Source organism: Homalodisca vitripennis, chromosome 1 (genome assembly GCF_021130785.1).
Source record: "Homalodisca vitripennis isolate AUS2020 chromosome 1, UT_GWSS_2.1, whole genome shotgun sequence".
Lineage (NCBI taxonomy): Eukaryota > Metazoa > Arthropoda > Insecta > Hemiptera > Cicadellidae > Homalodisca > Homalodisca vitripennis.
In genome coordinates this window covers 21356346-21464204 of record NC_060207.1, presented here as the reverse complement: position 1 = coordinate 21464204, position 107859 = coordinate 21356346, and the positions used below count along the sequence as shown (strand labels likewise).

Below are 107859 nucleotides of genomic sequence, written 5' to 3'. Positions count from 1 at the left end.
GTTTACATAGTGACTAGTGAGTTAACAGATCTGATGTCTCAATATATATCTGACACTTCGATGTTTTTGGCTTACAACACCGATATTTTTATAGTCAATACAAAATTTGCATGCTTAATATGCTTTTAATAATTCATATACATACTCAGTTACCTATATAGAACCTTGGATGAATATATACTGGACCATACATATATATATATATCCAAGGTTCTGTATAGGTAACTGTACGATAAAAAAGTTTTGTTTTGGGGGGGGGGGGTGGGGGGGGGGGGGGGTGGGGGGGGGGGGGGGTGGGGGGGGGGGGGGGTGGGGGGGGGGGGGGGTGGGGGGGGGGGGGGGTGGGGGGGTTAGTGATTGTAATTGCTACTGGACATCTATAGGCTTGCCCCAGATTTTAAGTGACCACATTTGGGTTTCCCTGTACTCCGTACAGGTTCTACTGACAACGGCAATGAACCAACCAGAAGTTAAATCCTCCTGAGGCTCAATAAGATACTACATATTAACCAACGATATGTCTAGGGGTGCCTTATACCAAATAGCAAAATTTATATTCCTAAAACAAAACTATCAGTATAGCAAAATACTTACTGAACATTTTTTGTCTCATAAAGATGTCTGTTCTGAAGAGGTGGCAAAGGTGCAATCCAAGTGTACTTACACTGCATTCCCATCGGTTTGTTATACAAATCTTCGACTCGTCACACATTGGGGAATTTCATTAAAGAGAACTAAATCCACTCTTGCAAACCAACACGTGTTGTTGCCTGTCCCCCCAAAACTTTATACCGTTGTTCACATCCCTCTTGTTTGATTGTGTCCTTTAAGTCCTTCAATGCAATATGATTCATTGATCAGCTTAAACCCTTTTCTGCACTCACAAGAATATCCCTCCTTTCAGTGTTCTTACAAAATTTGATTGCAGTCAGACATATTCAGGAAAACATTCATCAATATCTTCACAAAGATTTCATGTCAGAAGATAGACTGAATCCTTGCTTGCATCCACACTTGATAGTCTTCCTTCTGTATTCATGCAAAGTTGGCTGCACTTAGACTCTTCCAAACAATCATTGACATCTGAAGCAGCTAATTTTAATCATCGGCCCACCAACATAACCTTATAAAAACACACTCCACAACTAAAAGAACCTTCTGAATTTACACACATTTGATCACAAACTGAGGTATTTTTTGTGCATTTCATTTATATCATTGCAATTTCTGAGATACAATGTCCATTTTCATATCCAGGATCACAGACACAATGATAGGAACCTTCAGTTATTCAACACATTGTTGGGAACAATGGCCATTATCGTACAAACATTCATTGTGAATCGATACATTGTTTTGAATTTGACTCCAAATGTAAATCCCCTGTGAACAAGAACAAAGACCAGTGGTTTGATTACAGACCTGTTGAACAACCGCCATTGTTCTCTGAACAGTGAAATGCCAAACACGTTACATTATCACTGGATAGAGTAAAATGCTCTGGACATTCACAAAAGGAATATCCACCATCTTGAATACAAATATGAGAACATCCCTCCATTATTAAGGTCACACATTTGAACTTCAAAGCATAAATGATTGTCCTCCTTCAAGATATGGCCTGGGGGGCATCCACAGTGATAACTCCCAATATCATTAATGCAATCATGGGGAGCATCTTGAATTGATCTCATTGTTTTCCAGGCATTCATCAATATCTTCACAAGTTCTTGAATCTCCCCCAAGTACAAATCCTATTGGACATTCACAGTGAAAAAACTACCCAATGAATTAACACAAGAGTGAGAACAAATAGTTGACTCCTCATCAACAGTAAAGCTGCATTCATCGATATCTTCACATTTTCCGGTAACGTTATTTGTATTATATCCTGGGGAACACTTACATGAGTAGCTTCCTTCATTGTTGATACATAGGCCAACAGCGCAGTCATTTTCTTGGTCACATTCATCAATATCTACACATGTTGTCTGATCTTCACTAATATAAAATCCTGTATTACAGTGACATTCATAACTACCAATATTAATTTTCACATATTTGAGAGCAAGGATTCTTTGTACACTCATTTACATCTTCACAGTTGGAATCTATCATCTCATAACCTTTTGGGCAAGCGTGCTTATTTTTTTCAACACATGTTTTTCTGTCAGACAGTAAAGATAATCCTGAAGGACAAAGACATATGTATGAATCCCTCTTCAATTTATGCAATTGTGAAGAGCATCCTGAAATCCCTTGTTCACATTCATCAATGTCCACACATGTTGTTCCATTTTCCAAGACGTATCCTTCATCACAAGTACAAATGGCTTCTCCGTTTTCAAATATGCAATCTTGAGAGCAACTCTTTTTTTTGGCACTCATCCTCTTTAGGATGGCATGTCCTGTGATCATTGGAGAGTTTCATGATCTCCTGGCAGACACATTTGTAACTGCCGATTGTGTTTTTCGCAAACATGGGAACACAAGTAACTGTCCGCATATTCCAAGCACTCATCTATGTCTATGCATGTTCCTGTCATCACTGTCCAGCATGAAACCTGGTAGACAGGAGCATGTGTAGGGACCCTAGTGTATTTGTACATCCATGGGAGCATTGAGTCGCGTTAGTAGCACATTCATCAACATCTAGAAAAAAGACAAAATATGTTACTCTCAAATTTGCACAAAACTGAATAAAACAATTTAGTTTTAGCAACTTTTTGCTTACAAATATAACAATATTTTTATTGCTGTATTTTATATACACAGAATAAACCTCATCATACTTCCGAGAAATGTAGAAATAAATAAAAAACAAAAATGAATGTGCCTAGCTTATACAATACATGCATTGACTTCAAAATTGTCCAATTCTAATTATTTTTTTTTAGAATTTTAATAGATTTTATATAAAAATCTTTTAAATAATCAAACATATAACATAAATAAAAGCATTTTATAGAAAGAAAATTATTAGCTAAAAAATAACAAATTAAAAAAAATGAGTTCTTATTCAAGGAAAGTCTGTTTCTAAACTTTAGAACAAAAACAGTACAACAGCTGGCTCTAGTTAATCGTCCTTGGGTTTTAAATTATAAGAAGAATATCCAATCTTAAGATTGGGACATTTCCTTCATTATCCTCTTGTTTTAAAATTTAGAACAAAAATAATTCAAGAGCTGGCTATATATAATCCTTCTTGGGTTTTACTGTATAAGAACAATGTCCAATCTTATAAGATACAATATACACTTATTGTATGTGATAATTGAAATCATTTTGTATACATACAAATCCAAATGCCATTGAAGTTTTTTTTTTTTAATTTGAATAGTTTTTTCATGATTGAGTTTTATAATTGTTTTAAAGTTAAGGCATTTAAAAATAATCAGCACAAAACTTGCATGAAACCAAAGACTGAATGCCTGTAAAGTCAATAAGGGAGCAAAATAACCAAGGCTGAAGATTTATAATTGTTCAACCAATCAACAATTTTTTAGACTGTGTCTGGGAAAGAACAAATCGTTGAGGCATGATAGTGTTCATTTCTTTGCTTTTCCTTAAGCCATAGTGAAAAATGCCATATCTCCCCACCTAAAATACCAAAAAGCCCACAAGTTTTAAAGTAAAATATGTAAAAACATTCATAGCTTTGCTCATTAAGGCTGGGCAATAACAGTGTTTAAATAACATTTACAATACATTAGATGTTTTTAATTCGTCACTGGTGCAATCTGGAGTGAAAGTTAGATATAACTTTAAGATTTGCTATCTGCATTATACTACCAATCAAGCACAGTTCTAAAATTAAAAACAAATGTTTCTTTAAATTTGTCAAGCTTCAACTGAAAGGAGTCAACAACTGTTTAATTTCAGTTAAATTTGGATTGTTTAGTTAAATTTGTCCAAATAATTGTTCTTGATTTCTGTAACAAATTATTAATTTGCTTCTCATATCTAAAACATGAACGGATTAATTGGTTTTAAATTATAATACCTCAACTACTCTTTATTCTTCTGTAAACAGTTTTATCATTTTATTTAACTATTTAAAACAGTTTAGACAAATAGAGGCCACAAATTCAGAATTTGTTCCCATTGCCTTTTGGGGAAAATCACCCTTAATGGCCCTTCTTTATTTAATGTTTGTTATTGACAATAATTGGTTTGAAAGGATAGTAGGATTTTCTGACATCCAGTAGGACGTATACTAGCAAAATCATCAATCGTCCTTTTTATTTTGTACAGAAAAACAATGTGATCCAAACTTACCCTCACATGTTCCTTGTACACTATGGTACCCATCACCACAGCCTTGTCCACAATGAAAAGATCCTGGAGTATTGATGCAATTTGTTTCACAACAGATGATTTTGTTCCTCACATTCGTTTATGTCTGTTCAACCAACAAATTAATTAACATTGCTGCAACACGCCATAGTATTTAAGAAAATTCAAACTGTATATAATAACTCTCCTTTTGACTAGGAAAGTTTTCACACCTGCCGAAACTGTTGAATGTTCTAGCAAGAATCAACTGATCTTGTCATATTTTCTTGTGATTAAAAGGAAAGAAATAAAATAATTTAAAGTTTTGTTAAGTAATATAAAGCAGTAAATACTCACTCAGAAAAATATATTTTGGGTTTCAAATGAATTCCACTAGAAATAGCAAAAAATTTCCATTTTCCACAACCTTGAGAATCTTTATTTCTTCAAATAAGAGCTGAATGTGCTGAAGTCATATTGATTTTAACCTCTTAGGAACAATGATAAAATTAACAATATTTTTTTTTGCATGGAACTAATGGTGGTGCATTTATTTTAAAAATATCATTCATTCAAATCTAAGCAATTTTTTAGTTTTGAATATCATGATTGATTTCTATAACTTTGTCTATTACTTAAATATCATATTTTATCATAATAAATATTTATGATATCTATAAATTGAGTAATCACCCATAAACTTCTTCAACCAAAAATAAGATGTTAAATTATTCTTACAGGATAAAATTTTTAGATCGTTTCACTATAGCCGGCTATTACAAAAGGCTATTGCAATTCCATCCTGTGTAAAACCTTCCTTACGTCAATGAAGAAGCTAGAAAAATTTACCTTTACAAGTCTTCCAGTCAGAGTCCAGCTGGCTTATCCCGTCGGACAGAGACAGAAGGCAGAGCCAAGCGTGTTTGATGCATGAATGTGAGCAGCCTAGGAGGTGGGCCTTGATCACTGCACTCATCTATGTCCTCACAGCTGGTGTTGTCCTCAGCTAGCCGAGTGCCAGGTACACCCTCACAGGAGCATTGGTAGCCACCCTCCACATTGTCACACTGTCCCTGGCACGGTCCATGTCCGTTCCGTAACAAGCACTCATTTATATCTGTACACAAAGAGATCCTGTAGATCCTTCAAAACTGAGCAAAAAATAAAATGCTATTGAAGACAGTGAAGTATAAATTTAGAAAAAATAATAAATTTCATTATGCTATAGGACATTTTTACTTCGTAAGAGGTTGTTATGGAAGTTGCTGTGAAGTAATTGTCATGACATACAAATAATGTGGAAAATAAATTTTAATTTTTGTTTTTAAGAATAAAAAACATGCATGATGAAAACCACCAAACTACATTAAGTAATACATTGGAGATTTTCATCTTTCTTTTTTATTTTATTTACAATACATATTTTATAATTCTGCATGTTGGGAAGAATGCCCCTTTTTATATCTTAAAAGACTTATTTTACTGTTAAAATTAACTGACCTATTGATTTTTTCTGTAACAACATCTCTCAGTCTTTTCTCATTAAATACATCTTCTAGTAAAACTCCCTTCATATACTATTGTCTAGATAAAAATTATTCCGTACTTTTTATGCAGACCAGTTCTGACTTAATACTTTGTTAGAAGTTATCAATTGTAAAATGTAACCTTACACCTTACTACCAAATAGGAATTAAAATTAAAAAATAATTCCAACTCAAATTTTTGAGTTGCTTAGTACTATTTGATATTTGATATACAGTGTTTAAAATGATTTTAAGCTTATAACAATATTTACTGCAGCGTAATTATAAAGATAAAATATCTGGGGTAAACAATAAAAGTGCCAATATACAGTAAGTTACTTATATGAAACATTAGACCCTGTGTGTATGAAAATACTCTTATAAACTTCTTATTTACAGTGAATAAAAAAATGCCTGACTAATGATACACAGTTCAATGGTTTGGAATAAGGTGTGAAAAATGTATTATTAATCGACTGCTTGTCCTTAGATATTACTTGTTTTTTTTGTGAATTTGCTCATGTCATTGTCACTGTGTGTGTACGCTTTAAGAGTTTTTCAGGAAAAAGATAACTATATCTGTACAATAGTTTTTTCTTCCAAAATATTCATCAACTGACCTAAAAAATTCAATTCACTTAAAATCTGAAAAATAACAGATAGATTTAAATGTGACTCCAGACTTACTTATTTTTTTACTGAGTGATTGCTCAAAATGTAAAGCAACAGCATTATTTACTTCATTTTATAAGCAGTTTCTTCAGTATTGGAAATCTTGAGCAAAGAAATTGTCCGCTGTCTTATTCATTTGAAAGCAATAGAAATAATAAATACCCAAATAGGAGACTACTTTGTTTTATTCACACCACCCCAAACAGCGTTAGCAGTAAAACAGAATTAACAAAGGTTCCATAAAGCAAAAGATAATTTTTTTAAATCTCAAATGAGCTATTAAGATGTTTTAAGTACATGACAGCAACAGTAAAGTTGTACAAAGAAAATTAATGAGAAATCTGTTTGTTGATATAAAACGTCAAGATAAAATACAAATAGGCTAAAATATTTACCTACACATGTGGTGCGATCATCTGCCAGTCTGTACCCTGTCTCACAACTGCAGTAGAATGAGCCAGGGGTATTGTGACATGTATTTTGACATCCTCCGTTGTTCTTACTGCATTCATTTTTGTCTACAAATATTGAAATACGTTTTAGTTACAAAGGTACACATAGTAGTTATGACATTGATTATTTATGTCAAATGTATATTGAATACATTTCTTCATGGAGTTTATGACATAACAGTGGAACTATGAGAATTCAAAGGTTGCAGAAACAATTTTTGAAGGTACCCAGGAGTTATATTTTTCAGAGTTGTCAAAACCTCATAATATTTTTACTCAGAAACAAATCCTGAATATTGTTCTTCCTGAGAAGCAAAGCTGAAATTGTCAACAAAGTGTAAAATAGCTATTAGTAAACTTATAGTAACTGAAGAAAGAAAGATAATTAAAATTATTATTCTTAAAAGTTTTTTATTATTCTGTGCCCATGGATAATTCCTGGTACATTGACTTTGTGCAATTTGTGTCATTTTTTGACAGAATTTCAACGTTTTCCACTTCCAGTGGCATGCGCTCTAATTCTACTTTAGTACCATAAATGGGATCACAGACTGAAATGTAGTGTGGGAATGAGAATGTGAACAAGTTGAAGAGCGGTTGCATCTACATAACAAGCATGAGGACCTGCAAAAGATTAGGTGTCTGACACTCTTTGTGAACATGAGAATGACTTGAAAGCAAAAAGCATACCTGGTAAAAAGGACCAGACAGACGCTGGAATCTCCTAACTGATACACTTGTGAATTATTGGCCTCTATTTTTTTTTTATTATTGATACAAACAAATGCATAAAAATTATCAACCATAGCAATGGAAATATTCTGCATGGAAATAGTCCAATTGTGGCTGGTTAAATTAAATATTTCATTGCTTGAGATGAAACTAGGATCTCACAGCCCTTTCTTACATTTCATCTCATATAGAGACTAAAACAAAACATTCTTATTTTAAAATAATAATAAAACTATAAATATTTTACTGTAGACATTTAAAAAAAATATTAACAACTAAAAGTACTAAAAATATAACTTTACTGGAGAATATAAGCTAAAAATCTTATAATGATAAAAAGGTATAAAGGACTTTCTAAAAAGTCTGTTACTGCATCAGTCTAGCTGAGAAAACAGTATATTGTCCTGTCCGAAGATTTTAACTTTATTATATTATGGTAGCACAGTTCCACGTACAGTAAACCTTACATATAGATGTAAAATCGATCAAAGATAGAGAGTGGTAATGAGATATCACAATCGGTTTAGCTTTTTTTTTCGTTGAATTAGTTTAAGTCCATGGTTACTTTTGTCTAGTCCAGCACACTGTTAATGACAGTGCTGATCATGGTAATGCCATCATCGATCAGGTGTATTAACGTGGATATATATCTGGAAATCATCAACATAAATGTGGGACTTGCAGTGTACAAGTATTGTGCTTGTCATTAACGTATAACATAAAGAACAGAGGACTAAATATAGAAACCCTGAGAAACACCACACTCAACCATTTGGATGTTATGCCACCTACCCGCACACACTGCCAGACAGATAAGACCTCAGCCATTGCAGGATATTTTCTGAAAAACCAATGTTTTCCCCAATTTTTTCCAATAATAATCTGTAGTTTACACAGTGAAAAGCCTTTGAAAAATCAAAAATTTTCAGTATTGTGCTTAGTTTTTGGTCCATTGCGAATTGTATATTGTCAGTGACTCAGTAAAGCAGTTTCAGTCCCTGTTTCAAATTCCTGCTTTTTAATTATTTAGAACATTATTGCGAGTTAAATAATCAGTAACAATTCTTAGACAGAGCACACAGAATACTAACTAATTGGTCTGAAGTCTTGGCAAGATGTTGGAAATGAGGTGGACTTTAGCATACTTCCAAAGTGAAAATAAAATACTTTGTCTCAGTTGCATGTTGAAAATATATGTGATAGTTGGGAGAGTTTAAAAAAGAATGTTTTTTATTAATCAAATTTTTATGCTATCAGACCCTTGAGCATTACTGTCAATATGGTAAATGGCTTTCAACACATCTGATTGTATTACAGGTTTGAAAGTACTTTTTTCATATTCGTGCTGATTTGCTGGTGCATCTGAATCTTCTCCCCTCTACACCCGTGCCCAACACTGTTGCCAGTTTTACGTGTATGAAAAATTACTGACCCATGTTTTGCAGACAACTTAATCCAGCAGTCACTATATGGCTATAATAGCCATGTCACAGTGGAATCAGCTGGTGTTAATGATATGGCAACTCCGTCTCAAATGTCAACTGACTGTTTTGGTGTGGGGTTTGCTCTAGCAATTGTATCAATAAAGACTTGCTTTCTTCATACAACAAAATAATTATAAATAAGTCATAATAAAGTCATTAATTTTTTTAATTTAATAAGAAAAAGTGGATATTAGTAATATAATCCAACTTTCCAGTTTGTTTTTCTTTTGATTTTCATATTCAAATAAATGTAAAATGTAATGAACACCTAATTATTATAATTAAAAAAATTGAGACAGTTAAAATTAACATGAATATAACATCTAGCAGACTTTCTGATAAGTAAAACTTTTAAATACATTACCTATACATGATTTTCCATTCTGATTGAATCCTTTGAAGCAAAAACATTGAGGTTTACCATTCACTTCTCTGCAGTCATGTTTCACACCCAGCATTAATGCAACCATATTTTTCTAAAAATAAAAATAGGAATATTAGTAAGTTATGGTCTTTTTTATTATGATAGAATCAAAAACGCACACCGTAAGGGAAAGACTAAAACTAAAAAAGATAAATGTTAGTTGATGACAGTCTACTTAAAATCAATTCTTTTCAAAAGCTGCACTGACAGTCATGCAGAACTGAAATGCACTCAATAGAAATTAATACCAATTTGGAATGTAATTACTTACTTTTTCTGGGTAAGCAGATGGGTAGCCTACCTACCCATTTTTCATTCTGGCACCCCCAATATTCGACTACGAGGACTATGCAACTTGTACCCAGGTATGCAACGGTAAATTGCTATAAGATACTTCTGCTTTTTCTGTTTTTCTCCTAAAAAGGATAATTTTTAATAACATGCAAATGTACTTAATACAAATATTTAATAGTCTATAGTTTACTTTATATAAAAAAGGCCATAACCTTTTATTTAAATTCATATACAAAAAAAATTTTGTGAAATTATGTGTTAGATTATACTTTATAATAAAATAATAATACTATTATTATTTTATTCTTGGCTGCTTTTCTACTGAATGAGCCATATAATAGTAATATACTGTATATTTCTAGAAATTTTAATTGTTTTAGTTGTATTTGACAACTACAACAAAAGAAACACATAAGAAAAAATATCATTTTTGGTGAGGGTGTGATTGATTCCCCACTCAATTCTAAAATATTCCAGGAAAAACGTTTCCAATCACCCTCTTCTTAAAACCTTCCTCGGATTTCAATAAATATTTTACAAAATTAGTTATACAAGTTTATTAGGAATTTTTTGGATTAAAATTATATGAACCTTATCACAGGTTAATCATAACATAACACAGTACTTAGAAACGCTACTTAGAGTTATGACAATGTTGGTGACATTTACAGTATTGCGTTTAAAGAAATGCATTTTTATATTTGATGAAGTATTGCTGAAATTATACTACTTAAAGCAACATTTACAAAGGTATTTTAAGTATAACACCTTATTGTATCAATAATTATTTACATAATTTAACTGTATATAAATTTTACTTACTTATCAGTAAAAACAATCTTCATTTTCATCCAACTTACTCAGATAGTTATATTTTATAAGTATAAAAAGTTGTAATTTCAATAAATACACACCTTTCTTACCTGTAAAATAGAACATATTCGTTATAAAATATTAATAGACAGTATGAACAAGTTCTACAACAATTCACCATAATTAGGTTGCAGTATAATTAGATAAATGAAACACTCCACTTCATACGAAGTACTAGGTATAAAAATTGGTAAAGTTCTAAGTCGATTTAAAACTAAGTTTTGTTATGATCAATGTTTTCACAATGCATTAGTTTTTTGTCATTAAAATGCTATCTACTATTATCTCTTATGTACATTTTCAGAATTTTTCAGTCTAACGCCTACTGGTTATAACATAGCTATTGTAGAAAAGTGTTATTAGCTCCAGTTCACATTCTTCTTTGTGCAGCTTCCAGAATCTGACGCTATTACAGACGTAACTCCTAGAATCTGGAGTTTTGTTTGTCTGAAAAATATCAAAAATATGTTGATGATGAAGAAGCTCAAAATAAACACTTTACATCATTTAGACATCAGAGACACAAAGACTACAAAGTCTAGGTAAAAAGTATATTCCCATTGTCTCACCAGGTGGATAATTCAGTGCACTAAGATGTTTTAGTCTGAGAGTCCCTAATGTCAAAACAATTTAAAAAAAGTTATTTTGAGCGTTATGTTACTGACTTTTTTTATCTCTTCAGATGAACATTCCAGAAGTCAAGTCTGGGGCAACGTCAGACTCCAGAAGCTAGAAAGGTGAACTGGTGCTAACTCAACATTCACATCTACTAGCTATAGCTCTTCTGTAAACCTGTAGCAAAATTCAATTTATAAGTTTCTCATTTGTTCCCATCATGTAAACATTGATGAACGTTTATTAGCAGATTCTTGTTCTACAAAAATTCAAGTAAGGCAAAGTACAGCATAGTGGACGTGAACTTCAACAGCCTAGATCTATCATCCGTCATCAATTTTCCAGTAAATAACAAATTCTTGATAAAACTATCTCTGTTTTTTCTGCTACATTATTGTTGAAAAGTGTTTTTGCAGTTATGAGTATAATACAATATCAATCTCTACAATATTATTATAGTTTATACCTTTGGTTATACAATCATTTGCATTTAGTGCTTATATCATTTTTCACTCAGTGTTATTGTTTGAATAACATTCCAACTCCAAATTCCAACCTATTACAACATTAAAAACCTCGTTATATAGTTTAGCATGTGAAGGTTGCTGATTTTAAAATTAATTTAAAATAATAAAAAAATAATTAATTGAAATTAAAATCTTCTAGGACTTATTGATGAGGCTGCAATATTTACTTAACAATATAAACATGAATAGGTTTTTGTGCACCTTAAATGTTAAAATACTTCTCTTGTGAGTATAAAGTCTAAAATGAATTTTTGTGGAAATAATCTATTATTTTAAAGGTTTAACAAATTTTATTTATGTATACTGTGATTTTTAACTTGCAGGAATCTTTAATGTTGCTACAATTTACATCTTAGCTCCTCTGTTGCAGGTTTTTCAGATGAATGTATAGAATATTTCAAAATTAAATTTATTGAAGCTCCCCCCCCCCTTTTAACCCTTTTAAAAAATTTTTTTAATATGTAAAGAGTTTTCGAGGTCAAAAGGGTTTATATATATATATATATATATATATATATATATATATATATATATATATATATATATATATATATATATAAATCCTTACACCCCCTCTTTGGGGAGGCAACCTCTCTTTTATAATTATTTTTCTAAAGCATGTGTTTCAATGTCTACTTTCTAGAAAACTCACCAAAACTTTTTCTGACCCTCCTGAAGTTAAATTGGGTGTGGTTTGATTTTTGGAGGCCAGGAGATAAAGTGGAATTTTATATTTACTATTAGATATAGCAAAATTTTAAAAATTGGATCATGGCAAACGAGTTAACCCTTGGAGCCTAGGGGTTATTTACTCTTCAAAACTATTACATCAAGGAAGTTTTTATATCCCTCTCTCCCAAAACCAAGCTCCAAAGTTTCTTGAGACCACATTCAAATTATAGTACTTATAATACAAAAAAACTTGAAACTTCGTGTAGAGTCTCACCTTACAAACTTTGGTCCCATAGAGTTTGGAACTTGAGGAGGTCTAACATACTTCGGATCCTCTGTAGAGGAGTTGAGTAAACAGGACATATCCCAATTTTTGCTGACTGTTGCAACACTTCCTGTTGACAGAAGACCAAATATTTGTTGACATTGGAGGTTTAATTTTTGGGCATAAATATCTACCAAAATATCCTACCATAAAATTTCTCGTTTTGAAGTTTTATTTGCATATAAGATTAATATTTCGTAATAATTATTGTTCTATTCTGTGGAATGCAGATGTTACGTTAAAATTATAGATTATAATACAAGGTAGGAGTAAGCTCCGCCAAGCAGGCTGAGGTTTTCACTGAGACCGCTAGCAAAATGTCTTATCTATAGAGCTCATTTCATTTTTGAGATGACCTGCTGACAGACAGACAATCATAATTAAATGACATTTAGGAAAATTGTGTCAAGTCTACTGGATGAGAAGGCTTCTCTGACGCTCAGTCAAATTCAGTCATAGTTAGACATACATCAATGTAGGACTCAATCTTGAAATCTTATGAAATGAAATTTCATACCAAATTTCAATTCAAGAGAGGAAGTATTCTCGCGATATTTTTTCTAAATTAATTCACATTTTCGTTCATTAAGTTACTTTTTATAGCAGTGTTCAAATACTCGAAGTTCCGGTGAGCAAGGGAGTGTACTACAACGCAAGAGTGGACTAATTTAAATACACCGACTTTTAATGTTTACTTTCCACTCTGCAATTGTTTGCCTTTTACTCTATGGATAAACATGTCATATGCTAAAATATCATATGATTGTACTCAATATGTTTACAAATTTATTCTTTTCTTATTTTCTGGTTCCTATCATGGCTATCTATAAAACCAATTTAAAAAATATTCGATAACGCTTAGTTATAATTTCATGGAGTGACGATCGTCGAACTCAATGTTGCCAATGTAGAAAATGAAGCTTCTTGTAAACTTTCAAATCTATAGGTCAGTTCGGCGGTCTCACCGCCTTCAACAATCAAAAAGATCTCTAAAAAAAGACTGAGCACATGAACAAAATGTTATGCTCTTCAATTTTTTTATAATAAATAATAACATTATTGGAGCAAAAGAAACCAAGATAATCGCGAAAAAACTGTTTTTTTTTTTACCTTTGACCTTGAATAACTTAAGACGCAGACATGAGATGAGGACTCTTGAGACAATTTTTAGAATGCAAAAATGAAAGTATATATATACACATTCAGCTTACTATCTCTCATTCTGAGGTTGACCCCTTTTTTATCTTAGAATGACTGAAATATGCAAAGCGAGTATAGTCCTGGACTGAGCGCCATGGCAATTAAATATCGAAGGTAAAAAAAAGAAAAACCTCAGAAGTTAAGGATTTTCCAATCTGTATTTAAATAAAACTCCGGAATCAGCAAGAATGTTATTTATAATTTGGAAAAGTTTGGAAGAAACTGATACATGGATTTTAGTACACAAATTGATAGAAAACTTCAGCTATTGCCCTATTTATAGTATCCTTTATTACGTTATAGTTTACGACGTTTACGTTATTACGACATGAAAATGAATCAAGATAAAACGAATTAACCGTATTACTTTGTTCCTCATATGATCTGTTGGGCTAGAGCCATTATGCATTGAACATGTATTCAACCTGGTCTCTCTTAAAATCGATAGAAGAAATATTCCCAAGAAAGAAATTGATTGCCAGACACGCTAATTTTGATGGAGGTCAAAATAGGAGGTATACCTGTACAGGGTGTTCAGTAAAAGTGTTCTAATACTTTGGGATTTAGTTGTACACATAAATATGAGCAAAAAGTTCATATGAAAGTGTGTCCTAAAACTTTTAGTTTTCCGTCTATCGGTCTGTATAGGTTTTTCATTAAAAAAAATTTTTTTTAAGTACCTAGTTAAATTAAAGTTATGAACTTGAGAATTGGTAGTTATGAACTAACCTTTGGTAGACCTTTTTTAAAATAAAATATTAATAAAATCCTTTTTACCCGTTTCAAAATGGCGGACGTTAGTAGGAGTTATTTTGATGGAATAATTTAAGTGTCCGCTATATTAAAACAGGTGAAAGGGTTTTGAAAATATTGTATTTTTAAAAAGGTATACTAAAGGTTAATACAATTCTTAAGTTTCATAACTTTATATTAACTGGTTCAAAAGATACAATTTTTTATAAAAAACACACACAGTTAGACGGAAAAACTAAAGGTTTTAGAACATACCTTCATATGAACTTTTTGCTAATTTTTATGTGTAGAACAAAATCCTAAAGTATTGGAACACTTTTACTGAACACCCTGTATAAGTATGACACGATAATTTGTTTTTCGGATTGTATTTTTCGGATGTATACATGAGAGTTATGAAACCGTCAGACAACTACATAATGAGTATCAAAAGCACAACTACAACTTTAAGGATCTGTATATAGTTAGCTTAGGCTGACATCACATTTATGTAGGCCTACGTGTTTGACGGTTTACTTTTAAGTGTGTAAAGCTCAAACAATATAAAAAAAATATAACCTGAGAAAAATTATCTTTTCATATTTTTTTAACCTTTCTGATAACCTACCATTTAATATCGATAAGGGAAATTTCTCTGGTGATTCCTAGAAAAATTAGGTTGTGTGTTTATACATCGTAAACTGACTCTCCGGTACTGCACAATATTACACGTATTATACTAGACAAGATAGGAATAATTCCGAATTTGTTCGAGCTGCAGGCCTGTAAATTTCGTAACCTTAACGTGTGTACAGATTAGGAAAGCAAGTAAATAATGCCAATGTTGATTTTATTCATACGATATTCGTGACAGCGGATACCCTAAAGACCTTTAACTCTAATTAGGCTATACTTATTTAAGGTGCCCCTCCCCATCCCCCATAATACCACGTATCTAAACCAATCGGAATTTAGTTTCCGATTTCAAGGCTGTGTACATTGTACCTATTGCAAATTCATCACTCATAGATAAATATTAGTTTAATTTTAGTTCTTAAAGCTAGAAAAAATATTAAATGCGCCAATTTGTTTAATGCTAAAGCTATTAGTAAAAGCACATCAGTGTTTGAGATCTTTTTTATTTTTTTCGTGAGGTTTTTTGGTGTGGGATCTCCCACCTATACGCCACTGAAAGTATAGGTACATCATGCTGATAAGTATCAGATAACCATAATCTTAAGACGACTTTTCATTATACTGATTGTTATGTGATGTTTATATCATAAATGCATATCTCAAATGTGATTATTTTCGTTACATATAATTTGTTATTCGTTTACATTTACCTATTACTTTATTAGGTCTACAATTAAGAGCAGTACAATTTATTTAAAGTTATTACTAAAAATATAAACCAACTTCTTATATATTTGAATTTTTCATAAATACATTCCACTAATTCAAATAAGACTGTTGAAATGCATCACGAATATGTTAAAAAACAAGATCGTTATTCCGAAAAAAAATCGTTCAAGAAGAGAAGACATTTTTAAAGCACAGTAGTAATGCTTTATTTGCCTGCTTGCAGGGGATTTGAATAAAAAAAATAATCATGCAACTTACTTGCACCAGTTAATGAGTTCTTCCTCTTTTTATTTCCTTTTCCTCTTTCGCTTTTTCTTCTTTCTCACTTGCTTGTTTTTAATAGTCCTTTCAACTATTTCACTTCGTTGTGTTGAGGGTAATTCTTCAAGACTAAATGACAAGAATCATAAAGTTTCGTGATTAGTAATGCATGAACATAATTTCATGTTGTTGTTCATAAAGATATTTTATAAACTACCTACAAGCGAACTATCGTATAACATTTTTTTTTATTTGTTACGAATATTACTGTAGGCGAGTCCCGAGACGATCCACGGTCTCTGCATACCGGAAAATTCAAAGCGCTAATTACCTCTCTTGAGATTCTAACCATAATCGTGTGCACTAATGTTGCAGGCGTAATTACTGACTTAAGTGCCTGCAAAATAAGGTGATACCACCACAATGCACAGCTGAACCGTGCACTATGCCAGGCGTCATCTCGTGACTCGCCTACAGAATTGTCAATTCCAACCCATAGTAAATAATTTCCATAGTATTAGTGTGTATTTCTATGGGTTTATAAGTAATAAAAAATAATCTAGTAAAATTTACGACTGTAAGGAATTGATTACATAAAATGAGCCACAGCTGTTGTGATAACGAACTTACCTGACCAGCACGCCTGGGTTCTGATCTGCCTCATCATTTACCTCTCGTGCACCGGCACCTGTCCCAAAACGTGCCAAACGTTTTAAATCCTTATCTGCATTAATATATAACAAGCAATTAATTCTACTAAACCCTTCAGATTGACAAGAGCCTAATACTAGACAATTTGAGGTTCTTGATCTTAAGAGTTAAAATGTTATATTTTTGAACAATAAGGTACGTATTGTATAGGATTAAACTTTTATGGAAATTCAGCCTTCACATTACGTAGAGCCCAGTGAGAAAGGGTTGGTTCAATTAATGTTAAGTTCAGCTCCAGTTCACCTTTCCACTTGGTGCAGCGACTGAAGTCTAACGCTGTGACAGATTTGACTCCTGGATTCGGAAATTAACATCCATCTGAAGAAAACCAATACAGTCGGCGACGGAGAAGCTCGAAAGGAACTGTAGAAGATTCGGTTGTTCCACCGTGTTTTTGGATTGTCTCAGTCAACATCATAGTGCGCTCAATTGTGTATCTGATGAGACAACGAGAACACCACTTCATCTTGATTGCATTTGTTTGTAGTCCAGGTGTTGCTGATGTCGAAACGATGTAGAGAGTTCGTTTTGAGCTTCTTCGTCGCCAACTGTATTGGATCTCTTCAGATGGATGTTGATTCCAGGTTTCAGGAGTCAAATCTGTCACAGCGTTAGACTTCAGACGCAGCACCAAGTTGAAGGTGAACTTACGAGTAACATTCTAATCCAGCCTGTTTTCCATGATACTTTAAATAATAGTGTTACAGCGTTTCTACCCTTACTTGAGGGTCTCCTGACGCACTTGGGCAGAGGGGTTGTCCAGGTGCCTTGTATACAGAAGCTGTAAACACTCCCCACACGGAGGTAGTCTGGCTCGCAGCTGTACCCCGCCATGATGCCGGCAGGTCGCTGCAGAATCACCCTCATCCTTCCGTGTTTAGGACTACCCCGCTCCCCACACTTGCCATAGTCTGAAATAGTCCAGTGAGCTGATTGACAGGGACCATGAGAAAGCACACTACAGTATTTGTAGTCATTAGTAATCACAAAAACCATACGTGTAAGAATATATAACGATTCAAATATTTAAAATGTATCCAACAAAGTGAGCTCAGGAATATTTACCATTCGCACCTTAGCAAAATCATCTAACTCTGATGTTCTTCTTCCTGCATATTACGAACTCATTTACCCGCATATCATCTATGCTCTGCCCTTAAGGTGGTGTGAGAACAAAGAGACACTGTTTCTGTTCCGACTACAAAAAAGAGCAATCAGAGTAATTTTTTCAATTAACAGGCGTCAATCTTGAAAACTGATTTTTAAGACTTCCAATACTTTTACTTTTCCATGTACAAAAACGATATGTACGAAAACTTCATCTTTTCTAACTCAATACATTGAACATTTCAAAATTCCTCGTAACCAACAGTATAATTTAAGAATTTCTAACAACCTTCAAGTCCCTGCACATCACACAGCTTTCTTCCATAAAAAATCTCCGTTACAATGCAATCAGTATTTAATAAGTTTTTAACAAACTCCCTATGCACCTCAAAACAGAGTCAAACCACGTAAAATTTAGAAAAAAAGGCTTAAGTTATTTTTCCTTGAAAAAAATAATTTTACAGCGTCCGTAAATTCCTGACTGGTGGCTAATTGGACAACCTGGTAGTTTTTTAATATCTTAAGAGTTCAAGTTGTTTTAGTTATTTTATTGAAAATTGTAATCTGTTGTAAGTAGTTATCTGACATGACCAATGCATGTAATTGTGTTACTTTGGTTGAATAAACGAGTTATTAAGTTATTGAATGCAGGACAAATAAACATCAAATGGGTTCTTCTTTTTAGGCAGATGTACACAAAATCAGCCTATTACAATATTATTCTTATGATAGCACTTCCCGAAAATGTCTGCGTAACTTTACCGAGCATGATCCCCGTAGTCCAAAACCACCCCATCGTACAAAAGTTTATGTACATAGTAATCACTGTTTGTATTAGAAGAATAATAAATGTTTCACTTTCTATATTTCGGGGGATTTAAGAACCCCGTCATAGGGAGTTAAAAAATAAATTAACACGTTAGAACAAAATAATAAAAAGTAAACAAGAATCAAGAAAACACAAACGTAAACACAGTGCATAACATTTGATAAAGCCCGGCTAATGTTATTTTGTTTGTTTCTAATAAATCTTGGTGGAATAGATTTTTGTAAAGGATGGAATGATAATAGTAATTTTTGAAAAATTTTTGGATCTATAAAAACTATTTACAATATTATCTTAAATTTAGTTCAACAGGATTTTTTGTCTTCAACATAATTTGATGGGCTTGCTCCAAGTGCTTTATTTTAATATGTTGTATTTTTATCAGGTCAAGGTGGTATTTTGTTAATACAATTTATATATATAGAAAGTTTTATATATAATCGATGACTGTCCCTAAAAAAGGCTCAAACTTTTCACAAAAATTGATCTTATAATTAAATATTATAAGATCAATCAGTTCTCAACAATTAAATATTCGTTGGTCAGCTTGGTACGTAATTTCGTTTCAATTTGGCGGCCGTTTTTTAAAACTCATCAAAATTCACAAGTCCGTTATTTATAAACAGAGAAAAAACAAAAACTGTTTTGGAATGATAACATTTCCTAAACTTAAAAAAAAACTTTTATTGTATATCTAACGGTTTTGAGATATTAATTACATGTAAAATCCCATGGGAATAAATGTATAATATTTAAGTTGTCACAAAATCTCCCTACTTCTTCTGACTGAGTCTCAAAGGCTATTCAAAGGTTATTGTATAGTGACAATGGGGACAACATAGAACTTTGTGAACTTTTTGCCATTTTATGTACAGTACATCAATAACAAAGTGGACAAACACTTGAGACCTACAAACTGATCTTTTTCTCAGGTTGGCCATGGTATGTGCAGACTTCTAGTGTTGTCTTTTGAAGACTTTGCATGTAACTTACATTACTTATCATAGCGTAAACAAAACAATAGACAAGTAGGAAAGTACACGTTAAATGTCAATGCAAAGACCACGAACTCTAAGGCTGGTAGTATTTAACCAAAGTCAAACGAAAATGGAGTGACGACTTAAAAGTTCAGATGCTCATAAAGAAAAAAATATGCAACAGAAACAGTAGTTGTGGATGTGGAGTAACCGAACTAGCCCCTCTAAAACCGCAAGAAGGAAAATCCTTTGACACGGTCTCTGTACGTGAGTTAACCGATCATGTACCTTGCAAGTTTCTTGTTATCTACACAAGCTATGGTGGGAATGTTGATTCTATGAGAATATTGAGTTTAGCTCCAGCTCACCTTCTTCTTAGTGTAGCATCTGGAATCTGACGCTGTCACAGACGACTCCTGGAATCTAGAGATCTGAAGAGATCCAAAAAAATGTCTACGACGAAGATAAAATAAACTATTTACATTGTTTCGACGTCAGTTGCACCTAAATTAGAAAAATATAATGTAATCTAGGTGAAGAGGTATTCTCATTTCCTCAATTGTGCACATGATACATTCAAATTGTTTGTTGTGTTCTTGAACCGGGACTGACCCACGAATTGAACAGGGGTGTCCTCCAGTTATTAATGATACGAGTACGAACCACCCATCTTGGCATTCCACTGTGGTAAACTGATGCTCAAGTCTACGACGAGCTGCCAGTTTAAGACATTTGAAATAGCAAGCACTTAACTCGCCATAGACATTCATGTGAACACCCAATGACCTACAGCATTCCGATCCGAGTTTTTGGCCGAAATACCAGAGGCAGTGACAGTATCCAAGGCGATATCTGATCTACACAGCACAGCACAGTAATCATGCATGCAGCCCAACAGTGCACCGCACCGCGCATAACATTACCGGGTCCAGGGCAAGTCTCGGCGTGTCTCATGCATTGTAAATGGATTCTGTGCGTGACGTACTCCCGCAGTGGGTGTGCCAGATGTGGGTGAGGTCATAGGTCACCTGGTTTTTCACATGAGGTATCTCAAATTGATTGTGGGCACGATACGAGTAGTTTGAGGGGGAAACGATTTTATACATTTAGCCTATAGTTTCCCCAATCATGCGTAAACATAGGAGTATGCAGGGGGTGCTTCGGGGTTGTATTTTTATTAATGGAGGGGGGCCATTGATTAAAATATTCGAGGTTCATTTTAACTTGTGTTAATCTGAAAGTATACTCGTAGTCGAACCATGCTAATAGTTCAGTTTCGTTTTTGTCTGTTTTGTTGTTTTATCTATAACAACTGACAGGTAGTGCAACACAAAACTTGCACCTAGGATTTTTTCGGAATAATCAGTCCATTTGCAGGTAGTAGGAGTTGAGAAATACAATAGAAGAGCCCCATTCGCACACTTCACGCGCTTTGAGCGGGGAAGAAACGGCGAGTAATGGTAATGAACGCCGACGATCTTCGCTTTGAGCGGCTAATTTGAAATAAGGGGACCCGGAAAACCCAAAAAAATGATTTTTTTTTTTCAATTGTTATTTTATATTTTTTTTATTAAAAAATATGGCTCATTCTGAGTTCATTGATATATAATACTTCTAATTATAATAACATATTTACCTCACAATAGTTAGTTAAAATATGTTTGCACAAGACGTTTTGCTCAAATATAAGGGTGCGCTTCAAATTATTGCCTGTGTACACTATTAATAATGCTTAATAATAAACATTAATGGCATACTGCTATACCAGAGGCTACAATGGCTGCAATAAAGCTAACCTTCAGGGCACTCGTAGACCAAAACCTACTAAAAAAATGTTTACATGGTAAGACGCAAAATGTCAACGAGAGTGTCAATAGTGTCATATGGGCTAGGATTCAAAAAAATAATGTTTTTACTCTAAAAACTCTTGAATTTGGAGTGTATGAAGCAGTTTCCAGTTACAATGATGGACCATTACAAAATGCAGAGTCCTACATGAAATGGGTCTTCAACCAGGTATTCGCACAATAACCGCGTTGAAATTATTGGACTCTGAACGTATCCGAAGTGCTGAAAAAGCAGTGTCAGACTTTGTTAGGCAAGCTAGAAGGAAGAACAAGCTAAATAAAAGAAAACTTGGACAAGATGAAGAAGAAACACCAGCTTATATGACTGGAATGTATTAAGGTAATGAATAAAATACGTATTTTCAGTTTATTGCCGTTTTCCGAAAATTTAATTTTTTTACATAAAAGGAACATTATCTCATAAACTATTGCAGATATTAATTTAAAATTTTTACACAATGTGTAGGTTGCTATGATACATATACTGAGTTTTTTTCACTGGATATAGTTAATATTTGTGTATTTCAAAAAATATAATACAAAAAAAGTAATTTTCAAAAGCGATATTATGAAATAATTTTTTCTCAGTTATGCTAGCACATACACACCTACAAAAAACTCAACATATGTATCAAGAGTTACTTAATCAGTGATAAAAAATTCAAGTCTGTACTACATACAGTTTTTGAGAAAATGTTCCTTATATTAACATTACGAAGATAGGCGTTCCGGGTCCCTAACATCATGCTTATTTCTGTTGTTGTTGTTGACGGTAGTAGTGCATTAGTGACTTTTGTTAATAACTAGTGCCGAAAATGTTGGTAGTAACGGGAAAATAAAAGTACTCCTCTAGTTTTGGGATTGTATTATTTAAAAATCGTATTTCATTCGCTGTTACTGTCACACTTCTCGATATATTTCTACCAAAATGATCTAACTGTGATTCGGAGTATTAATACACTATCTGGCCGAAAACAATCCTCTACAACTCTTTCGTTGTCCAAGAACCCAAACTCTCCGAAAGACCATGGACAACAAACGTTCTTTTGAAATTCCGAGGAAAACAAATACCATATCTCAGTCTTCACTCAAATATGATGTGCCATCTTAATAAATCCTGTAAGGCCGTGGTTGGTCCAACAACATTAAAAAGCTTTATTTCCTTAAAAAAAGAAACTCAAATTTTGCTCATTTAAACTTTTTTGACTCATTTGACGGATGCCACAGCTTTTCGATAAATAAAGAAACATCGTAAGTTGTGGGGAGATGATGAAAACCAAATTGAGATGGGCTTGTTATATGATCGGGTACGAGAAAAAAGTGTAGTTCAATAATGAAACTAAAATAGAATACTGTAACGTAATAATGCACATTATATTATACGTTATGCAAGAATATGCCAGTTTATGAAATCTTTTAAAAAAGTTTAAGTACTCGATATTATACTGAAGCTATCAGGATTAAAATGTATATGTTTTTAGAATGGGGATAGCTTCAATAATCTTAAACTCTGTTGTGAAAACATTCTTGAGTTATAGAGGAGTTAAACAAGAAAGTCAAATCATATTCTTCGACGAGTAAAGAAGACAAGTAAAGAATTAGTCGTAATACTATGTTTTAGAGAAATGAATCCACATTTACAGATTGTGTATGATATCCCATTGGTTCAATTCATGTTTAGATGACAAAGATGGTAATTTTTAACTTTTGATAATTTTCTAGGTTATCCTCAAAGTTTTTGTGATTGGCAACAATCGAATCTGTGGCATGTTCGGATTTTATTCTGGCAACAAGTTTTTATGTTCAAACTTCTTTAATTTATGATTATTCTTCAATTATCGTGGGCGATTTGTCTGTAAAATATTTAAATTTTTGTCTATTATTTGAAATTGTATAATTTAACAAATTTTTCTTGTTATAAACTAATATGTTTTTGTAAATTAAAGGGAATAGGCCCTACTCTGTTGAAATGTTTTTCAACGCCTCTTTTATTGAAAACACTTTTCCAGTATTCTTGTTCCAATATTTTCCGAAATCTTTATTTGGTTTTCTTAATAAAAACAATTTAGGTTCAGCATACTTGCTACTCAGAAACCGCTATATAAAAAGGATTCATGGTCCGACATGTGAGATTGGAGAGTTAAAAAATTTATTATATGAAAGATGTTTTCAAAAATTATATCAATAACGTGCCTCCCCTGCCAGATCTCAGTTTGATGCCTGTAATAGTTGGTCTAATATGGTATTAGATTCTTTGTTGTGAGAAGTAATAAAACATGAAAATCTCCAAACAAAATAGATTGATTTTTGTACATTTATATTTGTGTACCCTGAATTCGTTCATTGTAACAAAATTTATTTTCCGATCACTGGCATGTGTTTGTGCCGTATTTTGTGTATGAAAGTCCTGAAATTAAATAACCAAAGTAAAAAATATCGTGCTTTGTAAATATTTAAATAGAAGTTTGTATATTTCATGCCTATGTTCGATCATCACCGCCCGCGTTGCGGGTTTGACGCGTCTTTACTTGGACGTCAACCGCTCGGTTATTAAAAAAAAACACGATTACCTATTTTATGTGTTATAAAATATATCTATCAATCAATAAGTTATTTATCTTTTATTGCTGTTGACATGTTACATTACGACAAAGGTCCAATTACAATAATATACCTTATATACAATAAATTTACTGTAATGGTCAAAAACGCTAAAATTAAATATTAATTTTAAATATATAATATATATATATATATATGTATATATAGTAATTATAATAATATAAATATAAATTAAATATTAATATTAATTTTTTTAAACCAGATAACAAGATAAGATATCAATATAAAACACGTATTACACCTAACAAAAAATAACATTAAATGGTAAATCAGGCTATTTATATTGGCTTAAATGCCAATCCTTTTTTATCATGGATGGCATGGTTTGAAATTGTAATACATTGTAGTACAGTACATATTATTTAAATAGTAAAAATACAACCCCATTCTCATGTAAATTACATATATTCAGGAAGTCCAATATAGTCTATAAACACATGGTTAAAAAGAGGATGTGACTTGTAGTTCTTTAGGATACAGCAACTTTCAAGATCCTCTGTAAATCCCCTTAAACTAACTTCCTTTTTTATTTTTTATATCTTATCTATGTCTATTTTCAACTATTTTTACTTAAGTTATAACCATTATGTGGGACACAAAATAATAGTAATATGCTCTTTGAAAACTGGTGAAGTTGCAATTTTGAATATTATAGCACTTAAAACATATTCCAGAGGAGTACCCTGGGGCCACAGCTTAACTGGGAGGTAGCTGACTTCCAAGATTTCCCAGTATTGGTAACCTCCTCTCCCCCATTAGGTCATCCTAGATACGCCTATGTGCATAAATGCAGTAAAAATATCTGCAATACCGGATTCACCATAAATTTATAAAACTTCAAATGTAAACATAGCAATATTCTACTTCACCCTTATAAAGCTTGTTACGTTACATAGCCTATTGGCAAAGATAAAAGTATACATTAAATGTAATTTTTCAGATATGTGATTTAAAGGTTAAAGCTAAAAAATACTCTTTCTTTTTTCACAAAGAGTAAAAAAAACCAATGGACATTAATAATTTAGAGTGAAATAAAATGTTCCAACAAAATGTCTAACATATACCTATTTAAACTGTTTGAAAAATTCGTATTTTTGTGCAAATAATGTTATAAAATAGCTATGGTATGTTGCACATAATTTTAAAGCTTTAAGAAAATAATTTTTAGATTCAAACGTAGTTTTGTTTTTATTCATTTTCAAACCATAAATAATAAACCGTGGTTCAGCTTATTTTCCCTATGTATTTGCTAAATGTCTTTTGTAAGACTAATAATGGATCAAATGGATCAGTAATGGATATAAGTAAACAAAATCTGTAAAAACAGTACAAATATGTTTTCACATGAAGAAAATGGGCTGAGCAACGGTGTATTTATAAAACTGTTTTTGGAAGTAAAAGAGACAACTTGCATCTAAAAACATTAGTTTTTAATTACCTCCAAATAGATTTATGTATAATTTTTGGAATGTGTTTACCTATACATTATCTGTGGAAATTGGTGTTGGCCATTGAAATAAATAAATACAATATTGTCGGTTATGCATTTTGGGTAACCTAGATCTCACAAAAAAGGCTTAAATATAATTACCATTTGATTAGGTATCAAACATTTTCTTCTTTATAGACTGGAAATAGTGATGAAACATTTTATAACAATATAAGGGCACACGCAATTGAGTTGGTGCTGCTGTTGACCGCAAGTGAACCAGAATGCCCACGGCTGGGGTGTTGCGTGTTACCCTCAACACTAGGTGAATCCAGTATAATAGCATTCATATGAATAAACAATAGCCAAACCATCGTATTGTAACTCTGTTTTTTTTTCGGGTTGGACTACTCATATCACTTTCTTTTAATCAAACCAATAAATGTCTGAACTATTTATTCTATTTGGATTTGTGTACGATAATTTCATTGTCCATTCAATAAAGTCCTAAAAAGTCTCTCTGATATGACTAACTGGAAATTCGTTACCCACACAGGAAGTCCCTTGTAGATGGCAATCAATCAATACATGGAATGTCAATCCAGAAAACAAAACTGCAAAATGTGTACTACATTGGTGTTTTTGCTTACCACAACATAGTTTAACCGTAAAAGCCGAAATGTTCGTTCAACCGAACGTTTTACTAAAAATAACCTCAATCATCCTATTAGAAGACCCTTTCTAGAATAGCTGGCCTGTGTATAACCTGGGTTGCTGCTGTGGGAGGGCTAGACAGACAAGCCCCAAGAGCTAATAGAATGGTGTAGAACTAAACCAGTACTCATTAAAATGTATAAGTATAATTTACTAGAACAAGAGAGACATGTGCTTGGTCGTTGTAGCTGGTAACGATTAGGCGCACTGTGGTTTGTGAGTGGGCCTGGTCAGCTGCGAGCAATACGATACGCGATACCGATCAGCTGGCCTATTAACGGAACAAACGGACAATTACCAGTGCGAGCGGCACGGGAACGGAGGAACTGGACCGGTCGACCCGGGGCCCTGCTACAGATGGATTTATATGACCGCGAAACGCATTACACTCGGGACGGAATAACAAGTTTGCCGCCAACTATGACGCCGTTGTGCAGTACTCGGGTCAGCCTCGGCCTGTTGGTCGTTAGTCTTCTCCAAAAGATTGCTACAGGCGGGACCATAACCTGTCTCTGACTTTTTAATTGGTTAGCAATTAATTATGTGCAGGTGTACGCTAAAGCACAAACTGATAAAAAATTATAGATTAACAGCGAAAACCGGTACTGCAAGATACCAAACATAATTCAACAAAATGTAATGACATTTTGGGCCAACAAACCTGGTATAGTAATAAATAAGAATTAGATGACTCGTTCCATAAATTCCTCACACTACACTTGTTTGTAAATTACTAATGTAAATTTGAAGCTATTTAATTGTTTCACTTAGGTGTTTTGGAATGATCATAACCACAAACCGAACGAAATCTTTGATCAGGCCCAATCAAAATCGGGCACGTTTTAACGAAACCGGTTAAAATCTCACTAAACTGAACGCCGACCGCGTCAATTTTGTTCACATTTGTCGAAAAACTAAAAGTAGATCATGTTATTAAATAATTTATTGATTTTGACTTGGAACGTAATACAGTTCCACCAAAATCGTATCTAATTTACACATTTTTTATATAAAAATTGGGTAAAATTAATATTTGTAAGGATGTTGTAATAATCAAGAAACGTTAAAAAAGTTAATTTGGATAAACCGCCAGCAAAGAGTAGCTAGAGATTACATACATTCGAGATCGCAAAATCTATATTGTTGTTAATAATTTAGTCTTGTACAGTCTATAACGCAGAAGAAATCGAGAACAAGTGGGTTATTTTAGGTAGAAGCTCCGTCTTCGTACACAATCTAAAATATTATTTCACTTCATTACTTAGCCTTTCAGACGGAGGCTGAACAAAAGTTAAAAAAAAAGTATGAGGGAAAAACAAGTACTTCAATTTCTTTTTTAAATACACCCGTAATCATGTAAATCGGAAATGTATGTTACTGAGGGCCTAGTCCATACAAAGTCTACTACGTCCCAGTTAACAACTAGTAAATACCAAACCATACATAAAAAATTCTCCTCTTAGTATTTCTTTATGAATGACCGAACGCAGTTGCAAAAATTCTGAACAAAATTTGATTTCAAATTTATAAATCGAAACATCGTGCCTGTCCTTGATTTGCAATAGTAATAAGTGGGGTTATTAGAAAACCTCACAATTTAGTGTTTTCAGCTTCTCCGCTGTAACTGGAAAGCGTACACTCTGCAATGGAAGGCGGTTTTGAAGATCAGACAATCCATTAGGACACATGGGGTCGAATAATCTTTTAGCAATATTCGCTGTTTAAATACTCGTTCTATATGGAAAACACGGATGCTTTGCAATGTGGCCACCCCTCGCCTCCCTCGACCTTAGGTTATCTAGGGGCCTCCCGTAGAACACAGGGCCGTAGCCAGCATTTTCAAAGAGGCGTGTTATCAGGAGTTCATTCACAAGCACAAATAGTAATAACATCAAATGTGTTTTTCACCATGGTTGTACATAATGAGTAGATGGGCACATGCATTTTAGCCTACCCAGCACAACCTAACCTAAGTTCGTGGGCTGAACGAAATTTTCATGCATATGCTGTAGTATACATAAAATCATACATGCACGATACAAATAGGGTACTAGAACTTTTTCAATATTTATGAAAAGATGCAACGTATAATACCTGAAAAAAGATAATATTAATAAGCAGAATTACAATAAAATCAATAAAACGACAGTTTCAGATTGTGTGACAATTGTGGAGTAATTAGATAAAAAATAGTCCTACGCGTATGCAGATTAAGTACAATACGACAATGTATAATAAGTTACACATTAATGACCAGAACTACATTAGTCTATAAATATCATAACATAGTAAGATATATATGTTAACAGAATAATAATAACATTGAAATAACAACAGGAGTATCACAGAGAATCGCACGATTATGAATCGTGCCAAGTACAAATCAGCTGATTGGCCACTGTTTAGGTTAGGTTATGTTTGATTGCTAAACCTTTGGTTAATTTGTTTATCCGCAGACAGTACCTCAGCAGGAGGGGATGGTTCGTGGTCTTTGGTTACGTTACTAGTACGGCTGAGTATTAATTTGTAAAGACGTAATGTTATCATCCATTACGTGTACCTACAAAATCACGTGCCAAGTAGTGTTGAAATCACTAACACTCATATACTCTACGTGAGTGGAGTAATTTGATTATAACACTTGCGGCTTTTGTAACCAACGCCGAACTAGAAACAAATCCAGCCAATCTGGAAGATATCAATCTTATACAACTAACTGACGATGACAGACAATCAGCTGGAGTGTCACATACTTCACCGCCACTTCAGGCCGTGACTCACTCACTTGAATCGGAGCACCTTGACTCTCGCATTACATATGCAAAACTGTCTTACAAGTGAGTCAGAGCTGACGCTAAATAATTAAGGGTCATAACTTTTATGGTTATTTTATGTCTAATTTAATACTGTAAATTTGACTGAAGTAAAAATTATTGACGTCGCGCCCAATATTCTTAATGTATTAGTCGCTGATTGTGAATTCCTAAACTTTAATATTTATTTCGGTTATAGACTTAATATACCTCTGTACTGTTTTCCTGTTAAAAACCTTTTTGTTACCATTGATGTTTTATTTTCCACAACAAACAACTAGATACAAGTAGGTACAGTAATTCACTAGATTCATTTTGAAACCTATAGTAATTATGGTTAAATAAACTAAACAGTATAAAATAATAACTATAGCAGTTTATTTAAAGGTATCTCATCCATATATAACTTAGTTTACAGCAAGACCCACAGGCCCAATGAAATTACTATTCCTTAGGAATCGTGTTGTATGTTTATAATACTACTCTAATTTTTTAATTTATTTGTTTTATATGGTGACTGACGTTTTGTTTGACCGAATTGATGGGATAATTATTTTTAAATGTGAATGATGTGTTAAGGTAAAGGATGTTTATGTTTTATTTAATCAGGCTAATCCAGGGCTAACAAGCCTTCCCTGACACTAACCTAGGGACTAATGCTGAACCACAAAAAGCCGGACAGCCGGGTTGCTTGGAGAGACAGGACCGCTCAGCGGTCACCCATCCAAGGAACGGCTACGCTCGACGATGCTTGACTCGGTTATCTTATGATATCCGCTGTACCCGCTACACTGCCTTGTTGCGAGTATTGTGTATGAGTTATGGTAAAATCATACTCGTGTTCGTGTGTTCAGGTAGTCCATGGGTTTCTAATTGCTGATATGTCTCAATTAATGTATGAAATTTCTCATTACGTGACCAAGAATCGTTTACTCGTTGCAACGACATCGAGAAAACGATAAACAGCGAGCGAAATCGTGAAATAGCTGATTAACAGGACGTTACTTCTGGAGTTTAAAGGTCGGTCACAGCTTATCACCCCAAAGGTCTGGGTTCGAATCCTATTTTGGGCACATTATTTTCATATGGTAACAAATATTCTTCTCAGCCTAATCTGAAATAAAGTAAAGTTCGGTTCCGGGTTCGAACTTCAGATCGTGCGTAAAAATCTAGTTTCAGAACAGCTTCAATTTAGAGAAGTTAACTACGAGGAAACGTAGTAACTGTTTGAGACATGTTATAATCATTTTTATTGAAATTATTTTTAATAAGTTTTAACGAAATAAAATCCTAAGTGAAAAGTAAACTTTAGGAATCTGTGAGGGCTAAATTTCACTTGTAATTATTTAATGAACTATGAACTTACTAATGTACCACTGTTTCATCTATGTACCGAAACGTCCAAATCCTATTTCCTAATAATATTATAAATGCGAAAGTGTGTCTGTTTGTTTTGCTTTCACGCTTAAACTATTCAACTGATTGTAATAAAACTTGACATGCTCATTCTCAGGAACCCTTGATGAATATACGCCAATTCTTATTTCAAAATCCCTCCGGACTACGTCCCACTGGTCTCTAAAGCACCACAAAATCTTGGTCTCTAAAGTTCTGTAATATGAATTGAAAAAACCTGATAAATGTAATCTGTTCTGTGTAAACATTATATTATGTTGTTATAATATATTCGACTATGTATTTAATAAATTTACTAATCTTTCCAATTTGTTTACATTTATAGAATGAAATCGTAACAAAAGTAACAACACTTCTTATTTCAACATCGTGTCAACAAGGCAAACCAATTAATTTATTCTGGATTTTAATAGTGAACTAAATTTGGAATGTGTACCTGTAAGGTATTGAATTTGGTTGGCTTCCTTAGGCATTACAGGATAGCATATTTACAGAAGCAGAAGGAACAAACACAGAGGGTCAGGGCAACATCATTATCATTATCATGACAACAAATCCGTGACTAAAAGTTGAGAAAAAAAGCGAGCGCAGTGAGTCCGTGATTATAACAAGTGGAGCCACAAAGCAATACATGAGACGCTAAATGCAATTTTTATGACAGAAAATTACATCACACAAAAAACGGTACAGAAAATTGTCAAGGGTACATCGCAACCATTTCTCACTGATGAGATATACGATACTTATTAGGTACATAAATACTGATATAATTCTTGCATTGTACTAAACCCAGGAAATGGTATGAACATTGGCTAGGAAGCAAGAACATGTACTTTATTGCATCATGCATCATCCTTTACATATGGATGACAACTGTCATAAGGTAAGTATTGAAATGTGTTAGTATTATTGATGTTGATTGTAGTTTTTAATTTTAAATAACAATATCAATATACGTACAATTTAGAAAACTGTTTTGTATCCAACCTCGTAACAAAATTATATGTAGGTCTATTTATACAGTTTCTCGGAGCCAAATAGCAAACTCCAATTTTGCATTAGAAATATACAGGGTGATTCAAAACTAAACGGCAATCTCTCGGGAGCTTATTCTATAGCTAAAAACAAGTAAAAAAGTTCATATAACCATATGCCCGGAAACGCTTCGTTAGCGAGTTACGCCTAGCGAAAGATTTCGCCCGGATTTCAGAACCCTTGGTGAAGTCAGGCCGTATAAAAATGGTAAAGGTAGTTACAAAGATACAAATACGATTGTTTTTTATGTTTTTATATCTGAAAAATTTATTAAAATTCGTCCCAGAGCTGTAAATGCAATACTTTCAGAGATATCTTACGTAAAACACAAGAATTGGTGCAAAGAAATAACACATTTTTGTGTTTAACGTAAGATTACTTCCATAAATGTTAAATAAAGGTCATTTTTTTCTTAAACAGATTTGTAGAACATTTAATTCTGAAAAGATTCATGTGAATTACTTAGGAAAAAAATTAATAATAGGTATTGAAATTTAGCTTTATTTAAAAATAAAACAGACGCACAAAAATGCATATTCTTATCTGCATAAAATATTAACTAATGTTTAGGTTGTGAGTAACAGCTGATCATTTATTCAACACTTTTTATCGTCATATTTTCTTGGCAAAGGTTGGCAATATCAGCTGATCAACAATTAAGTTCATGAAGTAATATTTGAATAACCTTTATGGAGGTTTTTGTATTGTGGCGTGTGAAGATTGTATTTTGTGAGATCCTGTGATTATTTGGAAATATTTTATACAAGTGTATAAAATATTTTATTAAATATTTATTTTTAAAATATTTTATTAAATATTTTTAAAAAAGTGTATGTAATTATCTTAGTAAATAATGGCAGATAATGTAAATGGTATGTATTCGTTTGAAGAGTATACGGACATGATACTGATATACGGCAAAGTTAACAAGAATGGTTTAGCTGCAGTTCAGGAATATCGTGATACTTTTCCACATTGAAGAACACCTGATCGCAAAACATTTGAATCTGTGGAGAGACGACTTAGAGGAACTGGTAGCTTTAAACCGAAGCGAATAGATACTGGTCGTCAACGTAGCGCAAGAAACTATAATAATGAACAAGCAATAATAAATGCTGTAGAATTATTACCAACCACAAGCACCAGACGATTATCACGTCAGTTAAATATTTGCCAGTCAAGCTTATGGCGGACACTTCATGAAGCACAGTTGTACCCATTCCATATAACACGTGTTCAAGACTTATTACCGCAAGATCTTAATAAACGGAAGATGTTCTGCCGCTGGTTAAGAAGAAATTGTTTACGACATCAGTATTTTCTTCGGCGTATTCTCGTTACTGATGAATCCTGTTTTACTAGAAATGGAATTGTAAATTTTCGTAATACCCATACTTGGGCGTACGACAACCCACATGAAACTGCGACGAGGCATTTTCAACATACATTTTCAGTCAATGTATGGCTTGGTGTTCTGGGTGATAATTTGATTGGTCCATTTTTCCTCCCTAATCGACTTAATGGAGTAGCGTACTTAAATTTTTTAAGAACAAACCTGCCTACCCTCTTGGAAGATATTCCTGTTCAAAACAGAATAAATGCATGGTTTATGCACGACGGAGCACCTCCACATTTTTCTAATGATGTGAAAAACTATTTAAATGATACATACGGTAGACAATGGATTGGTCGAAATGGACCAGTAAAATGGCCACCACGTTCTCCTGACCTCACGCCAGCAGACTTTTTCTTATGAGGTTGGATGAAGTCAATTGTTTGTTCAAAACGGATTAACACCATAGAGGAGTTACGTAATCGCATTACAGAGGCGGCAGAAACTATCAAGAATGCTCCAAACGTTATGAAACGCGCTAGAAAAGAGTGGATTCGTCGTGCGAAAACGTGCATTGCTAACAACGGAGGACACTTTGAGCAACTATTATAGGTGATTATTACAGTTTTATAAAGGTAAATACATTTTATGTTAATGTTCAGTCTAGAATAAATGATCAGCTGTTACTCACAACCTAAACATTAGTTAATATTTTATGCAGATAAGAATATGCATTTTTGTGCGTCTGTTTTATTTTTAAATAAAGCTAAATTTCAATACCTATTATTATTTTTTTCCTAAGTAATTCACATGAATCTTTTCAGAATTAAATGTTCTACAAACCTGTTTTAAGGAAAAAATGACCTTTATTTAACATTTATGGAAGTAATCTTACGTTAAACACAAAAATGTGTTATTTCTTTGCACCAATTCTTGTGTTTTACGTAAGATATCTCTGAAAGTATTGCATTTACAGCTCTGGGACGAATTTTAATAAATTTTTCAGATATAAAAACATAAAAAACAATCGTATTTGTATCTTTGTAACTACCTTTACCATTTTTATACGGCCTGACTTCACCAAGGGTTCTGAAATCCGGGCGAAATCTTTCGTTAGGCGTAACTCGCTAACGAAGCGTTTCCGGGCATATGGTTATATGAACTTTTTTACTTGTTTTTAGCTATAGAATAAGCTCCCGAGAGATTGCCGTTTAGTTTTGAATCACCCTGTATAATTAATTTAAACTAGAAGTGCAGTCTGACAAAAGAATTACTTGCAATTTTGCTTAACTTCTGGTCCTCTTAACTATGGACACTGAAAACGGGTACCTGTGTCATTATATATGACTAATTTCAATTATTTTAATGTCATAGTCTCTATCGTATTACATCACAAGTGCTTTCACTAGGAAAGCTATGAACTTTGGAATGTTGATTAGAAGTTGTGGGCGAAGCCACGGGTATATGCTAGTAATTTTATATACTCGTATATACAAGAAGCAGATAATATTTATTTATTTATTTTGGCACTAAACTGCCGGACATATTTTATATTATTATTTATTGTGCTCCCACCTCTCAGAAGTCACGAATAGGATAATAATCTTATCGTATTTGAAAAAAAATCCATTTTAATGAATGCAAAGTTAATAATATGCTAACCACGAAACGATGTTAGTTAGAGGATCGGATTGTCTGTGGACAGTTTGCGGTCGCGGAGCCGAAGTGAGTTTGTTGTGTGGGTGGAAGTGATATATCTCCAGACTGCGGTCAGACACTCAAAGTGTCATGTTGTGGTAATTCATGGTACTCTAAACTGGTTAACCACAACTGCCCACGTGAATTTATTGTTATTCATAACTTTGTTCGAATATTTTGGTGGACGTTGGACCTCTCAAAATAAGATATTATACATTTTGAAGATTGTGAATAACATTTGAACACATGTTTAGCAACACTTCAGTTTTCCCAGAGTTCACAATCGAATGTAAAAATAATTAAAATCATAGTAAATGGTAGAAAAAACTTTGCTTACATTATTTTTACCATATTTTCACATTGAATTAAGTTTGGAACAGTTTAACCGATGTTCCACAAAGAATTTAGTCAAATTCTCGATTAATTATAAAATTTACTTACCATTTTTGAATATGGCATGGAATTAAACCGATACAGTAAATTAGTCAGCCTCTTAATTAGATGGTACATACTAGTGATACTAATTTAAGACGTGAAAACGATTTATATTTTAAACTCGTAAATTCGTCAACTATTTAGTGTTATTGTGGTTACGGCTTAACTTATAAAATCAAAACTAAGCACGTCGACCTACGTAAAAGAAGTGTTTTTATATTTAATTTTATCTTGCTATAGACGAACTTTCTTATTACAGAACGGAATACAGTAAAAACAATATTGAAAGAAATATAATGTGTAAGAATAAATAAAAGAAAGACAGAACACATGCATACGCGGGCGTGTGTTTTGTAAGAAAAATAAATATACTTTTAAATTACGAGTATAAAGTTTTACGTGCACAGTTTAAAACATTTTACTCCAGTACTAGTTTATAATAGCTAGTAACGATAATCTATGGAATAGGCTTTTATGATATATTTTGTAATGTTGTGTAAGGTTAAATACGTATTTTTAAACACTAATTTTTAAAGTTGGTAATATTCTAAAAATTTAAACAAATAAAAATAAGATAAGCATTTTAGCCCTTATGGCTTTGATTGTGTTATTTACGTAATTCATAAGGACGAGGTGTACTGAAGTCAGGGAGGTTATTTAAGTTAGTTCCGAAGTTCGACGCTAGGGCTGCAGCACGCAACTTTGATTATTGCCGTTCAAACATTTACAACATAAGCTTCCTGAGGTTTATCACTCCAAAGAGGGCAGTACAAGCGCTAACTTTTTCTGTGCCTTTTCTTTTAGCATTGGATGAGTTATCTCTAGTGTAACAAACACAATAAAAGCTTATAGTCAGTTTTATAACCGCAAGGACCATTAAAATAAAACTTGTGTTAAACTGCCTTAAAAAAGTCTCTCGTACAGTTAAAGAGGTCTTGGCAAAATTCATTACGCAATAAAAATTTACAGAATTTTACGAATACAAAATGTGTCCACATTCATCATGTGTTTTTGTCTCTTCCATATTGAATTATTGTGGAATTTATTTATTGACTGTGTAATAGTATGAGTTTGCAAATCTATTTTTAATAGCTTTATTCATATAAAGTTAACAACCCTCAATATTATTGCACATGTAAATTATTTATTACACAACATCGTTGTCTTTATGCATAAAAATATTGCACTATATTATATTGGAATTACAAAATATATAACTGAGGGTATTTTAATGTAAAAAAAAACAAATGTTGACAATATAAATCTGTGATTTCTCTTCCGTGGTGGTTTTGATTAAAGGAAAAACTTCTACTACAGTAAGAGAAATGTTATTTTCTCATTCTCATACTCATAGTGAAAGTAAACGAAATAATTACATTTGATGCGAATTCCTATTACAAGCCGTTCTTTAAGGAATCAAATTTGTAATTAAAGACCTTCCACGAAGATACTATAAGATATGCTGAAATACTGGACTCAAAGGATGTGAGAGTGGCTTTGCTGGCAATGTAATATTTCAACAAATGTACTGCCATACTAGGATATGGCTCCTTTCCAATCCCTCCTCAAAACCTACCATACTTCTCATAAAAGCTGAACTTTAAGTGAGAAAGATTGTTGGAAAGGGTTTCGTCATTGCATGTATTTAATTGCTAAGAGTTTCATTGCTAAAGTTTGGATAATTTTTCGGAATCAAAGAGTATGGTAAAAAATAAACAAGAGTAAACATTACACCAAAGTGCTGGAATGCTGCAGTCCAGCACATGTTCAGTTTAAAAAAATAATCCTGGGTGTTTCAAACTGCTGTATATGAGGCATTAAAAATATATGGTGAATATTGTATGTCTGATGTAAATATTCATCATACAAGGCTCATGATGCGTCACCATGCGTGACGCTTGATAATATTTTCTGTGTCTTTCACTTCATATTAGATTATCATGTATGATGATTGTTACCTATCTTTGATCTATATATTTTTCCTATTCTTTATCTATTATTATTTTTGTTGACACTTAAATAGTTATTTTTCTGTTACATTCAGAAATTAAATATTGTGGCATATTGAGTATTTTATTGATATGATATTTATTATTATTAGTCTATAGATTTTTTAAATTTAATCTTATTTTGTTGATGCTTGGTAATATTTTACTTTGCTGTTACAATTAGAAATTGATTTATCACATGTTGAGCGTCCTTGTGGAAGGCTATTTCATTATTGGTCATGGTTTTTAGTATTTATTGTTTTTCTTGATGACTATTCAGTAGTTGTCTGTTAAAATTAGAAACAAATTCTTGCATTGTATAAGTTAAGAATAATTACAAGCTTTTGGTATTTATTGTTCTTTTTCTGATGAATTAATTGTCATTCTTCCTTTAAAACTAAAATATTACTAATCAATTTTTGCATGTCCCGTATTCTTATTAAACAGTCAAAACATATTAAAAAACTTAGAATAAACTGCATCTTATTACTGACAAATTATCAGCTTCATACTTACTATGATTTTGCTCTTTTGCTTTAAGTATAGAATAGTATTTATTTGTTGAAGCTGACTACCGTATTAAATTGGTTTTAAATGGTTTTGTATGAAAGGAATTTCGTTGGCAAATTAATAAGTAAATATTGTTCTTTAACTTAAATGGGTGTTTTATCATGCAATGCTACAAAGCCTCAAAACACTGGGCGTTTTGGAGTACTGTTACACGTGTTGTAGCTCTATACGTTTATATTTAAACCCTTTAAAAGTTTTGGAGGCACTGTTCTTTGCTCTAGTTCTACTAAAACATAGTAAATAAAGGGCCTCTTAATATTACTAAAACAAAAAAAATCATACCGATCTAAATCATTACTTGTGATGATATTGAGTACATATGAAGGGCAATTTAGCGTTGACAAACTTCAACAATAAAGGTAGCGTCAGTTATCGCAAACCTGGCAGCTGTGATAAAGAAGCTGTGACATATTGATAGCTCCTTGATCAGACTGATCAGTGATTGGTTAAGCCACGGCCAATCACGATATAGCTCCACCCATTCCCTTACCTGCGGAACTGTATTACTGATCCTGTCAGTATTGACCTAACAGTCGTTGACTGATGGATCTCCACAGATACAGAAATATTGACGGTTTGAACGGGCAAGCTTTGATAATCAGGACAACGGCTACTTAAGTAAAAAAGAAATAGAATAAAGAGATACAGTAAAATTTGGTATTCGGCGAACTCGAATGGGAGCGTTACTCAGTCGCCGCGGTAAAATACTTTCACAATGTTATCTTACGGAAGCTGCTACGTTCTGCGTTTATATCACTACTTCCCACCTCCATCATTTGACAATCACTTTTTGCTGCAACCAATTTTTGGTTGGAACAGTTTGTTAATTTTTAAGCAAAAAGTTTGATCATAGCCTTTTAAAAGACGCTTTTCCTAAAGACAAAAGATGGAACATTTTTACTATTCCACAAAGAAAGATTGGTAGACATTTGAAGCAAATTTAGAGGAGTTGAAGATAATATAGTTGAAGATAAGAATGTGACATTTTTACAGTATTTGACAAGTAGACGCCAAATCTTTGATTTATGATTAATTAAGATCACCCAGCAATACCTAGCAGCTAATCTGGATCACTGAAAAAAGATTTTTCCTACTGATGCAAACTTAAACATAGCCAAACGTACGTGTTTGTGTTGTCTTGACTCATCAAAATCCGATTACTCTGTCGCGACGACAAATTACGCGTACCGTAATGTCTGCCATTGTCTAGCCAACATTGGCTGCCATGTCTAGCCATTGTCTGCCCAAGTGGTCCCCTAAAAGCTTCTATTCGAAAGCAAAAATTTGATTTGATTTTATATTAGGTTTAACGTTTTTGTTCATAAATATCTTAGAACTTTTTTAAATTAGTAAACATTTTGTAGCCTTGTGATTACTAAAAAGAGTTTTTCCAACTCCCCAAATTATTTTTATTTCTCTGATGTTTTTGTTTATGGTGCAACCTGTACCATCAATCCTCCTCTCAGATATAATTCGATTCTTTTTGCTCGTTTTTTTACCTTTTTTTGTGCCTGTATATTACACATACACAGGTTATAGTTATATTTTTTTATTATATAGTTTGGATAAAATTATATTGTTTTTTTTTCTAATTTGTAAGACATTCACGCTGTTAATGTGAAGACTGCATGAACTTTAAAACTATTAGTAGCTATCTTGTAAGAACTTTTTCTTCCTTTTTTCTCTCATTGTAAAATGGTATACCGTTGGAAATAAAATGAAACTAAATTAAATGGAATGTTTGGTTGCAGTAAAAAAGTATATTTTTGTAATAAGCTAATAACTTTTAATGCCATGTAATTCCGAAACCAAGCATTTTCAGACACACGTTCACAGGAAAAGGCTTATTTCGAGAAGATCACTACAATGAACCCCTGGGAGTCATTTGTTATTATTCCACTTTGTTTAAACTACTTACAAACACTTATTTTATAAAAGAGATACAATGGCTCTCTAAAAACGCAATTTTTAGCGAGAAAGAACATTTTCACATTGAAACTGAGCTTATTTTGCCAGCATCTAGGCGAATCTAGTTCACACCCGGTCAACTAGGACAGTTAAGGAGTGAGTTATATGCAGTCCAGACGGAGCCGCTTGAAATAATAGAAACAGCTGTCCTATTATTCTACGACACTGTTTCACTGGCATTGTGATAAACTGCATGTTCTAACTAGTCCTGTTGTTTACTGACTTTTCTATAGTCGTCGTGTGTTGTCATTTGTGAATGAGAACCAACACCCACAGTCACATCTTCTCTAGTTTACTGCCATTGTAATGCAGATATTAGTTTCTTTATTTTTGTTTGAATTTTGACACGTCTCACGATGAATGTTATCACAGTTCCTTTCTAAAAACTAAAATCTAACTTTAAAGTTTCATTAGACAATCATACATTGGCCTTTGATAACTATCTAAAAATGTATATCCAATCAGTGAATACTAAATACTGTGCCATGAAATAGTACGATTTAAATTCACCATTAATCCACAGTTATTGATTGCTTGTCATCAAAGAACATTTGTAACAACTGTATTTTTGTCCAACGATCTGTGGTGATGGTGAATATTGTGAAAATGATGACATAATCATCATTTGAGGTTGAGTGGTAAATAGTGCTTGATAGCCCTAACCTCTTAATAAAGACCACAGTTTGGATCGATATATCCCTGATGTAAAATTACACCATAATATACCATCCATGTAGGCTATATAATGATTGTCCACCTCATAGTATCTTTGCATAGCATTTCGTCCAGAAGACCTTGAAGGAGCCGGCTTCTTTCTCTTGCTCCCCATCTGGGAGAAGATTGTTGCTCTGAACTAGAAGTCTGTGTTAGGTTTTATTTTTGTAGTGTTAGAGGGGATCATGGAATAGAAGTAATCTCTTATCTCCTTTTTCGCGTAGGCCTAAAATCAAATCAAAACTACTGTGTAACATTGTGTGTTTTACACTTTGTTATACAAATGTCCAAAATCCTATTATCATTTCAAACCTTTCATCGCCAATAACTAACTTTACACAAATGACAATTACTACCATCCGAAGTAATCACCACAACTCATACAGTACTCCTTCACTTACATTTTCAAACCCTATTTTAGACTTTTGAACCCCCCCCCAATCCAGCCTTCTTTGTCGGCGAGTTGGATTTTCTGTCTCTAACTTCTGCATTTTGTGTGAACTCACGCCTTACGAGAGCGATTTGGTATCTATGAGTTAATAGATACTAATTGCGTTGAAATTAGAACTAACGTAAAAGTATCCAATTTGGTCAGCCTTGATTTCCATGCCAATGTGCAAGTGTATTCTTAGAAACTTTAGCTGTAGGTTTTTAACAGAATTTAACAAGATTGATGCTATATGTAATACAATAAAATAAGGGTTGCATAATACATTTTAAAGGAGGTTATAATAACGAGGTTCAATAGGTCACTCTTACTGAAGTGGCCTTGTGCAATTCTTCACACAACTGCAAAGACTTAACGTGGTGCCGACTCCAGATTGAACTCTAATCACGTAGTGAACACGTTCAGCAAGACCTCGAGTTACAAATGCCGAGATGAATCCTGGGCCAAAATTGTCGTAAATTGACCGACCAATAGATAGTAGTTATGACGGCGGTCAAAATAAACAGGAAATGGTAAGCAGTTGGCGGATACCAAGGCATTTATTTACCAGTTACAGGATCAATTAAATAGTCCAATCAGAGCGAACAGCTCATGGGCGGTCTCATTTGAGAATGCTGATATTGTGGACGTGATCAGGCTGTATCTTGGCTGCTGAATTTCCTACATTTGAACCTGCACACATACGTTTGAGAAGGTAAAACATAAATAACTGGTCTAGCAGTTGGAGACAGAAATTCCAGGTCCCCGACAAAGAGGGCTGGATTGGGAAGGGTTAAAAAGGTGCAACATTGGGTTTGCAAATCAAAATGAAGAAATATTGTATGCGTTGCGGTGATTACTTCGGATGGTTTTATTTGTTATTTGTTTAAAATTAAGCTCCTCAGAGCTCAGTACTCAGTCCAATCTTTTTCCTGTTATACGTCAACAACGTACAATCGTCCGTGAAGCTGATAACACGACTCCCTGTGTCAGAGATAACTCACAAGAAGGTTAGGAGCAAGAGGCATTTGTCAATCTCAATTGTGTTCAATACTTAAACAGCCTCAAGCTTCAAACAAACTCTTTGAAATCCAGCATGCTGAATTTTGCACTGCGCCCAGTGGACTCTCAATGTGGGTCTACTGGCATGTTGGCAGATTCCATATTAGAGGAAGTCTACTCCTCAAAATTCTTTGGAATACTCCTCGACATTGGGGTTGACATGGAATAATCACATTCACCATATGTGCGCCAAACTGTCCTCAGAATATATGGTTTGAGGTCCTTGACCCGATGTTACTCTAGTCAGGTACTGATTAAGGCATATTATGGGCTAATTCACACCCACCTTTCCTGTGGAGTGGTGTTGTGGGGAGCATGTGCAAGCAATCATTTCCTGAGCGTGTCCAAATTGCAAAACAAGCGAATCGTGTAAAGTGGAATTTCAGAGATTCACGCAAGGACAGCATTAAAAAATGTGCAACTGTTGACTTTGCCCAGGCTCTACATACAACTTTGTTCTGCGTGTCTAAATGTGCCCTAACCAGGAAATGCGACATACATGGGTATGAGACTCCAGACAGAAATAACTACCGTTTGTACGGTGAAGACGGCGTGTGTTCCAGTGAAGCCACAGAACAGTGGTTTATGAGCAGTTGCCTTCGCAGGCAGATGCAACAACAGATTGACCAATTCTATGAAAAATACCCAAAGCGTCAAAAACTCGTTTGAAACGCTTTCTGGTGTCAAATGCATTCTACAGCGTTCACGAGTTTCTGGTGTTTAACCGGGAGACCGCCCAATTCGATGACTGACTCCAACGCAAGAAGTGGGTTGAAGTTGGCGAAGGATGAACGAGACTTGAATGTAAGAACAATATTGTACGTTTAGATGTGGTAGTAATGTGGTGTGAGTGCTTGCAGTTTCGAATAAATTATGACGTTTGCCATACAATGTGCAATTGATACGAGCAATAAAAGATTTAAACAAATCAAAGATTTTACCGCAGATCAGTTTACGAAAAGTTACTAATGCAAGTATGTACATTATTGCGGCTTTGTTTATGTTAATTTCCATTCCGCGAATTGTTGTTTATGAATAATACATGGAGACTGGAATGGATATGGGCGATGATAGACGCCGTGTCAGACCACACAGTCCAACTCACTGCGCCCAGGCGTTTAGCCTTGCCAGGTTTGACTGACATTTAAATAGCTCTGACTTCATCATTTTTTTATTCTCTGGAGATTTATCATTCATGCCGTACTTTTATATTTCTTATCCGGTATTTCGCTACAAGTCTTAACCATAAATATGATGTGAATGATGTTCCTCGACTCTGAGGAAAGGAAGTATTTGTTTAATGTGGAGTTCCTCTAGGGTTGATCTTAGTTCATATTATATTTCTACTTTCTTTATATCTCACATTTTAGAGGTGACCCCAACCTTAATGTCTTTCGATGAATTTGAAACTGAAGTATTTTTACAAAGTTCTTTTTTGCACTTTTTAGGTAATATAAAAGCGTGTGATAGCTGTCTTACAACTAAACAGATTGGACAGATTAACTGTTGCATCCACATTTAACACATGCCACGCTAATAGATGTAGTAGATGCTGAGACTGAGTTCGATGATTTACCTCAAATTGCGTATTTGAAGTTGATGGTGGACCTCAACCGAAGTTTCGGTCTAAAATTGATCGGCAATGTTATACATTTATAACTATAAAGCTAGAATGTCATTTTTCTTCTTAGCTTACTGTACTTTGTAAACTCTGATATTCCTCTTACTACTTACTACTGAGTCATCTCACCTTTTATAATGTAAGTTCTTCCACAAGACCACGGAAATATCAAAAATCCAATTCGTTTTTCCGTTTCCAAATAACCAAAAGTAAGGATAGGACTGTCACCTATAATAGATCCAGGCTTATTTAGCTGCACCCAGACAGCATGCTGTCACTACTATTAGATCATTTCATATTATAGAATTCTTTTTTCTTACATAGTAATGATTACAGTTATTCTTTAAGAAGGAGAAACAATTTGACCACGATCTCCATGGTACCAATTCTTCCAGGGTCAAGCTACTTATATTCCGTAACATTACTGCATACCCTTTTGCATTACTGCATACTATTTCAAAAGTAAGAGTGATACTAATTGGTTTTGCACCACTCAAAATCTGTTTTTGTTTGAAAAGATTATTCAATGCGTATAGCCTATTACTTTAAATTAGGTTAATTATTATATTCCCTTACAAAAGCTTGTCATATTCTCGTATATCATGTTAGTTAATTACAAATATTTGAATACTAATAATATAGTTGAATGCTTGAATGAAATCTTCGTAGTATTTATTTTATTTGACTATCATCCACTGATGTCGTGAACGGTTTCGTAGGACAGGATAACTGATTCCTAATAATCTATAGATTATTGATTGAGTCTCATACATCGCAGGCAACAAATAGTTTGACCGTGTAATATATAATACATATAAAATGTTCAAATAGAAAATGAAGAATAGAATTAAGGCAGCATTCTAGATTAATTCACTAAACTCACCAATCTGAAAGTGTTATTTAATAACATTTTCCTATCAGTAAATGGAAATAACTATTATGTTGCTGTTATTTCAACTTATTGGCATTATAATTTGCAGATTTAAAACACTTATATGTAATCGGTTAATTAAACATTAATTCTATCACTCAGATCTGATTTTTACTAGCTATAAGATTTACCAGTTAACTACATCAAGGTACGAGATACGTAAATAATAATAACGTTATAAATCACATTTAAAACTCAAATCCTTTTAATGGACAAAATAAAACGTGTGTTTAATTACACGGTTCGAACTTATTTTAGCCCAAAATGTAGAACGAGCCAAACATACAATGTGATTACTAATTTAGTGTAAATTAACGCTCCAGAACAGTTAGCAGACATTAGGCAATTTCGCGCCCAAACTCGGGCTGAAAGCAACACAGTAAATCAGCTGAGTTAATATTCCAGACGCACGCCTCGCCTGTGTTAATAAACCCAGTATGGAAGCTTTCAGATACAGACCAATTAGCCTTGAAATTTCTCCAAACTGTGGACCGGTTTCTGATAAACGCCACGCGGATAAGATGACAACTCTATTCGTAAAAAACGATATATCGATATGCACAAATCGGATTAAATGTCACGCTCCGTTTGAGTCCAGCAGGCATTGACAGAGTAATCTCTATCTCCGGCTAAACCCGCTAAGAGGCGTGACTGAGGGCTTGGTCAGTTCTCGTCTGGACTAGCAAAAGCTCAAGGTGAAATTAAGGGTACTTTGGTATAATCCGGAGGCCACTATTGTTCTAACAGTTTTTGTTACCAAGGACTTGCACAAACTACTATTAGTAGAAAGAACAGATTGTATTTGACTTACTGAGAAATTTGCATGTCATTATGACGATCGGTTCTTGTTTCTGGCTACCGAAAAGACGATCGAAGCTCGCACTGATGGCCAGGGGCATTTCCGATCGGTACTTTCCTGACCTCTGCTCACGTGCCAGATCCTCCAACGTGATCTATCGTCGGAAAATTTAGATTATCTAGAAGGCCTCGGGCGCCACCCTGCACTTCTGGCAAAAAACACATCCCTCAAGATAGTACCCGAATTGAGACTTAGATTACGTAAGCTCCAATAAAGGTTATCTTAAACTTTGGTACCACTAGTAACATATTTACGATAACCTGATCTTAACCTCCCTCATATCCATTGTTTGAAGTTTATTTTTGACGGTGGCAGGATTGTGAAAGAAAACAAGATTTCCGGACATTTGCCATCGTTGAGTGATTCAAAAAAATCAGTAACACTACGTTTCGAGATCTGCAATCTGACCTCTTCTTCAGGTAAATAACTAACCTAACACATAATTACAAACTAGGTTAAAATAAAAAAAATCATACCAGAGAGAGCGTTATGACACCATTACGTGTGTGTCAACTTCACTAACTCTAAAACATGCACTTAATGAAAAACAAAACACAACATTAACAATTAAAACTTAACTACAGAAAACAGGTCACAATATGTCTGCATTCTGACCACAGTGGTAGGTGAATGGCCTACTTGTCACCAACGTTGCTTCCTTTCGTGAAGCAAAATACAAAAACCGATCTTCATAGTGACATGTAATTTTATACGGCAAGCCAAATAAGGTCTGTTCATTCTAATATTGTGATTTTTTAGGTCCCCGGTGAGAAAAACAGTTAAAAAGCAGTAGCTTCCGGATAATTCCAAAGTACAAAATTAAATTTTCAAATAATGTACCTTTTGGCTGGGAAATTCAGTTGGATACGTAAAGTCAAAATTCTTGCAACTTTGAAGAAAGACCTGTCTATACAAAAGTTGGCCAGTTGGAGGAATTTAGCTGTGCTCGTGCAGCCCTAATACTACCCTTTCAAAAAACGAACGCTATCTGTGTGGCGGGTTGCGTTTACGTGCTAGCCGCTGAGATGAAGGCGCAAGAATCTCTTAACGACTTTAAACTCACGATTTCGATTTGCCGATTATTATTCACACATACGTTATTTTCAAAAACTCGTTAAACAACAATATAACAACTGAAAAACAAGGATAAGTCCTATTGTTGTTATAATTTGGTATTCTCTTATTATTTAATTTACAATCACTTCAATAATATTTAATTAATTTAAATGCTAGAATATAATTTTCTAATAACAAATGTTACTTACAATGATTGTTTTTTCATTGGAGTTCTTGAATTCCACTCAAGTTGTCCTCCTCTTCTGGGTCACTGTTACTGCTGTCTGTATCCGAACCAACTGATATAATAAGGGATTCTATAATATTGTCAATCTGGGGTTCTGCGGCTGCATAGTCCCTTTCGATTTTCTCTACGTGCTTGCATTTTACTGACCACTCTTCTGCGCCCATACTTGATATCTTGTCTTCGCATAGAGCTTTAGCTTGATACATAGTGAAAGATGTATTTCTCATAACCACATGATGTTGACTTCGGCCCAAATTAACTCAATGGGATTGAGGTCTGGGTGGTAGGGCGGAAGTCGTAAGATGTCATGACCCTATAGTTGAATAGTTTCGTCCAAGGCGTACCGGACATGCCTTGGTTTATATAGCTGCACAAGTTTGTAGAGTTCAGGATAAAAGGATATCGTCGCAGAATGGTATTCCGTTTTTTGAAAGCCACAACTTCATATCTTGCTTCCTACTTTTTGAACCAGAAGCTTTATAAATTTGTATGTTATGGTAGGGCGCGTTATCGAATACTAGTATTGAATTTGGTTCTAAATTCGGTAACACTTTTTCCTTTATCCACTTCATAAAAAATGTCCCCATTCACATTGTTGTGGTAGTCTCCACTATGGTTGCTTGCTTTCTAACATGTAAAAGCATTGGGCAAGAACCCTTTCTCTCCATCCGCATGGATAATTATTAGTCTCTCGCCCTTGGAAATCTGCACATGTAACCCTTCATTTGAGCCATTTGACCAAGTTTTGTTAGATACGTAAGAAGATAGTAAATAAGATCGTCTAAATAAATTATAGGGCGTCCTTGCTCCCTGTAATTTTTCAACGCTCTCAAGTATGTTATCCTCTTCTCTCGGATTTCTGGCTTTTCAATTAATAATTTCCTATTGTTTTCCGTCCTTCTCCAAGTAAATTCCAGGTGCTTTAATACCCACCTACAACTTTTCTGACAACCCTGGAAATATATTTTGTCCCTTAGCGCCTCCCTCAAAAGTTTTGCAGTCGGTATTCGATGGTCTTCAACATGGAAATTGTCAACTATTCTACGTCGTTGACGGTTTTTGTTTGGTGTAGTAAAACTTGCCTCACACATGTTACTAACCTTCAACTTGTTAAGTTAACTGTTTATTTTAGTCACAACTCGCTCTGACACTCCAGTTGCTGCAGCAGTTCTTTGGCGAGCCTTTGACAACGGAATTTTAACAGTTTGATGGTCTGCCTCTTCCTTCATAAATGTATAAACATTACTCACAATTTCGCGAGCCTGACTATGAATAGACTTTTGACTTTAACTCAACAGACATTATCGGTAAAAGCGAAGCACAAGCTACACTCAGCACTGTCACAAAACAGACTGATTGTGGCGAGTGCGATGAGTTATTTGGGCCAATACGATTCCTGAAAGGAGGGTTTTAACCATGAGTCTAAGGAAATGTTTTCGGGACGCAGCGCATAATGCTACCCCGCCACCCCTCCCGACCATCACCACACACTCCAGGTCACGCGCACAGCTAAAGTCCTCGAACTGTACTGGACTAGGCTTACACACTTTTTGGAGTATTAAAATGGTTTTATTAATTGTATACACTGGTATTTTCGCTCTTATATACTCCAAAAACTCGGTGATAATTGATGTAGCCGTATAGTATTTTAGATAATAAACTCGAAATTACCTTCAACAATTTTTTTATTTGTTAAATATGGCCAAAGACAGGGAGTAATCCGCCATATAACAATTAAGTCCGCAGGACGATGTAATTTATTTAATGAGAGCCACTTATTGTACTTTTGTAAACCTGTCTAGATCAATGTTTACAACCTGCGGCACAATCAATGCAAACGCGTCCTCTTGCCGTCAACTCAAGCTCAGCATTCCTAAAATTTAAGATCTCCATAAATCTGTAACCGTTTAAAATAGATTTGAACTTTATGATTGTTTTGTTTGACAGTCAACAGTGAAATCACTTCTGTGCAAGATTAATCTGTGAAGTTTGACAAGATAATGATGCAATTCGTGTAGTTTAGAATAAATTGAACATTTAACTTGCAGTGTGTTTCAATATCGGACTTTAATTAGAGGAAAATTCCATCATTCGTTGGGGTAAAAAGTGTTTTCTCGATCAGTGCTTCATCCAAAAGGGGGAAGAGAGAGATGATTCACTCACGGATTTCTCAAATTTGGATAGGTTAAAAATAATATTTTTGAATCACAGGATAAGTGTGCAGTTTTAACTGTCAGTAAGCGAATATCATATAAATAATTGTAATAATACAAGTTTACAATATTGATCAGGTTGATCTATGCTCGTTCTTGTGCACCCTCACTACTAGATATTAGACAGTATATCCCCGTTCTAACTTTTTCTGAGTTGATTATTACGTTTAGGAGGTCTGTGTCTTTTACTCTAAATGTACTTTGGTATTTAATACCGTATAGGATGTGTTTACATCATTCGCCCTAATCAAAATACCCCAGCCCCACCGACCCCCTCACTGACTAATAAAATCGCAGAAGCATGCTTTTGAACACAACCTTCCAAAACAACCCCGAAGCACAAGCATGTACTACTTAAAAAGTTATAGCGTGGAACATAATGGCAACATATTGATAAACAACATAAATATATTCAAATTAAAAAATGTATATTAATCAAAAATATGTTCTAACAAGTTAAGTTTTCGTAAATTAATGTTATTATTTACATAGGTTCTTAAAATGGTCTCAAGCGATGACTCGCTGTGAAAATGAAAATGTATTTCCACAAAGGTAACAAACGAAAGTTAAGGTTATAAATTAAAATTAAATAATTTCTCTGTTAAAGTGAGAATTGCAATTTACACCAATTGGGATCAATTGGGAATAACGACTAGGCGACCGTTCTAATAAAGTCTGCTTAGAGCTTGCTCTGAAGTGATGATTGGTGATTACTTCGTCATTTGGACTCAAATAATGTACCCGATAAATAATTTGAGCTATAAAACAAATCCAAATGGTACATTTGCAAAACTTCGTACTCGGAAATAACTTTTTAGTAGAGTAGTTTTTCCTGATTTTCGAACTCATTTACCATATTCGAATGAATATACTTGTGGAGAATTAATTTACAATATAACCTTAAACACAAACAATTTTAGGATTAGGCCAATCAAATTCTCTAACTGAAACAAAATGAAAATGAAAATACTATGAACATTTGTTTTTATCTATGTTTTACATAAAAATAATTATATAGTTAAATTAATTAAGTTGGTCTTTAAACGAGACCAGCTATTTTAGCATATAGTATCGTTTTGAAATTGGCATTAATTGGCTGAGCTTTAGCGACATAACGTAAAGATTTGTAACTTTGCGTGAAGATTCATTTCTTTATAAGCAACAGTGATGTTGATTATGGTGTATGTCACTCCATGAGATTTGGCTGAGAGTTAGCAAATATACATTGATCTTACGGATAACCGCGATGGCAACAAGAAAATAGCAGAATACATAGATTTGTAAACATCCTGCGCACAATCATATGTGATATGAGTATGTGATATTTTTATTCATAGATTAAAACGAAAAAATAAGACAAGTTTTGATTTCAGCGCACTCTTGCGTTGTAGTACCTCCTATGTCACTATTTGAACAGTTACTATCAAGAACTGTTACTATTTGAACATTGTGCTAAAACCTAACCTAATTAACAAAGTATTGATTGTATCATGTGGCAATATATCTTGAAACAGACTCCATCCGTAGACTTGAAACCTCATTTCTAGAATGAACCACATAGAGTAGAATGTATTCTGTAACGGTGCATGCATACAATTTTTGTGTGAATTTCTTTTCTGTATGATTCTATATCTGTCTATCGGCTCGTAGGTCATCTGGAGAATTGAACGAGTTATAAGGCCTAGATTATAAATTATGCATGCAACCTCAGCGTAGTCTGTTACGCGACTCGTGGCTTAGCGAGCTTCTACCTAGTTTGTTTATACACGGTTAACGTAATTGACAAATAGAGCGTACAAAGAGATGAACTAAAAGTACATATATGTAGTGCTTCTTCACTCTTAACGAAAAATATTAGCGAACACAGAAATAAATTGCTACAGTAAAATTAAAACTAAATCTTGTTGATGGCCAAACAATTAATTAAATTAATTTAATTTAATGTAGAGTCTTGGAGCATAGGAAAAACGGTTTATTGTAGTATCACTAGATAAAGGAATACAACATTTTCCAATATATAATTTTTTATTTTGTGCAAGGCCTTTCTGAATCAAAGATTCCATCATCAGGCACTTCACAAATTAACAATAATGTTTACATGTTTGTAATAATAATTAATTTTATAGTAACATATGGTAAACAATTTGGATGTACGGTTAGCCAGTATAAAATATTTAATCAGAATTAAATTTTAATTTGTTTATAAATTGAGATGAGAGTAAAACTGAATTTTGAATTGGTCCGTCTTCATTATTGATAAGTTTTTCTTGATTTATGTTAATGTAAAATGTTTCCCAAGCATTTAAGTGTATTGTGTTTGTAACTTCTTTTAATAATCGTAAATTTTTATTAGAGATTGTGTGTCCAGATTCATCTGATATTATTCATCTGATATTCAAAATTATGTCCAGATTATATGTAAACATTTGTTAATTTGTGAAGTGCCTGATGATGGAATCTTTGATTCAGAAAGGCCTTGCACAAAATAAAAAATTATGTATTGGAAATTGTTGTATTCCTTTACAGTGATACTACAATTAATATTAAATTATTATAAAAACGGGAAAATGTGCGGAGTAACAAGAGCAATGATGAATAAGTAAAAAAACAAGAATCACAGATAATAAGAAAATAATTTCAAGAGATAACAAAATAAAGTGCACTGTCGGTTACCATCAATTTTCTAAAAGTTTGATAAGAATACACCAAATGATATGGGTGTAACGAGTGTTCGTGTATGAAACAGAGAATGAAAATAAATAATAGCAATAAACAAAATAACACTTCTAAAAAAATGTCAAGAAACCGTGGAAAATATTGCTTTTGGTCACTAAGTTTCCTGACTTTTATTATTCGGATCCAAATATCCACTGCCACCAGAGCACCAGGGCTCCATGAATATGATGAAGCAATGTAATTCACTTGTACACTCCAATGTGCGAATCATACGAATCAATTATCAGGATCAGGATTCCAACATCCTTTCTGTAATTCCTGACATCGCGCCAGTTTAAGAAAATATGCTCCATGAAGTAGTTGACATTGTGCTAAACGAAAATGTTGAAAGAGATCATTTGGTTATAGAATACATCTTTGGCCCCAGAAATTACAAAGTTCAAAACTGCAGCACGGACAGCTGACTGCTGGTGAAAGCCAGCTGACTAGATTGAATCGACGTAATAAGATTGAGCGGGTAATTAAACACTTTGCCAGCTCCGCTTGACCCTTGACGTTAATGAAATGCGGCGGCAGGAGATGAAAGAGGGCGCTGTATAGATGTTAGTTTAGCGGCTAATAGTTCAGCAGCATCTCTCTCTCGCCGAGCATCCTCTCTGTCTACAACAATGCTTAATCGATTTGATCAGCCTCCACAACAAGAATGATCACTCGTCAACGCTAACGTTAACACTTCGATAATGAAATCTCATTAAATTAATGGCTCCCTCCCCCGGAGCTTTGACGAATAAAAATTAGACGTCCTTGAGAGGTTCGGTATTGATCTTTTCAACCGTGATTGTCGGTAGGGTTATATTCACATATTATGTGACTAGCTGTTACCCGCGGCCTCGCACGTACTTTCGTAGGGCTTACACGTGTATGAGCACTTCTGTTTCGAGTGAATTATATTTTCAACGCCAAAATTGAGTTTGCCTATTGCCACGATCAAGACAATCCGTCAAAAAGTGTAAGTTTTTGGCCATTGTAATTTACTTCGGTCTTAGTATTTTTTGTTTCATTATTGAAGACAACTAAGATGGGACTTTAAATGTATAGTAGATGTTATATGGTAACTTTATCTTTTATATCTGCATTACAGTAATATCCAAGCACTGTATACCTAATATTTGCTAAAATGTGCAGCTAAATGTATTTTACTAAAACTTACTTTTCTCGTATGAATATTGTTTTTATTCTGATCAACGGTGGTTGCAAAAAAAGATTGAAATACGAAGTTTTGTTACTACCAAGCTTGCACTATGCTTTCACACTATAAATGTAAACAAATTGAAAACAGTGGTTAAATTAATTAAACATGGTTGTGCTGTCATAAAACAATGTTTACACAGAACAGTTAATTACATTTAACAGGCGCTTTCAATTAATAATATTTGTTTGATATAATGCGATTTTAGAGACAAAAATGGGATTTTTCGCAACTTTACAGACCAGTGGGGCTTACCCCTGAGAGTTTTTGAATAATAATAAGCCGATTTGTTAACCCGAGTTCCAAGAATGCCCATGTAAAATTTCAGTACAGTCGGTTGTGTAAAAGTACCAAACAAGCAAACTCACTTCTGCATTTATAATATTAGTTAGGATTTCTACAGATAATTATTACCACTTAAAATAAGAAGGACTTTATTTCCTATACACTTAGATCTTTACATTTCCTATCCAGTATGATGTTCTTAAATTATTGACTAGGCACGAGCACGCTACACCAGAGTCGCACAACAGGTTTCGCTGAGGTTCCATGCAAAATTTCAAGTTTAAAGCTCATTTTATTCCTGAGATGTCCTGCGATCAGATAGAAAGACAAACAATCATACAGAAAAGTACTTTTTACATCCGCCAGACAAAAAAGATATTGGCACTCAGCCAAATTCCATGGGTTGAACGTGCACCATCATAGTACTCATTCTCGTACAGGCTATGTAGAAATGAAGTCCAATTCAAAATTAAAATTCTACAGATGAAATCTTTCTCGAGATATCTTGCCACATGGTGCATACACTTGTTCATTAAGTTGGGTTTCATAGCACTGTTCAAATTATATATGTATATAAAATAAGTTACATGAAATAAAAACACCATTGAAAAGAGACGAAATTGTCAATATTTGCAGAATACGACTGAAACATGCCAATATAAACATCTGCCTTCCATATCCATATAGTTAAATACTATTTTACTCCTCTGTGCCTGAATGTTTCATTACGAGAAAATGAAGCATTTGACCATCTTTTCCTTCATTGTCCTAGATATGTTTACGCAAGAGATAAATGTTTGATATAAAAGAAAGCATCAATAATCATACAAGCCTGAAAGAAATAATCGAGTGCAATGACCATGTTGTATACAAAGAACTCCTGACATCATACCCAATGCTGACAGTAACCAGAATCTCATATAAATGAAGGACAACCACAGAACAAGTGAACTTCAAAACCTCATGGATGAAATCGAACAGTACTTGGTCCACTTACTCGAAACAATTTTTCAGTTTGGCTCTGGAAAGAAAAGGTTTGGAGACGCTGCTCTAATATACTGTACTATTGTAAATAGTGTCGTAAATAAACACGACTCAAACACCTGGTTCTACCGACAGACAACAAAGGTCCGGGTTAGATCGTCAAGGGAGTGGCGAGGCAAGAACATTATGTTCGCTTGGTATGAAGGGTTCAACAAGCGTAACAAATGGAGCAATGCATATGCAAAATAAGGAATAAATATTTCAATAAGTACAACAGACATTCGTTCATCCGGGACATTCTCTGTCACGGAGAGCGTCGGCAAGGATTCACTGGTCAAAGTCTGCCCAGCTGGAACCGGGAAACATTCGTTTCTTCGCTCACAACAAAACCAGACTTGTCCACTTCACTCTGCACTCTCATTCTCTGTCACGGAGAGCGTCGGCCAGGATTCACTGGTCAAAGTCTGCCCAGCTGGAACCGGGAAACATCCGTTTCTTCACTCATAGCAACACCAGACTTGTCCACTCCACTCTGCACTCTCGTTCTCTGTCACGGAGACCGTCATCCACATTTCACTCCAGCACCCCACTTAGCCATTCACTCTTAATGTGAAACATTTTAAACTAGAGGATGTCATATCCCACTCACTGGATACTGTAAATATCCGCGTCGTGAGTTCATTCAAGCTCGTTAGTCTTGATTTTTGACTTCGTTTACTGGAACGGATGCCTAAGTAATTTTAGAATTGATCGCATTCCTCTTCTGTAAACACAGTTCTGCATTATGTACTGGCTTATTCCTTAGCCCTTTGGCTAAGAAAACGTTTAATATCGGGAACAATAAAACTTTATGTATTATCAGATTCGCTTTCAATTCTTTCCTCGAAATTATTAACCTTTCCTAAATATCTATAGGCCAGGAGTCTCTCTTTAGATTGATAATAAACTTGTGGGATCATAGAACCATTAATGAGTAAAGTCCTAACTAACCTCTATTTACACTTTGTACATTAAGAAGAGTTATGGAATGCAATGATATGCAATTACAAATTGTCTAGTGAACTCTTTGGGGATTGAATTATAGTCAATTGGTGAACTATGCTGGTAACAAACATAATCTAAGTGGACACTAGCGTTATCGTGGCTAGACAAACCTACTCCATCGACGTCGAGGAGGGAGTAGTAGCACATGCCGTCTTATCGCATGTATTTTCTATATACAAAATAGGTTACACTTTTACTAGAGGGGAACTGAACTCAATAGAAATATTAAAAAATCTAGATGGAACTTATATAAACCATCAAAGTTCTGAAAATCTTCACTTTGACAATCAAATATGTCGTACATAAGACAGCAACATAATCATGTTGTGTCGGAAAAGTCACATCAATAACAAAGGATCTAAACATTTTTATTAATATGCCCCAATCCATTTTTGTAGAGGAGACAAAAACACCCTTCCAATTAAAAATACTAATAATTTAAACTTTACTGAACTCGTTTCCTATATTATTTATGAAATGATTATTTATTCTAACAGATATTGAACATAAAAATAACATCATTCTTTGGAAATACAATGACCGTATATATTAAACATCGCGGCCACCGATAAACAAAAAGAAAGTTTTAACAGTCTAAAACGTGCAAGTTTTTCTGCCAGAGCGTCTCTCTTGGTGTCTACCAGTAGAGTTAAGGCCTATTTTATTTAAAGCAACCTCTCAGCTATTAAAATTGTTATTTAAAACTAAAGCTAAATAAACATTGTTCCATTTCAATTAGATGAACGTTTACAAAGCCCTTGGCATATTTGTTTAAAGTTAACTTGTTTCTATTAACAAAATGTACACATAATTAAATAAATCTCGCTGAATCCGTTACGTTTATTAAACTCTGTTATTACAAATACAACTGCTGTATAAGACATTTAACCAAAAAAGTGAAGCATTCCAAAGATAGTAAAAAGATTATTGTGCAAACCTTTCTTGGGTTGTCTATTACCTTTATATCATGTGGCAACTCATAAAAAAGTTCATGACCATTAATTTATACCGAAACGATTATTACAAAAATACTTATTCACTTTCAGAACCAGATCAATGTTTATTTATTCAAAACGTCAATTTTAAAATATTTGCTTCTGTAAAATTTTTTTAATCGTTTGTAAAAATATAATGGACGGGAACTAGTTATTTCTCTTTTGTTCGTATAAAACTAATCTTAAAAAGTGATTCTTAGGTATTCTTAATATTTTCTGTTACATATAGAAATGTACAATCCAAAGATCTCAAATCAGCTAAAGCGAAATACAATTCAAGTTGTGAAATTTTGTAGCACATTAGAGCGTTTATCAATATTTTTTCAATTTTACAGCGGCTTTCTCCAATAAGTTTACGTTTGGTATTGAACTTTGAGACTCAAAGACATGATTACAGAAGAAAATCTTTTTTTACAAAATACTCGTATGTTTACCAAACCACATTATATTAGGCAGATGTTCTTAAATTTAAAACTTCTACGTAAAAACCAAACTACCCAAAGGAGGATAATTATCGAGATTATTTAGTTGAAATATGAGACTTTGGTTTGTTTTTAGTCCATGAATTGTATCTGAAAAGGTACAATTGAGAGTTCCTAAAATTGAGAATTCCTGAAGTTGAGAGTTCGTGAACACCTGCTGAAGGAACAAATTTGAAAACTCTTCGACATAGGCTGTGAATTGTAAACCAAGCAATTGATTCGTAATAAACTTGTAACTGGGTCAGGAATAGTTATTTGCCACTAACCTCTTCAAGCTTGTTACGTCTGATAACAATACACTACTCTGCTAATGTATCGCATGCAGCTGAGTTGCAATTGCAACTGATTCATCATTCGCCCGTGTTGCGTTAATAGCCTATATTTACAGAGGTTAATGTATGCATCTATATCTAATTACCTATATTACACATTTAGGCTAGAAGCCCCCGAAACAAATCCATATAGATGTACAAATTATATTTTTTTAAAGTAATTTTATTGAATTATACAAGTTTCTAACGTCCTAAAGACCGGTGTTGTTGCATTTACGAGTTGCAGACACGATCTGCGATCCTTGGTCACGCTGCATAAAGGTAAATGATAGCACGGCACCAGTTCCTGGAATGTGAGCAGGACGCTTTACTTGTCAGACATATTTTGCGACATCACACGTAACTTGTCTATCAGTATTATGCGCCAATTTTAATCTATGGGCTGTATTTATGTAACTTGGACCTTGTTCGTCACTTTTATTGAATGCAACTTGTTGCATATAAATACGTCAGAGATAGAAGTGTTTCAATGTCATCATCTTTGCCTAATACAACTGACTTCTTGTTACGTGATAATATCTTTGTGATAATAGTGCTTAATGACATCATCTTTACTGAATGCAACTGGCATCTTGTTATGTGGTAATAGTAGTGTTTCAGTGTCATCATATTTACTGAATTCAACTGACTTCTTGCTTTTTGGCTGAGCTTTAGTGAAGCCTTCAAATCGCGAAGCTGGAAAATTTTAATTCTGTCAGTCCACATGATATCTCGATGACGAACTGACATCGATTTTAAATTGTGATCAAAACATTTCTATATATATATATATATATATATATATATATATATATATATATATATATATATATATATATATATATGAGGAACATTGAGTTCGATTATGGTGCATGTCACTTCATGAGATTTTGCTGAGCGTTAGCAAATATTTTACACTGATCTTATGGGTAACTACGGTGGTAATGAAAATACCAGAATGAATAAATTTGTAAACAAACAAAGTACACTCATAGAGATATCATATTAACATATAACATATTAACACATGAAGCCTAACTATCCCAAAACATAGAACATTATTTTATAGTGATTTTGTGTGTAGACTTTTATTATTTAAACTTTGACATGAAGCTCAATCAAATGAGCACAAATCTGAATGTATCATGTGGCAAGATATTTCGGGAAAGATTTCATATGTTTACAAAAATGAGTTCTATGATGTCATTTTCGTGTCAAATTCTCTCTGTATGACGAACGGGTCCGGTCCCCCTCCCCCCCTCAAGAGTGTTTTATTTCAGAAATCAATCCCCTATTAGTTTATTTTGGACTAAAAATAATATTTATGTTAGAAATTTTAAATTAATTATAATCAAATATATAAATTCAAAAGTTATAACTATTTCAATTTACGAAATACACAACACTGCACATATAATTCAATTCAGTTCAGTTCAAAACGCAATATTTCACTGTCACGCAGCAACTACGACAGTGAGGTTAGTTGTTACTATTTCTTGTGGCTTCTCCCTGTACTCCGTACTTTCAGTAACCGAGTGCAAAATGTACTCGTACTTATGTAAAATCATACGTTACAGAGTACTCCTAAAATGTTCCAGTTACTGTTACTGCTAAACGTGTCCGAGTACTTTGTACCGGGAACGGCGGTAAACGTGTAAAGTATCTGTATTGTAAAAGTAACCTGTACCGTGTACTTTCGGTTTGCGATGACTTGTAGTCTTAAGACGACGAGTACCCGGTACAAAGTATCTTTTGGAGTAGTCCCGATATGATCAGTTGCCACAGTAATGAGTGTGTTGCCAAGCTCTGAGCAGTTCTGAACTGTGTTAGTTTGTTGTCATTCATTGTCACTACGGGGCAACACCGCCCTGGGCAGTGTGACGATTTGCGCGTTAAATCAAGCAGTTGCCGGTTGCGGTAAACTGACAATACGTGCTCAATTTAATCTTTGTTAAAATTGTAATTTTTTTAATAGTGGTTTACTAAATTAGATGCTCAATGACTAAGAGCTCCATGACGTTACCAATGCCGAATTTTCAGGATCAAGTTAAGATGGTATTTTGATAAAAACTTTATTCCAATACTATTCTAAGATTCTAAAACATTATATACTCAATTACAATACTCTTGCATGTACTAATATCTTGTATAAACATTTAATCATTATCGAATCACAAATTTCCGAGTTATGAATGTTCAAAGTCGTATTTTAGTTGAACAGTGCCAAAAAAACCGGTATTTTTCTCGTTGTCATTGATATATCATGGAAGTAAAAATGCAGAAATGAACAAGCTAAATTTGGATATAACTCCTGTTATAGGAGCTCTATTAGTTTGTGATCCGAGAGTAGACATCAAGATTTAGCTTTGGTCTTGATTTGTGATTTAAATTCTGTTTTAGTTAAGGAGAGTCATTAAAACGTACATTTTCCATTTTATATTTTTCCTTATTTTTATTATTTTATAACAAGTTTTATATATAAAACACGTATAACGTTGTAAATTTTAATTAAATGGCTTAGCAAATTTATATATAAATTTGCTAAGCAATTCAATTAAAATTTACAACATTAATGATACACGTTTGATTGTTTTCCATTTTTTTATTCTTATACTAATAAAACTTTTGAAATATTGAGTTTTTGCTCCATACTTTATGGATATACTGCTTTTTACTCACTTAGGCAGTTATGAATAAAATCAAGCCTACTTACAGAGATCTTAAAGATTATATTACTAATTTAAAGCTCTGGTTACTTAGGTAGAGTAAAGGTGTTGCAAGAACTCCTTGGTGAGGCAGGAGCAAAATGTGGGCTAAAGACGTTTGATCAAATGCCGAATATAAAAAGCTGTTGAGATTATAAAAAATGCCAGACTAGCAGCAAGAACTAAGAAGAGGAAGCTGGAACACTGGAAGAATAAATAAGGGCCTTTATAGGCCTGGAGTTGATGATGCTGTCTAAATAAATACAATATTTCCTCTTTTGGCTTGATTTCCCAAAAACTTCAAAATTTAAATTTTAGGTTCAGTTTTTTTTTTCTCAAAAAGTGCTTAATTTAAGATACAGACTCATCTTAAACAAACTTCATATAAATTGAATTTGTTGCAACAGATTTTAAATATCCCAGTAAAATTATTGGTGATTGGTGGTAGAGTGATTATACTGCAAACTTTATACTCTCTGACCCTCCACTTTACCGTTCTTTTATTAGTTCAAAAATACTATAAAATAACCATTTTAGGACCTAATATTTCAAAGATTTCCAGAGGGAGTGCCCCCGGCCCCCCTACTGGTCTGGGGGGTGTTTCCATACTCCCGACTCAACTGTGTGCTGGACACCCCCTAGAGAGGATTTCTGGGTGCACCACTGGTCTGCAGGACATCTCAAGAATAAAATGAGCTATAGATTTGAACTTTGGCATGCAACCTCAGCGAAGTCTCTTACGACATACGGAGTGCCGTACTCCTACCTTCTATTTATTAAACCCGCGAACGCAGTTTCGGTTAGTTTCGTACGTCTGCATGTACGAGTATACTCATTAATCGTGAGTACACCAAATATATTTGCATTTGCATGCTTAAGTGGTTTATGACCAACCCTCTCTTATTGGGTCCCCAAAATATAACCTAAGAGGAAAAACACTGAAAAAATAACCTATATAGTATAGCCATCCAGCGATTAAACAGTCGCCAAGGTTCTAATTTATACTTGACATATTACAATAATGGATTTGTCTGAGGTTATTATTGTCCATCTATACAAACTTCTGACGAAATTCTCCCTTTCCCCATTTTGAACATACTGGCTACGCTACTGGAAACGTTTTAGCAATTATATACTCACCAGACCTCATTGAGTAGGAGCTACATAACCGATAACTATGCTCTAAAGCTAACAGAGTATTGGTGGACGGATGTGAAAAAGGCATTAGTTACATTAACTCGTTTATTTGTGTACACCAACGTTCCGTAATCGTTTCTAGATGGATTTAAAAAATAAAATGCTTAGCAATACTTACTATCTAACTCCTGAGTATCTGTAGTCCGTGTTTATGCTGCCAACGATACTGTATTATATATTGCATATATTTTGAGGTTATGTATGGACGCATAGTGCACATGAAAAATACAATTTTAAAGGTCATGTATACGAATTTAAAATAGTGTACTTATAAGCAGATTTTTGAACTTAATGAGGTGAAATATTTTTTAACATTGACTTGCTCTCCTCATTGGCTTTCAAGGATTACCGTGGTCAAAGATCTAGGCAGTTTTACAACATCCTTTCACGATAAACAATTGTTCTTCCTGTACATGCAATTTTTGAAATATAAGAGACTTCGTGGTTTTTTTTAGTCAATACGGAGTTTGAATTTAATAAGTTGGCCAAATCAACATTATTACATTTTAAAATTTTCACCGTTATAGAAATAAAAAAAATGTTTTTGTAGCTACATATTAGAGTAACCTAAAATGCTGAAGCGAAGGCGTGAGAACAATAATTTTAATTTAACTGTAACAAATATTTTTCACGCCTTCCCGCAATAAAATAAATAAATTTTCGAAGACATTTATTTAGCAAATTACCGAAATTGTGCATAAAACCATCGTTTCGGGAACGAATTATCACTGCTGTATTAATTTTACAGGAACCTAATGTTAATTTTAATTAAAAACACTCTGGAATTTTAAAATGTGAAATGAGTAATGTTTTGAAAAAGTCCTAGCCTACAGCTTTCCGCCGTTTGATGTGGACATTAATCACAAAATTATTTCTTAACGTTCATATATTGTCCAAGCGTACAAAAGATCAAATCCTTACGATATTCGTTCAACAACGTACAATACAAAAGTGCAAGGAAAATTGTTACATTATGTACTAAGTTAATAGCTATAATTCTCTTGTAAAATCAAAGGAATAGTGGTATCATATGCTCCAAATAAAGGCTCCCTAAATTGTTAAGAATATTTTACTTTACAATTGAAACATTTGTGGTTCTTCATGCACAATTACGATTCAAAGCCTACATAGGTAAGGGAATTTCCGAATCAAAATCGAACTTTCGTTTTGATTAGTCTGTCTGAATTTTACAATATATGTGGTTTACCTTTGTTTGTTCAATAATTCTGCAATCATAAAAGCACCAAAACTCACAAATTCTTGTATTTTTTGTTAGAACGAACAAGTTGCATTTCAGTATTTATGTACATAAACTTGTTACCTTGGGCGCAGACGACAGCTGCGAGGGCGGCTGAGATAGCGATCTGCCAAAAAGACCACATTGTACCGCGGAAGCTGGAGCTTGTGTGCGACGTGCGACTAGAGTGTAGGCTAGGCTCAGGACCACAACCTCCCCCCCAGACCGGCCGGCCGCGGCATGACGAGCGAACGCTGGGCGATGAGTCAGACCGAGTGCCGTGATTTACCGAGACCCCACCTGGGACTTCGCCAGACAATACATGACCAGACAGACAGCCAATGCACCGGACTCGTGCCTCTGCCGACTCAGGGTTAGAGTCACCAATCAATCAGTCTGTTGCTGCATAAGGAAAATGTGTTTAAAACATTAGAATTTGTTTACTGGTTAAAATTTGATTTTTGTCTGAAAGCTATGCTCTCATAATTGATGTAAAATTACTCATAATGTTTACTGCAAGAACTTGTGCAAGTCACATAAATATACCTAGAAATATTTATGTGACAATCTGAGCACAGAAGTAGTGATGTGAGCCGGGAATATTCCCAGTGGGAAGGGAATTTATAAATGGGAATATCTCCAGGGAACTTTCCGATAAGTTCCTTTTATAAGTTTCCAAAACGTGGGAATCTATGGAATAACTCATTTAAATTGGGTTTATTTAGTCTTAAAACAGTTTTGGAACCTTAACAGGTTCTAAATGGTCAGTAACAAAGCCAAACAATCAAAAATATTGTGATTTACCATGGCAAAACCTTCACCATGGAAGAAACTGAATATGAGTTTGGATATGATGATGCAATGGAAGAGTTTCAAGATGATGAAAACTAATTATTAACACATAACAAGTAGCCCACACTCATTTACTGTTCGAAATTTAATAATAGCCAATAAAGTGTTAATACAGACAGACATATTGTCTTTTCTTGGAAGATCTGATCTGAAGAAATAGAGAAGATATCTAATTTAAATAATAAAAATTATTAGAAATGCAAGTATTTAAATTTACAGTTTAATTTAATAACTTAACATGACTTATTAGTAATTTGGGAATATTTTGACTGTTTTATAACCAATATACTATAAGAATTGGTAATAGGTTTAAAATTTTGTTAATTTTCTTTGGTACTAGAAAACATGGTTGGTAGAATGATCCACCAAGCAATCATGTGGTATTCAATAACATGTATATATAAATGCAAGTAGCCTATCACAATTTTAAAATTTATGTGAAGGAATTAAGATTTGTACGATTTTTATTTTTGAATATAACTCTTTAAGAATTGACTTATATGTTCATATTAATAAATTAGATCTACGGGATTGTAAAAGAAAAAATTTGGGTGCCCACTGACTGACCTATACTTTTAAGAGGAAAACAGAAATTCCCAGGAATTAATGGATTTTGGGAATATTCCTGGCCATGTTCCCTGAGAATTTTCCCCCAAGTATAAATTCCCGGAAATTTTACATCACTACACAGAGAAGACCTTAGTTTACACAAAGAGTTTTTACCCATTAGCGAGCTAAGAGGGTTCATTCCACTTACGCCATAGGTTTATATTTTTAATTACTGTTTTTAAGAACACTTTATAAGTTATTAATGAAATGCGTAATACTTTTATATAATTTTTATACATTTTTGTTAAATAGTTGGTGCAGTTAAAAATAAACACTTCAAAATTCAATTGCAGCAGTTTATTCAATATTTGTTCCAACAGTAAATAGCATTTGAGTGCCATTATATTACAATACTATAGTTCATCTTGTTTTCCTTGCCCTTTCAATGAAACTTATCTACTTGGGTAGAAAATGAAGTTATCACATTTTCAGATGTCCAGTAACAATTTTATTAAGCATTTGGAAACAATAATAATGCTTAGGTCCTTTATGTAAGCATCTGATTGTGTTAGCTATCCTGATAACAAAAAAATTACCTTGCATATTAAAATTAGAAAGCAGACTATTCGATAGCTTTTAAATCATATTTATAAAATAACTAAAACTTTTAGCCTTTGTAAGGGGCAGTTCTATAGGTGTTCTTGTGAAATGTAATGTACCACAAAGATCAGTTTTAGGTTGTTTAATCTTTTTACTCTGTTATAATAAATTACGTTTATGTATTAAATGTACAATACCATATGCAGATAATACCAGTTTTGAATGCAGATTTGTTTGGTGAAGTAAAAAGACTGGCTCATGGGAATATGGAGTATGCAAAGCTGTCCATTCAGCAATACAAAAAAACCTTAAATGTACTTTTCAGCCTGAAATCTGATATTTCTCAAAAAATATTTTTACTACAAGTTAGCTGTTAGGAGTTTGGTGCTTGCAAGCTCATCATCTATGTTGAACTTTAAATAACGTTTTATGAAAGCCCAGAGGATCTCCATAAATGCATCGCTGTTTTTCAATAGATAATATTTCTCAGATTTTTCAAATTCTTGGTCCAAACCTATACTGTACTTTAGGAGCCAGTTGTAGTAAAACTATCTTGAGTCTTGCTGTCTAAAAACAATGTTAACTCTCATAAAAGGTTTGTTATTGCGAAAAGATCGGACCTATAGGGATAAAGTATCTGGCCTGTCAGATTTCAGATACTGCACTAAGAGGAAGGTGACACGGAGCTTATCTAAATATTCGTATTTAAATAACCCTTCCTACCATAGGTAGCTACGATACATGCAGAAAACTCTGTAGCTCCGCCTTGCTATGGGATCATGTCTAAAACATCGTAGTGCACCTGACGAGACATTGAGAATACCTCTTCATCTAGATTACCCTGAATAGCTAGTTGCTGGATAACAAGACTGAGCTTCTTTGTCACCTAGGTATCTGTGATGTCAAAACAATGTAAAATAGTTTTGAACGTTTTTGTCACTGATTTTTTATGGATCTCTTCAGAAAGATGTGGACTCCAGATTCCAGGAGTGAAATCTGTATCAGTGTCAGATTTCAAATGCTGCACTTAACAGTAGGTGAAAAAAAATCAATATTAGTAATATAATTCAGTCATAATTTTTCAGATTAAGATTAAATTTCAGATTATTTTATGATCAAGACTTTACTATGTTAAATTGCAATAAATGTTGTCTCCTTTTTTTACTAGTAAAATCTGAAAATCTCTTAAGGCTACACCATTAAAATTACAATTTAACTTGCATTGTCCATATCAAGAAAAAAATGCAAACTACCCTCATTGCTCTAATATAATTACCTCTGAAATGATGAACAAAATTATAATTACACAAACACTAGACCCATTGATAGCAAAGCATATTCAGAAAGAAACCACAGTTTTGTTCTAATGTCAGCACAGTGTTCATGAGATCTATACAAGCACATATATGAATGCTTCACTGGTTTATTACCTCTCCTTTGACGATAAAGAGCTTAAGCTAACCAACATTTTTTCCAATAAATACATTAATAGTTACAATGAAATAATGTTTAGAGAGGAATTTTGTATCCAAGAATTTGCATTGATCCATGACCATGTATTGAAGACACTAAGCCCAGTCCTTAACCTTCTGACTACCACTTGTTCCTGTACACGCTCCATGATTGATGGTGTGCGCTTAGTGACAATGGCACATAAACACTGAGGAGTATGTTTATCATCACTTCTATTGATATTTCAGCCCTTGAAGGCTTGGTTACCCACTTCTTAATAGTCAACACATTTGTGGATCTGTCAAAAAATACTTTAAGCTATGTTTTAGTGAAAATAAAACCACAGTGCAACCTCGTTAAGTCGGATTAGCCAGGACCACGGCCTATTCGACATAACCAAAATCAGGGTTAAACAAAGAATGTTCAAAAAATAAAGAACAACATATACAATATTTGTTTATTGCGGGGGAAAACACTAAAAATACGACATATAAAGTATAATCCACTATATACAGTTAATTTTTCTGAAAGAATTTTGTTAATTTAAGTTGCATCAACTTTGACTGTAGTCATACATCCTTTTCAACATGAGAAACTCAACTAGTGTTGTCTCTTCTTGTTGTTCGAAATAAAACATTAACTCGCCCAAATGAGATGCTGTTTCTTCACGGCTTATATCTGCGATATTTTCAGTGTTTTCTTCGTCAGTATGCTTTCTGTTATCGGCATCTTTATCACAAGTAGCAATACATGTAATTGTTGAGCTCTACGAACAGTCTAGTAATAAACAAACATGCTCCTCACGCTTGCCAGTTTAGGCAGACGACAAAAAGCTAATTTAAAACTTTCCTGAACTGATCTGAATTATTCAGAGACCCGACTTAACAAAGTTGCACTGTAGTTCCACATGCTTATACCAGCTTTGTACAGGGTGACCGCCGGGAACCGGACGTTTTTGGAATTGCTAGTACACACGCTCAGCAAAGATGGGAGAGGGGGGAGAGTGTGGTGAATGGCTTCGCTATAAAATACCATTTCAGTAGCCATGGAGCAGTGGACAGCGGAGCATCGCATGTTTGCATACGACGCGTATGTGCAAAATGGCGAATCTGTTACAACGGTACAACGGATTTTTCGCACTCATTTCAACCTTAGACGCCATGGTACGGTTCCTACCCGCAATACTATTCTCAGGTGGGTTCAAAATCTAAGAACGACAGGAGTTATTTTAAAGAAAAAATCTCCTGGCCCAAGGAAGACCGTAAGGACGCCGGAAAACGTCGAGAGGGTGAGACTAGCCCTCATTCGGAGCCCAAGTCGTTCAGCAAGAAGACATGCAAAGTGAACAAAGGTTTTTTTTTTTTTTTTTTTTCCTTAGGGCGGCCTACTGCCATGCACTTAAGCCTCAAGGGCCTTTTGCGCACCCCAGAAACACCATGAGGCCTACCAGTCTACAACTTCTGCAGTTCAACAAACCGCCGAAAACAACCTATCAAGTCCTAATGGGAAAACTCGCCACCCCTGTTCAAGCTACCAAAGATGGCATACCGCTCTCATTGCTATTGCAGGGCAATCAAAGAGCAGGTGCTCAGCAGTCTCCTCCTGCTCATTACACCTTCCACAGAGCGGATCCTCCTGAAGGATGCCAACTCTGTGTAGCGGAAAATTTTGCAAAGTGATTTAAAATTTCATCCCTATAAAATGTGTGTTGTTCAGAAGCTATAGGAAAGAGATTACGCTCAGCGAGAGGACTTCGCCGTTCACATGCAAGTGTTGCTCGAAGATAATGACAGCACAATAATCATTATGCGGTTATTTTGTGATGAGGCACATTTTAATTTAAATGGAGAAGTTAACAAGCAAAATCCTGTCTAGAGGTCTAGACAGAAATGAACACGTTTATTTTCAACAAGATGGTGCCACACCGCATACTGCTCGCTTGTCAATGGCTGTGGTCCGTCGGATGTTACCAGGAAGGCTCATTTCCCGTTTCGGCGACATCCAGTGGCCCCCAAGGTCACCAGACTTGACGACTTGTGACTTTTTTTGTGGGGGTACCTCAAATCACAAGTCTGCAACAACAAACCTCGCACCTTGGCAGAGCTAAAGGATGCAATCAAGACCAAAGTGGCAGCAATTGATCAAGAGCTTCTCGAACGTGTACATGCGGATTTTCTTAAAAGGTTAGAAACCTGCATTCAAGAAAATGGACACCATCTATTTGACGTTATATTCCATAAGTAACATGTTCTTAAATGGCATGTAATTACAAACATTTCTATGTAATAAAATAAGTTTTTATGTTAAAAAATAAGTGGTTTATGTTTATTTAAAAAACGTCCGGTTCCCGCTGGTCACCCTGTATATAAGCCTGAATTTTCTACAAAAAAACAGAGTATGTTTTCACTGGTGACAAAGGTTGTTTTCGAATAAATCAATCAATACAACTCATGACAATTTAATAATTTATTAAAAAACATTCAATATGTTATTTAATATTATCTATTATGCAACAATACTTCTGCAAAAATTATATGTATAAAAGCTTAAAATATATAATATACAATAATAAAAGTTCACAACTCAAATAAACTGAAAAGAAATTAACTATATTTACAGGCATAGAATGTATCCATAATACAGGTGTTTAGTACCTTAATGAGTTTAATGCATTTTGATGTAAATACAGATTATAATAATTAATATAACTTAAAAATTAATAAAATACCTTAAAATTAAACTGAAACTAAAAGGTTCTAAGCTACAGAACACAATGTTTTTATCACAGCATGTATTGATAACCAAATTAGGAATGGGCATATAACTATGGTAAAGTTTTGAATCTTGAACAAAATAGTGTAAGCCATTGAACATAGACAAGCCAAAATGCTCAAGAGATTTCAGGATAGTTCAGTTATTGCTAATTTTGATAAACATTTAACCCTACAACTGGCAAAAACCCGATATTGGGTGTTTAAATTCATTCTAGATGGCAGTGCTCAATATTAGGTTTTTTAACATGGCCTATGGTTTTTTTCTTAAGCCTTTGAAATATGCTCAAAACAAACTGATGTTAATACTGGAAGAGAAATGTCCACAATTTACTCAAATAATAAACTTTCAGATCATTTTTATGTTCCGTTACAAATCTATATGTTTTGTAATCTCGGAAATATTTCTTACATTTTCGCGGAATGCACCAGCTGTGCACACTGCAACAAATTAACTGGTTCATACAGTTGTTTTTATTCTACCGATCAGAAGTTGCTGTTTCTTAATTACGAGTAGTAATTACATGTTTAAGTGTTGTGAATGTGTGTTTTGGTTATTACAGTTTATTACAACATTGGATAATAACTTTCATGATCGCTTTAGTGATATTTGAGAACTTTTATTATTTTAGTAACATTTATTTGTACTATTATATGTAAGCTAAAAGTGAAATTGTTTATAAAAACTAGTTACAATAGAAAAATGTATCAAAAGAGAACATTTAAGTTATATTTTTTTGGCAAGTGGCGATTTAACCTTTTGTACTTGTTTTTTTTTACCATAATATGTTAAAAAAAGACCTTTTACTACTTTTGGTTACTCAAACTTAAATGACCTACCTTTTGTATATTTTGTTTTTTCATATTGCCAATCATAACTTTTGTACAAATAAAAAAACTTTGAATAATTTTTTTGCAAGCATGCAGTGACAAAATTTAAAATACAAATATACTTATTATTGATAAGGAAAATTTTCCTTGAAAATTCCTGAATAAAATAGTATATAATATAATTACTTTATATTATACTTATAAAATAAATATAAGGCAGTCTGCCAATGACAGGAGTTTGACCACCAGTTTCAGGGTTAACAATGTTGTGATGCTGCAGAGTGAATGCAAAAAAAGATACTGAAAAAATTGAAATTACTGATTTTATAAAGTCTAAGGCTATAATAGACTTTCAAAGCAACTCAACTGCCTGAGAAACATTTTATGGCATTTCCTTCTAAATTATATTTATTGTGATAAGATGATGCAACTCTACACTTTTGAGTTATCCAAAGGGATCATTTCTACGTAGCAATTGAGCTTTTTATTGCTTTTTTAAACTGAAAACTATAGTAATCACAACATTATACTTTATCTTTCTTGAATATGTTAAATTGATGCTCAAACTAGAGCTAAACCTCTACCATGAGTTAATAGTATTTCAAATTCATATTAGCTACAAAACATGCAACAGCTGTAACCTCAAAGTGATCATAAAATGCCAGAATTCAACTAGAGCAGTAGTGAAGATGATAACACACTACAAGTTTGTGAACAAGTTGTATCTAAAACTTCTGTTATCAATGATAACAAGCCTAACAATAGATAAAAAAGTAATCACACCAAGGTGACACAGTTTACCTAACATGTGTTTCCAAAGCATGTTGAATGTTGTAAGCTATTTATGAAACTTACATTAAAACACATTAAAAACATTAAGGTACTTCAAGTAACGTACTTCAACTTTTGACAGTTCAAATAACCCATAATAAATAATTTTGAAATGGCAATTATGTCATAGTACCGAATACTGGGTTGTAACGACATATACTCGGCCCGTACTCGTCGTAGTTCTTCTTTGTGTGGCAGACCTGGTAGAAATCAGGCTGTAACACATTAAAAACCATATATTTTCAATCAATCACATTTTTAGTGCATAAAAAACAACATTTTTGGTAATAGGTCATGGCTTTAAAAATGGAAGTAATACCAAACAACTTTAAAATTATTAACAATGGAAAGCTATGGAATAATTTAATATTTTATTATTTACTATATCTTAACTTATGGTTCAGAAGCCAAGAGCTAATTAGAATTGTATAAGCACAAAACCTTGTTTTTTTTATAAAACTAAATTTTCCTAAGAAAGAAATTGATTGTGTATCACGCCAAGTTTGCTGGAGGTTGGAATGGGACGGTACTAAAACAGTTAATAACATAAAATGATACTTCTTTCTCAGATTATATTTTTCTTAGCTTGATACTTTAAACCAACCATCGTACATGTAGATAAATGTAAAATCAACGTCAGATAACAATATACATTAAAGTGGAGACTTGAAGTGAATTAACTATTATTTATCTTTCTGACGTTCAAATTTACATATGTCTAGCTAAGAAAAATATAATCTGAGATCTAAATATTGTTTGATATTTTTAACCCGTCAGTATATAACATGTAATCCGAAAAATCCCACCTTAATTATTGAAAACTTTATTTAGACTGTTACAAAAGTTTTGTACAAGATTTAATTGTAATAAAGTTCGATCATATTAATGGATCATTGTAGAAATATATTGATCAATGAATGTGGTATATTTCTTCAAGGAATTTACCTAGTTTACTTGTAATAACTCAAATGATTTATTTATCATACTTCTGTGCAATATGTTGGATGTCTAAGACAATAGGTTGGTCATTGTAAATACAATGTATGAATAACAGTGGCTATCACCTATAACTTACCGTAGAGGCCAGCATGCTTCCACCAAACCAAACCGCGTAGCGTTGCATGTGGTGGGAAATCACTTGAACATCAATCTTCTTCGGCTGTAATACAGAGCAAGAAAATATTATACTAATAACATAAACAATCCCACAAAAACAAATCTATTTTAATGTGATTATAGATGACACACACCAAATTATCGTTTGATAAACAGTGTCTTACTTAGTCTTTTCCAGAGTAAGATAAGAATCAGGATGCCTGTTGCTTACCAAATTTGAGATATAATAAATGTGAGCATGTATTTGTATTTCATCAAAGTCGCTACATTTACATATACGCACTCAAGAAATATAAATGGACTTTCATGCAATATTAATGCACTTCGTATCAAAAACTAAACTAAAAGTTTCTGAATAAATCCAAAATTGCAGTAGTTTGATTAAATAAAGCTTCAATATTCCTTGTATTTTTATTACATGGAGACTGTAAGCTCACTATCTCTGCCTGTTGCTATCGACGATCTTGGTACGACACTCAAATAACTCTCAACCTTGAAGAAAAAATCATGAAAGTAACAAATAATTCAACTATAAACTTGATTTCATCAAAAGAGTGTCAACGGCTTCTCTCTTGTCGGCATTGACAAGTTTGTCCGCTCAATTGTGCACCCTTTGTTAGAGCATTGTTCTCCTGTGTTGTCACTATAAACCTACTGGTTTATACACACAATTAAAACACAAGTTTATCAATATTACAAAGTTACTTAAAAATGTATGATTAAATTATTATTAATTTATTAATTAAAGAAAACTTTTCTGATTTTCCTGTTACTTTATAGATATTATTATTATTGGTCTTACATACTGTTCTGGTTATGTAGCGAGTGACCCAATATATCAATGATGTACAACGAGTAGACCAAGTCAAATGGATATATTTATGCATGCAACAATTAAAAAATATTGTGTATATTAATAACTGATTACCTATAGTTTTGTTAGTTTGTAACTCAAACCAACAAAACTAACAAGAACTGCTGTGTTGAACAGCTTCAAAAATTGGGTTTTAAACTTTACAGTTAGTTTTGAATGATGAAGAGAAGTTTTGAACCCTATTCAATACATGGGCTACATATAACTAACTAGATGTTGGTTAATATGTTTAACTTGATTATGTAGATAAAACATTTGAGGTCTTTGATAGTATTTTACAGTATTACTTAGCATTTTCTTTAATAACAGTAAAATCTATCTTGAAAAGTAATTCATATGGATGAATCAGCAGGTAAATGAAAAACAACACATTGTAATCTTCAGCAAATTTGCTAAATAGGACAAATATAGAGGATTCATCGAGTCCCGTACACAATAAAGCAAGGAGTCTGCAGCTGTGAGCTACTGAAACTATTATGTAGGCAACTTACCTTGATGTGTCCTCCCGAGAGAGCTTCAGAGTCCCGAAGTCGAGCATCAACTACCCGTTTGATGTCTCTCTGGAGCCTCCGTCCAAAGTCTCGGAACATCGTAGAACCTCCGGACAGAACGATGTTGTTGTACAACGGCCGCCGGACATCAATCGGACAATTCTGAATGACGTTGTCGACTATGTCGGATATCGGCAGAGTGAAGTCTGGGTTTGAGAACTGTTTGTAACACAAGTAAAGCAGTAGTTCAGTGGAAACAATAATGCATATTTGTACTATCCCAGCCCTATATACACACTACCACTGAATATAGCTGCAGATAGGTGTATTAGTAATTTGGTGTGATTATCACTGATCAAAAAGTGTAACTGAAGGGCGTTGAAAGTGAAGAAATTTGCGTCATTTTTTATTGTTCTTGGCTACATGACTAGAACGTTGCTCCACTATAAAACTAACTATGCTATAAATACAAGAAAACATTAGTTTAGTGATTAGAATTTCAGAATAAGAATCTTTTCTTTGTGAGGTACTAAAAAAGTTACAGTTGCATTTTTTTTTCATTATCTTGGGTCGTCCATTCAAGATTTATTGTGGGATTAGTTTTTCCCGTCAACAAAGATTAACGGGAGATCGAGATGAAAAACAAGTTCGCCTCAGCTATCGTGCCACGACATGTTCGCCCGCTTGACGGGTTGCGGCATGAACGATAAGTTCGCGCATGCGCTACAACAACAACGCAAACTCGTCAGACCGACCGGCCAGCAGAGGAGCGAGAGGTCATTCTACACCATCCTATCACGACGACGATAAGACGTACACTGCGCTGCGATCTTAACCTCACTCCTGCCGACTTGTTCGTGAGATACGGACGTATCGATTTCTTCTTGCTATTGGTAAAATATATTACTTCAAATTACTATACTATACATAATTAACCTTTCATTAATATTCTGTATCGTTTTTATATGTTGTGCCACACGAAATTTACTTATAACGTATTATTCTTGGTAATTCTTTTCCTTTACTTACTTTCTTACTTTAATCTATGTTCGTGAAATACGGACCTAACCTTTAAAATTTAAATTTAGTGGTTCTTTACTTTACTTTACTATCTCTTACTTAATCTATGTTCGTGCGATACGGACCTAACCTTTAAATTGGTTATTGGTTCTTTACTTTACTTACTATCTTACTTAATCTATGTTCCGTGCAATACGGACCTAACATTTAAATTGGTTATTGGTATTATAGGCTCTTTACTTTACTTACTATCTTATTTAATCTATGTTCGTGTAATACGGACCTAACCTTTAAATTGTTTATTGGTATTAATTGGTTCTTTTACTTTTTACTTGCTATCTTACTTAACCTATGTTCGACCGTGTAATACGGACCTAACCTTTACATTTGGTATTAGTGGTTCTTTACTTTACTTACTATCTTACTTAATCTATGTTCGTGCGATACGGACCTAACCTTTTAAATTTGGTTATTGGTTCTTTACTTTACTTACGATCTTACTTAACCTATGTTCGTGAAATACGGACCTAACCTTGTTAAATTTATGATTAGTGGTTCTTTACTTTACTTACTATCTTACTTAAGAAAAAAAAAAAAAATTGCTATGTTCGTTGCGATACGGACCTAACCTTTTAAATTGGTTACTGGTTCTTTTACTTTATCTTACTATCTTACTTACATCTATGTTCGTGCGATACGGAACCTAACCTTTAAATTGTTTATTGGTATTATTGGTTCTTTACTTTACTTACTATCTTACTTAATCTATGTTCGTGCAATACGGACCTAACCTTTAAATTTAGGATTAGTGGTTCTTTACTTTACTTACTATCTTACTTAATCTACCTGTATCGTTGTAATACGGACCTAACCCTTAAATTTTAGGATTAGTGGTTCTTTACTTTACTTACTATCTTACGTTAAATCTATGTTCGTGCGATACGGACCTAACCTTTAAAATTGGTTACTGGTTCTTTACTTTACTTACTATCTTACTTAAATAAAAATCTATGTTCGTGCGATACGGACCTAACCTTTAAAATTGTTTATTGGTATTATTGGTTTCTTTACTTTACTTACTAATCTTACTTAATCTATGGTTCGTGCAATACGGACCTAACCTTTAAATTTAGGATTAGTGGTTCTTTACTTTACTTACTATCTTACTTAATCTATGTTCGTGCAATACGGGACCTAACCCTTAAATTTAGATTAGTGGTTTCTTTACTTTACTTGCTATCTTACTTAATCTCTATGTTCGTGCGATACGGACCTAACCTTTTAAATTGGTTATTGGTTCTTTACTTTACTTACTATCTTACTTAACCTATGTTCGTGCAATACGGACCTAACAAATAGATTATTGCTCTGGGTCTATTATTATTTCTCTTACACTTTTCTTACTTAATATTTGTAAATACGATACTGACCAAAACATTATATATTGTTCTTACTGTTGATATTACTTTTGCTCATACTATTTAACATAGCATACAGTGTGTTGCGATTTGAGGTAGCTTTGATTTAGATAGAGATCTAGGAAGTTACACTTTTGTCTTTTCTTTAATTGATGATTAGTAAAATATCTTATTTAAACGACGTCATTTTTACTTCAAATTCTTAATTTTTTTTTTCAAGGCCAGTTGGGTAATGATGATTTACTAAAATGCTCGAACGTTACCACCACCTTAGGTGATAACAATATATCTGAACCCAACTGACATACATAATCCATAAGAATAAAATTTAGACCCCTGGTATCGAATCCCCGCTTGATTGGGCTCATTCTAGGGTATGCGATACGTGTCATTCTTAACAGTAAATGGTTGTGTTGAGAAAGACACGTCACATCTTGTTTTCTTTATCATACTACCTATCTCAGTATAAAATTGACAAGAGAACCATGGTCTGTACTGTGCCACTAATTAAAGTTTCATAGTATAAATATCCTAAGTTTATAACTTATTTACCTCAGGATGGAAGAAGATTTCCGGTCCAAGAAATCGCTCATATCCCACATCTACTGAAAATGGCTTTTTGGTTACTGCATTGATGCCTTCATATTTCTTGATAGATTTAGAAGGATCTGAATCGTACTTGGCGAACTCTTTGGCAATATCTGGACAAATGTAGCAGAATCTCTCCTTGATCGCCTTGGCAGTTTCCAGACTCTGCTCGGGAGGGATGCCTACTTCTCGCTCTCTCAGCAGCGATTGGATGAAAGACGTTATGTTGCGTCCAGCAATCGGAATATGTTTGATGCAACTTCCAATGACATAGCCCTCTGCCTGTAACACAAAGTGGGTGTTGTTTGAAATTTTCACAGACTAATACTAGCTAAGCTCACAATTTATTTAACATTTAAAAACAGTATGACATTTTGTGCTTCCCTAGAATCTTTATGAAATCCTTAAATTTTATCACTACAATGAAGTTTACGTCCATATCTCTTGGAGATGGTCATGTATTAAATTTGATTGTCAGTCACTTAATTATAATACTCGTCAGATAATACACTCACATTAATTGCAATAGAGTAGAAAACTGATAAAATTAATAGCAAAGTAATATGAATATACAATTGAATTTGAAATTTTACACAGCTGTAAAAAATGTATTATTAATAAATAATGTGCCAATTTCAAGCTCTATCTATTTTATTTTGGTTTTACTGTTCAGAAATCTCCTGAAGTCTATATAGCAAGTGTATGTTTCTCTATCCAAAACTCACTCAGCTGGTACTCAGTTATGGAACTTTTTGCAGGAAAACAAAAAGTAAAATGCTCACCACAGGTATGACGTGAGTGACTCCGTCTCCACTGTCTACCACGATGCCGGTGAGAGTCCGCTCCTCTATAGAGCGGGACATCCAGGAAGCTGCCAGAGCTAGCACGGCTTGTACGGCTATGTACAGTCCTGGCACGTTGAATGTTTCAAACATTATCTCTGCAACATGTCCACATAGATCATCTTAGTTGTTAGTTAACATGGCAATGTTAATATTGTTAGTAGATCAGAGAACAGAAACATTAGGAAAAGATACAAATAATTACAGATTTATTGTCTTAACTCTGCATGGTGTAGTGTGTGTTTAGTTCAACAATTTTCAACCTACACCAGAGGTGACTCCAAAACATGTCCACTTTGATGTTGGTTGGAGTAAAAACAGCTACATATAACTCTTCAATTAATCCACAAAAAATCAATAGTGTAATTCTTGAATGCCCTAAAAACATTACATTGTATATATGACAGAGTACAAACCTGCAGTATATTCTCGGTTCTCAGGAGTGTTGAGAGGAGGCTCTGTGAGCAGGAAGTAGTGATCTTCTGGCTCAGCTCGTAGATATTTGAAAATACACTGCTTGAGGAAGCGCTCCATAAGATCCCAATCCTCCACAAGTCCGTGTCTGACTGGATACTAAAACCATACATTTCTAGTTTTATTACACTACAGTCAATTTTAATATATGCCACAAGTAATTTGTTATAATTATCAAAATAAAAGCATAGGATTATTTATGCATTTTTGTTATATGCACTATATGGGTTATAGTATTTTGAATTATTCTATAACCCAACACAAACATTGGTTAATTTATTATTGTATAAGGACCTCAAAAATACATGCCATTCATTTGAAAGTAAACCCAAAACCCAACTATCACAAATATGATATTCACTTTTATACATTAAATTTGCAGTTACTCATGGCTTCGCACACAATTTTTCAGGTTTTTCACTTATATCCAATAAGTACAAAACCTGGTTTTGCACCTCTGGTTCGAATGAATTTTTATTATTACAATATTTCAAGAAAATACGTCAAACAGTTTTAGTTATGGCCATTTTAATTTTACTTGGTCTCAGTGTAATTTGTTCCATATTTGACTTTGCCTTATTTCCCAATCAAGAAAATATGTATCACTGATCAGGGAAGTCCACTTTTGTCAAAAGTGAACTAAGACGAATTTTATATTAATTAGTCTTTAAATTTACAGCAAAAGTTAGATAGTAATATTGTTTTTTAGATCTAATACTTAGTATTTGATACAAATGTACAGTTAAAATTATATCACACGTTTGCTTCTTTATAACTGAAAAAAATAGTACATTTAGAGCTGGAATTGGTATATTAGTTCAAAAGCACAGACTAGCGAACTTTAATCTAGCACAGTTCTTGACAACTGCTTCAAAGGGAGTCTTCGGTGTCAAATTCTGGTTTTAGGTTTTAGGACATTTTCTTAAGTAAACTTACCTTATCACTGAAATCTAAAACAACTTTGAATATAGTAATTATTCCTACTACTATTAGAAATTAATCATATTAGAATGTACTCACTAAAAATATATACAACATTTAATACATTAACAGTACTTAAAAATGTAAATTATTGTATAAGTAGGAAAGTCTGACCATTATCTGTGAAAAAATGTAGTAATAAACATCTAACATTTGAATACCTGAATACTAGGCTTAAAAATGGTTTTTATTTCTTATGTAGATGACTTTTGATCAATTCATGTAACTGCAGCAAAAAAATCAAATCAAATCAAATCAAATCAAATCTTATTTATTGCATCGACAATTCTTACATTGTATGGCAAACGTCATGGTTTTTTTAAATTTCTTGACATTCATATAACAATACACACTCATACATACAGTTTCACAGTTACGCCTCTTTCATACATCGCCAATGCAACCCACTTAGTACAACGGAGTCAGTTTTCTAATTGGGCGGTCCTCCCAGTCGAATGCCAAAAACTCACCTGCATTATAGAATGCTTGTGACACCAAGAAGCGTTTAAGGCGAGTCTTTAACGCCTTGGGCGTTGGAGTATCTTTAATTGAATTGGGCAGTCTGTTGAGAAAATGACACACCCGCCTGCGAGGGCAGGCGTTTCATAAACCACCGTTCTGTGTCTCCCAGTTCGGTAGTTTGCTCTACCACGTGTCTCATACATGTGTATGTCTTGGCCTCTGGTTAAGGCGCATTTACTCGCACAAAAACAAAGTTGTTTCCAAAATGTAGAGGCACGGCAGAGTCAACAGCTGCAATTTCTTGAAGGATTCCCTGCACGACTCTATAAATTTGATTTTGGCAATTATTCGAATTGCTTTTTTTTGGAGTCTGAATGCTCTTTGAAACTGTGTGTTTGCGCAAGCTCCCCAAAGGACCACTCCGTAGGCCAGATGGGGGTAAATCAGTCCATAATACGCCGTAATCAGTACCTGACTCGGGCAGTATTTGGCTAAAGATCTCAGAACAAAAATACCTGAGCAGACTTTGGCGCAAACATAGTCAATATGCTCATTCCAAGTCAGCCCTTGGTCAAGGTGCATTCCTAGGAATTTTGAAGAGCTGACTTCTTCCAGTGTGGAGTCATCTAGCAAAATAGCAGGCCCACACTGGTTGCCCGCAGTGCGCAAGGCTATATTCAAAACGTTGGTTTTTGAAGGGTTTGTTTGTAAGATTGAGGCTAGTGGAAGTATTGGACACTGTTGTTGACGTCAACAAAAGCCTGTTGTTCCAAAACTTCACTTGATATTGCATTGAAAAAGAGAGTCGTATCATCGGCAAACTGCACTAATTTGCATGCAGAAGCGATGATTTTACATCGTTGACGTAAAGCAGGAAAAGCACAGGACTGAGGATGGATCCCTGAGGGACTCCGTAACTCAGATTCTATTTTTTTGGACGACTTACTAGATATCTGGACAAACCTGGGATCTGTGAGTTAGAAAACGAGCTAAGCCATTTAAGAGGCAAACCTCGAATACCGTGAGACTCAAGTTTGTCAAGCAGTGTACCGTGGTCAACGCAGTCGAATGCTTTGGACAGGTCTAAGAACACACCCATTGTGTGGTTACGACATTCAATCCCCTCTACAATCATATCGACAAGACTCACGACTGCGTCTGTTGTCGATTTGCTCTTCCTGAATCCAAATTGTTCACTGGAGAGCTGATTGTGTTCGTCCAAAAACTGAAGCATTCTATATAAGAAAAAGCTTTTCAAAAATTTTGCTCAGAACTGGCAAGATTGAGACAGGCCGATAATTGGTGATTGAAGCTGGGTCGTCTTTCTTGAAAATTGGGACAACTGTAGCAATTTTCAGGAGAGAGGGGAACACTCCTGTTTGGAATGAATAGTTTACCAATTGAGTTAAAGGTCTCACTAAATGCTGTGCAGCATTTTTTTATGAGCCATGGAGACATTAGATTGAGGTCATTCGATTTTTTGGCTGGAGCTGCTGAATAATTCGATGAAGCTCATCCTCAATTACAGGAGCCAACGCCATTGACGTTCTGGGGCTCTGTCTTCGCGAGGGGCATACTTGAGGTTCAGATGGCCGAGGACCCCGCCCACCAGCAACGGATGCGAAAAAGCCGTTGAACTGGTTGGCAATCTCTGTTTCATCCTCCACAAGCCTATCCCCAATTTTAATTTTGATTTGTTTGTGAGCTTTTGTTTTATTGTCAATGATGCCCCAGATTGTTTTTGAAACGTTTTTGGAAGAGAGAATTGATTTTGAGACATCATATGCTTTGGCTGCTTGGATCACTTTCCTGTATATTTTTTTGTAATTCTTGAAAAAAATTTTGAATTGTTCGTTTGGAGTGTTTTTTGTAAATTTCAGAAAAGAATTTTAGTTTCTCTCTAGAAACCAAGATACTGCTGTGATCCAGTTGTTTTTTTTATTTTTTTCGCAAACATTGATCGTTTTTTGTAGGGCAGCATATGTTAATGTGGAAATTTAGAGTGTCGTTAAACAATTTAAATTGCTGCTCTACGGGTTGAAATGAATTTAGAAAAATCCCATCTTTCTTTAGAAAGGGATTTGTTGAGGTGAGCAATGTTTTCTGGCCTTAGGTCTCTTACTGTTTGCTTAATTTTGGGCTCCCTTTTTAATTGTACGCCACTAATGACGGCTTCTTGGGCCGTAGTGGTCAGAAATAGCTGTATTCACTACAGACACTGCGACACTTGGGTGGTTGGTTATGATGTTGTCGATAGCCGATTGTGTTTGTAGCCTTTTGTCACCTGCTTCTCGTTCCGGCCACCCGGACGGAGTTTTGGACTAGCATAACTCCAAGTCAAAATGACCTAAGTAAAGTCGATCCAATCGACATGTGTGGAATGTTGTTGGAGGTGTATGAGTTCCAACGCGTCAATGTTGAAGATCCCCCACATGAACGAGCAAATTTCTTTGACCGTTGGTTAGTACAGGGCCATGTTCAATAATTTTTCGAATTTAGAAAAAATATATTCTCTTCATTACCACTAGGAGACCTGTTAAATTCCGTGATACACAAGTAAATTTAATTTGATTGGTGGTTGTTTGAAGTATTAGATTCCAGAACTGCTTCAATAAGTCTTTTTTCGGTTTGATTGTTGGTATCGGAATAAGGTTGTAGATAACACAATTTTAGTTTAAGAAAAATAGCATTGTAATAGAAAACAAATATTAATTGTATAAAATTCAAATAATTTTTCTAATATATTATATATTAAACCAATAGTCATTATTCATGTCAAGAAGGTTTTGGAAATTTCAGGTTTAACAACTCGATATTAAATATTTGTAATAAAGGGACATCCCAAGATTCAATTAACAAACAAGGATACTTTTAATGTTGTATGTTGTTATTAAGGCCTAGCTGTCAAACTGCAGTGATTATTTTATTCCAAAATCAAAAAAACCCAATTTAAACCTTTAACAAGCAGTACCTCAGTTTGCAGCACCAAAAAGCTTCATCTCCAATCGTAGAAGATCTAAATCTTCATAACAACCTTTTGGTCAATTGCTTCACCTTATTGCTTTGATCTCCAACTTTGGCTGAGTTTTCTTTTTTAGGACTTGCAATTGCAGACTGGAAATGATGAAACTGGGGGGTGCCTCTTTTATTATTGGCCGAATAAAACCCCCGAACTTTGTATATCTTAAAATTGGAAAAAATACGACTTAAAGTGCAAATGGGACTACAAAAAATAAAATGCATCATGTACACCAATGTTACTATGTGAGATAAAATAACGACACCCAAAATGAATAAATTTATCAACATTACAAACCATACATTGTCTTACTAAAAGCAAAAGCTCCCGGCAAACGAATCCAAAATACTGAATCTTGCTACAGTTCTGAAATGTCTACATAGAATCCATTTGGCTTTATAGACAATGTTCTATATGAACTATTGAATTATAACACTGTAAATTAAATTGTATAAAAATAGAATTAAAAAATCTTTAATAACAAGCGTTGGGAGGTGGGTTGGGGGAATGTTGGTGAAGGTGATACAATTGCAAAATTAAAACAATACATACCACTGGGCCCACTTTAATAACCAACCTCATAAAATCCCTAAATTCCCCTTATATCCATTAGTTTTTTTTTCTAAAATGGTGGGGGGGGGGGGGGGTGGGGGGGGGGGGGGGTGGGGGGGGGGGGGGGTGGGGGGGGGGGGGGGTGGGGGGGGGGGGGGGTGGGGGGGGGGGGGGGTAGATAATTTGGTGCAATTACTGGGTAATCTTCTGTTTGTTTCATATTTTAATATGATGTTCAAGTAGTCCTAAGAAAGTAAGAAACATGAAAATTAATTGTCAGAAAGCTATCATTAAAATTGCTGAGTGATAAGAAGGTTCAGAGTCCATGTGTTATCACAAGCTTGAGGGAAACAGTCAAATTAGTCCTGTGCATGAAGTTTAATAAATATGGAGATTTTATAAGAGTATAAAATTTCTCCTTCTCGTGTTTAATTAATCGATGCAACAACCATTGAGATGGGAGCGATAATCTGCTTTGAGCTTTAAATTTAAGTACTATCTCGAGCATTGTTTTACTTTTTGTGCTGGCAATGGGAGTGGTGCTAAAGACACTACTAAAGTTTGCATTGATGGCAAGAGGTATTTATAGTAGGCATTTACTCATGCCAAATCATTCATTCAACACGATCTGATCATGAGTACTAACCAAATATAAATTCCCTGGCCGCCGTTGCTGACTTCGGTGCCAATCACTATATACAACCGCAGTTTTAGATATATCTAAAAATTAAGCTTAAATAACATAAACACAAATCCCTGGGCAAGATTCAAAAAGTGATGTGGCACATAGATAATTAATTTTCTTATTGCCCTGAATGTTAACAATGGCTTTCTGGCATTCAATGTTCTTGTTTCTTACTTTTTGAGGACTGTCTGATCATACTAAAATATGAAAAAAATAGAAGTTGTCAAAAGTTGCTTAGAATTACCATATCATATTGTACATGATTACTTTTGAACATAATCACCATTTAAATAGAAGTATATGTCATACTACGGTATAAACTTTCCAATACCATGTTCTTAGAACTTTGCCGCCAGTGACTTGAGTTAGGTTTCTGCAGTGTTTGGGATTATGTTTGTTCCTCCACAGTAGCCTCCTGCATTTATTGTGGTTCCTGACTGAGAATTTTACAAGAAGAACAATTTTGTTTTCTCAAAACACATTAGCCATAATCTTGTTTGTTTAAAGTTATTTTTAAATATTTTTGGGTTCAATTTAGCAACTTTGAATGTATTCGTTGTTTTGACTGAGTTTTATTTCTGGGGTCCCATACAGATGCCATGTCTCATCTCTTAACACTATATTTTTCAAAACAATCTATCAGCTTCGTAATAGAAATGATAGTGCTGCAGCCATTGGTTGATTGGTCAGACATCAAAAAGTTTCTTGTAGCCTAGGTGTTCCATTATGACAGTGTAGAGGGCTAATTTTTAAATGTTAAGAAACGTATCCGACAACTCGCTAATGCTAAACCTCTGATGAATTTGTTTCATTGAATTTTCAATTAACAGCCATTCAAGCAAAAGTTTGCTCAGTATTCATTTGGGTGATGAAGCTGTTTTCTCAGAATGCTCCGTAAAATTTCTTGGCTTTATTATTGACTGCAATTTGTCTTTCCATCTCCATATAGAGCATGTATGTAGGAAGCTGAGTCAGGGTATTTTTGTGCCCAGAAATCTGGCTCGTTTCGCATCAACTGAAATTCTTACTGCTACTTATTATGGCATCATCTATCCATTCATATCTTACGGGGTTTCCATTTGGGGTTCTGAAAGCACCAAAACTAAGTCTGTGTTTAGGCTTCAAAAGAAAGCTTTAAGAATAATTTGTCATGTCCCATCCAGAACCTCATGTGCTAACCTTTTTTCCTCCAACAAACTTTTAACTTTTTCCTTCCATTTATATTCTGGAAACCTTATCATTTCTTCATAAAAAACTTTCACCTTTTTAATAGATTTTTTCCGACACACATGTATGGAACAAGAAGTAAACCCAGATGCATTATGAATATCCCGCCACACTCCACCTCATTTTTTGAAAATCATTTAAAATATTCAGCAGTAATTCTTTTTAACAGTCTTCCATTAAGCTTAAGATTAGTCCCAAGATTACACAGTTTTTAGAAAAAAATTGAAATGGTTGTTGATCGAGAAGGCTTACTATTCTGTTAAGGACTTTTTAGCTGATAAGATAGTGTAAACTTGAAAAAGTAAAATTATTTTATTGAGAGACATTATTATATTTTGTTATGATTTGTTGACTTGGCATATACATTGTTAACTCTGTCTACATGCTGAATAAAGAATTTGAATTTGAAGCCTTCTGCGTCAGACTTGCGTACTTGGACTCCATCGTCATGAACATCAACTCATCCATCTTTTAAGTTTTCTACACCAGTCATGCAGTATGATTGAAAAGAAATATATTTTATGATTATTTTTTGGAAAAAGTTTAGACAGCCAGATGCTGGCAAATTAAACATGTATTTTACTGATGTTCGGAAAACTGGATACTGGCAGTTTATGCGTATATTGCCGACATCTGAATAACCGGATGTTGGCAGTCAAAATTTTAAATGTTTTCATAATACTGAGACTTTTCTTCAAACAGCATTTTAAATAATAAAAAATAATATCTAATTTCTGAAAAGATTTATTGAATATTTTACCTTATGAAGAGGTTAATGAGCTCAGGTTTACATACATGAGCCTTAACGTTAGTCCTGATCTATCTTAGAATCTATTTATTATGGGTTGTAGAGTCCAAGCCTACGTTTGACAAACCCAACTGTATCTTAGATCTGGTCTAACCTAGACCGTGTCTAACTTAGACCATGGTCACAGCCTACTGGAAACACCAGACCTGCCAAGTTTTCTATGTTTGGTAGGACAGAGAGCAGCATTTCTCTACGTTTTAAATAGTTTTTAGGGAAGAGATGTCAACTCTCTATATTACTCAAAAACTGTTAAGTAAAAACTGGCTATATAATATTCACTGTAGGGTAAGTTCAAACAATTGTGAAAAGAATGTAATGTGGATTAAGTACCACCCCAAGTAAAGTAAAATCAAGACTAGGTTATTTTCAATATGTGGCAGTATTATGTTCCAGGTTTAGTTGTTTATTTCAAAGATTTACCCTCCTTTTACAGATATTAGTTGTGGACGTCCCCAGTTTTTACAGCCTTCAGTAGGTTACATAATCCATTTCTAATTTATTCTCAAAATGAAATAAAATTTGGAGAGGTTAACCTTTTCTACTCCAGCCTTGTTTTCCATGGACTTGCTAAATAGTGCTTGGAGAAAAGGCATGTAATGTAGAGTTGAGAAATAATAGGCTACATAGTTTTTCTTATTTTTGAAGATAATTTTGAATTCTTTTTTAAATTTTTTTATAAAAAGTGTGCTTTTAAATAGAACAATTAAAAGTAATTGCAAAATATAAATAAATAAATATACAAGCACACGTTACAAATATTTTATAGAAGTGTAGCTCTCCTAAAAAAATGCAAATTTTCGAACACATACAAAATACGTGAAGAATTTAATTTAATCAACTTGAATAACTTTGTTAGATATTTTTACTAACAGTAAATCATTATAGCTTCAACTACTGAAGCTTGAATGCAACTAACTAAATAAGAGAGATATCATAGCTATTGTGGTGAACGTTCAATTTATAGAAAAACCCCATAGGCCCCTGTAGTTTTACTGATTGTGTACTTGGGTTATGAGCAGAAATTTCTGAGTACACTTAGTACATTATTTAGGCACGTGGAAGGGAAAATTTAAAACATATACAGGGAGAGTCAGCTAAGGTGTCCCTAAACATATAATAGGAGAACAATTAGAGCTACAGAGAACAACAAAGAAAAAAATGCAAGGTTCCTTAAATCACATAAAGGAAATCTGTTTAAACTATAGGTGTGCCAAACTGGAAGTCGCAGATTCAAATGTTAAAATTTTCTAATGTAAACCTATGATATATGGTTTTGAAATATATATTTTATTGTTTCAGAATGATGGACCAAAACATAATACTTAAAGTTTTATATAAAACCTAGTAATTAAACTAAAATTGTAAAAATATAAAATTCTTAGTGTGTAATAAATTATCTTTAAAATGATGTAATATGAGCATAACCACTAAAATTCACTAATGCTTTTTAAGCATTTTTTATAGATTTTTTTTATGATTCTCAAGAAGTGAAAATGTGTTAATGACATGTTTATTATTTGTACATATATGTAATAATAAACAGAATTATTAAAGTATTATTAAAAGTAGACTTTTAAGTCACCTAAATGTGTGTAAATTATTGTATTGTTTGAAGTTTGTTTCCAAAATAATTCACCTGCAATTGTTCTTAATATTTTAGAGTTTCTTTGGATTCGGTCAGAGTGCAGAAATCACTGTTGTACTGGATGGAGCTGATACTAGGAAGCAAGCTGACATTAAGACTGAAGATGGAAAGAAAGAAAGGCATCTACTTTACTATGATGGTGAAAGTGTGTCAGGAAAGGTAAGAACTTGATTTTCTTTAGAAAGTGTTGAACTATTCTAGTTGTATACCCAAGTAGAAACACAGTTGTAATCAATTTTGGAGAATTGTGCACTTGAAATTAATACTGCCTTGTTCTCACAAGATATAAAATAACTTATATAGTTTTACTCGGTTGTTTTATTTCTTACTTAATTTAGGTATTTGCACAAGACATTGACCCTAAAGTTGGAAAAAATAATATTGAAGAGATGGAATCTTTTTACGAGTCATTCAATGAAAAGAATTTACTAAAAATATAAATATAGCTATACAATTAATTCAAACACTAAGGTAGAGGAGGGTGCCTTTCAAAACTCTGGGAAACCTTTTTTGATTTTAATAAATTGTTATTGATAGTAACAACCAAGATAATGTTCATCTTTATACTCTTTCATATAAAAAAATATAAACAAATAGTATAAAAACTGTAAAAATTGGGAATAATAATATTTTCTTTACACCTGCATCTTGTTCTAATGTACTCCATTAAGAGGTAGACAAGGGTGAATTAGACAACATTTAATATTTCAAATTCACAAAAACTATTTTAACTTATACCTTAAAGATTGGCACACCAAGTCACGTTACAAATTGTGTTGGTGAAATTTTAGTTTCAACTGCAATTTTTTTAAATTTTGCATACGGTTCTTTCACCTGTTTTCATATTTAACTCGTTATCAATTAAAGTAGGTACATTTCCAGTTATATTTATGGGGCTATTAAAGAGGTATTTATTTCCAATTATAATCATGTTTGGACCACTCAGATGAATCCCAGGTCCTTCTTTGAAAAACTCCATCTCCAAAAAGCTCTCCATTCGATCTCTAGACTTTCTCAGGGTTGGCACAGTCACTATCAAAATAATGTGCAGATTTCAGCTTTAAGATACAATTAATTTTTACAAATAATAAAAGTTTCTTTTCCTTTTGGTTGTATTTTTGCAGTTTTCATAAATTATAAATATTCTTTTGTATTATAATTTGTATTATAATTATAAATATTCTAATGTACCCCTCAAGTTATAGTTGCGTAAATGTGTTTTTTCTCAGTTATTTAGGTAGATTATTTAATAAGGATAGTAACTGAAAGACAGGGTGACAACATAACAGAGAGCAAAGTTCACAGGTAGAAAGTGTTAGGGCTTGGACAGCCAGTCCCCACACACTACAGTGTGCTCACAATAATTTGATTTAAGTATTGCTACTGTGTGTTTTGTTTTATCATGTACGTATTGTGCATATATTTTAAATTTTATTTGATGACGTCATGAAGATTCAATATTTTTTTGATGATGGTCACATTGTAATTGAATCCGGTCTACATAGTCATTGACAGAATGATAAGAAAACCATTTTTATTTTTTAAATCAGTTCAGAAGGCTCATTCTTCTCTGTATGGTTTATCTGTTTAGTTTTCGTAATCTTGAAATTGTGCTAACTATTTTAAAGTATTTCCATCCAGATTTTTAAGAAAGAATTGTTGCTTGTTATGTTTGAATTATTTCATCTCTACAAGTATCATTAATCTATTTGCATAAAAATACACACAATAATAATTTTCTAATTTAAAAATAAATATTTCCTGTTCCAAATTTACTATTTCTCTACTATAAATTCAACTTGACATAGCTTTGTGCGTGTATTTTAAAATGAGGATACAAGTATATTCTAACAAAATAATAATAAAACTATGTGATTGAATGTTCATTAAATAGTTTCTGTTTTTCCAGGTGAACATCTCTCTGAAAAAGCCTGGTAGTAAATTGGAGCATCAGGGTATAAAAATTGAGTTCATTGGTCAGATTGAACTATACTACGACAGAGGAAACCATCATGAGTTTACATCATTGGTGAAGGAACTTGCTCGGCCAGGAGAACTCTTCCAGAACACAACCTACAACTTCGAGTTCTTAAATGTGGAGAAACTATTTGAATCATATACTGGATCAAATGTTCGGTTGAGGTAAAATGTTCTTTCACTTCTGAACATATTTTGTATCACATAATGTTGTCTTTTAAATCCATATTATCAAAAACATGGTAATTATTTGTCTCAAGAATAACAAGTTTTAAATATTCTTGTTCACTTTTCCTATGCTTAGAAGAAATTGTAATCAATCAATGATTTAAATAAATAAAACATGAGGTAGTCCATCAGAAAAAATGCAAATATTGTAAAAACACACATATCTCTCTCTCTCTCTCTCTCTCTATATATATATATATATATATATATATATATATATATTGAAGAGTGCAAATTATATTTCTGTCTAAAAGTATTTATTTTTGAAGATAACTTTTGTCAGCTTGATCATCTCATTCTTGATTTTTTTTTCCACTTTTCAGAGCAGAGTATAGTAATCTATGGGCTGACATTACAATATTGTGTTGGATAAATAATAGGATAACCTTTTATGATAATAATGAAAGTTTGAATGTCTTGAAAAGCAACATTTTTCTAAACAGCGTAACGGTTGTGTGATTCTCAATTTGCAGAAGTTTTTATGCTGACTAACTAGATTGTGAACACTAGCTTTGATTTGGAAATAACGGATGATTTTCCAAAATCTCCTATTACACACACTGCTGTACATTATTTGTACATATTTAATCTAAAATACATATCTGCATTAGTTGTGTGATAGGATACAAATCCTTCAGGAAATAATATGCTGCAGTACCTCAAACAGTGAATTAACTTGTATTCCATATATACGAGGGCTATTCAGAAAGTTGATTACATTTTGCGCTGTGGCCGCTAGGGGTGGGAATAGGGCGGCCATCTTGGTGTTAGGACTTCACACCGCTCAGTGGCTATCCAGCCGTGCTAGCGGGAAGTTCGTGTTGTAACGCATCTAATCACAGTGCCTGTTTGAAATGTCTGCCGCAATTGAAAATCCCGTCAATTGTGAGGTGCGCGCAGTAATTAGGTTTTTTACTGCCAAAAACTGTAAGCCTATAGAAATCTATCGGCAGTTGTGTGAAGTTTATGGGAACAACATTATCACTGAAGGTGAAGTGCGACAATGGGTCATTAAGTTTAAAAATGGCCCAACAAATGTTCATGACGAAGAGTGAAGTGGAAGACCCAGCATAGTGACTGACGAACTTGTTGAGAAAGTTGACGCAAAGGTCCGAGAAAATCGACGGTTAACCATAATGGAACTCTCGCTTAGTTTCCCTCAAATTTCACGAACTTTGTTATACGAAATCGTCACTGATAAGCTTGGCTTCCACAAGTTTTGTGCAAGATGGGTACCGAAAATCCTGACCGACGTCCACAAAAACCAGCGCATGGCTGCAGCGTTAACAATTTTGGATGCTTACTACAAAGAGGGTGAATCATTACTCGATCGCATCGTAACTGGCGATGAAACATGGGTGAAACATGTTAACTGCGAGACCAAATTGCAGTCAATGAAGTGGGGACACACAAGTTCCCCTCACAAACCAAGAAAATGTTTGCAAACGATGTCGGCAAGAAAGGTTATGGCGACCGTTTTTTTTGGGACAAGAAAGGTGTAATTCTTGTTGATTTCCTGGAACGAGGCACTACAATCAACTCAGAAAGGTATTGCCAAACGTTAAACAACCTCAGAAGAGCGATCCAAAACAAGCGTAGGGGAAAGTTAAGCTCGAAAATTCTGTTGATTCACGATAACGCTCGACCTCATACGGCAAATCGCACACGTGAAGTTCTCGAATCATTCCAGTGGGAGTTGTTTCCTCATCCACCATACAGCCCGGATCTTGCACCAAGTGACTACCACTTGTTCCCAACAATGAAGAAGTGGCTGGCAACGCAGCGCTTTGACGACGACGCAGAGCTGCAGCAAGAAGTGACAAACTGGTTGAAGACACAGGTGGCAGAATTTTATGAGAAAGGCATTGTCAAGCTCATCCATCGATATGATAAGTGCCTAAATTTGAATGGCGACTCTGTTGAAAAGTAGTATTTAAGTGTGGCTTTCAAATGTATATAATAAAAATGTTTTCCTACACTTTGTTAATTTTTAATTCCAAAACGTAAGCTACTTTCCGAATAGCCCTCGTATATCTTCAGATATATAAATATATATGAGTATCATCAGAGCCACCAAGAGTATGTCAAATAGTGAGGCACTCTACTGATTAGCTAATTAATTTGCACATACATTTTTCTTGTAGACCGAGACTGTTTAGCCTGATTGAAGAATATAATTCATTTTTTAATGTATTGAGTTCATTGTGTTGATTTTGCTGTGCCGCCAAACAGAGCGTCAAAGCAGCGGGTAACTGCTAGAAGTACAGATATTAGAGACAGTATAGTCTAACCTTTACTTTACATTTAAAGACTGTTTTCAAACTAAAATTAATTAGTTGTCTTTTGACAAAAGTAAGGTTCTCAGAGCTGTGATTTTCTTGATCAGAAAAGAGGCAAGCAAATTCAGCAGTGAGACAAAATATACCAACACTAAAGTAAATTACAATGACCATAAATATAAACTTTTTAACGTATTTTCTTGATTGTGGCAAGAAGGCAAACTCAACATTAGTGTCGGAAATATAATTAACTCGAACCAGAAGTACTCTGGTAGGTGCAAAACGAAATTGCGTGCGAGCCACGGGTAACTGCTCGTACTTATTATAAGTATTAAAAATTCATACTAATATGTTTTTTGCAAATAGATGACATATATTCTGGTAGCATATTTTATAGTATACAATATTTTTTTTAAAACAGGTATAGTATATTATAATTTGTGGTTCCTAAAATATAGCAATTTCCCTGAAATTCTGTAAATCCCATCAAAATACCACAGTATTTCTGATTTACTTCTTGTAACATAGACGGGTCTCTAGAGGATTTTCTGCTAACAGGTAAATAATTTAGGAAAATATCTAGAATATTTGTAATTTTATGAATTTGTTTAGTACAAAACTTTTTTCTGAAATAGGCCTAGCATCCTTCAGTAGTACTGGATGGAAAATCTCCGGCGTTCTTGGAAATGATCTTTAACTTTGGCCTGGCAATGATTTCTAACCATTGTTTACAGGTACCTGCTACGTGTGACCATTGTGCGACGGTTGTCTGATATTATCAAAGAAGTGGACTTAGCAGTGCACACTCTCTCCTCATACCCGGACATGAACAATAGTATTAAGATGGAAGTGGGGATTGAAGACTGCCTGCACATCGAATTCGAATACAACAAGTGCAAGTAAGCAAACATCACGTCATTCAAGGATAGAAGATAAAAATAATATAGTTTTATCATTAACAAGTGTTTTTTATTCTTAACTTGGTGTATGACGTGATTGTTTTACGTTACCTTATAACAGAGATCTGAGTTTTTTCAGTGTGCTAACCTCATACTATGTTATTGTTACAGTAGAAGTTATTTTTGAAACACAGTTGTTTTTAATATGTAAACTTGACAGTATTACTACATTCAGATATTGTGCAATAAAAATTAAATAAAATGTGTAAGTTTTAATTTAGTTTTCCGTATGATAAAACCATTGTTCACCACAGTGATTAAAAGTGTCTTTATCCGATTAGTCGTATTTCCAACCTTGGCTTTGCCTCGTTCGTAAAACACAATTGTGAAACACTTTTGCTCCTAGTAATGAAAACTCTTATTTTTTATTATTATTGATAATAGGTTATTGAATTTCAATATGATTGGTGGCATTAAAACAGCAAAAGAGTCTGAAAAATTTTATTTTTTGAGGTTGTCAAAATTCTTTTAAATGCTATGATTTCTCACTGAAATTTTGCATGTTAGCTTCTTCCTTCACTTGGGTTTTATACATATTTATAGCATGTAGTCTGTATGAAACAACATATGTATTTAATCAGATTTATTTAACAGAATAAAGAAAATATCCATTTTTATATCTGAATTTATGTGACATGTAAAATAGTAAATTGAATATAGTAATAAAGGTTAATACCACATATAGAATAAACAAATTACTTGAAAGGTTATTTATTGGAAAGCACATTATACAATTTCAGAATGTTTTTCCGAGATAAAAACTAATGTTGCTTTTGAATGTTGCATTACACAAATCCCATTTTGTCAGCCACCACAGGTTTTACCTTCTTCTTAAAAATATTTGTTACAGTAGGAATTTTTTATTTTGTAACTTTTGGTTAATTTTTTTGATTATAAAGTGTATTGCTATTTCAATGTGAAATGTGTATGTCTAAAGCTTTTATTATGTATAGCAGCAGCCAATTTTTATACCATTTACAATTGAGGATAAATATCTGTTGCAGATATCACCTGAAAGATGTCATTGTTGGTAAAATATACTTCTTATTAGTTCGGATAAAGATCAAACACATGGAGATAGCTATTATCAAGAGAGAAACAACTGGGTCAGGTAAACACTCATTTTATTTTAAATTTGTATAAAAAGCTTGTGTTCAAAATAATACTTATTGAGTGTAGTAATCCACTGTTATTATTAACATTTAGTACGGTTAGTAGATGTACAATCCTCTACAACTGTCTTGAGAATTTAAACTAGCCATGATTCGCAATGCACACTTAAGCAAAACTAGCATTCGCTGGAGGTTGGTGATGGGATAACACTCCTCCCCCCCAAATAGCTATTCCATAGGGAATATGTGTTTCAGATAGCGCAAAGTAAGCTATACTAGTAGCTTATAGAGTGCTAATGAGTTTGAGACTCTTTAAAAAAGAAATACTCTACTTACTGAGTTTTGAATACAATACATCTAAATGTTGATTCCATGAGAGACAACTGTCAATTGTTACATCCAAATATTTTGTAGAAATAACTCATTCCAGATATCATTGTAAAGATACATCATCTTGATGTCTTCACCATATAATGCTTTTTGTTTTGGATGCCTAAAAGACCAAATTATTGTTGAGGCAATATTGCTGAGGTCTATTTATTGATGTGTATGTGCCAATTTCCAGTGTCTGAAATGATAAGATAACGAGGACTGTGTCATCCTCATATGATACTAGATAGCAACACTCTCCTAAGTGCTCTTGAATGTCTTGAATAAAAAGTACTAACAGTTCTGACCCCAAAACAGATCCTCGAGGAATACTTCTTTTAATCTCCATAGGCTTTAGATTATCTAACTTTAATACCTCCTTCAGAAACTTCTTTGATCTCTACAACATTATTTTTTCACTTCAAGTAGCTTTGAAACCACTTTAGTGCTCTCCCCTAGATGCCTAAAGAGCTAAGTTTTGATAGTATTAATCTGTGATCAGGACATCAAAGCTTTGTTCAGGTCTAGGAACTGCAGACAGTCTTTTCTTTCTCAAGGTTGTCTATGAGGTGTTCGACCGTATCTGCAAGGGCATTAGTGTATCTTATCTTATAGATGTAAAACATGTTGCCTCTCAGGTAAATTGTGATTTATTTACAGAAGCTGTATGGTACATGTCAGTATAATTCTTTCTATAATTTTTGACCCTGTAGGGTTTAAAGGGATAGGCCTGAAATTCTGTACTTAGTTTTTATTACCATGTTTGTGCAATGGGTAAACTTAAGAGTTTTTAAGTTCTTTAGTAAATATACCTTAAGGTAGGGATTTATTTATAATACTAACAATTGGTACAGGAACTTTATTTCTGCAGAACTTTAATATTTTAGAATTGATTTCATCTACTTCAGTTGATGTTTTGGGTATCTTTGAAAAAAATACTTTCAGTACCTCTTGGTGTTACTATTTGAAAACTCATTGAGTACTTGTATCATATCACTCTCTTGGCTGTTCACTGAAGTTCTGTGAGAATTGTTATTGATCAAAGTATCTTCAACTATTGTTACAAAAAGCTTAAACAAATATTCTGAGATTTATTTTATATCATGAGCTGCAGTACTGTTGATGTTCAACTGTCAGACTATCTCTGAGTCCTTTGATTTCCTTTCATTATTGATAATCTCTCATCAGCGATATCTGAATATTTATTATTAGTTGTTATCGTGTGCTGTCTTATAGCTAAGTATTGTAAAATAACATAAAGTGTATTGTATAAAACCTGTAAAGCAAAAGTATTATAGTTTTTTAAGTTTGAATAAAACAAGGTGTAATTAAGTGCTCTATTGATTTTCTACTGAATACGCTTACATTGACCTGTAAAATGTTGTAGGGCCTCATACATTCACGGAGAACGAAACAATCGCCAAATACGAGATAATGGACGGAGCACCAGTGCGTGGGGAGAGCATTCCAATACGAGTGTTTCTGGCAGGATACGATTTGACACCAACAATGCGGGACATTAACAAGAAGTTCTCAGTCAAATACTTTCTTAATTTGGTGCTAATGGATGAGGAAGATCGTCGCTATTTCAAGCAGCAGGTGATTTTTCTGATCTGATTGTAATAGTAATATGTCCGCTTTAAATTAATAGTTTACTATAGCTCTCTACTCATAACTGAGAGTCAAACATTTTTCATCATCTAGAATATTGAGTGGTGAAATCCAGAATGTTCTTATTTCGAGTTAAAAAAAATGTATTGCTGATTAAATTTTAAATCCTAGCTTTTTTGGCCTCCGTTTGATAAAAATAAAATCTTTATCAAAACAATTTTTGCCATTCTTAAAACAGACTGCCCAATAACACATTTCTACTTTCATTTGATAGATTATAAAATTGGAGATTCCAGAACATATGCATTTAATCTGCAAAAATACTGGCATATATTTGTTTTACTTATAAAAGTGTATTTTAAACTTAAAATGCTTGAAAACAAATTTTAAACCCCATCTATCAATAATAAAAAAGTATTAAGGTATAGCATACATATATATATATATATATATATATATATATATATATATATATATATATGTTGTAGAGAATGTATTTATACAGCTACACAAACTAACTACAAGGTAAACAAAAAAAAGAACTAGTGATAGTATGTTTGTTTACAAGCTAACTTGCAGACATCCTATAGAAGCAGCTTATGTGCGATAATGCATCAACATAGTCATAGTAATTACAAATTGCAATTGTAAATGTTGAATTTAGCTCCAGCTTCATCTTTCTCTTACGTGCAGTATGCAGCATCTGATATCTGATGCTGTTGCAGACTTGACTCCTGAAATCTGGAGTCATGTTTGTCTGAAGGGATCCAAAAATAGTCGGTGGCGAAGAATGAAGACATTCAAAACGAACCCCCGCATCAGTTTCTACATCAGAGACACCCAAAACAAAATTCAGCATCATAGTGTGCTCAATTGTGCACCTTATGAGACAATTAGAATACCTCTTCACCTAGATTGCACTATTTTTTTAGTCTAGGTGTCTGATTTTGAAACAATGGAGGGAAGGGAGTTCATTTTGAGCATCTTTATTCTTCGCCACTGATTATTTTTGGATCCCTTCAGACAAACATGACTCCAGATTTCAGGAGTAAAGCCTGCAATAGCATCAGATTCCAGATGCTGCACGTAAGAGGAAGGTGAACTGGAGCTAAATTCATCATTTACATCGAATCAGCCCTTCACACCATAGCTGCTTTAGATGTGAAATTCCAATTATTTACAAAACAACCGTACTTTGTGAATTTGGTTATCTATGCCTTTTCATACGCACAGTACAACAGACAGGCGTTAAAAAAAAAAAACATTGGCATTACTAATGTGCATAATGTCAAACTTCAACTCAAATATTTACAAAAATACAATAATTTATTACTTTGATTTTAGATATACATATAAAATATACAGTTTTTCATAGTTTAAGAATGACGAAAATACGATAGATAGCTTCTGTGTGTACTGTTGAACAGCTCATGCTATTTTGTCGCTGTGGCAACTAAAATGTTAATTACAGATTGATATCTACTTATATTTGGTTTAATTTTTATGTAGTTGTTGATATGTTTAACAAATTTTAGAAATTAGGGATTTGTACCAAAAAATTTAGAAATTTAAAAAAGTTTGTGTTGCAAAAATTAAAAACAATCAAGAAATAATTTTTACTGTGACTATTATTCTGTTAGCATTGCTCAAAACCTATATAATGGGAATTTTGCACTGAAATCATGGAATAATGTAAGAAATTTAAAGTTTGTCTTTCACAGTTTTGGTGGTCTGAATCCCCCAAAAATTTAAAAAACAAAGATTAAAATTGTATCCAGTAGTATTTTTTTAAGCTAGAACTTGAGGTCTTAAAGTTCATTAATTACCTGGTGGAAGATTACTGAACCTTTTTTAGGGTGTTTTTTACCTCCTAAACCACCAAGGCCCTCTCCGAAATAAATTTCTTTATACACCACTGTAGCCAAATGTGGTTTGAAACATTGCCTTAATCAGGTATTGGAATACATTTTTAATTTACTGAACAAAACTGATAGGCTGACAAACTTTATGTAACACAACAGGAAATCACACTGTGGCGGAAAGGCGAGAAAGCGTACAAAGCAGGTCATGCGCCGTCCCCTCATGTGCCGTCACATCTCGTCTCTGGAGAAGGAGGCCCGCGCGGCTCCGAACCTATCGTGCAGTCTCCACCATCCACTGCTCCGATCGAGGACATGAAGAGAGAGGATGAGACTCCACCGCCGCAAGAAGAATAGCCTCTGCCATCCCGAACTTACGCCCCCCTCTAGTCAGGTACACTTACATTAAGTCTGCTGATGCGTGTTTAACTTTTTATCTGTGATGGTGTTGAGATGAAATTAAATAATTGTGGCTGTACAAACGTTTAAGGTAATTTTTTACCTTCTTAGAGGTTTTAAAGTCCAAACTTATTTGTTAAGAGTTTAATACAATAGTTCAAATTAAAATGTATAGAGGTCACTTGTTACCCTGTAGGAGTTAGATAACCATAGTTAATTTTGTTCAATAATTGGTTATTGAAATCTGGCTTTTGCCTTGCCTTCTTTACCGATCAGAACCACATTTCATTTTTGATTGGTATGGCAAAACCTTTAGCAATCATTTTGAAAAAAGGAAATTATGTTGAAAAGTCCTTAAAAATGCCCTTAAATTTGGTGCTATAATATTTATTTTTTTATTATTTATTGAAGGCATTATATCAGTATAAAACACATGTATTGCCAGTATTGTTAATATTTTTTAAATTATGACTTGGTTAAGTTTCTGATTTTTAAAATTTTTAAGCATTGTGCTAATCAGTTTTATAAGAAAATGTCTTATATTATTATAAATTTAGCCAGAAATAGTAAATTTATTTGTCATGGAATTGTTAAAATATTGAGTACTATATGACTAACAAATAACGTAATTATTGGTTTTAGAAGAGATTAATATTTGTTATTGTTTTAAGATCCACACTGTGTGAATCAGAAGAGAGGAGAGGAGTGGGGGTTAAAATTATGATTTTTATTGGCATTTTCAGGAAATTTTAGTTATTATTTGAAATCAGTTAAGGCAAAATGTGCTACTGGCACTGCCAGTTTATACACCCTAACCGTACTGATGTCAGTCGACTAGCTTACTTTTGGGGTATTGGTAGATTCCTGCCGGTTATGATAGGCTATCGTGCACAGGATGTTGCACGTTTTCCTATATATAAAATCACTCCTTTCTCCAAAATTCTATTTCTGTAGGCTATTTTTAGAAGTGAAATTTCATAATCATATATTTCCAGTAGGCAATGCTGTAATATTTTCGTATCGTAACAAACATAAATGATCCCATTTAAAAACAAATGAAATAAATAAAATCTATCGATTAGTCAGATGGGCTGTTGAATAAAATTGATATTTTACTGGTAAAATTAAAAATATATAAATTAATAGCAAATTATTTATTTCTGCTTACAAAACTAATTTTAATTATACGTTTAAAAGACAAGATGTAATTATTTAATAGTGGCCGTATGCATGAAAACGTGTGGCATAAAAGAGACACAAGAAATTAAAATATAGGGAGACAAATCTTAACATATTTAATTATTTACATGTATTAGTCTCTCTAAAACAAAATGTTTTGTAATGATTAACTTATAAGATTTAGGTATTTAATGTAAATGTATGAAATTTTATGGTATTAAAATTTGAAAAAATGTTTACAATACTATTAGTAAAAGTAACTTTTTTAATTGCCGAAAAATATGTAACAATTAGTTCTAGTTTTGTTTATTTTTTGTAGACAATTAAATTTCCCAGATTAGATTATGACTGTGATGAAGGCAGACTTAATGTATAGAGTACTAACGCACACAACTCTTGGGGGATGTGCTGTAGAATTAATATTGTTAATATTGATATCATTGTAATATTCTGTTGTTTACTATTAAGAAATAGGGAGGAATTATGTCGCAGCCTTTATTTACATGCAACATGTTTTCAGTAATAATAACCTGTTATATAAATTATTTCACTATATTTTAGATTTAAAAAGCTGTATATTCACGTTACTGTTTACTTTTAATCTAAACATGTTGAATATTAAAATATTTATTTTCTGATAATGTTGTGTTTAAATTTATATGTTCTCCTATAAATTAATTAGTAAAATAATTTACTTAGTACGATAATTACCATATTTTATATAATAAAAATTTATATGTTTTACAGTGTTGTAGTTTTTGTATATTTTTGCTCACAAATTATTTGTAAAATAAATTTAAGGCGTGAAAAATGCCATTTTGTATGTAACAGCTCTTGTTTGTGATTGTAAGCGTATATTGTTATTTTTAGTGTTTATGGACGGACTTTTTAGTTTTAATACATTTTGAATATCTTTAATAAAGCTGCTATATTGGTTTGGTGGTTTTTATACATTAGAACTTTCAATATTAAAGTTGTAAACTGATATTAAACATTAGTAAAAAACCTGTGGAATCTCAATCACGTATTTTTTTGTATTCTGTCAGAGGTTATCAAAATTATCACAATTTAATTGATTTAAAATCGTCAAATTAATAAGCATAATTCTGTTTTTGAGTAAACTGCTCCCATGCTTTCCTTTAGTGTTGCATCATATGTATTTGAAAACAATCAGATTTGGTCTAAAAAATATTTTTTGTGATAAAACTGAAGATGTTAGAAGCTGTTACACCAATAATAGACTGATGTAGGAAATTCAGAAACTTTATTTAAAATTAAAACAGTTTTTAGTTGTTATGATTTGCTCAGTGATTTAGTGTTAATTAAATTTAATGGATTCTTAATAAAAACACTAATATAGAATTCACAGTATAAATTTAAAAAATATGTTATGGTTACTATTATAATGAGTTCAGCTCCCAGTGAAACCAACTTACCGTATTGCAGCGATAAACATCACTCTATAACGGCAGGTATTCTTATACTCTGCCAAAAATCAATGTTTTACAAAACATGTGAAATATCATGGTTGATTGTTCGTACACACTACTACACTACTACGTAGTACTCACTATTAATTCTGTTCTCACCCACAAAACTAAAAAAAGGTATTAAAACCTTAGCTTCATTTGGCATAAAATAACTTTAGCCCAAACACATTTTCAGTGTAAAATTAAAAAAATTTGTGAAGATTGAGAATAACTGTAGTTCTGTTGATTTATACTACCCATTTTTGCTTTGTGTTTGGTATAAAAATAATAGGGAAGTAGAAATTCTTTCACTAATTTTTTGCCAATTAGAGGTAAAACACTATGTTTATAAATGTTTAGTTCAATTAGCAAAATTCTAATCTTCATATGTCAAAAGTAAAGGATGAGATTAACAATAAAAGCCAACAAACCATATCAGTTTCATTTCAATATTAATTTCTTAAGATTCCTACATTCATTTTTGAGATGTCTGGTCGGACATTTTATCTCTTATAACTGTTATATGTTACTCGTATATATTTGAAAAAAGAAGCAATAATGAATGTGTACCGCCGTCACAAACTCTGTAACTGACTACCCAACTTGGATTGGCAGAGTTTAATATTTTTCTAAAATGTTTTTAAATTAGTTAATTTGTAATAGCCTATTTGTTATTAACACCTGATTTACACAAATAAAATTAATGTGTCAAATGGAGTGAATGATTTGTTTAGTTGTATGCATAAATACATTGAGGTATTTGAAACTTAAATACAATTTTAGTTCTTGTTAATTTTATATTTTTAATGTAAATTATTATACACCAAAACTTTTCTTGGTGATAAACATTTCTATCAAAATGTACAATAATGTATGAATGTATTCTTCAAAGGAAGTATTTAATGAATTCAAAAACACTATTTAAAAATGTTATTATTTTCTGAAATGTATTATCAACATCAAAATATTTCATGAATATTTAGTTTGTTTATATTTGTTGGATAATAATTTTACAATAATCATTACTCAAACGTGGTTTTATTGTATTTTTATTTCCTGCATTTAAAATCTATTGCTATCCTGTCTTTTTTCATATAAATAGTTCATAGTTAAATACAATACTTTTTTTATAATAAAATGTGTGTATTATTATTTTTGATTTGTTGCATTCCTTACTAAATATATATTATTTATTGTGTAATTTTTTTATCAGATAAGTTTTTAAATGCCATTATGCATATTAGAATAATAGTGCATTATATCAGAAGAGACCAACGAAGGGGGTTGCCTCTTCCTAATCAAAGCTCCTATCCTGTGTAAAATATTGTATATATTGTATTCAATTTAAAATTTACCAGTCTGTCTGTATGTAGATCTAAGATTATACTGTACTGAATGACAGATTATATTTCTTTGTAACATTTTGTTGTTTTTTTTATTTTTGTGTCAAAACCTTCCCCTTTTCTGCTTTAAGCCGTGGTCTTTATCAAGGAATCGTTTCGTGATGAGTAAAGTGCCAACTAACTATATTTTTAACTTATTTTTCATCAGAATGTTTTAAAATATGAACCAAATCAATGAGAAAAGTTATAAATGTGTGTGAAAAAAAATGTTAAGTTGATGAAGTAAACATATTACACAATATTTTTAAGGAGAGGCCGATCCCCTTGTAAGACTTATTCTGGCCGTCCTCAAGGGGTAATGGCTTATGCAAGGTTCTTATCAAACAGAATAAGGGCGAGATATACAGTAAAAAAGTGCTATTGTCAAAGACAAGATTTTAACCTGGGCTATCTCTAACTTGGATCCGAAGTCTGACGCCCTTGAAAGCTCGGCCATCGGCCCACCAAAAAGAAAATTAATAACATTATTGATTTATTATGTTAACTTTAGTCTTACTTTTAGACATTATATCTTCCACCAATCTTAGGTTGAGTGTTGACTTGTGATTGCTTTAAGCTTTGTGCAACCTGTCCTTTGTGTAATGTCTTTGACCAATCAGATATCGTACAAGGCCTTGTATAACGTCTAATGTCATTGGTGTGCACAGCTGATCGTTCTCTGCTTTGTGTTTCTGTTTTGTATTCAAGTGGTAATTGTTTATAGTGGTAGTGTGTAATTAGTGCTTCAACAATCACTTGGAAAGAATGTCGAGGTTGAAACAACTCAAGTTTACATTGGTGTTGTAGATTAATAAATTAATTATACTTTGGAATAAATTATAATAGGACACCACCTCATTTATTACAGCATCTACTTAGAACTCTGAACGGAGAAACAATTCCTAGCCGAGCCAGAGTGTCTTAACCAGTCATAAGGCAGAATAATGTTAAAACGATAATATGGAAGTTTTATTATTTTACTGACCACCTGGTAACCATTCATAAAAATAACAAGTAAAACATTTCACTCAGTATCTATTTTTACCAACATTATGGAGTTGATCTTAGTCTATTGTTAACCAATGAGGGGATACCATAAACAACATTGTAGGCCTCACAGAATCATTGTAGCTCTTTCTGATAAAAATTAACAAATTATAGGTTATGTACTCAACTTCGACTCGCTGGGCCTCCCATTTCACTAGTGTTAGCCAATTTGGGGGTAAAAGTTACCAGTTAATTAATTGAATTCGGATATAAGGTTTGTCAGGAAGTTAAATATAGATTGTAGTGTGTTTACGTCCTTAATTTAACAAAAGTTTTATCGCTTAACCATTTGAGATACGAAAGAGTGACTAGTCTTTTTTGAATTCTTTCATTAATAAATCACTACCCTCTTCATTTGTTTTGAATGTACATGAATGAATGTAACCAATGTTGAATTACTAGAAACATTATGTGTCAATCCTCGAAAAATTTACAAGTGTTGTAGATGTAGATTTTTTATTGATAAACAATAACAAGATGGAGATCCTCATTTTCAGCTAGCAAGGAGCTTCAGTCCAGCGCTAATTCACAGGTGTTAAAAGTTATCAGGTAATTAGTTGAACTCGGAGATGAGGTTTGCCAGGAAGTTAAAAATAGTCTGTAGTGTGTTGACATTTCTGGATTTAACCCTTTCCGGGCCAGGCGGCAATATATTGCCGCCACAGATCGCGTCTGAAAAGTGCCAGGCGGCAAATATATTGCCGTCGTGTGATATACGCGAAAAGCGCCAGGCGGCAATATATTGCCGCCTTGACATTCGTCGTTTTCTTAAATAAATACGACGTCAAATGATTAAAGTTTTTATGTTTTTTTATTCCCTGGTATATTTGTAGATAATTAATATGAATATCAATTTTTTTATTTTGGAGGTCTATGCATTTTTTATTTCGTAATTGTCCACGTGACATTATCAGCTGACTCGATCTATTGTTGTTAATTCTTTATATGCTTTAGTGTAATCGTACTATTGTATGCTGGATTCTCCTTTATTATTTTATTTTGTGGTTGTAAATATTAGTACTGTTAGTAGTTAACGTGCTTAGCTATTGTGTGTAGTAGTTACAATGACTGACAATTTGCGATCTCACGGGAGTAAAATTGTAAGTAGCATATTTGTAAATAAAAAAAGTGTAAATAAAATTTCAAATAAAATTGTGTAAATATTTCTTGGTAAATAGTGTTTTTAACTGTATTGAAAATGTTTATGGATCCTACAATCATCTGTTTACCGGTACATCCATAATGTAAATATTTATTTTAAGTTTTCTTGCAGTGTAAGAGTCAGTTGCTGTATCACTTGTTGCGAAGTGCAATTATGCGTAATTTATACAAAATGTGTCATGAAAAATTTATTTATGAGAGAAATAACACAAAATTTTTGTATGGTTGTTCCTTTATAAATGTACAATATAATAAAATAGCTTCCATGGTAAAATTATTTTTCTTTTTTAATTATTTACAAAAAAATAAAAAAAAAAATAAAAATTTTTTAATGTAATCTAATTAAAACACTATTTTTTTTTTTAATTTTAAATTACTTAAAAACTACATCTACATATTTCTTGTTGATAGTATATATCTATACGAGTAATTTGGTGCAACTTTTAGGTCATTCTCTAATTGTTATGAAAAGTTATAAATTTTAATCTTAGAGACTGCAAAATCGCCAATTTTAGCCTGGCACTTTTTTAGACTAGTCAGAGGGGATATGATATGTGAAAAAAATTTTGCAACATCTCATATTTGGTCCTGGCCCTGAAAGGGTTAACAAAAGTTTTGACTTAGAAGGCATTTTGTTGCTAACCGATTAAGACTCTTATTTTTGGTTTGAAATTTAACTTTCTCATTACAAAATCACTATTCTCTTGATTTGTTTTGTATTTAACCAATGAAGAGATACCAGAATGTGGCTGCCTTTACAAAATCATTGGTCTAGGCCTTGTTTCTTCTGATAAAAAATGACAAGATGTAGGTCAGGAATATCTGGTTCCTGTTCCCAAGTCTAAAGATATTGGTGGCATTGTAACATCTTTGCAGGCCAATTGCCATTCTCTCGCTTCTGTCAAAGCTCTTCGAGGGACTTGTGCTGGGACTTTCTTGCTCCAGCATTTAAGCAGATTCTTTATGTATGAGGAGCACAAATTCCGGCCAGAACAAATCACAACAACCAACCAACTACTCTCATTGCAGAGTTATATTTTTTCTGCATTTGAAGGGGGAAGCAAGTGAGCGTTGCCCATTTAGACAATGCCAAAGTCTTTGACAAGATCAGCCATCCTCATCTTCAATCTAGCGATACCCTGGAAACTACGGAGACATTTCACTTTACGCATTCTTGGGTTCATCTGTTGTTCCCCAGAGATCTTACTGGGTCCATTTCTTTTCTACATCAACGACTTAGTCTGGTCAGTTCTGGTGTTTTTTGCGACGGCACTAAACATTTTATGGAAGTGGCATTTCTTGAGGACTATGGTCTTCAAGCGGCTCTTGATCCTGTGGCTGAGCGAATTGAAGCTAATGCGATATCCTGTAATATCTCCAATTGTAAGGTCCTTGTATTTTTACTAGACATCTCATCTTATCTTACACAATTACTTCTTTGACTGTGAAAACTTTGGAGTGTTGCTTGGCCATTTTTGATCTTGGCCTTCAGCCCATGACATCTCCTGAGCCACATATCAATAACTTGTGCAATAAGGCCAGCAGATTAATGGGATCCTTATTCCGGCATGGGCATACTTTTAGCATCAGAACTCTGGTTCTGATTTACAAGTTCCTTGTACGGCACGCCTGGAATATTGTAGTATAGTGTGTGCATCTTTCCTCAGGAGTCATTGCGAAAAGTTGGAGGCAATGCAGCGGAGATTCTGTAGAATTTTTGGTGTTGGGCTCGGTTTTCCTTTTTTTTGGATACTTCAGTTGCTGAGATAAGCCTCTTGGTTGGGATTGGACTCTCTCTGAGACTCGTCATGAAGTAACTGACTTTTGCTTTTTATACAGACTATTGAGTGGAAACATCAGAGGTCCTAAGCTGGTCTTGCTGATTGAGTTGTGAATTCCTAGTCGGACGGGGTCTTATGACCTATTTTTCAGGAGAGACCATGGCACAGTAAACCTACACCATTCTTCTCTTCCAAGGATGATGAAACTGGGGATCGACGTGGCCTCGGGGCTCGATTTTTTTCTCCCGTGGGAGTTTTCTGGACTTCAATAGGAGAGTCCGTAATCTGCTTCTGTCTCAAGTTGGTGATGACATCTAGTTTGTCCTTTCCATCACATTGCTGATTGAAAATGGTTGCATGTGAGTAAAGTTTAGGGCATGCAGTGGCAAATATGTTTGCAATTCAAAGCATGTGTAGTTATTTTTGTCATTGTCACGTTTCATATTAGTATTAGCTTCAAAAGTTTGGATTTCTATTGTCATTTTTATTGTATATTTTTCTTATACTCTCTTCTTGTACTGCGCTTATTGTTATGTGTTTGTCGATGATCCTGTTACTGCATTATAGTCACCACCGGCTGTCATGTTGCTGTATTGTATTGTTATAGGTTAAGTGCATTTGTTATTCTGCTTTTGTTATGTCAAAGTTACTGCTCACATTGTATGTACCTGTGCAACTGCATGTTACCTATAATAGCTGACGAACATGATAACTTGGTTGTAATTTTCTTTGTAGATTGTGAGAACAGTTTTGTTGCAAAACTAGCACTGCACTACTGCATGTTAGACTGATTGCATGTCATTACCATTTTTCATAGTTAATCGTGATTCAGCTGACAGTGAAAGCAGCATTGTTTGCTCTTTGTATGTTGCCTTTTCTGTAATTGCCATCTTGCATATCAAATCGAAATCACACTTATTTCCACAAAATATATAACTGAGCATACAAAAGTAAATATTTTATATAAAAGAAGAGAAAACTTAAGCATTTGGATAACAAATGATGGTACAATAATTCTGAATAGTTAACATGAGAGAACTTAAAATCTAATAATAGAAAAAATCTGTATCACAAAAGAATTAAATCCATACATCAAAATTAAGAGAATTATTAAAATTGAAAAAAAAAAACAGTATTTATCATTAGATTTAATTTGCTATCTAATTACTGTATAGTTAAGAAAATTTAATGGAAGAGAGCATACATGGGCCTTAAATGGCTTATGTGTAAACTTAAATTAAAAATTTTAGGTTTATGAATTTTTATCTGGAGTAGTGTGTAGGATTACTTTTATAACATTTTAATTGAAAAACAGTTGTGAAAAAGAGATATTTTTAATGTCAGTTAAAGTTTACAAGATCTGGAAGTGTTAGCGCAGCAAATGGTTCTTTGCTAAATGAGGACAAAACAATATTGTTATTTACTCTTAGGCATAATTTTGGTTCATTGGATGAAGGCTTTTCAGACACAGTTAAATTTCTGGGTTTCAATCTGAATGAAAATTTGTTGTGGGCAACATAATTTGATTGTCTAAAACAATACTCTCTTGAGTTATTTGTTTTGAGTAGGTATACTTAAAGATATTGTACTATTAAACTACATAAGAACCACATAGTCTCTTATGTGACTCTCTGATTGCCTTTTTCAATAAGTTTTTTGATATGCTTTAGTTTTATATGTTAACTATACCAGAATTTCAGAAATATTACTATAATAAAAGAAGGTAATTAGAGCTCTTAAAAAGTTTGACTCTAGAGAGTACTAGTAAACCTCACTTCAAAAATGTTCGACTGGCTCCTAGACGTATCATTCGTCTACAACATTCAGGAATTTCTAAACTGGAGAAGCCATTGATGAACTAAGAAGAAACAACTACTGCTGGCTGTTACAAACTATTATCTCAATAACAATGTTATTTTCTGTCTCTTTTACTCTGAATGTAACTATATTTTTAACTCTCAATATTTGACGCACAACTGTACTTTATGTCTATGTAAATAAAGACTGATCGATTGATTAATCCTTGAACTGCTGGTCATTTTTCCTAAAATGCTGTTCTGTCTCTATGGTTACAACAAATGAAATTGTAAATATTTATTAACATATTGTCTTATGTCTTTTAAGGAAGAACAAAATAATACTAAAAAATATTAACATTCATCATAATTTCAGTAACATGCAGACTTAAAAATCTTTAACTGAAAGTAAAATGAAACGTTTGTATTCTCTTTTTTGTTCAGTCAATGAACACATGTGTTAAGATTTAAAAATGTATTATATATAGAATAAGCACAATTTAATATTGATTGAAGGTGTATACACCACTTTCTGATGATAGTTGTATGCTGTATGATTTTGCTGGATTGACAACATAACAGTTTGTTATGTTTCTAAGTAAAACAACTCTTTTTCTTTAATTTGATATGCTAAAAATATAAATTGAAATAACATAACAATATGATGAATTGATGCTTTAATAATGCTTCTTACTAATGCGTTACGGTTGTGACATTTAGCACTTGTGGTATTAAAGGTTTTTTAAGTATGTGTGTCACCCTACATTTTAAAATTCAGATCGTGTAAATAAAATGATTTTTATTCTATTAATGTAACCTAATAATTTTGTTTTCGTTCAGTTAAGAATTGCTGTCACCAATAACTTCAGTAACATAAATTCAGTTTTCACAAAATTTTAAGGTTAAAATAAGATCCACCATGTTAATTAAAAATTTACCAAATTAAAAAA

The 107859-nt window shown here is 33.5% G+C and overlaps 3 protein-coding genes and 1 long non-coding RNA gene across 4 annotated transcripts; 1 reads left to right on the top strand and 3 right to left on the bottom strand.

Moving 5' to 3' along the window:
- Positions 1-5237: 5237 nt before the first annotated feature.
- Positions 5238-9585, bottom strand: LOC124375090. The gene is made up of 3 exons (XR_006923666.1): positions 9506-9585; positions 6869-6991; positions 5238-5392 (listed from the first exon to the last, which is right to left on the bottom strand). It is a non-coding gene; the product is annotated as an uncharacterized LOC124375090 (long non-coding RNA).
- Positions 9586-12816: 3231 nt separating this feature from the next.
- LOC124374143 lies at positions 12817-62478 on the bottom strand. Its single transcript, XM_046832666.1, has 5 exons — positions 62298-62478; positions 17863-18051; positions 17060-17117; positions 16427-16558; positions 12817-12941 (listed from the first exon to the last, which is right to left on the bottom strand). The coding sequence occupies exons 1-4, from the start codon at positions 62356-62358 to the stop codon at positions 16456-16458; spliced, it is 411 nt and encodes a 136-aa protein (XP_046688622.1). The 5' UTR covers positions 62359-62478; the 3' UTR covers positions 12817-12941; positions 16427-16455.
- A 5639-nt stretch (positions 62479-68117) lies between these two features.
- Positions 68118-77043, bottom strand: LOC124358012 (actin-related protein 3). The gene is made up of 6 exons (XM_046810242.1): positions 76865-77043; positions 76389-76546; positions 75571-75888; positions 72581-72799; positions 71175-71258; positions 68118-70314 (listed from the first exon to the last, which is right to left on the bottom strand). Exons 1-6 carry the CDS (start codon positions 76980-76982, stop codon positions 70219-70221), a joined length of 993 nt encoding a protein of 330 aa, XP_046666198.1. The 5' UTR covers positions 76983-77043; the 3' UTR covers positions 68118-70218.
- Positions 77044-80736: 3693 nt separating this feature from the next.
- Positions 80737-101166, top strand: LOC124354715 (vacuolar protein sorting-associated protein 26B-like). Its single transcript, XM_046805412.1, has 7 exons — positions 80737-80825; positions 86319-86460; positions 88211-88443; positions 91520-91684; positions 92749-92855; positions 94613-94824; positions 96858-101166. Exons 1-7 carry the CDS (start codon positions 80737-80739, stop codon positions 97050-97052), a joined length of 1143 nt encoding a protein of 380 aa, XP_046661368.1. The 3' UTR covers positions 97053-101166.
- Positions 101167-107859: the final 6693 nt, after the last annotated feature.

What these genes read in the sequence shown, in the direction of transcription:
- LOC124374143 (XM_046832666.1), bottom strand. Translation starts at nt 62,358, where the DNA reads ATGTGGTCTTTTTGGCAGATCGCTATCTCAGCCGCCCTCGCAGCTGTC. An exon ending in AGCTGTCGTCTGCGCCCAAG is followed by an intron (nt 18,052 to 62,297) that starts GTAACAAGTTTA and finishes GGACTATTTCAG; the next exon opens with ACTATGGCAAGTGTGGGGAG. An exon ending in AACCCAGGCGTGCTGGTCAG is followed by an intron (nt 16,559 to 17,059) that starts GTAAGTTCGTTA and finishes CTTGTCATTTAG; the next exon opens with TCTTGAAGAATTACCCTCAA.
- LOC124358012 (XM_046810242.1), bottom strand. Translation starts at nt 76,982, where the DNA reads ATGGAGCGCTTCCTCAAGCAGTGTATTTTCAAATATCTACGAGCTGAG. An exon ending in AAATCTTCTTCCATCCTGAG is followed by an intron (nt 72,800 to 75,570) that starts GTAAATAAGTTA and finishes TGTTACAAACAG; the next exon opens with TTCTCAAACCCAGACTTCAC. An exon ending in GAAGCATGCTGGCCTCTACG is followed by an intron (nt 70,315 to 71,174) that starts GTAAGTTATAGG and finishes AATGTGTTACAG; the next exon opens with CCTGATTTCTACCAGGTCTG.
- LOC124354715 (XM_046805412.1), top strand. Translation starts at nt 80,737, where the DNA reads ATGTGTGGAATGTTGTTGGAGGTGTATGAGTTCCAACGCGTCAATGTT. An exon ending in GTGAAAGTGTGTCAGGAAAG is followed by an intron (nt 86,461 to 88,210) that starts GTAAGAACTTGA and finishes CTGTTTTTCCAG; the next exon opens with GTGAACATCTCTCTGAAAAA. An exon ending in TTCGAATACAACAAGTGCAA is followed by an intron (nt 91,685 to 92,748) that starts GTAAGCAAACAT and finishes TATCTGTTGCAG; the next exon opens with ATATCACCTGAAAGATGTCA.